Source organism: Schistocerca nitens, chromosome 5 (genome assembly GCF_023898315.1).
Source record: "Schistocerca nitens isolate TAMUIC-IGC-003100 chromosome 5, iqSchNite1.1, whole genome shotgun sequence".
NCBI classification, from domain to species: Eukaryota; Metazoa; Arthropoda; class Insecta; order Orthoptera; family Acrididae; genus Schistocerca; species Schistocerca nitens.
The window spans coordinates 233221406-233365584 of record NC_064618.1 but is presented as its reverse complement, the minus strand read 5'-3'; positions in this window follow the sequence as shown (position 1 = coordinate 233365584).

The following is a 144179-nucleotide window of genomic DNA, read 5'->3' as shown; positions in this document are numbered from 1 at the left end:
GCCGCGAGTATTCATTAAAGCAATTTTAATAACTTGTGTTCGGCCTTTCAGCCGCATTGTTTTGAGTCCTTCTAAGGGCATGTGTGATTAAGCGTTTGTTTTTTACAGTGACTGATTTTGGCCCCTTACCATAACCGTAACCTGATGCGCTCTGTCTTCCGAAACCAGATTTCATGTATACTGAGAGAAAAATCGCAAAACCAAAAAATTATTAATGTAGAGTAATAAAATTTCTGGAATGGACTGGTGTCTGACGCTCATAGGGTCAGCACACAAGGCTGTGGAGTGTTTACTAAACTGTCAATAACAATTTATCTTTTCAAAACAATGTAAACGAGATTTGCAATTTCAGAAAAATGCGCACCTCGCGCTTACTAAACCATCCCTCAGTAGCCATTTATCTATTCAAAACAATTTTAATAGTATGTGAAATTTGTAACCTCCCCGCAGAAAAATAGTAATGAGAATTGACCATGAACCAAATGTAACCTCCCAACAAAAATAATAATTAAATGATTTTTTCTAATATGGTAACCTCTGAAAAAAATTTATTTTAATGTAACCTCTGAACAAAATTGGCTCCCATTTGTAATCTGTGTGCAGAAATGCATTCACATTTAATGTAACCTCAAAATTCTTTTCTCGTTTAATGTTAAGTTCGAAACAGAAAAATTGCTAAACACCAAAATAATAAAAAAAAAATTAGTAACCTGATAAATTTTATGAGGATAGCAGCGCTGCCCTTCGGCCCTGTATTCTGAATAAAAAACAAAAATTCTTACCTCAATAAAAAACTGCAAATATATCTGCTCTTAAGTAGAAATTTTTCGACACAGCTTCGTGCAATGCTGGCGTATATTTGTTTTTGATTCTTGGAAGGAATGATCATGCATTGGAAATGTTCTTTAAATTGAAATGAATGCTTTTCTTTAAAAAGGTTACTTTATATTGTAAAAATTATTATTGGGGCATTTTTTGGAACAAATTAAATGACAATTAACATACATTATTAGATATGCGCAAGGCTGCTTCTTTACCTTCTACAACAATACTCATCCTCCAGAGTCCTGACCAGAGTCCCGAGCAGAGCACACAGCCGACACGCGCCGACTCTCTCCGACTCACGCAGACTACTCAAGACTACTGCCGACACGCGCAGACAAGCGCAGACTAGCAACAAGCAACAACTAACGACATACTACTCTCTGGTCAGAGACTCTGTCATGCCTCGCCCATCGCCGGCAACGCATACGTCTTACATAACCCTCCACTGGGGGGGCAAAAATTTGGCAGCGATGGTGAGTCAATTGGACTTGCCATGAGCAACAAATTTTTCTTAATTAACTAACTTTACAATCACAGACTATATATATATATATATATATATATATATATATATATATATATATATATATAGGTGCAGAACATGAAATAAAATATAGTGCACATGCACTGAGTACAGAACATATCAGGCAATGACAAAATATATACACAATGAGTACAAAACATATTAGCAAATGGCAAAAGTGCAAACGCACTGTAGTATTGAACATATCAGGAAATCACAAATGTATAGGTAATGAGTACAAATCATATTGAGAAATGACAAAAGTGCACACGCACTGTAGTTCAGAACATATCAGCAAATCACAAAATGTATATGCAATGAATACAAATCATGTTAACAAAATGACGAAAGTTCACACGCACTGTAGTACAGAACATATCAGGAAATCACAAAACGTATACGTAATGAGTACAAATCATATTAACAAATGGCATAAAGTGCACACGCACTGTAAAACTCTTTAGCATTTTTACAACAAATAAACATATCAAGAAATAAAGTGCACACGCACTGTAGAAGTCTTTAGCATATTTACATAACATATCATGGAGTGAAATAAAGTGCACACGCACTATATAAGTCTTTAGCATATTTAGGACAACTGATCTTGTTAACAAATGAAATGAAGTGCACACGCACTGTATATGTCTTTATCATTTTACAAGAATTTAAACGCATTGTATAAGTGTTTACCATTTTACAAGAACTAGGAAAGGAATGGGAAGGATTGCGTCATGGTTGTAGCACTTTAGGTTGCACGCAGCTGCACTCAAAGTCCATATCTTTCTACAGAAGCACAACACCAAGTGAGACAATGTGAAGTTCTTTTCGTTGAAGTATTAATCAGTGTAGCCAAGACACTGAAATGTCGTAATAATATTCCATGCTATCATTTTGGTAGTACACTAGGCACACCAAACAGTGGGACCATAATAGCATCTCCATCGCTCAAGGTGGTGGACAGCAAGTCGTGTCAACACCACGTTCTTGTAAAGTACACCAACGTAGAATTAGTGCAAAAACCAAATATAGTGCTCCATGATCATGAGGATAGACAGGACAAACGGATATTGCAGTAATTTCTGGTAATTAGGTCAGAAGGTGAAGGACATTAAGTCACATACTAGTCTTCATTGAGAATTACACTAGTCTAACAACTGGTTTGAGTAATTGGTGGCACTCATCGCCCAGTTACTGAACATTTCTGTACCATGTATGATGTATTACAGAATAATGTTCATAAATTATCTGTTTACAGAGAACATTGGCACTCATTGGCCAGTTACAAACCATCAGAAGTCATCATTCAAAACAGGAGCTAATGAATGGCATAGTATTAACATAATTCACTTAGTTATAGTAATCATTGGCACTCATTGTCCAGTTACAAAGCATGTAGCAAGTATTGAACTGTACAAAACATTTTTCATCATTCAAGTGACATACGACATATTTAAAATAATTATTGGCATTCATTGACCAGTTACAAACCATCACAAGTCATCATTCAGAACAGGAGCTAATTAATGGCATAGTATTAACATAATTCACTTATAGTAATCATTGGCACTCATTGTCCAGTTACAAAACATGTAGCAAGTATTGAATAGTACAAAACATTTTTCATCATTCAAGTGACACACGACATATTTAAAATAATTATTGGCATTCATTGACCAGTTACAAAACATATAGCAAGTATTGAATAGTACAAAACATTTTTCATCATTCAAGTGACATACGACATATTTAAAATAATTATTGGCATTCATTGACCAGGTACAATGTATTCATATAGTGTCACATAACATTATTCAGTATTAATCAGAAGTTACCATTCAAAATGAGAGTCAATTATTGGCATAGCATTTATAGAGTATAACAAAATTTACAGAAATTATGGGCATAGCATTTATGCATTATTACAAAATATCATTCACTGTTACTCAGAACTAATCATTCCAGTGACATAGGACATATTGCAAATGTAACATACTGTAACTATTTTTCAAGTTCTGTGACTAGAAAACATTATTCAGTATTACTCAGAATTCATCATTCAAATGACATATTACTTAGAACTGATCATTCCAGTGACATAGAACATATTGAAAATGTAACATACTGTAACTATTATTCAATGTCTGTGACTAGAAACATTACTCAGAATTACTCAGAACTCTCCTTTTTTTGTGCTAGCAATGCATTGCGTTGAGATCGATAATTATTTACTGGGGCATAACAATATTTGCTTTTGAGTAATTGCTGCAAATGAAGATGTGTAACCTCATTCGTCATGAGTCAGCTGTAGCAAGGTTATGAAACAAATAGAGTATATGTGATCACATTCATAAATGACACAGGTTTAATGACCAACTGCTTATAGCACATTAATTTCATGAATAATTTCTCCTGCAAAAAATACAAAATGGATTATTAAACTGAAAGAAGAAACACATATTATGCTGAAAAGTTGTGAACTTCGAATTAACAGGTAGTGAAATGTGTATAAAATATATATGTTCTCTAGCTGTCCTTTCCAAAACCTTCAGTCATCATACCATGCGACATAAGACATACTGTCAAAACGAACTGCAACAAATACTTAAATAACTACATAGCATAAATACATAAACTTCAACATTATCCTCATCTGCAAAAAAAAACTTCATTATCCATATCATCATATTTCCATTATTATCATCACCTGTAATGAAAAACTTCATTATCCATATTAGCATATTCTTTATCATTATTCATCACCATTCATTATCATCTGCAAACAAAGTCACTTCATTATTCATTATACAACTATTCCTTATTTCTAGCATATTTCATCACTAAAACTAAGATGTGTAGTTCTGTCTGACAGCCTGCATCAATCGCCTCGTATTCTGAAAGAAAAAAATTAGTTGAGACTGCTATTCTACGATGTGTATAGTATATTCTTGTTAATGCTTGTTAATTCTGATCCATTTACTCTTCGTCACGAGGTATTGCATCTTCTTTCGTTCATTCCGAAGGTGAAATTCCCATTTCTGCTTAATTTATTTCTTTTACACGTTATTTCTTTCTGAAAATGATGAACAAAGATTAATGTCTTGCATTTAAATCATATACCCACTAAATAAAAACTGGTTTATAGTAACATAATTGAGCATACAGCATAGCATGACAGAAAACGTAATATGTCAAAAAACATAGACAGTGTGCAGATGCAAAAAAAATGTACACTGAGTATCACAATGTAGCAGCAAAGAAAGAAAATGTAAAATAGTCACGATGTTGAGATATCATAAGGGAAAAATGTCAAAGTCAACTGGTGTTTGTTATATCTTAAATATTTCATAGTGCATACAAACAAAACAGGAAAACAATCATACATACATGAAAAATGGAAAACATGCACGGTCTGATATATGACGACAAGAAATGTGACCTTCTTTGTGTTCAGCTTGTATGTTGTGTAATTAATAGAGGCGAGAATTGTAGACTTTAATGGAGAGAGAATTTAATAAAATTAATTTGTCACTAGAGAGAATTGCATAATTATTCATATGATACGTAAGTTTACCTGGAAAAATATGCACGGTCTGATGTGTAACGACAAGAAGAGCGACCTGCTAACCTTACCTTGCCGGTCACTTGCCAAGAAGAAACACGATAATCATCAGTAAGTAGTCACATAAATATAATTGCATAAGTGGTCATAAAAAAATAGGAAATGGCATTACAGTGTGATAAATCATAAAGTATGTTCATTCAATAAAAGGTTTGATGTTGGAGACGTGGTGGTTCCAATGGTTTTTCTGGTTCTCAAAGTTTCGGCGTGTACTACATTGGGGTGAGGAATGCTGCGAATTCGATATGGACCTGCGTACAGAAGCTCAAATTTACTGCATCTATTCTTTCCTCTGTTGGATAAATACTGTGTACGTACTAATATCTTCTGTCCAATGTGAAACTCAAGGCGTATACAAACCTGTTTTTGCTGTCTTGTCCGGCGCTCTGCGGCACGTTTGATGTTGTTCAGCGCAATGTCAATTATTTCATGGTGTCGTAGTCGACGAGATGCAGGAAAGGTTACTAATTCTTTAATTTTGTTAGGTGGTTCAACATTTTTCAGTATAACAGACGGAGATAGCATAGTAGATTCATTTGGTATGGAATTAATTACATCCTGGAATGAGAGTATGTATGTGTCCCAATCAATATGTCTTTTATGGCAGTATATTCTACACAGTTTACCAATTACTTTCATTAATCATTCACAAGGGTTCGAAGAAGCATGGTACCTGGATATAAAGATCGGAGAAATGTTTCTAGCTCGCAACGTACGTGTCCATATAGCAGATCGAAACTGTGATCCATTGTCGGAAATTACTTTCAACACATGCCCTACATGAATAAAAAATGTTTTAAAAATGCTTTCGAAACAGTTTTAGCAGTAGCTTTGCGTAACGGAGTGAAGGTAACAAATTTTGAAGTGAGTTCAACAGCGACAAAGATGTAGCAAAAACCTCTATTAGTTCTGGGAATCGGACCAAAAATGTCTACAGCGGCCATATGTCTCAATTTAACAGGTACAGTGGGATGTAACGAAGGAACATGTGAAGTCGTGTCTGATTTAGCTTTCTGGCAGATTTTACATGACGCTAAAACTCGTCGTATACGTTTCTCCATGTTGGCAAAATAACAGTTCTGTCTCAGTATAAGAAAACATTTTCTGGCTCCGTAATGTGCGTAACTTAAATGAGTATACCAGATTAATTTGTTAACAAGTTCGTCAGGAATGCATAATAACCAGTTGTTGCTGTCAGGATGAGAGCGGCGAAACAGAATATTATTGCATACAGTGTAATGGTTTCTAATGGTAACATTATTCCTATCTTGCCAAAGGTGTTTCATTTCTTTCCATACGTTGTCTTTACTCTGCTCTTGTGCTATGTCTTGTAATGACGACGAAATGAAATTTTCAAATGCAACTTGTTGAATGTACATGACGCTGAAATTTGCTTTGTAGAAGTTGGTTGCGATGTCTTGCTGATTGTTGCTGAGAGAACGGGATAGTGCGTCTGCTACAATATTTTGTGTACCGGGAATGTGAACAATTGTAAAATTAAATTCCTGCAAATAAAGTTTCCATCTACTTAATCTGTCGTGTGTAAATTTAGCCGAAAGTAAAAACTGTATCGCTCTGTGATCTGTGTAAACGGTAGTATGTCTTCCATAAAGAAAATGCCTAAATCTGGTAAATGCCCAGACAACATATAATGTTTCTTCAAGTTCAGTAACAGAATAATTGCGTTCAGCAGGTGACAGAATGCGACTTGCCAAAGCGATGTTTTTAATTACTGTACAACCATCTTCTTCAATTTCCTGAAAAATATGTACGCCTAAAGCGGTGTTAGAACTGTCGGTGGCTATGGAAACATTTCTGGTAAGATCTGGGTGCGATAAAAGTGGTGCATTCAACAAAGCATGTTTCAAATAACATTTTCATGAACAAGATTCCGCGTATCTATTTTCGGGAGGATGCTGTGGTATTTCAACTATTTGTACTGTTCTGTTATTTCTTCCTGACGTATTACGTTCTGGATGATACCTACTGTCTGGTTCATTCATGATAATATGTTGTTGTGGATGATTCTGCTGCTGATAAGACCGACTGTTATTAAACGTACGCTGAAAATTGTGCTCATTACTTTTACGTCTGTCATGATAGTCATTTCTATACGGCGCATTGCGATACGAGTTAAAATGATGTGTTTTCTGTACGTAGTTATTTCCTTGTTGCTGTGCGTTACTATTTGTTGGAGCTGATGCTATACGTGCACGCGGCGAAACATTAAAGCTTGGTTGACCTTGTACATTACATTGTTGGTTAGGTATGCTACCCGGTAGGTTTTGTTGCTGTTGCGGAGAAAAACCTCTATTATTACTAAAATGTGGTTCCTGTTGTTGATAATTTTACACATACTGATGATTAAATATTTGTCTGGTATTAAAGTTCTCATGGTTGTCATTTCTGGAGCGTCTAATGATAAATGTCACTTTCGGTAAAACTTGTCGTATCAGGTTTTCTTTACACTTTTCTTAATTCTAGGTAGAGCGATAGTTAAAGAGCTGTTTTTATATATGTAAAGGATAGTAGAAGAGAAGGCAGCAGTGCAGAAAACTAAAGATGAAATAGCACTACTACGGCTCGGGGCCCTGTCTACGCTACAGCACATATTCATTAAAGCGTAATGAATCCCCTGAGGTCAATTACGCGCTGCAAATAAATTTTAGCTTTTGCGTTACAGTCAATGCCGGTGAAAATTCAAAAGCAAATTGTTGTATCCATGCCAATGCTAGTTTCTGCATTACAGGAAATGCCGGTGAAAATTCAAAAGCAAATTGTCGTATCCAGTTCAAAGCGTGTACCTGTGCTCTGTCATTATTAAACACCTTAGATTTTCTTACACATACAAATTGCTTATAATCAATGTTATCATCACTGAATGTGTGAACAGGTTCAGGATTGCATAAGAATCTGTTTGTCTGTGTCTTTTCGGATTTTAAGTCACGTAGTCTCTGTAACTTACTTAAGTTATACTGGCTGTACGAGTGTGAGAAATGTTCTGAATGTGGCGTATGCTGTGCCGTGTTATTGAGTGAAACATTTTTCATTTCTGTTACTTTAATACGTTCCTCAATTTGGTTGTTCTGTTGTTCACATTTCTTATCGACTTCCGTATCCAGAGTGTGTGAAAGTTATGGTGACTTTAAATTAAACTCGTCGCTTATCTGTGTTGCGTTTTCTGAACATTGTTCAGTGACTGCATTAATTTCATCTCTAAGTGATTCTGTTGTCGCTGTATGTGTATTACTTAATTCTTGTGCAACAGATCTAATTTCTTCACTACTGTTACTAGCACAAGCCTTAATTTCGTCACGTAATTGTTCTTTAGCATCATAACGTTGCACGGTAATGGCTGTAATCTGTTCACTAAGTTGTTTGTTCTGTTCGTTAAGGTTGTCGTGTTTTTCATTCGACTGTTTGGACTTGTTGTCTAGTTTTTCATTAAGTTGTTTGTAATTGTTGTCTTGTTCTTTCTTAGACTGTTTGAGATTTTCATTAAGTTGTTTGTAATCGTTTTTTAGTTTTTCATTCCACTGTTTAACATCTTCATTCATTTGTAGCAATAATGCCACAACTTGATCCCAGCCAAAATTAGCGGCTCTATTCACTGTGTTATTTGATGGCGTACCTGCTATTGTCACGTTTGTGTAACCTTTTGGTCATTCTGTGATTCTCGAAAAGGTTTCCCAATCGGATGTGCACTGTTAGTCACTACCTCGGAATCAAATAAATCTGTCCTACTTTGGGTATACTGTTCATTTTCGTTAGAAAAATTTGTCTGTTCATTACGTAAATTTTGCAAACTGGGTGTGTCAAGCTGGGCAGCGTTCATTATAACAGAACGCGCCGCATCATCAATTGTCGTTAAATTAACAGAGGACACAATTGAATTTATTTGTTCATCATTAGCATTAAAATCATTACTAGTGGTCGGTACACACTGATTGTCTGTAAATGGAGGATTGTCATCATTACACTGAGTGTCGCAAATATTATCGGTCAAATTATTAGAGTCGGTTATTTCGCTCATTATACATAGCGAAGTACTGTTAACAGTTTATCGCGGCATTTTTACACAAATCAAAATTATTCACAAATGAAACAAGGACAATGCAAAATGCAACAAACACAAATACAACAAAGAGCAACAAATTGCCGATGATCTGTGAAAGAAAGAGTGACAAATTAGTAAATGCGTTGCGCCAGATGCAAACTACATTTAAGTAAATAAGAGCAGATATATGACTACTTCTCAGAAGATTCAAAAAGAAATACGATCCTGGCAGGTTCGCCAAGTGTAACCTCCCCGCAGAAAAATAGTAATGAGAATTGAACATGAACCAAATGTAACCTCCCAACAAAAATAATAATTAAATGAATTTTTCTAATATTGTAACCTCTGAAAAAAATTTATTTTAATGTAACCTCTGAACAAAATTGGCTCCCATTTGTAATCTGTGTGCAGAAATGCATTCACATTTAATGTAACCTCAAAATTCTTTTCTCGTTTAATGTTAAGTTCAAAACAGAAAAATTGCTAAACACCAAAATAATAAAAAGAAATTTAGTAACCTGATAAATTTTATGAGGACAGCAGCGCTGCCCTTCGGCCCTGTATTCTGAATAAAAAAACAAAAATTCTTACCTCAATAAAAAACTGCAAATATATCTGCTCTTAAGTAGAAATTTTTCGACACAGCTTCATGCAATGCTGGCGTATATTTGTTTTTGATTCTTGGAAGGAATGATCATGCATTGGAAATGTTCTTTAAATTGAAATGAATGCTTTTCTTTAAAAAAGTTACTTTACATTGTAAAAATTATTATTGGGGCATTTTTTTGGAACAAATTAAATGACAATTAACATACATTATTAGATATGCGCAAGGCTGCTTCTTTACCTTCTACAACAATACTCATCCTCCAGAGTCCTGACCAGAGTCCAGAGCAGAGCACACAGCCGACACGCGCCGACTCTCTCCGACTCACGCAGACTACTCAAGACTACTGCCGACACGCGCAGACTAGCGACAAGCAACAACTAACGACATACTACTCTCTGGTCAGAGACTCTGTCATGCCTCGCCCATCGCCGGCAACGCATACGTCTTACAAATTTCAGAAAAATGCGCACAAGGCGCTTACCAAACTCTTTTAATATAACCAACCAATTAACAATTGTAATTAAGAAACATGATCCACCGAGCGCACTAAATCTTTAACTGATAGCGGTTCAGATTACAAGATTTTTAAAATAAAAACACGCCTCGGCGCTCAACAAATGATTAATTAAATATCATCAGCTCAGTGTGATGTAACTTCCGAACTTAAAAGCTAACGGCCATCACAATAAGGTCAGATTTGTTTAAGAAAGTGAGTCACATACAATAAAATTATTACTGTCTTACAGTTCCGGCCTCGAACTGTCAGCAGACCGACATGAGATGGCTCGGCCTTTTCAAACCGGTGTGGGCGAGAGGTTCTAGGCGCTTCAGTCTGGAACCGCTCCACCGCTACGGTCGCAGTTTCGAATCCTGCCTCGGGCATGGATGTGTGTGATGTCCTTAGGTTAGTTAGGTTTAAGTAGCTCTAAGTTCTAGGGGACTGATGACCTCAGATGTTAAGTCCCATAGTGCTCAGAGCCATTTGAACCATTTTTTTTTTTCTAACATCGGCTCGTCGGTCGGTCGGTCGGTCGGTCGATCGTAAAGAGATCGACGCCAGACCCGTGGCCGAACAGACAGCGGAAACCGGTCCTAAGCTCTCTCCTGGTAATTGGGGACATGACAGGCACAAGGATAGACAGAAATAAAGAAGGCTGTAATTCTAAATCGATAAATTGTTAAACATAAGGATAAACAATTACAAATGGGGAACGAACCAATTCCATTTAACGGAACTGTATTGACGTTCCAGCATTGGTCCGCAAAGCATTCGTCATCATTCGTGACAATTGGCTAGATTGGGCTGGGAAAAATATCGGACTGTGTAAAAAAATAGGACATTGTACGGTGCTGATGACCGCGCAGTTGAGCGTCCCACAAACCAAACATCATCATCATCATCATCATCGCACAGCATTAGCAATGTCTTTGAATTCACTCTACAAGAAACTGGGAACTCAGCCACAAGACAAGCAATTAATATTATTCCTGGAACATCAGCAACGGTAGAAATTTAGATTTATAAGGGCACATCCATCGGGCTAACAGTCACGGCTATATAACATTTCGACTGCCATATTCAAATGGTTCAAATGGCTCTGAGCACTATGGGACTTAACATCTATGGTCAGCACTCCCCTAGAACTTAGAACTACTTAAACCTAATTAACCTAAGGACATCACACAACACCCAGTCATCACGAGGCAGAGAAAATCCCTGACCCCGCCGCGAATCGAACCCGGGAACCCGGGCGTGGGAAGCGAGAACACTACCGCACGACCACGAGCTGCGGACGACTGTCATATATTATAATGCTACGGCACATTGGCTGTCTCAAGTGGCGGCTTATTACACCTCAACAAGTCGTAGAATCCTTATCCGTAAGTTCCGCTAGGACTTCAAATCTTTAAACTTGCAGTTATCGGACGAACTGTCTCACCAGATTAAGAAATAGGAACTGGCCACATGGGTTGCCGAGAAGTCCTGGATGGATATCAGCAGTTGAAGGCTGTCGCTCCTCCCAGCAGTGATATCTACGTCCATATGCCAGATACGCCAACAGGAGGCAACAGACCCACTGAACAGAACACGGTCCTTCCCCTCTACTCCGCACACGCCACTCACTGCATCCACTCCAAGTTCCTAAATGCCTCTCCTTTTCACAGCATGGTGCCCGTCTGTATCCCGCGGCCTCACTGCCGACATAGCATTCACGCCTTTCCTCATACCATCGGCCAGACAATTCTGAATCCAAGGATCGCCAACCATCCCACTAGGGATATCTCGAAACGAATGCCACAGCCCATCCTCCGCCACCAAAAACTCAACACGACACAACTGCCATTCTTTGTCAAAGAAGGAACGAAAAATTTAGTTCCCTCAAGGTGCGGGCCCTGAAGGCGCTGAATATTTTGAAGTGTCTGAGCCATCGGTCCTGGGGAGCAGACCGGGCACGTCTGCTGCAATTTTATAGGGCTTTCGTCCGGTCGCGTCTTGACTATGGATGCACTGTGTATGGGTCAGCGAGGCCTTCGTATCTGAAGATTCTTGACGCAGTACACCATGAGGGTATCAGGCTGGCTACTGGTGCCTTCCGTACCAGTCCCATCCCCAGCCTGTGTGCTGAGGCAGGGGAACCGCCGCTCGCCATCCGGCGGAAACTCCTCATGGTGCGACGGGTGTGTCAATTCCTTGCCTGTCCTACCTCCCCTGCATACCCTACTGTTGCCCGACCGCCTATGGAACGTCTCTTTTCCAGTCGTCCCAGGACCACGAGACCATTTGGGATTCGTGCCAAGCATTTGCTTGAGTCCCTTGGTGTGGAGCGTGTGGCACCCCAACTCTAGGGTTTTACCCGCCTGCCTCCCTGGTTGCTCCAGAGGCCCAGCGTCCTTTTAGACTTGGCAGAGTACCGGAGGAGCTGCACTCCTGCGTTTGTTTTTACCACCTTATTTTACGATATTTTAAACCAGCATGCCGACCATGTACCAGTATTTACGGATGGCTCTAAACAGGGGGACTCTGTTGGTTGTGCTGTTGTTTTCCCTGATCGAGTCATCAAGTTACGGCTTCCTGCAGCGTTTACCATCTTTGATGCCGAATTGTTTGCGATCTTGCGGGCATTGGAGCAGATGAGATGTGTTCCCAGTCTTAAGTTTCTCATCTGTTCTGACTCCCTGAGTGCCCTTCAGACCATGCAACACTTGTACCCAGTGGATACAGTCGTCCAGAACATCCATGATGTCCTACTCCAGCTGCAACGGCAGGGGAAGGAGGTTTCTTTCTGCTGGGTGCCGGGGCACGTGGGTATTAGGGGAAACGAACTGGCGGATGTGGCTGCCAAAGATGCATGTTCCCTCCCTCACGTTGTTGAATGTGCCGTCCCCCTCCATGCTGTTACCTCCCTTTTGCGTTTTCGTGTTATGCGTCAATGGGAAGAGGAGTGGCTGACAGTCGGTGAAAATAAGCTGCGTTTGGTCAAGGCCACCACGCGGCCATGGCGTACGTCCTACCAGTCATGCAGGCGGGATGAGGTTCTCCTCACTCGCCTCCGCATCGGGCACAGTCCCTTAACGCACGGTTTTTTACTCCGGCGGGAGGACCCCCCAATCTGCAGTGCTTGTGGCGTCCAGATAACTGTCTGCCACATTTTACTTGAGTGTCCTTTATTCTCTGACCAAAGGGCGGTGGTTTCCTTGCCACCGGATTTGCCCTCTATTTTGCAAGACGACGCAACGACTGTGGTTAAGGTCTTACGGTTTTGTGTCCTGTCCAATTTGTTGCCTCGGATTTTAGGGAGAGGATTTTAATGTGCTGCTGGGTGACTGGCTCACCCAGGCTTTAGGTAAGAGGTCCGCCAGTCACGATTACCTACTTGTTTCACTTCGATTTCTGTTCTCTTTTCCTTGTGTTTCCTTTCCTTTTTTAGTGCGTTTCTTCTCCTCTTGTTTTGCCTCTGTATGCGACGATTTGTAACTGCGTCAGGTCTGTGTCTTTTAGCCGTTCTCCTTGTTCGCTGTCCGTCTTCGTCCCTTCACTGCATGTGTTCCTGTTTCTATGCGTTTGGGCGCTGATGACCACGCTGTTTAGCGCCCGAAAACCTCAAACACACACACACACACACACACTCCCTTCAGCTGGGAGACATCTACTCTTGAAACCCTTCGGATATCAATGTCATGTGCCAACAGGTTGACTGGGTTAAGAATCTGGATATCCTCAGAAGGTCCCACAAACTTAGGTGCCAATTTAACAGAAATTGGAGCCTTCCCTTGAACCCCGACAGCACGGTTTCGGACTAAAACATTATCATCAACCCGCACCTTAAACTCGTTTCGCCCCTGATTGTAACGGAGCGCCTGCCTTTGCTGTGCGACACTAATATTTCATCTCGCTTCAGTTCTCCTGAATCAGGCCAGGTGTCACTTTCTCAGGGAGCAGGTCATTTACTGACCACAGGTTGGTCAAGTGCAAGCTTAGACGATGACCAAACATCAAGGAAGCGGAAGTGGTTTTAAGGGCTTCAAAGTAGGCGGAATTATACACCAAATTAAGCCATGGTACTGAAGAATCCCACTTATGGTGTGAATGAGAATGAAAAATAATTAGGTCTGCCTTCAGATTGCGGTTCATTCTCTCTACAAGTAAGTTTATGGATAGTATGTTATAGTCGTGCAATGAGTTATCGCATAGTCGAAGCAGAATCTTTTAAAATGTTGTAAGAGGAAGTCAGGAGCGTTGTCACTCACATCGGTACAGGGAGGGCCAAATATGGAAAATATCTCCGACAAATGACAAATAGCTAAGCCAGCGGTCACCCCACTACAGGGTACTATATGCAGACAAATATAAAGAAGGCATGAACAACGGCCAGTACATACCGGTTGCCGTTACCAGAACGCGGTAGAGGACGACATAATCGAAAGGAAAACGTATCCATGGGAAGATAGTAAATATCCCGTACGAATATTAAAATTGGGTTTAGAAATTTTACGTTCAAGGCACTCCCCCACCAAACGCCGTAATCCTTTATACAAGGTAGGTCAAATAAGAAATTCCCTACACTTGGCTAAGGGTCCGACAGAGCCCTGTATCCCTCTAACCACAGACTTATGAAAGTGAAGGAAAATTGGCGTAAACCAAGTCTGCCAGAACAAAATTCTTCGACTGATTATCCCTCTTGTCCTGATAACCCAGTACTCGTTTCTGCAGGTTACATCCTTGCACAGATTTGCCACTGAATAAATCTTGCTCTCAATCTTACACAGAGCACGGTCTTAGTCTTGTTTGTGCTCCAAATTATTAAACAACTCGGTGACCTCACTTAATACCCAAGTAACTAAACCTTGTTCCTGTATTTCCTGTTCCTCACTGTAGTGTCTACACTCATGATCGAACATTCGACTCAGTGCATCCGCCACAGTGTTCTCGGTTCCCATAATATGCCTGCTGGTAAAGCGAAGCGCAGAAATGCCCAACGGGCAATTTGCCCCGCTTTCCTGGACCTGGCCAGGACCCAACTTAAGACTTGGTTTTCAGTTTCAAGACAAAATTCCCTGTGCTCGCAGTAGAGCTCAAACTTTTCGAGCGCGAACATTATCACCATGGCCTCACACTTATGAACAGAAACTTCAATTCTGCCAGCGAAAGGTACATGGAGAGTATGCAGTTGGTCTACGTTCTACCTGATCTTCCTGCAAGACTACTGCAGCGATACCCGAATTTGATGCGTGCGTCGGTCTGGACGACGAATAGACGAGTGAAGTCAGAAACAGATAGCACTGGAGCATTAGTCAAAGCGTTTATAGTAGCCTCAAATGCGGAGTGCTGTGACTCTCCCAACTAAAATGTGTGATTTTTCTTACGTAACTGGTTCAAGGAGGCCGCTGTCTGGGCAAAATTAGGGACGAACTTCCGAATGAATCGCGCCATGCCTTTCTTAGTCTTAGGAGAGGAAACCTTCTGTAAGTCCTTTTTCCTCCCCCGATCTAGCCGTGTCCCGCCGACAGAAACCAAACGATCAGGGAAAGAAATCTCCTGCCTAGCTAAATTGATTTTCGAAGGCTTCATAGTTAGACCAGAAGCACGTAAGCAGCTCGAACCCTACCCCGCAGGTCTTGCAAATGTTGCTCGAAGGTCCCACTATAAACTGTCACATCATCTGAGAAATGATAAACTGATTTAAATTGTAGATCTCCCAAAACATTATCCAAACAGCAGCCCTTGTCGATGAACCAAATTTTACATGGCTAAATTCCAATTAATTTCATTCCACAAGGAATCGCCGTCATCTGTCTAGAAACTTTGGTCAATGGGATCTGGCGGTAAGCCTGATTATGATCGAGATTAGAAAAAAAAAGAAAACGAGCACCAGAAAACCAGGTGAAACAATGGTGCAAGGACTATCTTTTAATTTAGTAATCTATAATCAACCATCAGTCGATACCCGGATCCCTGACTATTCAGACCTAAAAAGATGGGACGAGCATAGGGAGAGGTGTACGACCTAATAATATACGACCTAATAACCTCATTAAGGATCATCTGCTCCAAACTTATAGGGGGGCGTCGGTAAGGCGGATCGTATATTGCGCCCTGTTGGTAACACATTTTTGTTGGTTAAGATATTCAGGAAATCGCTCAGAAGCCGCAGCATCGCCCCAACATCAGAATGAATAAGATGACCTACCTTACATTTACAGTCATGCACAGTAACAGCGTTGATCCCTGTGACCGGAACACAATGGCACAATTTGAAGTTCTTCTCTGGGTAAAAGTTAAAAGAAAACGTGCTATCCACATACCTGAAGATCAAACCAGTACTCTAAATCCAATCACAGCCCAAAACAAACTTAACGCAAAGCTGCTTGGCAAAGGCGAATTGAACGGGCCAAGAAAATCCATGCATAGAAATACTCGCCTTACAGCGACCACAGGCAACACCTGCCCATTGGCAGTGCGACATCCCTGCGTAGCCGGTTATACGCTAGGAAGTTTATAAATGCAGCGATTGCGAATATGCTAATCATAATCAACCAATGAAAGCCTATTGCTGAATCAATTAAGGCACACCCGGGTTCGTGTTTTACTGCAGCACAAACGAGGGATAAAAATCAATTCACAGAAGCTCTTAAGTGGTTACAGCCTTTATAGAAGATTTAAATTTTAACACGCCAGCACGCTTCTGGCGTCAACTGGCCGGATGCGTTCTACGCGGCGCAGGACACCGAGTCACCAAATGTCCAGGATCGCCGCAATCAGACATCTCCGCTCCCTGCCTAACGGACGGTTGTTTTGACAAACCCCTCGCAGCTCCCCGCTTAGTATAAGAATACCAATACAATCAGTCTTAAGCACCAATCTGTCTACTTCAGTAAAAGTTATCCGCTGGCTTATTATAAAACGTCAAGTGCGACCGATCTTCCAGAATATTTCCGATCGCCTCCTCACTCACATCAAGCTCTTAAGGCGGAATGGCGATACAAACAGCTTCTTTATAATCCTGCAGGGTTTCATTCTGTTACTGAAGGTGAAGATAGACAAGTTCGTGAATTAATTTTTGATATGTGGAACATTTTATCCCTAACTTCCTCAAATCCTGATATGTCCCTTCATCCTGTAATATTTCCGGACGATTAGAACGTTACTACCCTTTGGCCAGAGGATATAATAATAGAAGAATAATTCGGTTGGTGGTGACTAGGGCTTCAGCCTCCCTCTCTAAACTAACTAAAACCCAAAGTACATCCATGAAAAATGGCTCTATGGGACTCAACTGCTGTGGTCATTAGTCTCCTAGAACTTAGAACTACTTAAACCTAACCAACCTAAGGACATCACACACATCCATGCCCGAGGCAGGATTCGAACCTGCGACCGTAGCAGTCGCTCGGTTCCGGACTGCGCGCCTAGAACCGCGAGACCACCGCGGCCGGCTTCATCCAAGAACTGTTGTAACTCTTCAGTCTGTAAAACACTCAAGGGCTGGAGTGAGCAAAGAACCGTACTGAGTAATTTAGCAAAGGGGTCAGATACTTCTATATCTCTTTCTCGATTCTTAACAAGGGGACTATAACAACTTGTTTCACCAGCTGAGTTAGGTTATTCAACTACAAACCTTCTTCCGGCCACCGGAAATCATTAAGATTCAGTTGTAGCTCCATGGCCTGGTTGAGGATCTCATCGAGGGTGACACTGCGTTCCTTTTTGATCTCTAGTTGTCTAAGATCGCAAAGCCTATTCAGAATATGGTTAAGCTAACCTATGTACGCGAAGGTCTCCTATCTTGCAGAATTTCCATTCTACCACGCACACCAGAAAGAGATGCATCACAATAGCATAAGGCTGAACTTACCTCCCCAATTCACTCCGGAGTCTACTGTAACTGACTGTCCGACACACTGCGTAGCCGCGCGACAAGCTCCACCACCGTACCCTCAGTTGGTTGCTGTCCTACTTTTAATTCATACGCTATTGTTCCTCCTTTAAGAGCAAAAATGGTTCAAATGGCTCTAAGCACTATGGGACTTAACATCTGAGGTCATCAGTCCCCTAGACTTACAACTACTTAAAGATAACTAACCTAACGACGTCACGCACATCCATGCCCGAGGCAGGATTCGAAACTGCGACCGTAGCAGCAGGACGGTTCCGGACTGAAGTTCCTATAATCACTCGGCAACAGCGGCCGGCTCTCATTTATGTGATTTACTCGCAAACATTCTCGCACCTCCGTGAGGTCGACTCCAGATTCCTGTAACATAATCACTGAACAGTTGGGTAAGAAACGTAAATATATTTACTTAACAATAACACACTAGTAAAACTGTGAATGATGCTGAATTATTACCACCCAATACAAAACAACCACGCACGGAAACAATGATGGTCACAGAGACACGTCACCTTCCAATTAACAACAGTAATTAAGAAACATGCGCCGTCGCGCTCACTGAGCAGTTCACGTCACAAAATAGTTAAGATTGAAACGCGACATAGCGCTCAACAAATGATTAATTAAATACCAGGTCAGTGCGAAGTAAGCTCCGAACTTGTACGTCAACAGCTTCATAATAACGTCAAATGCTCTTCAGAAAGTAAGATAAATATAATAAAGTTGTTATTTATGATAATGATCAAAGCAGACGAAATGAATTAAATTTTGTGCTGTATCTATAAGGTCAACAGTGGTACAAGGACGTCACATTACGCCCAATTCTGGGCTGCTGCCAGTATCGGAGAGCCCTGGCAGTAGTGACGACATGTAAGTGAAAAATGAAGTTTGTATTGGGGATGGCATTCAGCTTACGTACTTCGTCCAGCAATGTTAACCATCGTACTACAGTGGTATAATGGTTAGCATTTCTGCCTAGCAAGCAGAAAGACCTGGGTTTGAATCCTGACCGTAGCACAAATTTTAATTCATTTCGACTGCTTCGATCATTATCGTAGATAATAAAAAGAGACTTAAATCGCTCAGGGAAAAATTTAATTGTAAGGAAAAAAATTATTATTGTTTTAGAACTCCGGCCTCGAACCGTCAGCAGACCGACATGACATGGCTCGGCGTTTCTAACATCAGCACGTCGGTCGGTCCGTCTCTATGAGAGCGGAACCAGACCCATGGCTTCCCAGGGAACCGGAAACGTGCCCTAACCTCTCGCTCGTTAACTAGGGTGACAACACTGACCCACAGATGAACCGAGCTTTTTTTTGGTCATCAGTCTACTGACTGGTTTGATGCGGCCCGCCACGAATTCCTTTCCTGTGCAAACCTCTTCATTTCAGAGTAGCACTTGCAACCTACGTCCTCAATTATTTGCTTGACGTATTCCAGTCTCTGTCTTCCTCTACAGTTTTTGCCCTCTACAGCTCCCTCTAGTACCATGGAAGTCATTCCCTCATGTCTTAGCAGATATCCTATCATCCTGTCCCTTCTCCTTATCAGTGTTTTCCACATATTCCTTTCCTCTCCGATTCTGCGTAGAACCTCCTCATTCCTTACCTTATCAGTCCACCTAATTTTCAACATTCGTCAATAGCACCACATCTCAAATGCTTCGATTCTCTTCCGTTCCGGTTTTCCCACAGTCCATGTTTCACTACCATACAATGCTGTACTCCAGACGTACATCCTCAGAAATTTCTTCCTCAAATTAAGGCCGGTATTTGATATTAGTAGACTTCTCTTGGCCAGAAATGCCTTTTTTGCCATAGCGAGTCTGCTTTTGATGTCCTCCTTGCTCCGTCCGTCATTGGTTATTTTACTGCCTAGGTAGCAGAATTCCTTAACTTCATTGACTTCGTAACCATCAATCCTGATGTTAAGTTTCTCGCTGTTCTCATTTCTACTACTTCTCATTACCTTCGTCTTTCTCCGATTTACTCTCAAACCATTACTCATTAGACTGTTCATTCCATTCAGCAGATCATTTAATTCTTCTTCACTTTCACTCAGGATAGCAATGTCATCAGCGAATCGTCTCATTGATATCCTTTCACCTTGTATTTTAATTCCACTCCTGAACCATTCTTTTATTTCCATCATTGCTTCCTCGATGTACATGTAACCTCCCCCTCACTTATCGACCTTAATGACAGTGAAAAATTAAACCACGTGTACCTAATGGAAATTTGGGAAAAGCAATCGTCACCGAAGTTAATTTGTCGGTAAAGAGGGAGGAAAGGGTTACATCTAAATGAAAGGAAAAATGCAAATGAAACTGGTGGAAATTAATTTTGAAAAGGGGTAAAGTTAATAAAGAAAGTAAATGTGCGGCCGTTACGTCAACAATTAACTAGCGGTAATTAGATATTTGAGATTTGGGGGAAATTACGGTTGCCAGTCCTAAGGACAATTACTATAGTAACTGAAAAAGAAAGGTTATTACACATATAATTAGCACTAGAAGCGTGGCAACTGAAGGTTGACACGTGTAGTGTGAAAAACTGAAAGTTTGTCAGAAGTAATAAATTTCGCTACACTCTGACTTAATTTAGCAAAAGAATTAATAAAACCGGAAAATCGAAAGTTAATTTAGTGACTGAAGTTAATAGTGAGCTTTCTTTCTGAAGCACATTGAAATTGAGTAAAATATGGTTAGTCTTGGGCTACCTCAACAATCATTTCAAAAGCTACTTGAATCTAAGCAATTTAGAAATAAGAGATTTAACTTTGAACTTGAATTAAATGATTCTGAACAATTAATAATAGTAAAATTTAGTACGTACCAAGCTGAGCTGCAGTCACAGGTAAGCTAAAATATGGTAACAAAACTAGCACTCTTAATTTGTGCTTGTGTAATCTAAGTATTGTAGCCAGCTATGAATACTTTAACTGAACTTTGAAATTAAAGTAGTGAAATGGAATGATTGTATTTTAATGCTGGCGTCTGAATTTGAACGACACTCGGGTTCTTTCCGGAAAAGGAAGGGACCCTGCTTGGTAATGCAATTTGGACAATGAGCAACAAAGGTTCATGCTAAGTAGCTGTAATTTTGTGATGCAACAATTTTAAAAGTTTGAAAAGCTGAGGTCTGCCATACAGTTCTAAAACTTTACCTGCTTCCAGTCTTCCTTGTTGGTTGATTGAAGGTTTGAAGCCGTCGATCGAGGAGGTGGCGACAGTCACTCATTGTCGGCCGTCGCTGTTGCAGAAGCTGGATGTTGGCGCGCCTTCTTCTCGACACGGGCACCAGACGAAACGGGCTCTTGATGTGCGCCAGCTAATGCTTCCCGTCCGCGACACCATGTCAGAAACTATCATCGCAAGTCGAGCGCAATTACATGCTGCCAAACACCGAAAGCGCGGCAACTCGCGGGAGCTTCACACAACACACCTGCTCCACCCGCTACTCCAGCCAGACTCTCTCTCATGCTCTGCCCGCGCTCCACGCGGCAGAGTTAACACTACCAAAGATCCTAAACACTTTGGTTCTCCACACGACCTATCGATGTAATCGTTCGATAGCAGTTTTCCCTAGGCAAGACCCAGCGTAAAAATACAAATAATATTTACGAAACAAACCAATTATACATCGACATAAATGCATATATATATATATATATATATATATGCATATATATATATATATATATATATATATATATATATATATATATATATATATACAAATAGTAAAACAATTACAATATGTAAAGACACAGAAATGTCATATATTCAGGTAACAAAAATAAGGAAAAAAAATTATAGTACAATAGATGGAAATAGGAGGATATGCATTTCCGGCGTTACACGTGCCCCACATTGTCTGAGGATGTAACGTAAACAGACTCAGAAAATGTCCCAAAAAGAAACAGCGGAAATGCATATGCTCAAAACATCAAAAAAATTTAGCATTCGTCTAATTAACCATAAACCAATTTTTAGACAATAATAATTGAGTGGAGACACTCCTAATCTTATTCCAATCTGTCATCTTGCACAAAATAAAACAGGTTGACAACATATCAAAATTCATAGAAAACATAGAAAATGGTTTAGCCATTCCAAAATCATTTAAATTCGTAACCCTATAAGAAATGGAATACTATTTGCAAAATTAATCAGAGTACAAGGCCATAAAAACAGGTAGATCAAAATACGCAAATTAATTATTAATTACATATTATACACATTTTATATAACCTTTTCATAATTAATATTCTCGTCACGAGAATCTATTTAACGCTAAACAAGAAAATAATGTACAGTAGATCGACAAAAACATAAATATTAACAGCAGAATTCTTTCACATCAGCTGTCCGGGAAGAAAAAAACAACTCCACCTTCCGTACTCGCAAGTACAACGAATGCCGACAGCGGCACAAGAGCCAACAGCGGCACAAGAGCCGACAGCGGCTCCGCCTTGCCAGTATTGTTGGGCCCGCCTGTGCGGCACGCTTGATCTCACTCGCCCTTGTAACGGCGTTTCCAGAACGTCCGTTTCACTGAATTCTTTCGGAAAACTCACTCCCGAGTAATCTCAAGGAGTCCATAAACACTATCACAGTGGATAACTCAACACTGTCCATCATCACACGCATGTACTAGCCTGAAACTTAAAACAGCGTCTAAGTACGTCGGCAATGACTAGTAAATCACATATTTATGAAATCTTACAGCTAATTACAAAATCATATTTACATTCCCTAATCTACTGTGACTCACCTGAAAACTTAAACTAGCAGCTTGGATTTTTCAGTTGATTAGATCATGATTAAATTGATTAAAATTAAATTGATTAATCAAAATTAATTACTTATTAATTACAACTTCTTTAATGACCTTGGTCAGTCAAAAGCATGGCAATCTAGCAAATCGTTAAATCTTACACTCTATTTTACATACTGTACAAATTACCCATTGTGTGGTATTAATCGATCCTAGGTTGGTACAATTTCAAGTCTACAATGTTCCGTATACCTAATAGTTTTCCAGAGCTTGGATACTCTAAGCAATAAGCATTTGTGTGAGGTATACCAATGACTTTATATGGTCCATTATAAACAAACTTGAATTTAGAGATTTCATGGTCTATCTTGCTCGATTTCTCATGAGCTTTTACAAGTACTAAGTCTCCGATTGCAAACTTAGCAAAACGCGCTTTAGCGTCATGACGACGTATGCCAGCATCGACTTTTAGCTTCATTACTTCTCCCAAACGATCTTTTTTTCACACCAATACTAATGTCAATCCGTGGAGGGAATTTGATTATCTCTTCCAATTCACTTTCTACACTTTTGTCAATGCCGAAATTCCTCACGTTACGGCAGTTCAAGCTCATTCCTACGTCAATGTCATCCGGCCAGTTAACAATGTGTATAGGCTGGTACTGCCTATGCACACCGTCTCCTGCCTCGTCAAAACCAACTACCATTGTTTTATCTAGTGACATACATGTCAAAGTTTTGCTTTCGCAGTTAATCACTGCACTGTACTTTAATAGCCAATCTAACCCGATAATTACTTCCGTAGTTAAGTCTGGCACGACGACAAACTCTTGTTCAAATCGTGCCCCACATATCTCGAACTTGACAAATATCTGTTCTGTGACCGGTTTACTGGCCTTCCCAGTAGCACCGATAATTTTCACCCCTGTTACTGGGATAACTACGATGCCGGGTCTGTCTTTCAGTAACTCAAATATTTTCCCAGATACAGCACTCAATTCTGCACCGGTGTCAATCAACACGTTTAGTTGTAGGTCGTGCATATTAACAGACACTACTATCAGTCTACACTTGTCCTCGACTGTTTCTTTATTTTCCCACAGTAAATCCTCATCTATATCCAGGTCATTCCAGAAAAAACCATCCGGCTTTGATCCTAAATCCGGTTTATCTGGCGGCTTTTTCAGCCTCTGTTCACATACAGTTTTAATTTCAACACGTCTGTCCTGAGGCTTAGTCTGTAGCTTCGCCTCCAATACCGAAACCTTTTCCTGTAACTCGTTAACTAGTGAGTGTTGCTTTGCTATCAGTTCACTAATGTCACCTTCGTTGATTCCTCTTTAGTCAGATTGATCTCAACTGCCAATCTACCTGGAGAAATGTGCCCAGTAGTATCTGCAATTACTTCCTCTAGATCTGCGCAACCCACACTGTTATCGTCTGACCGTATAATGTCAGCTCTAACCTCATACACGCTGTAATCTATGTGCTTTCCTACCAATCGTGTCAGGCTATCACTAAAATTTTCGTAATCTTTCTCCTTAACACTCTCGCAATGTTTAAACTGGAGGTTTGCGTCGGATGGGTCGGCTACTTCTACCACTACGACTTTCGTTAAGGTCTGCCGGTTAGGGCCAGAACTTTCCGTTACTACTTCAACATCCAACTCTTGCGGGACGAGACACGACGAATCTTGCTCGTGCTCCCCATTAACATCAACTATTTCTAGTAAAGTCTGCCGGTTAGGGCCAGAACTTTCTATCATTTCACAAACACTATCTTCCTGCGGGACGAGACGCGGAAAATCCTGCACGCGCTCCCCATAAACACTTCTCCCATACAGGCCCCTATAATCTCTTAGTTCGTCGTATAAGCGACCGAACTGCCTTAACCAGACCTCATCCCTCTCTGCATCCCCTCGCTCGATGACGGACGTTTTATCCGACATCTGATCTTCTCTCAACACTTGCGAATCATTCTTAAACTCAATCTCCAGTTCCGCTGTGGGTATTACAGCTGCCACTTTATAATCGATTTCCGGAACACTACTTAAATTGTTCTCACTGACAGTGAATGTACTTCCTACTGCCGTGTATACAGCTGATCTACTACTTGTGGGCGCACTCCTTTCTCCTAACACTGGCACACTCTCCCGCCGTTGATTATTCCACACGGAATTTTCATAACGACGACACCTGGGTGTTCTCCTATTATTGGGCCGCCAAAATTTCTCCACGCCCGGTCGGCCCCTAACCGGCGCGGCTAATGGTTTCCCTGTCTCGTCCCAGCAGATACGCTCCCCGGATGCTGCTGAGGCGGCTGATCACACCCTCTGGCGTTATTACTATTCTGTGAAGCCCGTATCACGTTAGTATGATACTGGTTTCCGTCATTCCTGTTATTATTTGCATTGTACCGATTGTTATTACGGTCCGAACCATTATTGTTATTGCTGCCATGGTTGCGGTATGCATTATTCCCATTGCTATCGTTGTTGTGGTTGCTGTGGTACCCGTTGTTGTTACCACGGCCTCTACCACTGTCGCGATTATTGCGCCAATTGTCCTCGTCCTCCACTCTTTCCAGGAAATCATTTATTGTCCTGTAATTGCTTCCTACGTAGCGTTTTGCATCATCTGGAAGCTTTTTGTAGAGTTCCCAGACTATTTCGGATTCCATGCGGCGATCGCGCAAATATTCCAACTTGCGGATCCAGCCCTCACAAAACTCCTTCATCGAACCGCGCGAATTCGCATCGAAAGGCCTCGATACGACAAATTCGCGCCAGACACTTTGCTGTTTTTGCTCTGACCAGTATTCAGCCAGAAACAAATTTTTAAATTCGTCAAAAGTCAGGTTCGTAATGTTGAGGTTTAAGCCCCAACGCTTGGCATCACCAGCCAACACATCAATAATCGCATTAATTTTTCTCTCATTAGTCCATGATCTGGGTAAAACTCTTTCACAATTCTTAATGAAATCCGTCGCGTGTATACCGCCTTTTTTCAAGGGGTCAAACCGATCCTCTTTCGTCAACAATTCCGAACTATGTGCATAGATTGGCACATAGCTCTGTTTTTCGTCAAGTTTCTTTTCTAATTCCGACACTCTCGTAATTACTTGGCAAGTGGTTGTCGCAAGCGTTTCTACTTCCCTTTTTTTCTCTTCGCAGGTATTAGCCTGCTTCGTCACTTTGGTATCTACTTCGGATACTAAAGCCTTTAAAGTTTCCACCTTCTTTTGATCCTCTTTTTCACTAATTGAATTTGTTCCGTCACCTTATTCTCGATAATCGGAGCAACTGATTTTCCTACACTTTTCTCGATTCTGCTAATTTCGGAATAAAAACGAGTATTTATGCTCGCAATTTCCGCCTGAACTTCTATCATTTCCTGTTTAAGATTACCGATTTCGGTATTAATCACATCAATATCTTCTTGATTTTATCAACTTTTGTGTTAACAACTCCAACATTGTTGTTAACAACATTAACAGCTTTGTTCTGATTGTCTAGCATCCGTTCAATTTTTTCAGACTGAGCTTCTTGCTTGGCAGCCTGAGCTTCTTGCTTGGCAGCCTGAGCTTCTTGCTTGGCCGATTGACTCTTGATTTCGTTAATCAAAACATTCAATAAATCAGTTAAATTCCCGGAAACTACCGGTTTTACTTCCGTAGCGGCTTCCTCTTTAATTGTCCCCCCGTATTCGTCATCAAGGGATTCAGATTTGATTTTCACTTCCGATTCCGAAACATTTTCTAAAGTTTGGAATTCCATTTCTGCTCTTAGATGCGTTTCGGCGGTCGCGTCTTTCATGCTAGCCGCCTGCCCCTGAACAATGGGTACCGCGGTGCGCGTTTCCCACTGTTCGACCAATTGTTCCGTATCCAAGTCTACCAAATTTTGGCAATTGTTGCCTTCACTCATTTTAATAATTTTCAATATAAATGCCAAATCTCAAATATAATTAGGATTATTCCCACTACTTACTCTCGCTGAGGTAACGGCCTGTTCGTAACCAGTACTTTTTTACGAGATTTGCACCATACAAAATTCGTGTCCAGAACAACCTCAGAACTGAAGATTGTCCTGTCACGGTCGCCACGTGTAACCTCCCCCTCACTTATCGACCTTAATAACAGTGAAAAATTAAACTGCGTGTACCTAATGGAAATTTGGGAAAAGCAATCGTCACCGAAGTTAATTTGTCGGTAAAGAGGGAGGAAAGGATTACATCTAAATGAAAGGAAAAATGCAAATGAAACTGGTGGAAATTAATTTTGAAAAGGGGTAAAGTTAATAAAGAAAGTAAATGTGCGGCCGTTACGTTAACAATTAATTAGCGGTAATTAGATATTTGAGATTTGGGGGAAATTACGGTCGCCAGTCCTAAGGACAATTACTATAGTAACTGAAAAAGAAAGGTTATTACACATATAATTAGCACTAGAAGCGTGGCAACTGAAGGTTGACACGTGTAGTGTGAAAAACTGAAAGTTTGTCAGAAGTAATAAATTTCGCTACACTCTGACTTAATTTAGCAAAAGAATTAATAAAACCGGAAAATCGAAAGTTAATTTAGTGACTGAAGTTAATAGTGAGCTTTCTTTCTGAAGCACATTGAAATTGAGTAAAATATGGTTAGTCTTGGACTACCTCAACAATCATTTCAAAAGCTACTTGAATCTAAGCAATTTAGAAATAAGAGATTTAACTTTGAACTTGAATTAAATGATTCTGAACAATTAACAATAGTAAAATTTAGTACGTACCAAGCTGAGCTGCAGTCACAGGTAAGCTAAAATATGGTAACAAAACTAGCACTCTTAATTTGTGCTTGTGTAATCTAAGTATTGTAGCCAGCTATGAATACTTTAACTGAACTTTGAAATTAAAGTAGTGAAATGGAATGATTGTATTTTAATGCTGGCGTCTGAATTTGAACGACACTCGGGTTCTTTCCGGAAAAGGAAGGGACCCTGCTTGGTACTGCAATTGGGACAATGAGCAACAAAGGTTCATGCTAAGTAGCTGTAATTTTGTGATGCAACAATTTTAAAAGTTTGAAAAGCTGAGGTCTGCCATACAGTTCTAAAACTTTACGTGCTTCCAGTCTTCCTTGTTGGTTGATTGAAGGTTTGAAGCCGTCGATCGAGGAGGTGGCGACAGTCACTCATTGTCGGCCGTCGCTGTTGCAGAAGCTGGATGTTGGCGCGCCTTCTTCTCGACACGGGCACCAGACGAAACGGGCTCTTGATGTGCGCCAGCTAATGCTTCCCGTCCGCGACACCATGTCAGAAACTATCATCGCAAGTCGAGCGCAATTACATGCTGCCAAACACCGAAAGCGCGGCAACTCGCGGGAGCTTCACACAACACACCTGCTCCACCCGCTACTCCAGCCAGACTCTCTCTCATGCTCTGCCCGCGCTCCACGCGGCAGAGTTAACACTACCAAAGATCCTAAACACTTTGGTTCTCCACACGACCTATCGATGTAATCGTTCGATAGCAGTTTTCCCTAGGCAAGACCCAGCGTAAAAATACAAATAATATTTACGAAACAAACCAATTATACATCGACATATATATATATATATATATATATATATATACGAATAGTAAAACAATTACAATATGTAAAGACACAGAAATGGCATATATTCAGGTAACAAAAATAAGGAAAAAAAATTATAGTACAATAGATGGAAATAGGAGGATATGCATTTCCGGCGTTACATACAGATTGAAGAGTAGGGGCGAAAGGCTACAGCCTTGTCTTACACCCTTCTTAATACGAGCACTTCGTTCTTGATCGTACACTCTTATTATTCCCTCTTGGTTGTTGTACACATTGTATACTACTCGTCTCTCCCTATAGCTTACCCATACTTTTTTCAGAATCTCGAACGGCTTGCACCATTTTATACTGTCGAACGCTTTTTCCAGGTCGACAAATCCTATGAAAGAGTTTTGATTTTTCTTTAGCCTTGCTTCCATTATAAGCCGTAACGTCAGAATTGCCTCTCTCGTCCCTTTACTTTTCCTAAATCCAAACTGATCGTCACCTAGCGCATTCTCAATTTTCTTTTCCATTCTTCTGTATATTATTCTTGTAAGCAGCTTCGATGCATGAGCTGTTAAGCTGACTGTGCCATAATTCTCGCACTTGTCAGCTCTTGCTGTCTTCGGAATTGTGTGGATGACGCTTTTCCGAAAGTCAGATGGTATGTCGCCAGACTCATATATTCTACACACCAACGTGAATAGTCGTTTTGTTGCCACATCCCCCAATGATTTTAGAAATTCTGATGGAATGTTATCTATCCCTTCTGCCTTATTTGATCCTCCAAAGCTCTTTTAAATTCCGATTCTAATACTGGATTCCCTATCTCTTCTAAATCGACTCCTGTTTCTTCTTCTATCACATCAGACAAATCTTCACCCTCATAGAGGCTTTCAATGTATTCTTTCCACCCATCTGCTCTCTCCTCTGCATTTAACAGTGGAATTCCCGTTGCACTCTTAATGTTACCACCGTTGCTTTTAATGTCACCAAAGGTTGTTGTGACTTTCCTGTATGCTGAGTCTGTCCTTCCGACAGTCATATCTTTTTCGATGTCTTCACATATTTCCTGCAGCCATTTCGTCTTAGCTTCCCTGCACTTCCTATTTATTTCATTCCTCAGCGACTTGTATTTCTGTATTCCTGATTTTCCCGGAACATGTTTGTACTTCCTCCTTTCATCAATCAACTGAAGTATTTCTTCTGTTACCCATGGTTTCTTCGCAACTACCTTCTTTGTACCTATGTTTTCCTTCCCAACTTGTGTGATGGCCCTTTTTAGAGATGTCCATTCCTCTTCAACTGTACTGCCTACTGCGCTATTCCTTATTGCTGAATCTATACCGTTAGAGAACTTCAAACGTATCTCGTCATTCCTTAGTACTTCCGTATCCTACTTCTTTGCGTATTGATTCTTCCTGACTAATGTCTTGAACTTCAGCCTACTCTTCATCACTATTATATTGTGATCTGAGTCTATATCTGCTCCTGGGTACGCCTTACAATCCAGTATCTGATTTCGGAATCTCTGTCTGACATGATGTAATGTAACTGAAATCTTCCCGTATCTCCCGGCCTTTTCCAAGTATATCTCCTCCTCTTGTGATTCTTGAACAGGGTATTCGCTATTACTAGCTGAAACTTGTTACAGAACTCAATTAGTCTTTCTCCTCTTACATTCCTTGTCCCAAGCCCATATTCTCCTGTAACCTTTTCTTCTACTCCTTCCCCTACAACTGCATTCCAGTCGCCCATGACTATTAGATTTTCGTCTCCCTTTACATACTGCATTACCCTTTCAATATCCTCATACACTTTCTCTATCTGTTCATTTTCAGCTTGCGACGTCGGCATGTATACCTGAACTATCGTTGTCGGTGTTGGTCTGCTGTCGATTCTGATTAGAACAACCCGGTCACTGAACTGTTCACAGTAACACACCCTCTGCCCTACCTTCCTATTCATAACGAATCCTACACCTGTTATACCATTTTCTGCTGCTGTTGATATTACCCGATACTCATCTGACCAGAAATCCTTGTCTTCCTTCCACTTCACTTCACCGACCCCTACTATATCTAGATTCAGCCTTTGCATTTCCGTTTTCAGGTTTTCTAGTTTCCCTACCACGTTCAAGCTTCTGAAATTCCACGCCCCGACTCGTAGAACGTTATGCTTTCGTTGATTATTCAATCTTTTTCTCATAGTAACCTCCCCCCTGGCAGTCCCCTCCCGGAGATCCGAATGGGGGACTATTCCGGAATCTTTTGCCAATGGAGAGATCATCATGACACTTCTTCAATTACAGACCACCTGTCCTGTGGATACACGTTACGTGTCTTTAATGCAGTGGTTTCCATTGCCTTCTGCATCCTCATGTCGTTGATCATTGCTGATTCTTCCGCCTTTAGGGGCAATTTCCCACCCCTAGGACAAGAGAGTGCCCTGAACTTCTATCCGCTCCTCCGCCCTCTTTGACAATGCCGTTGGCAGAATGAGGCTGACTTCTTATGCCGGAAGTCTTCGGCCGCCAATGCTGATTATTTATCAAAATTTAGGCAGTGGCTACCCCTAGACCACGGGTTAACCAAGCCAGAACAGACTAAAATTCCAAGTCAACAAATTGTTAAAGGATGAACAATTACAAGTGGTGACCAAACGAATTCCACTTAAGGGAAGTGAGTGTAACGTTCCTACATTGGTCTACACAGACTGTTTCTGTACACATTAGCAGCAGCTTCGAATTCAAGCTGCAAGAAACAGGGAATTGCACTACACGCCAGGCAATTAATATCATTTCTGGAACATCAAGAACGGCCACGAAACTTAAGGTAGAATTTAGGCTTATAAGGGCAGAGCCATGTGTCTAACAGTCACGAATACATAACATTTTGGGTGTAACATATTATATTGCTTTGGACATCGGATGTCCTATGTGGCAGTTTATTATGCCTCAACGAATGGAAGAGTGACGCAGGACGTTGTCCTTTACATGTAAACATGTAGTTATCAGACCAAATGTCCCACCAGATTCCGAAACCGGAATTAGCCACATGGGTTGCCGAGATTTCGAGAAGTTCTGGACTGATATCAGCACCTGAAGGTTGTAGACCCTCCCAGCAGTGATACCTGCGTCCAAACACCACACACGCCAAAACGAAGACAGCAGCACCACCGACCAGGGCACGGTCCCTCTCCTCCGCTCCCCACACGCCAGCCGCCGCATCCACTCCAAGTTCCCAACAGCCTCTGCTTTACACAGCACAGCACCAACCCTACATACCAAATCGTCACTCATTGTCGACGTAGCACTCGCGCCCACTCTCGGACTTCCCTCATACCACTAGCCAGCCAGTTTTGCATACAAGGATCGTGAACCAGCGCGCTAGCGATATGTCGAAACGATCACCGTGGCAGGGTCTAGGTAAAATACAGGGTGTTTATAAATGAATATCGAAGTTTTAACGCTTTATAATATTTATTATATCAAACTTACAATTATAAATGATATGTCAAATGAAAGAGCAACTCAAACAGTTTTACCAAGAACCTTATACAGGCTGTTTCAAAAATGACCGGTATATTTGAAACGGCAATAAAAACTAAACGAGCAGCGATAGAAATACATCGTTTGTTGCAATATGCTTGGGACAACAGTACATTTTCAGGCAGACAAACTTTCGGAATTACAGTAGTTACAATTTTCAACAACAGATGGCGCTGCGGTCTGGGAAACTCTATAGTACGATATTTTCCACATATCCACCATGCGTAGCAATAATATGGCGTAGTCTCTGAATGAAATTACCCGAAACCTTTGACAACGTGTCTGGCGGAATGGCTTCACATGCAGATGAGATGTACTGCTTCAGCTGTTCAATTGTTTCTGGATTCTGGCGGTACACCTGGTCTTTCAAGTGTCCCCACAGAAAGAAGTCACAGGGGTTCATGTCTGGCGAATAGGGAGGCCAATCCACGCCGCCTCCTGTATGTTTCGGATAGCCCAAAGCAATCACACGATCATCGAAATATTCATTCAGGAAATTAAAGACGTCGGCCGTGCGATGTGGCCGGGCACCATCTTGCATAAACCACGAGGTGTTCGCAGTGTCGTCTAAGGCAGTTTGTACCGCCACAAATTCACGAGAATGTCCAGATAGCGTCATGCAGTATCGTTTCGGATCTGAAAAATTGGCCAATGATTCCTTTGGAAGAAATGGCGGCCCAGACCAGTACTTTTTGAGGATGCAGGGACGATGGGACTGCAACATGGGGCTTTTCGGTTCCCCATATGCGCCAGTTCTGGTTATTGACGAAGCCGTCCAGGTAAAAATAAGCCGTCATCAATCCTGTGCACTATATCGTTAGCGAATGTCTCTCGTGCAGCAAGTGCAGCAATGGTAGCGGCGCTGAGGGGTTGCCGCGTTTGAATTTTGTATGGATAGAGGTGTAAACTCTGGCGCATGAGACGATACGTGGACGTTGGCGTTATTTGGACCGCAGCTGCAACACGGCGAACGGAAACCCGAGGCCGCTGTTGGATCACCTGCTGCACTAGCTGCGCGTTGCCCCCTGTGGTTGCCGTAAGCGGTCGTCCTACCTTTCCAGCACGTTCATCCGTCACGTTCCCAGTCCGTTGAAATTTTTCAAACAGATCCTTTATTGTATCGCTTTTCGGTCCTTTGGTTACATTAAACCTCCGTTGAAAACTTCGTCTTGTTGCAACAACACTGTGTTGTAGGCGGTGGAATTCCAACACCAGAAAAATCCTCTGTTCTAAGGAATAAACCATGTTGTCTACAGCACACTTGCACGTTGTGAACAGCACATGCTTACAGCAGAAAGACGACGTACAGAATGGCGCACCCACAGACTGCGTTGTCTTCTATATCTTTCACATCACTTGCAGCGCCATCTGTTGTTGAAAATTGTAACTACTGTAATTTCGAAAGTTTGTCCGCCTGAAAATGTACTGTTGTCCCAAGCATATTGCAACAAACGGTGTATTTCTATCACTGCTCGTTTAGTTTTTATTGCTGTTTCAAATATACCGGTCATTTTTGAAACACCCTGTAAATGTTCGATGTGACCAACGTTTGTCACACCGCACACATGAAGTCTATAGCCGAGTTCTTCCCAAACGTTGATAAGTGTGTGATTGTAGCAACAGCTGCTTCAATCCGGTTTCTTAATACAGGGAGGTCTGCTGGTAGCGGAGGCACGTACACACGATCCTCGATGAAGCCGCAAAGGAAAAAATCGCTTGGCGTTAGGTTGGGTGAACGTGAAGGCCATGCAAAGCAAGCCCTGTCATTGGGCCCCTTGTAGCCTATCCGGCGCTTGGGTAGTGAAGTTCAACCTGTCTAGCGGATTGCGACGGAAACATTGGGCGCTGCGCATGCGCACTGGTGCCAAACACAACTGTTTGAGTTGCTCTTTCATTTGACTTATCATTTATAACTGTTAAGTTTAATGTAACAAACATTACAAAGCGTTAAAACCCCGATATTCATTTATAAACACCCTGTATTTAGTGATGAACACTGCCAGATCAGAGGTAAACTATTTCAAATGTGGAATGGCAATACATCAATAACCGGCGTAAATGCAAGCATGAAAACAAGCATGCTTGTGTTGTTGAGTATCCAGATGCCAGTTTGTGGGGTGGAGTTGTATGCCTATTGCACTTGGTCGCTCAATACAAGATTGGTTGATGCTGGTTGAGGATGATACTGATGTCCGATGACGTCCCATATGAGCCCCCTTGGAGACAGGTCTAGTGATCGAGCAGTACTATGAGCCAGTACACCGAACATTACGGTTTTCCCTCTCGGTAGTTCTAAGTGGGCGCCGAGAGTCTGGTGTCCTTGCGACTGTACATTCCCGTGTTCACCGCTGCCAGCAGTCATATGCAGTCGCTGCGTTCCTGCGAAGTCTTTCTGCAGTATCGCAGAAGAAACATCCATCTTCTCGTAGCCCTATTATATGACTTCGTTGAACTCAACGAGGTGTTGATAATGGCGTCTATGTCGCCTTAAAGGCATTCTTGTTTAATATCAACCCACCACGTCCGATTTCAATCTTCCTCATAAAAGCGTGAGCGATAGTACATACTACCATATCCAGATGGAAAAAACAGAAAAATTAAGGCGAGAACATGAAAACGACAAACTAAACCCCAACCGTCGTCCATCGTTTCAAAGTTTGTCAACGAAATACCGTCCATATAAAGCTCGACCATGCTAGGAGAAAGTCCTGAAGCAATATTAAAAAAACATAGAATACGAGGGGAGACAAAACACATCAAATATCACTTTTGCAAACATACAGCATCAGTTTGAGAATCATAAAGAAACTGTCGTAGCGCAGCGAGCCATAAAGGATACCTTATCCTACTAACGTTTAGGGTAATAAACATATACGCCTACATTAGTAAACACATGTAAGGCATGACAGTAGAACTAGAAAAGAATTTACGCATCACATCCTGCTTTCCACAACATAGGCAAATGGTAGAGACGAAGGTTACAGGATCTGAATCCTATCCAGCGGATGGAGCAGATTCCATACTCTGCTTCTTCCGGTACGACGCTGCGCACTCAGACTGAAAACGTTGTTTCACACCGCTCCGAGACAACATTACTTCTTGACGCGGAAGGTCAGGGGCCGATACGCCAGGAGGCGTCCCCATTCCACTGAGTGGACTGCAAGCCACACAACTGGGAGCGATAAACATCATCATCATCATCAGATAAAGAAGAGAGAGGCAGTACAGCTCTAAAACTGTATCATCTGACAACCAGTAAGAGAATCCTCAGTAACTTGTTGCTCTGTCGTATCAGACTGAGGAAGGGATTGCATTGAACTGGAACGCTGAAAAGGCAGAACAGCAGACGATGTCTCCATTAAATCATCGGAACCCATCACAACAGACGTTCCTACGGCTGTGGGGAGGACGCAGAGGGAACATACATAGCATCAGAACCAGCCTCGTCATCCCTGGCGAAATAAGAACAGCAATTAAGGTCAGTATTCAAAGTATCAACACTGGAAGAAGCACCCTCCACCACCACCTTCTCGGAGAAGCTAGACTGGAGAGGGATGACTTCAAAATTTTCACCATACTGAGTCCGCCGGCGTTTAAATAGTGCTACCGCTGACGGCGCCTTAACGGCAGCAGGAGCTGCATTCTGAACGAGCCGGTAACGGCGGCGGGGAATCTTGCGGAGTGGGGGGCTGTGTCTCCGCAACGAATCCATGAAAACTGCTCCCAGTACAATTTGCGCCCAATAAGAAATCTGTGAAATCTGCGCCCAATACCTGCTCCCATTTTGTCACGGCTTACCTGCGCCCGGACCGTCATAGTTACCAGAAACTACCTGCTCCCCAGATACGGCCGAACTGCGCCCCGGTAGACCTCTGCCACAGTAGCCGACTGCCTAAACAAACGGCCTTAGTATTGCTCTAGCTGTCGTACATTTGACATCGCGCGAGTCGTGTATTCCTCTCTCAATAGTCCCGACATGGAAGTTTCAACGACCATTCACAGTAAGCCGTGTTGCTACTATGAAGGTTACTCTTACATAGTGAAGAGAACGAAAGAAGACGGAACTGTTACTTGGCTCTGTTGAAGACAGAAGCCAACCACTGTGGAGGAATGCTTGAAAATAAGGATTCGACAGTGCTTTTTCACTCGAGCATTGCTGTGGAGCGCCAGATGAGGGTCGGTTGGATGTAAGGAAGACTTTGAACAAGGCGGAGGAAAGGGGACGAGAGAGAGAGACACAGACTTCTGCTTCCAAAACGTACTCAGAGGAGCTGGGTTCCCTCCATAATCGAGAGTATGATTTTGTCACTGAAATGCCCGAGCGGCAACCAACGAAGGGAGCTTTATACTACCAGCGGTCAAAATCACAATGAAATGAGTGAGAGCCGCAGACAAGCGAAGAAATGGACCTCAAAGCAGAGTTACCAGCTATGAATGATGGCAGCAGTTATCTGGTAAGCGACGACAAATCAGGGGAAGGAATAATAGTTTTAGCAGAAGAGCAGGTACATAGGCTCTAAGAGGTAAACAAGAGTTTTTGTTGATGATACATTCAAGTGCCGCAGCAAGCAGCTTTCGCAAATGTACAACATTCACGCTGACTTTGGGACTACAAATATTGAGAGAAACATCTTTCTAGTTGTCTTTGCATTATTGCCAAACAAAAGAAAAGAGATAAACATCCGTGTTTTCCGAAATTTGGTGGAAAATATTTCAGAATGGAAATCTGCAAACGAGAACGTAGATTTCGAATCATCAGCGATTTCTACTATTGAAATTGTACTACCGACAGCCAAATTACATGGGTGTTATTTCCACATGAAAAAGTACCTCTGGAGAAAAGTGCAAGAGATAGGACTTACGAATACAAAGAAAATGAAGAAGTGAGACAACAAATTCGCATGTGTCTTGCGCTGACGTTTCTACGGCCTGAAGATGTATGTTATGGCTGGCAAGAACCGAATATCCATCCCCAGGCATTCTGAGTTTTTTCACTACTTTGTAAATACACTACTGGCCATTAAAATTACTACTCCACAAAGATGACGTGCTATAGACGCGAAATTTAACCGACAGAAATAAGGTGCTGTGATATGCAAATGATTAGCTTTTCATTCACACAAGGAAGGCGCCGGTGGCGACACCTACAATGTGCTGACATGAGGAAAGTTACCAACCGATTTCTCATACACAAACAGCAGTTGACCGGCGTTGCCTGGTGAAGCGTTGTTGTGATGCCTCGTGTAAGGAGGAGAAATGCGTACCATCACGTTTCCGACTTTGATAAAGGTCGGATTGTAGCCCATCGCGATTGCGGTTTAACGTATCGCGACATTACTGCTCGCGTTGGTCGAGATCCAATGACTGTTAGCAGAATATGGAATCGGTGGGTTTAGGAGGGTAATACGGAACGCCGTGCTGGATCCCAACGGCCTCGTATCACTAGCAGTCGAGATGACAGGCATCTTATCCGCATTGCTGTAACGGATCGTGCAACCACGTCTCGATCCCTTAGTCAACAGATGGGGACGTTTGCAAGACAACAACCGTCTGCACGAACAGTTCGACGACGTTTGCAGCATCATGGACTATCAGCTCGGAGACCATGGCTGCGGTTACCCTTGACACTGCATCACAGACAGGAGCGCTTGCGATGGTGTACTCAACGACGAACCTGGGTGCACGAATGGCATACGTCATTTTTTCGGATGAAGCCAGGTTATGTTTACAGCATCATGATGGTCGCATCCGTGTTTGGCGACATCGCGGCGAACGCACATTGGAAGCGTGTATTCTTCATCGCCATACTGGCTCATCACTCGGCGTGATGGTATGGGATGCCAAAGGTTACACGTCTCGGTCACCTCTTGTTCACATTGACGGCACTTCGAACAGAGGACGTTGCATTTCAGATGTGTTACGACCCGTGGCTCTACCCTTCATTCGATCCCTGCGAAACACAACATTTCGGTAGGATAATGCACGACCGCATGTGGCAGGTCCTGTATGGGCCTACTGCCCTGGCCAGCACATTCTCCAGATGTCTCACCAATTGAAAACGTCTGGTGAATGATGGCCGAGCAACTGGCTCGTCACAATACGCCAATCACTACTCTTGATGAACTGCCGGTCGGGGTGGCCGTGCGGTTCTGGGCGCTACAATCTGGAGCCGAGTGACCGCTACGGTTGCAGGTTCGAATCCTGCCTCGGGCATGGATGTGTGTGATGTCCTTAGGTTAGTTATGTTTAATTAGTTCTAAGTTCTAGTCGACTGATGACCTCAGAAATTAAGTCGCATAGTGCTTAGAGCCATTTGAACCATCTTGATGAACTGTGGTATCGTGTTGAAGCTGCATGGGCAGCTGTACCTGTACACGCCATCCAAGCTCTGTTTGACTCAATGTCCAGGCGTGTCAAGGCCGTTATTATGGCCAGAGGTGGTTGTTCTAGGTACTGATTTCTCAGGATATATGCACTCAAATTGCGTGAAAATGTAATCGCATATCAGTTCTAGTATAATATATTTGGCCAATGAATACCCGTTTACCATCTGTATTTCTTCTTGGTGTAGCAATTTTAATGGCCAGTAGTGTAGATGGTTGTAAATGGGAGAAAACCGTATCGGCCCTTGGAGTTGCTACAAACGGCGCCATGGAACGACCAACGCTATCGAGGGCTGACGCCATAAAATTAATAATATCCATGTTAAACCAAATCCTAAAATCAATGACGTAATGAAGGGTATGAAAAGAGAAGCAGAATATTCAATGTGCGCGTTAATGAGGGCAGAGCTGCGTATGGAACGTAAACGAAAAAAAAAGAAAACAATCTATTAAACAGGATAAAAGGCTGAGAAAAACTGTACATTCATACGAAGCGGATGGTGAGATAAGAGCTTGCTTGAAAGCTATCTCCTACCTGCAAAAAGTTGACTAAATTTATCAGAAGATGTGTATAGGTAGAAGAATGTGCAAAACGTAGATAGCAACTTATAAATAAAAAAAGTTAAGAAAAGATATATTGATGATGCTGATTAGTTGTTTTGAATCACGCCTAAATGAAAATGATTTGCATTTGCCATTTTGTTAGTCCAAAGCCTGGATAAAGTGTGATGGAAATCTGAATATTTGTATAAACCTAGTTTCATTTCCATGGCAGGTCGTACTGAATTTCCGTGGTTCCTCAGATTATTCCAGACAAATGCTGGAATATTTCCTTGCAGGCCATGGTTGCTTCCTTCCCCACCTATAAGCAAAAAACCTGGGCGAAAGCTGAACCTTTAACTATAATCACTGTCGACGAACGTAAAACACCAGACGCAAAATGTGTTCTCGCGAGATTTTTATGACGATGAATGAAGATATACTGACCTAAAATTTAACGTATCAGTGGAATGCAAACTTTGTTTCTGTAAGTGAATTTGTCATTCACTTTATAAAGCTTCTAAGACACATACAAATACTTTAGTGAAATAAATATAAGACCGATGAGCTATTTAAATGTTACTGAATGTCTTGACGATACTTGCGGTGATAAATTTCGAACTTTTACAGGACTGTACAAAGAATTCCCTATATGGTTACCTACACATCCAATATTTTACTCTGGTTCAGACTGACGTCTACGCAATGGCGTAGCTAGATAGTTTGGTACCCGATGCAGTCTTTAATTTGTAACCCCCCCCCCCCCCCCGCCTCCCTCCCCAACTGCCAAACTCACAAAACATTTGTGAGTAACGCGTAGCTTATGAATTTCTTCCTTCTTTTTCGGCTTCAAATTTTGAAATTATTCTTGATTAATATGACTTTTCAAAAGAAGAATTCTCTTAGATAACGCTATCGAAGCAAACAGAGTTAAGAAAAATCTTACCACCGAAATAAAGTTGGGAACAGTTAGGGAAAAAATCTTTTACTCGTGAAATTTGAGCGAGGAATGTCATGATAATTGTCAACTCATTTTTGTATAGTCGTAGGAAGTTTCGTGTGTGTGTGTGTGAAATCTTATAGGACCTAACTGCTAAGGTCATCAGTCCCTAAGCCTACACACTACTTAACCTAAAGTATCCTAAGGACAAATACACACACCCATGCCCGAGGGAGGACTCAAACCTCCGCCGGGACCAGCCGCACAGTCCACGACTGCAGCGCCTAAGACCGCTCGGTTAATCCCGCGCGGCAGGAAGTTTCGTTTCTGGAGTTTTAATCAAATGACTAGGATCTGAAACGGTACCTAATACATAGTCCATAGTTTTGCAACGTGTACAGATTTCTGTACTGACCACAAATTGCGAATACACTAATTCAGCTAATGCCAACAGATGACGGTTTTCATAGGACGACTTAACAACCGTAAAACGGCACGGACAATTGAATCTGAGATGGCCACTTTCATTACAGAGGAAGCAGGTTTCTTCTCCCCCTGCATACGTAACACGAATCTAGTACCCACAAATATTCAGAGGTGAACGAATATTGTTTCGAACACCCATTTCTACAGTTCGGATACCACTGTAATACTGAAATCGATGTTGAGCAAACCAACGCTCCCGCCGGATATACCGAACAATTTCATAACAATGCAATGCCACCTTAAGAAATGAATCGTCCATTGCGGGTGGAAGAATTTGAACTCTAACTTGAATGTACTCGACCGCTGCAATTGCAAGAAGGACTGGACCAATAGAACTATCACGATGTGTATACATCACCTGAGAATGAACCCCAGAGAAAGTCGATCTACTTGTAAGGATCTTGAAACTTCAGAAAAAATGCACACAGTTCAGAATCAAAATAAGCTGTATCTACCTGCCCAGATGGAAACCGAATTGCATCAGGTAACGAATTGTGAACTTCTAGAGAGCCCTGTTGAACATCACGAATACGTTTGTCAAAACTGAAACGAACTGTACTCCGATGAGGAATATTCTTGGGAACTCGATAGATGTCTTGCAGCGGGCAGAGAACGCCACCGCCAGAGAACGAACCAACAATAAACTCCGTTAGGCAAGAGCTATTCGACACCAGCCGATACGTACGCAAAACTGAGAGAACACGCAAGTTCGACACGTAGCGCTGCTGTACATGCAGAGATAGGGACAACTTGCTTGCTCGATGCTCAAGGCGGAACTTACCTTTGACAGAAATGATACTTCATATGTAAATCGAAGGTGGAGAGGGGGAGAAAGATAAGGAAAGGGAGGGGATCGCTGCTCTCAGCTGCATCGGGACATTACACGAAATAAGTGGCGACGAACGAGGAATCCTTACTGAATGCGCCATGCGGGACACAGTGTTCGCGCAACTTCGCGTACTATCTCGACACGTCTCATTGCCGATCCACATTCCCATCGAGCGCCATCTATCAACAGTCCGTGTCCGTTTCCTACAAATTCGCTCTCTGAAAATCCCATAGGATACTGGACGTAGTTGTGCATCCCCACAGAGGAAGGTGGATCCAACACCTAGCTAGACCAAATAAGTTAAATGAATGCGTGGTGTCTGTCCTTTCGGACATGTCTGAAGGAACAGACCACGCAGACCGGATCTAAGGGGAGCAAACAGGGGTATCTGCCCCGAGCGGATATTTCAGGAGGCGCCAAATTCATATCCTTGAAGAAACAAAAGAAAAAACTTGTTTCACAAAGTGCCTAGCATCCAGCGCACGTGGTTCTACCGATTTTTCATATGTTTTTCAAACGCACCCCAGTTGGTTTTCGAACATTTTGACCACATTGTAAGTTGATTTCTGGGCGAATCATAAATTGATTTCTGAATGCGTGCATAATGTACGTGATGTCTCTGCCAGGAGAATCCCCGTCGTATCTCAAAAGAAAAAAATTTCACGCAGACGAAGGGATATGTGGCTATATGAGCTGCGCTGAATCAACCCAAACGAGTGAATGCCAATCGCTGTTTGTTTATGTGGTTGATTGGGTGTACGAATGAACAGTGTTCTTATAATAGTTAGGGACGTCCATAGATTCAGACTACCAGAGTGGAAATAAATGACTAACAGGCATAACAGGTAAGAAAGATTACATGTTATCCTCACAGTGTACCCAAAAAATTAAAGTTAGAATGGCGTGGAAAACGTGTTATACAGACATGTAATAACGCCTAACAGGCGAATAAACTGGGGATAACTAAACCGGTGATTCTGTCTGGGTTAATGAAGTAAACCGGAAAATAAGTTCTGACAATGGCAGGATTAGTTGAACAATTAGTGATGATAAATTTTTTTGATAATACGAGGAAAGGGAAGAGACGGGGACCTCACACAAATTGTGTGGAAGAATATGACGATTACAAATTTATGTAAAAATTTCTCACTACTACTACTTTTAGATGCCACACTTGAGAAATTGGAATAAATGAATGAAACTGAAAACCATTTCCTGACGTAAAGCTTTTTGCTTGAAATAGGTCTAATAGGCATTTGATGCTGGTACTTCGTGAATTACATTGTCGTTTTATTTACGCTGATGAGGGAGATAAAAGTGACCATTTGTGCCAAAACAGGTCTCGCTTATTTGGCGTGTGTTACAACTGCTCCACTATTAGAAAGGCCTATTCCACGTTATCTAGCAGAGAGTGACAAAATAGACGTAATCAAATCGAGGAACCACACCAGTGTTAGGTACTATTCGTAATAACAGTTTTTTCTGTATTGGACAGTGAGAGTTTGATTTTTAATGTAGTTAAACGGTTCACGAACTTTGATGAGGTAATAGATTCTTCCGCAGACAGGGAAGCACGTCGTTTAAAGCTGTAGGAAGATCAGAGAAAAAAAATGCTAGGACCTACGGATAGAAGGAAGTCTAGTGTCTTGCTTGTCTTTTCTCTTTGCTGGTTTTATGTTTCCTATATTTAATTTTATGTCACACAAAAGGGAAAGTTATTAGCTAATAGGCAATATAAAGTAAATGTCGTGTTACTAGGGCCTCCCGTTGGGTAGACCGTTCGCCGGGTGCAAGTCTTTTGATTTGACGCCAATTCGGCGACTTGCGCGTCGATGGCGATGAAAATATGATGATTAGGACAACACAACACCCAGTCCCTGAGCGGAGAAAATCTCCGACCCAGCCGGGAATCGAACTCGGTCCCTTAATACTGATATTCTATCGCGCTAACCACTCAGCTACCTTTTTTTTATTTTTATTAATCTCATTTTGTTCGTTTTCGTTCGTTGTATCTGCTCGGGGTGGACGTCGTAAGTCATCCGTTCAAATTTGTCGTTGACGGGTTAGCTCAGTTTTTTTTGTAAACCCTCTGACCGAACACGCTGCGCTACCGTGCCGGCTGCCGGGGGCGGACAGTAGGCAAAACAAAGTGCAAATTTTCCTATTCTCGTGATAGCAAATAATCCCACCCATCCACCCATTTTTAACACTGAGTTTTTTTTTTTTTTTTTTTTTTTTTTTTTTTGAGGAAGGTAGGATGTCAACAGCCCGACTGAGAGCAGGAGACTATCCTGACTGTAGGTTTTAGGGCTTCCCTTAAAAAATATACGCGTTTCAAATTCCCTAGAGTGAAATACGGTGACGTGCGATAGACGAATGCTGTGTAAAGAGGCGTGGTACTGCAGTTTGGCACACCTAAAACCGAATAACATGTCTTATCCGGCCGGGGTGGCCGAGCGGCTCTACGCTCTACCGTCTGGAACCGCGCGACCGCAACGGTCGCAGGTTCGAATCCTGCCTCGGGCATGGATGTATGTGATGTCCTTGGGTTAGTTAGGTTTAAGTAGTTCTAAGTTCTAGGGGACTGATGACCTCATAAGTTAAGTCCCATAGTGCTCAGAGCCATTTGAACCATGTCTTAGGTTTAAACATACATGTTTCATATATCAAACCCTTCAGGAAGACGTGCAACATGAAATGAAAATATTTTTGAAAAATCGATTTTTCTTTTAATTTTTGAAGTCCTATCTCAAACGCTCGTTGGGCAAGGGGCGCCACCAACACGCTTTTGCTCCGCTTCGAAAGTACTGTAGATCCGGGGCTGACACCATTCATATAATAGAAATGGCACTATTACTTCATCATAATTATGCATTGACACTTCCCAACTTCCCGCCACTACCACTCCACAGCCTTCGCTACTGCTAACCTCTAATTCCACCGTCGCAAAAACGAAATGGTGGACAAGACATAATAGAAAACGAAATGATGGGAAATGGATAAAGGAGATTTGTGTACTGCGCTCTGGAGGACGGCTGATTGACGACGTAAAGAAACAAGAAACCATGGGTGCTAAAGACTGAAGCTCCTAACGTATGGAGGAGTGTGAAAGTGTATAGCCAACAGCTGACGATAACAGACTGACGATAATTATGGAGTACTGCACCGCTGTCCTCCGCTGTACGCACGAGGTCTTGTTGTAACGCGTGAGTGGTGTGTGCGAAACTACGGGCAAGGCACGTGTTGGAAGCACCTGGCACCTCTCAGGCCGGCAGCGCCGCATCTGAAAGCGTCGGCGCGCGATCGCGGCGCTCGCACATCACGGCGCGCCTGTTGTTCCCGGGGCGTCGAGTGGGCCACGCCGGTATTCAGGGCGGGCGGCGGGTAATTCGCGCCCGCAGCCGCCCCGTCGCCGCCTCGTAAAACGCGTCTCGGCGCAGAGCGCGGCTGAAATATCGCCCCGGCACTTATTGGCCCATTGTACCAGCTCCGCGCACCATCTTCCGCAGCTTCTTTGGATATCCGCCTCTTCCGCCCGGGGCGCACGGCAAATGCGCTTTATGCGCCGCCCTGAATACCAATACTGCAGGATGCGCGAGCGGACGTCGCCGCCGGAGATCTGACGCTAGCCGAAGCGGCGGCGGCGGCGGCGGCGGCGGCGGGGGTGGAGGAGGCGGCAGCGTCCAAACGAAATCGGCGACGCACGCCTCTCGTCTTCGCTTTTCTCCCCGATGTGGAATCGTGCGACGACAGAGGCTTGAAGCGTAGCCCTGGCAGAGTGCATTGTCACATTTTCGCGAGCCACGATATCCGGTTTCACTCCAATTTATTGCACAGTATTATTAGAGACAAAAATTTCAGCACATGTGTATTTTCTTTAAAAAAATTCTCCAAATCATATGTGGCTGAAAAGTCTGCATATCATTGGATGAGACTTAAGGGATTCACGCCTCATTATTCAATACAGAAAAACTGACGTTTGGCTACTCATACAGGCGGCAGGACGTCTCGGATTGTTGAAGAATAGGAAAGAAAACCGCCCTGCCTCTTTTGACGACACTGACAAAGCAGTTTACAAGTTAAGCCAGTGACCGTCAAAAATTTTTTGCTCAAGATCCAACACTGACGTAGGGCGGCACTTACGGTGACGTATGCAGCGATCTTATTATTTATTGAGAATGAACTCCGCTATTATGATGCGGCATCATCTGTAGAATATTTCAGAGCAATTGAAAATTTGTGCCACGCTGGAAGTCGAACCCGGTTTTCTCTATTGTCACGGGTGTCACCTTAACCACTTTTTAAATTTTTTCATGTATTTCCCACTCTTCTCAAGTGGTCACCTTACCATTCTTTTGCCCCTGGACAGGAAAGGGAAACTACAAAACAAAGGTCTACTTGGCACAGCCAATTTTGCCCTACGAAAATATAAGAACTGCATCTCTTCAGGCGTTGGCACCTATCTAAGACTGCCCCAAAACAACTAACCTGTTATTGAAAGAGGATAGGAAAGGAAGGGGAGCAGCGATAAAAATGAAAGTAGTCTTGTAGGGGCTCTTTTTTTGTACCATGTTACTTCATTTTGTTGATTGGCGTTTCCATGGAGTGCTGTGTGCACAACGACCATATACGTGAAATTAGAAGGAAGGTCAGCGTTGGCCGTAACATTGATTGTTTATTGATAGCAAAATCGATTTTCGATCACATTGTAATCATCTTCAGTGTTGTGGTGTACAAATTAAACTCATAGTCACTGGTATCAAGTTATTATCAGCAACCAAAGCTAAGAAACGATCACAATCGTTATAATAACTTGATACCAGTGACTATGAGTTTAATTTGTACACCACAGCACTGAAGGTGATCACTATGTGATTGAAAATCGATTTTTCTATCAGTAAACAATCGTTTCTTAGCTTTGGCTACTGTTAATAACTTGATACCAGTGACTATGAGTTTAATTTGTACACCACACCAATGAAGATGGTCACTATGTGATTGAAAATCGATTTTGCTATCAATAAACAATCAGTATTACGGCCAACGCTGACCTTCCTTCTAATTACTCCATTTTATTTTATTTTTTGTAATATATTTATTTTATATACCTGAACTCTAGGAGTCACCACGGATGGTGGACCATCAAAATGTGCTTCCCCGAAATTTTTAAAGGAGATTCCGTTTGCAGTTCGTTCAGGGCGTCATGTAGGCAAAATAAACAAAATGAACAACACGGCGGGTCGTGAAAGGAACTCCATAGAAAATTATAAAAGAACTGATTGTATCTAGGGTTGCGAACAAGTGCAGAATGTCGATCATTATAGTACCACTTCGGCCTCGCGAGCACGCTTCCAGGAGCGTCCCAAATCTCCATTTGTCCAGGTGACTACCTCCCCTTGCACTCGAATTTTGTTACCGTGATTTCCGAGCAGGGTGTGACTGATTTCTTTCATCATTGCCTCGCTCTGACATGAAATACTGCAGTGCAGTGTCAACAGCCACATTCAATTAAGAATGAACTCGTGAACTGCGATTATGCTTTCGCATCAGCTGTAGAATACTCCACAACAAATGAAAATTTGTGGCGGACTAGGACTCGGAACCGGCGACCGTTCGCGACAAGTGCGAAATCCAGGTTCGATTCATTGTCCGTCACAAATTGTAATTTGTTCTGAAATATTCTACAGCTGATGCGAAACAATACTTGCAGTTTCCGACTTTATTCGCAATTCAGCACGGATGTTGATCGTCAAACCAGTGTCAGACGCTTCACTGCAGTATTATCAGTTCGTAACTTACGAGAATTAGCTTCTTATGAGCCCCTGTAGACTAGCTGTATAAGGGCACGACATGTTGGCAAGCGGCCCCCGAGTACTATTCGTTAAATGTCGGCACCGTTCGGAAAAATTCGTGACGACTGTTCATTGTTCCAGATTACTGCCACTTTCAGCGACCTCAAACTTGTCATACAGTAAATGCATGACGAAGTGTTGTTTCGTTGTCTGTGTGAACGGATGGTGAAATGATTAATAACGATAATTGTACTGATTTTCAAACGCATTATACAATTTTGTTTTCTGATGATCAAATGATAGATATCAGCAATTTTACTTATTTTTAAATGCGTTATGAAATATGATACACTACATAAATGTTCATTAAATGTTATGAATGTCATCCTTTTTTCTATTGGTTATGTTATGTTACAAGGGTCTTAATTTAATTTCATATTCCTTGTTATAAATATATACCAAATTTACGAATTCATGTTAAGGTACTTAAGTTCGAAGTTTATAACGCAGCACCCGATCGGTACGAGTCGCGCACTCCCGTGAGCTTTCAGTACTGTAGCACGAACAGTCAAACATTCCCCCTCTCAAATTCTTCAAACACGCAGCGGCCGCGCTACAACCCTTCTGCCCCTAAGGCAAGTGGCTAAATTTTCTTGGCTAACTGCCACATCCATCTACATTAGTTAAAATTAAGCAAATATTAAAATATTACTGTCTCTATAAGCATTTTCGTTTTTTACAGAGCCAGAAAACTAACTCTTAAAAAGCTGTTAACGTTAGCTGACATCTCTGAGCTCGGATGCTAGTTGCTATTTGCATTATATTATAAAGTAGGGATACTACTTCAATGGGGCTGCATGTGACTTTCGGGCCGAAGTTGGACGACCACACTTTAAGCAACTTAGAGAATTTATGGAAAACCTAAATCTGGATTTTCTAACTGGGATTTGAAGCTGCTACTCTCGAAAGTTAGCCCAACAGCTTACCATTGGCCCTCGTTGCTCAATCTGTACGAAATAATGTGTGAAGGTTATCAAACCAAAGTTGCTTTGAACGCCACAGTACTTTACTATGTATGATCCTATAGTGTGCAATATGACCTTGCTTTTCTTCAACCTTTCAACTGACCTTTCTGAGAAACCCTTAATTATACCATGGTCTCGTAACCATGACATTTTTCTCAGTAACTATCATTGCCAGAGGGGACAGAAGGTGTGACAGATGAAGTTCTTAGCACTGACAAATGATTGAACTCCAAATTTTCTAGTCCGACACTTAATGACAGAGCTTCCAAACCACAGATGTTCTCACATGATGCATGAGGTTTAAACCTCCAACTGAACTTGTGTTATTTAGTATACTTCACTTCATTCATTTTCTTAATAAAACTTCTGCTCAAAGATGTGTAAGTATGTGGGTGTTATGTTGACAAGTTGCACAACTGATTGATCTGACAGGTACCCTTGGCTCCTGCATGAAGCAATTTGCACCCCACACTACTATAGTGCCAATACGTGTCGCAGCTAACACAGTGAACAAACGCTTAATCGCGAGTGACTCAATAGAGAGTATCACGCCGATTCGCTAGCGACAGAGATGCTCTCTCAGTGCAGTACTGAGTAGAGACTTTATCCTCGCTCTCTGCGTAAATGCACGAGCGCACTCGCTCCCACTACGTGCTCCCACTTCAAGAGCGTCACCGGAACGAACCCTCTCCACACAAAAAGCAAAAAGGTATATCATCTGCTTTCTTTCCCTCACTCCTCCGGCTCATTGTGTCAGAAATAGTCTGCCAATCAGCGTTACTCTTACAAACGGGAGAATGGCGCTCCGTTTAAGCCGACCAATCCGGAAATGTACAGCATCGGCGTTAGGTGTTTAATGTCCACTTCTGAGAACTCTGAAACTGTGCACTAGGTCCATAAAAAAATGAGGGTATGCTGGGGTTCTCCCACACAATTCTGGGGGTTTTGCTTTTAAGGTGAACATGCAGGCCACTATCCCTTTTCTCCGGCAAAAACTGTTTTGGTCCTTGGGTGGTCGGTCGGCCGGCACAGCTGCATTCTAACTCACCCTCCCACAGACCTTCCAGCGGGCTGGTTGCCTCCACCGAACAAAAAACTCCTGTAGCCATTGTGTCTCTAATGTTTGTGTACGCCAACCTCGATTTTTTAATGTCGATGTGCACTTGCGATTTATTTATCAGATCTGCATATCAATTAAATGAAAATTTGTACAATTGTCTCTATCCTGTCGAGTTTGGACTCAAATGAAACTTGATAGGCAGAATACGATGGTGAGGTTGGAATACGTAAGAAATGAAGATCAGGAGGCCACGCCACCTTACAGATGGATAGCACTGAAACCTCATAACTAGTCTGCTACATCTACATCTATGTGGACATCCTACAACTCGCACTTAACTGCCTGGCAGAGGGTTCGTCCAACCACTTCTACAATAATTCTCTATTGTTCCACTTTCCAACAGCTCATGCAAGAAACGAACACCTATATCTTTCTGTGATAGCTCTGATTTCCCTTATTTTTAAGATGATCGTTTCTCTCTATACAGGTCAGAGTCAACGAACTATTTTCCCATTTGGAGGAGAAATTTGATGTCTGAAATTTCTTGAGAAGATTCCGCTGCAGCGAAAAACGCCTTTGTTTTTAATGATGTCCACCAAAAATCCTATAGCATGTTCGTGACACTCTCTCCTCTATTCCCCGATAACACAAAACGTGCTGTTCTTCTTTGAACTTTCTCGATGTACTCCATTAATCCTGTCTGGTAAGGATCCCACACCGCACAGTAATACTCAAAAAGACGACGGACAATCGTAGTGGAGGTAGTCTCTTTAGTAGATCTCCAGCATCTTCTAAGTGTTCTGCCAATAAAACGCACTCTGTGTTTAGCCTTTCCCATGTTTGCTGTGTGTTCTTTCCGATTTAAGTTGTTCGTAACTGTAAATCCTAGGTATTTAGTTAAATTTACGACCTTTAAATTTAACTGATTTATCGTGTAACCGTAGTTTACCGAATTCCTTTTAGCACTCATGTGGATGACCTCGCTCTTATCATTATTTAGCGTCAATTGTCAATTTTCGCACCATACAGATATCGTTTCTAAGTCGTTTTGCAATTTCTTTTGATCTTCTAATGACATTACTAGACGATAACGGACAGCATCGTCTGCAAGCAACTCAAGATGGCTGCTCAGATTGTCTTCTAAATCGTTTATATAGACCAAAAACAGCACAGGGCATACGACACTGCCTAGTGGGACGCCAGAAATCACTTCTGTTTTACTGGATGATTTTCCGTCAATTACCAAGAACTGACCTCTCAGACAGTAAATCACGAATCCATCCACATAACTGGGACGATTTTCCATAAGCACGGAATTTGACCACAAGCCGTTTGGGAGGTTCAGTGTCAAAAGCCTTCTGGAAATCTAGAAATACGGAATAAATTTGAAATCCCTTGTCAATAGCACTCAGCGCTTCGTGTGAGTAAAGAGATAACTGTTTTGCACTAGAACGATGCTTTCTAAATTTGCGTTGACTGTGTGCCAATAGGCCGTTCTCATCGTGGTAGTCATAATGTTAGAACACAACACACATTCCAAAATCCTGCTGCATATCGATGTTAATGATATGGGCATGTAATTTAGTGAATTACGCCTACTGCCTTTCTTGAATATTGGTGTGCTTTCGCAACTTTCCAGTCGTTGGGTACGAATCTTTCGTCGAGTTTTTAAGTGTGCAGCTACTGCATCAGCATACTCTGAAAAGAACGTAATTGGTACACAGTCTGGACCTTAAGACTTGATTTTATTAAGTTGCTTCACTACGCCAAGGACACCTACTTCTAAGTTACTCATGTTGGCAGCTGTTATTGATTTGGGTTCTGGAGTATTAACTTCTTCTTTTTTTGTGAAGAAATTTCAGAAGGCTATGTTTAGTAACCGTGCTTTGGCAGCTCTGTCATCGATAGCATTTGCATTGCTCTCGTGCAAACAAGGCATCCGTTGTGCCTTGTCGTTAGCATACCTTACGTACGACCATAATCTCGTTGGATTTTCTGCCATGTTTCGAGTCAATGTTTCGTTGTGGGAGCTATTTTAAGCATCTCACAATGAAGTTCGTGCAAAATTTCGAGCTTCTGCAAAAGATCGTCGGTCTTGGAGATTTTACGTTCGTTTAAATTTGGTATGTTTTTATCGTTGTTTCTGCAACAGTGTTCTGACCCGTTTTGTGTACCAACGGGGATCAGCTCCATCGTTTGGTAATTTATTTGATGTAAATCTCTCAGTTTCTGTCTTTGAACGCAAGCCAGTCTAGAGTACACTTACCGGTACAACGTTAATTTGGAAGGTTGTTTCTCAGGAAGGTGTCAAGTGAATTTTTGTCTGCTGTTTTGAACAGAAATAGCATTCGTTTATTTTCGGAGGATTTAGGAGTTACAATATTCAGTCTCGCTACGACAACCCTGTGTTCATTCATCCCTGTATCTATTTTGATGCTCATTATTAGCTCATTATTAGGCGTTGCTAAGGTGTCAAGTCTGTTTTCATAACAGTTTACTATTATAATGAACTCATGGACTAACTATAATATAGCAATTACTTTGCAGGATCTAACAGTACTTGTTTCTTTTTCTGTGCGAAATGTGACATGGTATGAGATACAGTCCAGCGTGGCTTACTACCATTGCTTGTGCCCGTGCTAATTATTAATCTTATCTCATACATAGCTGGAAATACTGACAAAATTGCCACACACTAGTAAATACTTCTTAAAATTCTATTACACATGTGTTGTCGGTAACATGGCGTGATGCCTTAGGGGCACAAAGACACAATAGAAGTTTTGAAATAACGGATCGAGCAAATCCAAAATATTCCGACACCGGTTAGTAGATATTGATATGGGATGTGACTATCCTTTGTCTTGATCTCGCTTTCGGCTTGATCTCTGCTGGGGCACTCCCAGCACACTGTCAACGATGTGTCTGAAGGTCTATGCAGGAGTGACAGCCCATCCTTCCTCATGAGCCGTATCCAGAGAAGCTCTTTAAGTTAGACGTTGGCGTGTGGAGTAGAGATGACTTTCCATTGGGCTCTTGTCGGGACTCTGGGCAGTCAGTCCATGTCAGGAATGTTATTATATACAAACATTCGCCTCACATTGCGCTTTGTGACAGGATGCATTAATATTCTGATATAATCATCGTGTCCGAAGTATCCTCTACTGTTCACAGTACACAATGCCGTAAAACGTGTTCGCAGGCGGCATCTAACGTTTTCTTAAGCGCAATAAGCGGATCACACCATAAGCACGGAGAACACCCCATACCATAACACCACCGCCTCCGTGCTTCGCTGTTGGCACTACACATGATGGCAGGTGGCGCTCACCAGGCATTCGCCAAATCCAAACCCTTGCAACCAAGGGGAATAGAGCGTTTCCAAATCACTCATTTCCACTCATCGACTGACAAGTAGCGTCGATCATCACGCCACCTAAAGCGTTGCTTAGTAAAGCCTACAGCAATGTGTGTCTTGTAAGGGGCTGCTTGACCAAAGCATCCCATTCTTTTTAAGTCCTGACGGACAGTCACCGAGCTAGCTGGACTTTCAAAGACATGAGTGATTCGTTCCGGTGATTCCATGTGGGTTTTTTTTTTTCAGCCACCCTCCGCAATGCTCTACAGACCCAGTCCGACAGCGCATGAGGTCTGTCTAGCCTTTGTTTAGCTGTAGTACTTCCTTTGCGTTTCCACTTCATTGTCAAACAACCAAGAGTCGAGTTGGCAACTTCAGAAGAGGTGAAATGTTTCTGACGGATTTGTTTCTCAGGTACATAAAATGATTAGTAAGCGTTTGAGGTCTCTTTCTACCAACAAAAGCATTCTGTGGTCAATAGTTCTCTGCTGACAATACAGTACCCTCCGCCGCCTCCTATTCCGGCGCGTGCACATCTCGTGACGTACGGTGGTCAATTCTGCGTGACATATTGGTATCAGTATCACCGCACGAAAAGAAAGCTAGCAAAAATGATTTTGTAGAAATACACATAAATGGGTGGAAACGATTCTCTCTCTTATACAGAGGACCATACCGTCAGAAAATAGCCAACATAAAATTCCCGTTCATTCGGTTGAACAAATTTTGGGAGATAGCTAAAACCTTCGGAATACAAATATACGCATTAGTATTTTGAGTGAAACTTTTCATTTCAACAACCCCTCCTCTACCCCTCCCTCAATCTCTCCACCTCGTGTACCACTTAATCTTGTCGGAACACACCGAGCGAGGTGGCGCAGTGGTTAGCACACGGGACTGTCATTCATGAGGACGACGGTTCAAACACGCGCCTGCCCACCCTGATTTAGGTTTTCCGTGGTTTCCCTAAATGCCGGGATGCTTCCTCTGAAAGGGCATGGATGTGTGTGATGTCCTTAGGTTAGTTAGGTTTAAGTAGTTGTAAGTTCTAGGGGACTGATGACCTCAGATGTTAAGTCCCATAGTGCTCAGAGGCATTTGAACCATTTTTTTTTGAAAGGGCATGGCAGATTTCCTACCCCACCCTTTCCTAATCTGAGCTTGTTCTCCGTCTCTAATGACCTCGTTGTCGACGTGACGGTAAACACTAATATCGTCTTCCTCCTCCTCCTCCTTCCCCTTTGTCGGAAGGAACAGGAATCCCCTGGCGACTGCTTGTTCGCTGAGCACGCGCCGGAAACATGGAGGAAAAGACATTCTAGGACCACTGTGCCTTTGTTGCTTCGAAGATCTGAGTTCACAACTGCTCATGTGCTTCAGTCCAAGGAAACAAAGGCGCTTCCTAACTAGAATTTATAAGTAGTGACAAGACGTATTTATTTACTTATTTATTTAATCGTGTGGCTAGGGCCCCCCGTCGGGCAGACCGTTCGCCGGATGCCGGTCTTTCAATCTGACGCCACTTCGGCGACTTGCAGTCGATGAGGATGATAGGATGATGATGAGGACAGCACAACACCCAGTCCCTGGAGGGAGAAAATTCCCCGACCCAGCCGGGAATCGAACCTGGGCCCAGAGGATTGACAATCCGTCAGCTACCGGGAGCGGACTGACAGGACGTAAAAGATGATAAAAGGGGATGAAATGACTCCATGACTCCTTCCAAGCTCTTTAGAAGGAAAAGACTGATACTGTGCGATTTCGTTATTTGTAAAACGAAGTGAGCAACGACGATCGTGTAACAGAAGTAGTAAAGTCTTCATTTGCTTCCTACACACATAGGCTGTTGCACGATATGAGTTCATTAGTAACCGGCCGGAATGGCCGTGCGGTTCTAGGCGCTGCAGTCTGGAGCCGAGCGACCGCTGCGGTCGCAGGTTCGAATCCTGCCTCGGGCATGGATGTGTGTGATGTCCTTAGGTTAGTTAGGTTTAATTAGTTCTAAGTTCTAGGCGACTGATGACCTCAGAAGTTAAGTCGCATAGTGCTCAGAGCCATTTGAACCATTTTGAAGTTCATTAGTAACTTTCTGCTAAGTGTTCCCTACATCGCGATGCCTTTGTTGACGTACAGGTTTTCATATGTTACTGAGATTGGTACACTGTTTTCTTTCAACGTTCGTATTCAGTTTGTGGAATGGAGTTCCACGCCTGTTGCACTTGGTCGGCCAATACTTCGACAGGTTATGCTCTTTGAGGATGTCGCTGGAGTTGTCGTTCGATGATGTCCCATATGTGTTCGATTGGAGACAGATCTGGTGATCGACCAGGTCAAGGAAACATGTCGACACTCTGCATAGCTCGCTGGGTTACAACAGCAGTTTGTGGGCGAGCGTTATCCTGTTCGAAAATACCCCTTGGAGTGCTGTTTATGAATGGTAGCGCAATAGGTCGGATCATTATACTGACGCATAAATTGGCAGTCAGGATCCGTGGGCTAGCCGCGAGACTGCTCTTGCTGTCATTTGAATTCGCACCCCAGGCCTTAACTCCAGGGGTAAGTCCAGTGTGTCTAGCTCACAAACAGGTTGGTTGCAGCCCTTCAACTAGCCAAATCACTGGCACCGAGGCAGAACCAGCTTTCATCAGAAAGTACAACAGACGTCCACCCGGCCCTGCGATGAGCTCTCGCTTAACACCACTTAAGTTGCAAATGGCGGTGGTTTGGGGTTATTTAAAAGCACGCTACGGGAGTCTGTCTCGGAGCTGTCCTTGAAGTAACCAGCTTGTAACAGTTCGTTGTGTCAGTGTGACGTCAACAGCTGTTCAAATTGGTGCTGCAGATGTAGTATGATGCGCTATAGCCATTCGCCGAAGACGATGATATTTCCTTTCGGTAGTCCCATGTGGACGTCTCGAGTACGGTCTTCTTGGGACCGTACCTGCTCGTGACTACTGCCCTAGCAATAATGTAGAGAGGTTGCATTCCTGCCAAGTCTTTATGCACTGTCGGAGAAGGAACATACAGCATCTCACAGCCCTATTACAAGATCTCGTTCAAATTCTGTGCGATGTTGATAATGGCTTCGTTTTCGTCTTAAACACATTCTTGGCTAACATCAACTCTCCAATTCCAGTAAGGCAACTAACACTCAGAACGGTTTCAGGGTGTATTTAAAGTAAACCTGATTTGCATCCTCATAGTGGCACTACTAGCGCCACTCTTAAGCGACTGGTGTGGAACTGGAACCGACTTCATCTTTCAAATGTATAAAACGGCTACTAACTTCCGTTTATGTCGACTAACTCCTTCTTGGTGCAGAAATTTTTTTTGCCGTACGTGTGCATCTCTAAAACGGGCAATCGCAGTAGTTGGACACACTTACAAGGGAACCTCCCCATCGCACCCCCCTCAGATTTAGTTATAAGTTGGCACGGTGGATAGACCTTGAAAAACTGAACACAGATCAATCGAGAAAACAGGAAGAAGTTGTGTGGAACTATGAAAAAAATAAGCAAAATATACAAACTAAGTAGTCCATGAGCAAGATATCCAGCATCTAGGGCAATCTGAGCTCAGGAGCGTCGAGGTCCCGTGGTTAGCGTGAGCAGCTGCAGAACAAGAGGTCCAGGGTTCAAGTTTTCCCTCGAGTGAAAAGCTTAATTTTTTTTATTTTCGCAAATTTATGATCTGTCCGTTCGTTCATTGACGTCTCTGTTCACTGTAATAAGTTTAATGTCTGTGTTTTGCGACCGCACCGCAAAACCGTGCGATTAGTAGACGAAAGGATGTGCCTCTCCAATGGGAACCGAAAACGTTTGATCGCAAGGTCATAGGTCAACCGATTCCTCCACAGGAAAACACATCTGATACATTCTATACGACACTGGTGACGGCATGTGTGTCACATGACAGGAATATATTGTCGCCCCACCTAACTTGTAGACTTGGCGAATGGGTAAAACGATTCTTCTACCTTGCCCAATTTAGGTTTTCTTGTGGATGTGATAATCATTCCCAAAAAAGTGATGAAAACATGAGTTTGTCACATAAACTGAAAATAAAAAATTAAACTTTTCACTCGAGGGAAATCTTGAACCAAGCATCTCTCGTTCCGCAGCTGCTCACGCTAACCACGGAACCACGGCTCTCCTGAGCTCAGATTGCCCTAGATGTTGCATATCTTGCTCATGGACTACTCAGTTTGTATATTTTGCTTATTTTTTCCATAGTTCCACACAACTTCTTCCTGTTTTATCGATTGATCTGTGTTCAGTTTTTCAAGGTCTATCCACTGTGCCAACTTATAACTAAATCTGAGGGGGGTGCGATGGGGAGGTTCCCTTGTTAGATGCAAGACAGTGAAGAAATCCTGTGTAACAGAAGAAATACTTCAACTGATCGACGAAAGAAGCAGGTACCAAAATGTCCAGGAAATTTCAGGAGTACAGAAAGGTGAAACACATAGAAACGAAATAAACGGGAAGCGCTTGGAAGCCAAGGCGAATTGTCTGCAGGAAAAACATGAAGAAATCGAAAAAGAAATGGCCATTGTAAGAACTGATACAACATACAGAAACGTCAAAATATCAGTGAAATTAAAGGCAATGATATCAACATGAAGAGTGCAAAGGGAAATTCACTGCTAAACATGGAAGAGAGAGTGGATAGGTTCCAAGTCTAAATTGAAGGCTTTTTCCGATGGGAAGAGTTGTCAGATGACGTGACTGAAGAAGAAATATGAGGCGATATGGGAGACGTGGGAGATACGGTAATAGGGATAGATAGTATTTCTGTGGAATTTATTAACTCACTGGGGGACTGGAAACCAGGTGAATATTCCAGTTCATATGTATAATCTATGAGTCTAGAGACATACCGTGAGATTTCCCGCAAGATGTGATACACACAGTGCCGAAGAATACAAGGGTAGGCAAAAGGCGAGAACTATCACACAATCAGTGTAACAACTCATTCGTTCACGTCGTTGAAAATAATAATATATAAAAAGTGGAAAATTTGAAATTGAGCACAAACACTTTGGATTTCGGAAAGATAAAGGCACCAGAGAAGCAGTTCTAACGTTTCGATTAATAATGGAACCAAGACGCAGAAAAATCTAGATATGTTCATAGGATTTGCTGACCAGAAAAAAGCGTTGGACAACGCAAAGTGGCACAAGATGTTCGAAATTATCTATCTTTATGGCCGACTACAAAGTCGAGTCAAATTTAAATACAATTTGACACTATGAGCCCAGTTATCAGTGTGAGGTTGCACCCTCTCTGGCCTGAAACCACGCACTGAACGGGTTGTGGAGGGTCTCGTAATGCCGTTGTACCCTCTAGTAAGGCAAGCAGTCCCGCGACTTATAACGGCTCTTTGATATCCTCGATGCTGGCACTTGGACGGGTTAGAATTTCGAGCTGGCCCAGATATCTTCGAATCTAATTGGCCACGTGAATATCTGAACTTCACGCAGACTGTTACCAAAGACATGTGACATGTGTAGACGAATGTTTTCCTGTTGAGAAACGGCTCCATGATACGGTCACGTGAAAAGTAACACAGGTAGCAGAATGGCCCTGACGTATCGCTGTGCTGTCAGAATCAGTATCATACGCGACGTGAACCTGCACTTGATGGCTCCCCACAATACGACGCCAGGAGTAAGCTACGTGCCCGAACCAGTTCTCCTCATTCTCTCGTTACCACTCTATATAATGCTGACACCACTCTTAGTTCAACAGATAATCTAAGACACAATTGTCATAGGCAGCATCAGAACGGGTGACTGTCCATGAAGAAACTAAACCCTTTCTCATGAGGCTCCTGAACAACTCATCGAGGTCTCCAGGCTGACCCTTTATTTCTTACCTTTCATCCTTGTTTATCTAATTTGTTATATTGGTTTAAATGAAACCTTAATATATATTCTGCAATTTTTACAGTTCCTAAAGACAGGCTCTTTTAAGAGACTAATTTTAAAGCTTTACAATCTCCAAAGGGACCAGAGAAAGAAGACAAGTTCTTGTAAGATAGTGCATTTGTCCCGAGCTTCAATCACGATGGATTATGACTGCTTTTGCTAGTGTGGGATCAGCTTACATATTCTTTATTCTGATAATGCACTTACATGGTTCTATGTTGAACTCTCTGAGAAAATTTACAACACCTCTTACACTATTAGAAAGAATCATATCCCTTGAGTTTTCTTTGTCATAGGACAGATATTTATACACTACTGGCCATTAAAATTGCTACACCAAGAAGAAATGTAGACGATAAATGGGTATTCGTTGGACAAATATATTATACTAGAACTGACGTGTGATTACATTTTCACGCAATTTCGGTGCATAGATCCTGAGAAATCGGTCCCCAGAAAAAAACCACCTGTGGCAGTAACAACGGCCTTGATACGCCTGGGCATTGAGTCAAACAGAGCTTGGATGGCGTGTACAGGCACAGCTACCCATGCAGCTTCAACACGATACCAGAGTTCATCAAGAGTAGTGACTGGCGTATTGTGACGAGCCAGTTGTTCGGCCACCATTGACCACACGTTTTCAATTGGTGAGAGATCTGGAGAATGTGCTGGCCAGGACAGCAGTCATCCTGTATCCAGAAAGGCCCGTACAGCACCTGCAACATGCGGTCATGCATTATCCTGCTGGAATGTAGGGTTTCTCAGGGATCGAATGAAGGGTACAGCCACGGGTCGTAACACATCTGAAATGTAACTTCCACTGTTCAAAGTGCCGTCAATGCGAGCAAGAGGTGACCGAGGCGTGTAGTCAATGGCACCCCATACAATCACACCGGGTGATGGCGATGACGAATACACGCTTCCAATGTGCGTTCATCGCGATGTCGCCCAACAAGGATGCGACCATCATGATGCTGTAAACAGAACCTGGATTCATCAGAAAAAATGACGTTTTTCCATTCGTGGACCCAGGTTCGTCGTTGAGTACACCATCGCAAGCGCTCCTGTCTGTGATGCAGCGTCGAGGGTAACCGCAGCCATAGTCTCCGAGCTCATGGTCCATGCTGGTGCAAACGTCGTCGAACTGTTCGTGCAGACGGTTGTTGTCTTGAAAACGTCCCCATCTGTTGACTCAGGGATCGAGACGTGGCTGCACGATCCGTTACAGCCATGCGGATAAGATGCCTGTCATCTCGACTGCTAGTGATACGAGGCCGCTGGGATCCAGCACGGTGTTCCGTATTACCCTCCTGAACCCACCGTCTCCATATTCTGCTAACAGTCATTCGATCTCGACCAAAGCGAGCAGAAATGTCGCGATACGATAAACCGCAATCGCAATAGGCTACAATCCGACTTTTATCAAAGTCGGAAATGTGATGGTACGCATTTCTCATCCTTACACGATGCATCACAACAACGTTTCACCAGGCAACGCCGGTCAACTGCTGTTTGTGTATGAGAAATCGCTTGGAAACTTCCCTCATGTCAGCACGTTGTAGGTGTCGCCACCGGCGCCAACCTTGTGTGAATGCCCTGAACAGCTAATCATTTGCATATCACAGCATCTTCTTCCTGTTGGCTAAATTTCGCGTCTGTAGCACGTCATCTTCGTGGTGTAGCAATTTTAATGGCCAGTAGTGTACTTGATGGCTCCCCACAACACGACGCCAGGAGTAAGCTACGTGCCCGAACCAGGTGTCATTCTCCCTATTCTCTCATTACCACTCCATATAATGCTGACACCACCCTTAGTTCAATAGATAATTTAAGAGATAATTGTCATGGACAGCAAGAAAAAGGGTGATTGTCCATGACGAAACTAAACCCTTTCTTATGAGGCTGCTAAACAATCCATCGAGGTCTCCAGCCTGCATTGCCATACAACCCTTTATTTCTTTTCTTGCATCCTTGTTTATTTGATCTGTTATATTGGTTTAAATGAAATCTTGATATTTATTCTGCAAGTGTTACAGTTTCTAAAGACAGGCTGCTTTAAGAGACTAATTTTAAAGCTTTACAATATCCCAAGCAATCCGAGATACAAGACAAGTTTTTGTAAGATAGTGCACTTATCCCGAGCCTAAGTCACGATGGATTATGACTGCTTTTGTTAGTCTAGGGTCAGCTTACATATTCTTTATTCTGGTAATGCACTTACGTTGTTTTATGTTGAAATCTCTGTGAAAATTTCCAACACCTCTTACACTAGTAGAAAGAAACCTATCCCTTAATTTTTCTTTGTCGTCTGACAGATATTTATATTTCAACAGGGATAAAGCTACAACATTTCTTTTGAAATGTCTGTAATTTGTCAAGAGGCAGCGTTGCTATAAATTTCGCCTCAATGTTTTTACAGCAGTTTTAAGTAAGAACTCCAAAGACTGCAGCTAGAATCGCTAAGCATTTGAATGGGAGTTCTCTGATGTCAGCTCAGACGCATACGACTGAAGGGAGGTTGTAAAACACCGACAGTAAAACCGCTGATTGGCAAAAAAGAGATAACCTGGGTATTCCGACACACAGAAGATACGACGTCGAAAGACAGAATGTGGCAAAGAAAAACTTCAAACGTCAAATGTCGGACAGGATAAAAACTGTTAATAAATACTTGCATAAAAGCCTCTCGGGTTTACAGTCGCATAAATTCGTAGGGCAACTGAAGCGTTTCCGGAAGACTCTCTCTGTATTGGTTATTGGTGGTACACGGGATGAGATTCTTATGGAAACGATGTGGTTAGCGTATGAATTCACGACATGTGAACTCAGAGGAGCTTTTGTAGCATCGACACGCAAAACTGCCCTTCCTCCGCCCACATCCCTCCCTCATATGGGCAAGTGAATGAAATCTGGCTGTATATGTTCGTTCAGCAAGAAAGAAAACTTACAAAGTAGGAACAATTGAGCTAGGGATCACATCATCCTTACACATCATCAACCATATCACGAAGCAAATTTACTCTCAAAAGTGGTGTGTGAGATCTGACAAACTTTCAAAACATTAAAAAAAGTCGTATGAACAGAGATATTACAGACAAGCCGTCTGTTTCAGGTTATTTGATTTCTCCCTTTTCTACAGAAATATCTCGTTGAAGTTTGAATCAAAATTCTAGGAAGTGCACAGCATTGAGTCGAACGGACTCTGAAGAAACAGATTGTACCAGAAGGAATTCTCATATATAACAGGAACGATGGTTCAGAGCAAAAATGTCTAGTGAATATGGGCTCTAAAATGCATACATAAACAGCTCTGAGGATTTATTAGCTGAAACATATCTTTTCTACAGCAAAGCTCTTCGCTTTCCATATTTTGAGCAGTGGTAGCAGTTACTAAACTTTGCTACTGTGAAACACATCTCTTCTGTTGAACAAGTGCTCATAGCTCTTAAGATGCTAATTTCAGAAACCATGATTTGTTAAGAATATTTTCTTGATCAGGTCCATAATATCTCCTCTCAAAATATGGGAAGTAAAGGGTTTGCAGAGGAGCTATTTGTTTCACAAAATCGAAGATGAGGAAGTCTGCATAGCTCTTAGAGTATTGATTTTCGATCCCATATTTACTGGAATTGTTTGCTTCGTGTAGTCGTTCCTGTCATATCTATAATTCTATAAGAGCGACGGCTGTTTGTTGAAAAAGTTTTAGTGCTGATGCACAACCAAAGTCCTAACTCCTGCGCGAATCATAAATCTGCGATTAGGGGGTTAATGTGTGGGGTCGTTGCGGTGTGCCGAGCAAGAAGCTGAAAATTCGGGCCTGACGGAAAGTGTGTCCGGACCGCCTAGGCGCTGAAGGCAACCGTTCTAGAAAAGTTGAACATCCGCGTTTGAATCCAGGTCCGGCAGAAATTTATAACTCTCGCCATTTCTTGCCACAATGTCCTGCGTAGCTAGAAATCGTTATGTCCTTCCTGTCTCTTTCTCTCCTATTGTCTTTTCATTCCTTCCATCCCAAAAATATCCGTGTACGTGTCATTTCCATCAGTACTGATTATTCCTCTTGGGACACCCTTTACGTTACTGGAATGATTGCATTGGGAAGTACAGATTACCACTTTATGTTCCTTATAAACTCATTCGAATAGGAACTTTTCAGCATACAATACCAATTACAGCAGATCTTCGTTTTTTATTGCACATCATTTACTTATTCTCTTAGATAGTATTTTAGTTGTGAGCTTGTTAAATGATTGCTAACAAGGTTATGCCTCCGTTGAGCTCAAAGGTTGTAGGACCACGCATTTATATTAGAAAAGGAACATGGTTTAAGTTAAGTCAAGGCCTCAGTACAGTAAGTGAAGATAAATACTTTAAAGCAGTAGCTATTGGTACAACGTGGTTTGGCATCAGCAAGAAATTTATATTTATGTATTTTATGTATTGATCACCCACTGGAAATGAGGATCCTTTTTTCAGTAAATTAGTGGAAGCTCTAAATATAGTCTGAAGTACAAAAATCAACACAATGTTATATGGAGACGTGAACGTAAACACAAATATCATAAATCAAACTAGAAGAACCCTCATAAATCTACTTAAGAGATTAGACATTTCCCTGCATTTCAACAGTATTTCAAGTCCTACAAACATCAGTATCGACTGTGCTTCCACGAATATGGATATGCAGTGTAGCTGTAAAAGATCTTAGACTATCAGATCATTTCTGTCAAATAGTAGTAAAATAAAAATGAGGGGTCCAGAAATAAATATGCACTGAGTGCATCAGATCATTTTTCTTTTTTTCAGGAAACTCTAAAAACTTCAGGCTTCTTTCATATGGTAGGTATTCCAAATTCCTTTTCATCATGGATTTATGTTTACCTGAGCAGCATATTTCTAAAAAATCTTTGAAAATGTCGGTTTTTCTTTTACTAATTACAACCTAAAATAATTTAGAGTCATCAAGTTTTGCATATGTTCCCACGGATCTGCGGAGTTTTGCTTCTGTTGACATGGATGTGCACATATTGTCATACCATAACTGTAAAAAGGAACCGTAATACTGGTGCAAAAGAGAAAAGAAAACGACTGAATCAATACAGCTGACTGTGTTACGAAATAGGTGACAGTGAATAAATGTTTGAAAGTAGTTATCAGTAAATCATCACAAGCTTGCAAGTCCTGTCCTGTCTTGTCCCATCTGAACTGCACCAGCAGCTCACTATCCCCGGATGAATTTCAAATTCCGCGTCCTCCTTTGCATTGTTCACAGTACAGATTATATTCTTGTGGAAAGCAAGATTTTCGTTTTGCTTCTAAGTCTGCTGAAATGCTTTTTCAGCAAGAAATCATTGTCACTAGCTTTTTGCTTCCTTTAAATCTCTTCCAGTTTGGATAACATTTGATTCCATTGACGAGTAGGCTTTGCTTCGTCTGCATATTTCTCTTCATTCACCAGCGTCCAGCCTGTATCCCACTACACCTCTTACTAGCGTCTTTCAATGTTTACTTCTGGACGAGCGGTTACAGGCGCTTCAGTATGGAACCGCGCAGCTGCTACGGTCGCAGGTTCGAACACTGCCTCGGGCATGGATGTATGTGATGTCCTTGGGCTAAGTTAGGTTTAAGTAGTTCTAAGTCTAGGGGACTGATGACCTCAGATGTTAGGTCCCATAGTGATTGGAGCCATTTGAACCATTTGTTTACTTCTGGCGATCAAAATCCGTTTTATAGGGACAAATCTGAAGTGCCACTGACTAAATGGTTTAATGACATCAGCAACTGAAGCCTTCCAACACCAGTTGTCAACGTCTACTGCTAATTGGAAAACTGCTCTGTGATCCTTGAACACTTAACTGTACTCCCTCGGTGAGGTAATTGTGCCTACAGACCTGAGAACCGTTTCTATTGGTCCAAAAATTCTGGCAAGAGAAGCGGCCACCATCATCCCAGTTGCCATCTGATGTCAACCACTTATGATGGAACAGAGGCAGATCTTGCGAACGGCCGAAAACGAACCCACAGAATACGTAGGAAGCTCACGCCCACTGCTCCCTGGCAGGCAGTCGAAGCATCAGCTTCCTCTCACCGTCATGATAGTTGAAAAGGACTACAAATGATTCTTGCAGCCCCTCACCCATTGGAAGACAGCCGTCTTCGCTGTGAGGGTCGAACGAGACGGCGATGTGCGAATATAACTCTCCAAGTTTTTTGTATTTGTGGGAATCCACAGCCGGCAGATGCTGAATCGTTAAACAAAAATCACATTACACCGTACTACGGACCATGTTTACGTTTATTAACTCTCCAATGTCGAAGACTTCAGAGAGGTCACAAGCGAGGCAGCAGAATTATCACTTCCTTACTGCACTTATGCTGTTGTCCCAGACAATCCCATCAAGGTGGTCATCAAGGGTTTCCCAAATTGCGCAAACCCTGACCTCCCAAAACAAGCGCTGCAGGACATCGTATTTGGTGCACAGTGATGCGTAACAAATCCACCTATCTGGCGATTGCCAACAAAGACCATGAAAACAAGAATTTCTTTTCAGTAAAAAAGGTGGCCGACATTCAGGTCACCGTGGAACGTCTACAGAACGCGAAAGGCTGCTTAAGTGCTTCAGCTGCCAAGGGATGGGGTACGTGTCACGCCACTATGCCTTCCTCATGCCACGCATGAAATCGCGAGCGAAAAATGCCCGCTGCCAGGGACACACCCTGCAAGTACTGGTGTCCCGCATGTCGCGAACTACAGCGACCATGAAGTGTTTAGGGCCACAGTAGCCGCCAACGTGAAGCCCCACAAGGAAGGCCGACGGTCAAGTCCGACGTCCGTCCCCAGGCGTACAGACGCTGCCCAGGCCCACCAACTGCTGAAAAACCTAAGACAATACAGGCGGACAAGGAAAATGCTACCGCAGTGTTGGACACAGCAGATTACGAAAGGCGAATGGAGGATCTTTTGAATGAACCCATTTCCCATAAACTTAATGGAGATCCGACGTTCAAGATAATGAAATCGACGCAAGCGCTGTTGAAGCAAACCAGGATGAATTTCGACACGATCCAAAGACTCATTCCACAAGTGCCACAGGCACCAAGTATATATGGTGCACCAAAGCTCCACAAAGAAGCCTTCCCTTCACGGCCGAGCCGCGCGGGATTAGCCGAGCGGTCTTGGGCGTTGCAGTCATGGGCTGTGCCGCTGGTCCCGGCGGAGGTTCGAGTCCTCCCTCGGGCATGGATGTGTGCGGTGTCCTTAGGTTAGTTAGGTTTAAGTAGTTCTAAGTTCTAGGGGACTGATGACCTCAGCAGTTAAGTCCCATAGTGCTCAGAGCCATTTGAACCATTTAGATTCATATGTCAAGGACTTCACCCATTTTTAGCACTTTTGAACGAAAATCGTGTATCGGATACGAATCTGATGGTCTGTTTTGACGTGAAGTCTTCGTTCTCCAATGTACCCGTGACGGACACGATGGACATCTTAGAGGAACTCGTGGAACGTGACATTTGCGAGCTAGTGCGCCACTGTTTGACTACCACCTATTTCAGGTGGAAAGGGGATTTTTATGAGCAGACGGACGGTGCAGGTATGGGTTCCCCTCTTTCTCCGGCCTTAGTAGACATTTTTATGCAAGTGTTCGAAGAAACAGCACTCCAGGCCGCACCATTACGCCCAGAATGCGTTGATATGTTGATGACACCTTTGTTATCTGGTCACACTGAGAAGAGGAGCTCCGGAACTTTCACGAACATCTGAACCAGCAGCACAGCAAAATTCACTCTACCATGGAGACATAAGAAAACGGGGTATTGCCTTTTCTCGACGTGGAAGTTCACCGTAAGCCAGAGGGGAAACTTAAACACATAGTTTATAGGAGGCCCACCAACACGGACAGGTACCTGCATGCAAGCTCCCACCACCATCCTACGCAGAAGAATTCGGCTCTGCGAACTTTAACTAAGAGAGCCCACAGGATCAGTGATGAACACAACCTGCAAGCTGAACTACAGAACCTCAGTTCCATTTTTGAAGGTAATGGCTACGACATGAGGATGATACACAAAACCATGGCGCCGAAGGAGGAGGGCAACAGGGAAATGTAGAACGAAGCACAGAACACCGCCGTGCTACCATATGTACAAGGGGTTACTGGACGTCTGCTCAAAATTCTCCGTCGGGCAGGCATTAAGCCGTTTTCTCGTAGCAACAACAAAATAAAAGACATTCTGGGCTCGACGAAAGATACAATTGACAAGTTTCATGCCACCGGAGTTTATGAAATCGGGTGTGAATGTGTTCTGGTGTACGTAGGTGAGACTGGGCTTCCAATGTGCGCAAGGATGACTGAACGCGAGAGATATATCCTCCTCAAACAATACAACAAATCAGCCGTGGCAGAACATCAGGAACAGTGCGGGATGAAGATCTAATTTCGAGACGCCCGCGTAATGGCGAAACAGCCGTTTAGTTTGAGGAGGAAGATTAGAGAGGCTATAGAAATAGCCAAGCGACCCGACAATATGAATAGAGAAGACGGCTACCCACTTCCAGCGTCTTGGCTGCCAGCAGTGACAGCTTTGCGGAAGGAAAGCTCTTGCAAAGCAACAGGCTCGCGGTAGGCTCAAATGGCTCTCAGCACTATGGGACTTAACATCTGAGGTCATCAGTCCCCTAGAACTTAGAACTACTTAAACCTAACTAAGGACACCACACACACCCATGTCCGAGGCAGGATTCGAACCTGCGACCGCAGTAGTCGCGCGGTTCCGGACTGAAGTGCCTAGAACCGCTCGGCCACCGTGGCCGGCCTCGCGGTAGGCCACAGCGGTGGAGGGTACACAGAGCGCTGACGCGGCCTAGTCGATATTACGCAGTTAGTAAACAACGCTACGCTGTAGTCGCCGCTCTGTCTCGTATTCGTCTATTTCCACCAATGGCAAGCAGTAAAGGAAACTCCAATGGAAAACGCTCATTTCCGCCAATGACAACCCGCAATGCAAATTCCAATAAAATGAAATCCTAATGCCCTTCCTCCTCACCCTGACATCCAATGACAACACTCATCCGTAGTATATAAGTATCCAAACCAGTGCTCATTCAGCAGTTAGCAATACACACTGAGGAAGGCGCCTTGCAACAGTCGCCGAAACGTCGGAATTTTACGGATGACAATGCGGCCTCAAACCCAGAAGAATTTTGTTGACTGTGACAACGGCCGCGGAAGCCTATGTTTACATTAAAGCTTAATTTACTGGTTACAGATACACTGAACGGCCAAAATATTATGACCACCGGTTGATTAGACACAGCCAGGTGATAGCAGCGCCACCTCACTATGAAAGATTGCTATTCAGGCACACGCACTGTGATGTAGTACCAGTGAGCGTGTTGTTCATATATAGAATGGGGATGGTGTGCGATCTATCTGAGTTTGATCAAAGGCGGACTGTGAGGCACGGAGGTTCGGCACGAGCATTTCGAAAACTATGTGCATTCATCACATGGCGAAACCAAGGTGAAACCACGTCTACGCGTCGTGGGGTTGGGCGACCACCCCTCATTTCAGATGTCGGACGACGTGTGCTGGACAGACTGCCAAAACAGGGCAGGCGGCGAAATGTGACGGAACGAATATCCAACTTTAATACTGGAAAGAGTAAAAATGTTTCTGAACACACACAGTGCACCGACACACTCGTAACATTGGGACTCCACAGCCGACGACCTATGCATGTGCCAATGTTAACACCACGACAGCGGCAATTACGACTGAAATGGAAATATGACGATCGGTACTGGACGTTGGTGCAGGCTAAGATCAATGCATGCTCTGTTGAATCCTGCTACCGTCTTCACCTTCTTCTTCCAGGGGAACAGCTCCTTGACACCTCTACTGCGGGACAGAGACAAACTGGCGGCGGCTCCATTATTCTCTGGGGAACATTCACATGGGCATCCATGGGTCAAGTGGAGCTTGTGCAAGGTACCATGACGGCTAAGGAGTGTAGTTCACTGGTTGCAAACCACGTACACCCTTTCATGATATTTCCCGATGGCAGTGGCATTTACCAACAAGATAATGTACCATGACACAAGGCCAGGAATGCGGTGGGGTGGTTTCAGGAACATACTGACGAATTCCAGTTGTTGTACTGGGATCTCAACTCGCCAGATCTGAACGCGATCCAACACAACTGGGTTGTGACTGAACGCGGCACAAGAGCTCATCGCCCCCCTCCCCGGAATTTGCGGGAATTATGTGACTCGTGTGTACAGATTTGGGCCAACTCCGTTCAGTGACCTACCAAGGCCTCATTACTTCGATCCAACGAAACGTCGTCGCTGTTATCCGCGACAAGTGTGGACATCACGGCTGATAAGTAGGTGCTCATAAGTTTCTGGCTGATCAATGTTTACTGGTAATGAAGTTCTTATTATTTCCGTGCAGAAACATATCACAAAATACGAAAGTTGATGACTGTATCTTACCTCATGCGCTTTGCTTTGTCCCTTTTCCGTTCAGAAGAATTTGCTATTCTTTTATAGCCTTTCTCTTTTGCAACTGATTGCACAAATATTCCTGTGTTAATATCCATGATTATGGACGAAATGATAAAGCACTGCTGTACTTTATGGAACATTAACATCACAAACTATCTCCATGCATTGACAAGTAAGCCAAGAAAAAAGCACCAACATGGCTAGGTAAGTGTCAGTGTGCTGCTGTCTTTTGCATCATGATGGTGTGCAGATGGGACAAATTCAGTGAACTGCCTCACTTAACCACGTAACTAATGTTCAAGAAGTAATGAGCTGTATTCAGACGAAATACATAAAGTGCACATAGTTGGTTTTGCATCTTCAAACCTGCTCTGATAATTGCGCTTGCTAATAATACACCAATTTCTACTATTTCATCATGCAATGGATTCCCTCACTTATTATTTGCAGCCAGAAGTGGATACACCGACTTTTTCAACTGTTCCTCACAAGCGTCTTCTATCCAAATTGCTTGCCTACGGAGTAGCGCCTCAGTTGTGCGACTGGATTGGTGATTTCCTGTCAGAAAGCTCACAGTTCGTAGTAATAGACGGAAAGTCATCGAGTAAAACAGAAGTAATATTCGGCGTTCCCCAAGGAAGTGTTATAGGCCCACTATTGTTCCTGATCTATATTAACGTAGGAGGAGACAATCTGAGTAGCCGTCTTAGATTTTTGCAGATGATGCTGTCATTTACCGTCCTGTAAAGTCATCAGATGATCAAAACGACTTGCAAAATGATTTAGATAAGATATCTGTATGGTGCGAAAAATGGCAATTGACCCTGAATAAGGAAAAGTGTGAAGTTATTCACATGAGTACTAAAACAAATCAGGTAAATTTCGATTACGCGATAAGTCACACAAATCTGAAGACTGTAAATTCAACTAAATACTTAGGGATTACAATTACAAATAACCTAAATTGTAACGATCACATAGATAATGTTGTAGGTGGAGCAAACCAAATACTGCGATTCATTGTCAGAACACTTAGAAGGTGCAACAGGTATGCTAAAGAGACTGCCTACACCACGCTTGTCCGCCCTATTCTGGAGTATTGCTGTGCGGTGTGGGATCCGCATTAGGCGGGACTGACGGATGACATCGAAAAAGTACAAAGAAGGGCAGCTCGTTTTGTATTATCGCGAAATAGGGGAGATAGTGTCACAGACATGATACGTGAATTGGAGTGGCAATCATTAAAACAAAGGCGTTTTTCGTTGCGACGGTATCTTCTCATGAAATTTCAATCACCGGTTTTCTCCTCCGATTGCGAAAACATTCTGTTGGCACCCACCTACACAGGGAGAAATGATCATCATGATTAAATTAGAGAAATCAGGGCTCGCACAGAAAAATTTAAGTGCTCGTTTTTCCCGTGTGCCGTTCGAGAGTGGAACGGTAGAGAGACTGCTTGAAGGTGATTCATTGAACCCTCTGCCAGGCACTTTATTGTGAATAGCAGAGTAATCACGTAGATGTAGATGTAGGCTGTTTTGCAGGTATGTTTTAGGGCAGACATAAGCCATTTTGCTCAAGTTTTAAGGGCGTAATCGATAGAAAGGAGCATGGAGAACAAAATGACGGCAGCAATTCAATTTCGAGAAAAAGTGGATTCACTGCAGTTTTCTACAGGGCGCCTTGGAAATAATTTCTAAACTGCATGCCTAAAAGAAACAGTTATCAGAAATGAAAAAATAAGATTTTACAAAAAGTAGGAAACCAAAGTTGAAGTGAAATGTATAGAGAAACCAATGCAAATGCGAAATTTTCTGAAATCATCTTAATTTAAATTGAACCTTGAAAAGACATTCCCAAAAGATACCCATACCTCTTTCAAGATCACACAAAAACAAATCGATAGTAGCAAGTATTATGAAGTCTTGCTGTGCCATGAATTACTAATTCGCAGCATGTGTTTGTGCTGCCGTAGGCTGTCGCCAGCTCACCGGTTGGCAAACATGTAGCAAGAAGATCGATAGTAGGCGCAAGATGAAGTGCGCCTATCAGGAGAGAGGCGAAAGACAGACTAGCAAGCAACGTGCCACCAACACCCTCTCGACTGCAAGTATTCAGACCTTCCACCGCTGACTGGAGTGCTCTGTCTCAGGCACTAGTGGAGTCTCAGCCTCGGTCTCAGTCACTAGCGCAGTCGCTCATTCGCCACCTCAATCACTGACACATCAACTCGCACTCCAGTTTGGCGTCTGTCATTCATTGCATTGTGTGACTTGTACATCACCAGCATTCAGGCTAACATGGACTATTATGGAAGAGCTTGTACTACAACACATGGCCTCTCTTAAGATAAGCAGCATCCTGTTTATTTAAATAAAGAACCCTGGTAGTACATGTGTGAAGCTTTGATTATGAGAGAGGATACTGGCCACAAAACATCATCCTCTCCCTTGATTCCTGTATTGCAAGACTTAACAGTGGCGACGAGGATACAACAGTATCGTTTTCTGCACCACGTAGCTGGCAGTGTTAGTGCTGCTCTCAAGCTGGTGGTTGGATACGGGATATAGTCAGCAACGTTTGTGGCATTGATGGTGCACCTCTGAGCCTAAAAGGTGCATTGCAAAATGGGAGCATGGAGTTTTGGGCTGAAGGGCGAACCAGAACTAACCAGCGGTGAGCCAGACAGCATCCTTGTACTAAGAGCAGTGGCACGTGGCAGACTCCATTATTTGTGTTAATTTCTTCTTTCTATTGGTGACTATGATGTCAGGTTTGTTTTATCTGTTATAATGGTTCTGTTCCAGTATAATTTGTATTCATCACTCTCCAGTACATTTTGTGGTGCATACTTGTATGTGGGAACGTGTTGTTTTATTATTTTATGTTGTATGGCAAGTTGTTGATGTATTATTTTTGCTACGTTGTCATGTCTTCTGGTGTATTCTGTATTTGCTAGTATTGTACATCCGCTTGTGATGTGATCTACTATTTCTATTTGTTGTTTGCAAAGTCTGCCTTTATCTGTTGTGGTATTGGGATCCTTAATAATATGCTTGCTGTAATATCTGGTGTTTATTGTTTGATCCTGTATTGAAATCATTAATCCTTCCGTCTCACTGTATATATTGCCTTTTCTTAGCCATGTGTTGGATGCGTCTTGATCGATGTGTGGCTGTGTTAGATGATACAGATGCTTGCCATGTAGTGTTTTCTTTTTCCAATTTACTTTCTTCGTATCTGTTGTTGTTATGTGATCTAAAGGGTTGTAGAAGTGGTTATGAAATTGCAATGGTGTAGCCGATGTATCTACATGAGTGATTACTTAGTGTATTTTACTAGTTTCTGCTCGTTCTATAAAGAATTTTCTTAAATTGTCTAGCTGTCCGTAATGTAGGTTTTTGATGTCAATAAATCCCCTTCCTCCCTCCTTTCTGCTTAATGTGAATCTTTCTGTTGCTGAATATGTGTGATGTATTCTATATTTGTGGCATTGTGATCGTGTAAGTGTATTGCTTCTAGGTCTGTGTTACTCCATTTCACTACTCCAAATGAGTAGGTCTATATTGGTATAGCATAAGTATTTATTATATTCTAAATTATTTGTATTTATTATTATTAATATTAATATTATTATTATTATTATTAATATTGTTATTATTATTATTCTCAGGATTGTTGCTATGTTTGTGCTTGTGAGGTTTTTCTTAGTAGATGAATCAGATAGAAAGAAAACCTTTTATTTGTAATTATAGTTCCTGATCCCGCTGAGTTAAAAGAGAGAAGAAACATTTCTTTCAGTGAACACCAGAAGAATGTGGACTACCAGACTGGAAACTATGTCAGTATGTTCTTCATCGCTTTCTGGCTGATCCCAAAAATAGTTTTCAGGGTCTTGTAAAACACGGCGACGAACGAACAAATACAACATTATGTAACCCGTCATCCCACAGTTGCAGGTTTACACAATATTCAGCATTTCCAAAATTATTATTAATTAAATTTGCTTTTTACTTAAGTTTCATCAAATCCAACCAAAAAACGCTAAAATATAAATAATTTAGAATATTTGTTTTTGTGCTTTTTCGATCATTGCCGTTTATGAAGACTTTGGGTATGTCACGTCTTACAGTTCTCAAATATTGAAGAAAAGACATTTAAAGATATTCTGGATTCAAAAGTGCTAGTTATTCATTGGCTGAATAGTTTCGAACAAGTCACCTATTTTGTATTTGAGTTATGTTTGCTGCGGACTGTTCTGTTTATGTTAACATACTTAAATGTAGCTCAGATCTTCGTTATCCAGCATTCTCTGACCCACGCGACAATGACGTTTTATGAACAACAGGGAAGTATTTCTCATTGGAATACATTGCGTGTCACACAGGCTTCATTTTCATAGGTGTTGTCCCAAATTTTAATAAATTTCTTAGTCCCGTGTGATGATAACATTAATAATAATGTTACCCAGAAGAAATTTAAATAAACGGGGCTAAGCATCACGGTCTGTCATTGTGGGATGTGGAAACTGCAGTCACGTCTATCATTGTTGGCATTGGATCAGTGCCACATATACCGAAGAGCACGCTGTCACAGGATGCAGACGAGTAGTAACACACAAGATATAGTACTGAAATTTTCCCGAAGATATAGTACTATTCGAAACCATTCACATCATGCTTAAAATATTATAAAATAAGTCTTCAGGCCTGCTCCTAAGGCTCCTGGACGTAAACTAAGGTAGACTTGACTGTTCTGATAAATACTATTAATAATAGCAACAGTAGCAGTAGTCGTCGTAATAATGATGATAGAGTTTGAGGGAGGATGTGTTGCTTGATCTTCCGACATGTGACGTCATACATTGCCTGCGCCTCTGCTGTTGATTCTAGATCCCCACGTTTTCTCAACTGAACTTAGAGCTTGAGAATAAACCGGCCCATCATTTTTTCCGTGATGAAAGCAGCCATTTTTGGTTTATTAATGAGACACCGTCCTGCGGACACCAGGGTCCAGATATTAAGCAGACTATGGCTGACACCAGCCTGTCTTGGAGCTTTGCTCCCTTCCTTGTTGGGGCACAAGAGCGCTGAATATGCAGACCCGTTTTGTGATCAGGTTCCAGGAAAAACAGATTATCCGGCGAGGTGGATAACATCGCGAGTACTACACTGTGGGGGAAATATACTCATATAAATGCCAAATATTTTTTTAAAAAGTGGTTGTTTCTTTATGGAACGACCCCCTAAAATCCGCTAAACGCTCTGGATATAACGACAAATTTTAGAACAGTCAAACACGTTTCCCACACGGTTAACATCCATTAAACATTTTTGTTTTAGAAAAAAACAATTCTTAAAAATGTTGAAATGTGGTTTTATAAGTCTTTTCAAATGTGTAGCTTACACTACGCTTACAGTTAAGAAGTCGTAGCATAGTAACGCTAGTTAGGAGCCACCACTAGAGTTGTGAAATAGTCGATGAGAGTTAACCGTATTTAGAAAAAAGATATCAGGATCGTAACACACTGTCTCCTCTTTGTTTAACCTTGTAATTCCTCTTGCATTCTTATCTTTGAGTCAATTATTTTTAATTTCACCAAAGAATCTTTTCAATTTTTTTGTATGCTGAATCAGTCTCTTCGACGACCATTTCATTTGCGATTTCTTTGCATTTTTTTCTCTACCTATTTCTTTCCCAATTAACTTCCATTGCAGTAGCCACTACTCTTCAGTCTACATCTGCACCTATATACGAGTGTATACTCCACACGCTACTACAACTTTCTATTGGAGGGTATTCTGTCCGATTCTATTCGCATATTGAATAATGGAAAACGTCTGTGTGTTTCTCTTCATGCCGCTGCAGCTCCCCAGTCTCTCCCATCTTATTAACATCACCCTTACACGAAATGAACGATAATGGCAACAGAATGATCGTACCGCCTTAATCGAATGCAGACTTCTTATTTTTTCCAGCACAGTTTAGCGACAGCTAAGTTGCTCTCCTTCTGAGATTCACATTAAAGTTCTCCGTATATCACTGTTACACATTTTATATAGACCTGTTACCATCCTAGCAGCTCATCTCCGAAATAGTTTACAGCCTGTTGTCATGCCTACCTGATAACGATTCCAATTCTACAAAAGTACTCCAGAACTCGTCGTATTGTCTTCTATGCAGTTACATTTAGAGATGCAGTGCACTCTTGTCAGAATTCTTTCAACAAAACCTAAGTCTTCAGTTCGTCTTCCATAGTACGAATTTTACCTTTTCGTCTCACTTTAAGCCTCTTCTTACCATTATGCCTCTATCGCGGTTTATGCGATGGAAGGTATAGCTTTCACAATGTATTAGATCATATTGCCAAGGGCCATGTTATTGATATTACTCTCTAATTAGAATAATAATGGTTCTCATGGCTCTGAGCACTATAGGACCTAACATCTGAGGTCATCAGTCCCCTAGAACTTAGAACTACTTAAACCTAAGTCCCATAGTGCTTAGAGTCATTTGAACCATTTGAACTAAACAGAATTGGGGAGACAAGATGTTTGTGGCACAAATTGACTAAAAGAAGGAACCGGTTAATAGAAGGCATTCTGAGACTGAGAGATCACCAATTTACTATTGGAGGGAAGCACTGCGGGTAAAAATTATAGATGGACACCAAGAGATGAATACAGTTAGCAGATTCAGAAGGGCATAGTTTGCAGCAGTTATTAAGAGATGAAGAGCCTCAGACAGGATAGAGTACCATAGAGAGCTGCATCAAACCAGTATTCGGACTGAAAATTCCAACAACAATGACCACACAAAATACCATAACTTAGAGTGGCAGATACGACTATATTTCTTCAGTGAGCTAAACAGCAAAGAAACTGGCCAGTAACTGGCAACAGCCGTGTATTGTGGTCCGAAGAACCGCGATTTTGCCTTTTTTTTAAAAAAAAAATTATGTCCGGTGCCGGGTGCATCGACGGCCCAATGTGGAACACGAGTATAGTCCGCACTTCACTGAGGTGTAATTCAGGCTGGAGACCGTTTTGGGGATGTTTTTCGTACCATGACCAGGTCCACTCATTCAGGTTACCGTTAACATGAATCAGGAGATAAGTTTGCAGGCACCCCTGGCGACTAAATAAGACCCTTCAGAATCTCATATGTAACATTATATCGACTTTAAGACCATCTTGGGAGTGATCGTGTTCTTACGTCTAATGACCCTATAGTGCAAACGGCTGTTAAATAGTTCTCTTAGTGTTTTGTAATGACTAGCCCTAAGGCCCGAGACGTTTTCATTCAAAGTTTGTTTATTTCGGCACTCTCAAGCCCTTCCTTCAATATTACAGATAAATAACTCCTACGAATAATCCGTAAAGAGAACCTGAGACATATGAAACACGGAGACCGAGAACCAACGGCGCAATGCTGACATTTAGTCTTTTCTACTTGGTCTTCTAACGAAACGTCATGAAAATACGAGGGTTTGAACTTCAATAGTGGCAACTATTTATTCACAACCGATACAAAAGAGTTACATGTTTGCCCCTGCTACTAAAAAATGGTTCAAATGGCTCTGAGCACTATGGGTGTGGTCATCAGTCCCCTAGAACTTAGAACTAATTAAACCGAACTAACCTAAGGACATCACACACATCCATGCCCGAGGCAGGATTCGAACCTGCGACCGCAGCAGTCGCGCGGTTCCGGACTGAGCGCCTAGAACCGCTAGACCACCGCCGCCGGCGGTCCCCTGCTACTGTCCTTCAGAGTCCGGACTTAGGTCCTTGTGACTTTGACTTGATTCCGAAGATGAGGGAACCACTTCGTGGTATTCGCTTCAGAACTGTTTCAGAGATTCGACAGTCAGTAGACCGTTCCATTCGCGTCATCAACACAACAGGCTCTGCTAACGGTATACTACGCCTTCCACATCACTGGCAACTGGTTCTACACAACGATGGTGACTACTTTGAAGGACAGTAACAGGTGCAAACATGTAACTCATTTGGACCGATTGTGAATAAATAGTTGCCACTATTTAAGTTGCTCCCTCGTACCATAATGTGGAAACATGTGCAACGTCCGTGGAAGAATGGAGAACTTCGATTTTATTTTTGTTTTATTTTTTGTGCTCCCGTGTGCATGTTGTACAGAATATTGACTTCCTTCTTAACCTCTTCCTCTAAAATATGTGGCTGGAAAAGTGCTACTTTGTTTATACCCTTGATAGTAGTTTCCATAGCTATGGAAACTCGAGATATAGTAACAAACTCTAATAGTACTCTTGTACGCTAAAAATGGTCGGCGAAACGTTAACACAAAGGACATCCGCTATCTTGTCAAATCTGTCATCAATCAAAATTTCTCCTTATCACATAAAACATGTCTATGTTTGTTGAACATCTCAGACAGTCCCCTACTGGGTCAAATATTTGAGGAACCTAGTAAACTTTTACGTATTTTTTTGATAGACACGGTTGCCTTAACAGCTCCGCCTAACACCTGAGGTCTCCAGCAGGGTTTCAAAGCCGTCGCGCCACGATAACAGATCCTGGTTTGAGAAATACTCAAGCATTGTGTAGCATCTAAACTGGCCCGCTAAATCGTCCGATCTTAAACCCATAGAGAATATCTGTGACTATTTGGAACAGAAGCTGCCATTGTCTCCTCAATCTGTTTGCTCCAAAGTATCTAATCATCAAGAAAACTGTGAACTGTTTTCCATACTAAATGCCGTTATCATGGCTAGAGTTTCTGGTAGTCTCCTGAGGTTGGCAAATTTTTTGCTCGTTGTTATTATTGTTCCACCTCCGCGCCACTAACCAGCACCGCTAACCATTGTACTACAGAAATGAAAAACAGGAAGCGTGAAAGTACGTACCATCGTGATACTGGGCGACATTGATTGCCTGAGGAATTAAGGCGAAGAGAAGCAGGAACCGCACACACCGCAAACCCTTCACCTGGAGGCGGCTGTCAGGCTGCCGACACGCTAGCGTTCACAGAGGGCGGCAAAAGTCGCCGCCAGTGGCGATGCCACCTGGAGAGATTTAGGTGGCGTTGCCAGAGGCCGATGACGTCAGCCAACAGTATGGTCACAGTGCGTCCAGCGTCCTTCGACAGTTGATTGGGATGTAGAAATGTGAATGCGACAGTTACATTGTTGATTTTTCTATTAAAATAACGTCGCATGCGTGTGAATGACTTACGACAGTCTCGGTGAATGTGGCGGACGCTTATGCTCTTTTCTTACTTACTGGATTAAGGACTAAATAGACAGGATTTTGCAGGCCGATGTGGCCGAGTGGTTCTAGGCGCTTCAGTCTGGAACCGCGCGACCGCTACGGTCACAGGTTCGAATCCTGCCTCGGACATGGATGTGTGTGATGTCCATAGGTTGGTTAGGTTTAAGTAGTTTTAAGTTCTAGGGGACTGATGACCTCAGATCTTAAGTCCCATAATGCTCAGAGGCATTTGAACCAAGACAGGTTTTTAAGTATATAAGAGATGAAAAGCAAAATATTCTATTACATTCGATATGATTCGGGGTGACACCGAAAAGCGGAATTACACAAACTTTTCCCGACTGGAAATAAATTCAGCGAAATAGCTTTATGTCAATTAACGTGCAATGACAGACGTTCAGCATATGTGTCAACAACAATAATTAGAACAACAGACTCTGAGAACCTAAAGGAAGGAAAAATGGAAACACACACGCTACAGTCGCAAACGACCACATACAACAGATCCTCTAATGATTTTGCCTAGAAACACGAGCAAAACAATTCAATGACAGCTAATTCGCTTAGTTTTTCTTTTTTTAATTATCACTTTTCTGTCTGTTTTGATGCTGACGGCCGCGAATTCCTCTCCTGCGCTAACTTCTTCATCTCACAGGCACTTGCACCCAACATCCTCTGTTATTGGTTGGTTGTACTCAAATCTGTGTCTTCGCCTACAATTTTTCCTCTCTACAGTTCCACCCAGCACCATGGAGGTTATTCCCTTACGTATTAATACATTTCCCGTCATTCTTCCCGTCAGAGCTTTCCTTGTGTTCCTTTCATCGCCGATTCTGCGTAAAAACCCGTCATTCCTCATCACATCGGTCCATCTAATTTTCAGAATTGTTCTGTTCCACCAGTTCTGTCCGGGTTTTCCCACAGTCCATGTTTCACTACCATACACTGCTGCGCTCTAAACACACGTTCTCAGAAATTTCTTCCTCAAATTAATTCCAGTGTCCTCTTTGCCTGGGCTAGTCTTCATGTTGTGTCGTTTATGCTACGTCCGCCATGGGTAATTTTGCTTCCAAGGTAGCAGACTTCCATAATTTCGTGTGCCTTGTGATCAGCAATTTTGATATGAAGTTTCTAGGTATTCTCACTAACTTTGTCATTTTCTAGTTAACACTCAGTTCATATTCTGCACTCTTTAGACTGTTCATTCCAATTCTTGTTACTTTTCTTTATTTTCACTAAGGACAACAATTTCATCAGCGAATCTTATCATTCGTATCATTTCACTCTGAATTTTAATCCAACTCTTGAACTTTTCTTTTTTTCTTCATTGCATTTCGATGTGCTGACTGCACAGTAGGCTGAAAGACTGCATCCCTGTCTTGTTGTTTGTTGTTGTGGTCTTCAGTCCAGAGACTCGTTTGATGCAGCTCTCCATGCTACTCTATCCTGTGCAAGCTTCTTCATCTCCCAGTACCTACTGCAACCTACATCCTTCGGAATCTGTTTAGTGCATTCCTCTCTTGGTCTCCCTCTACGATTTTTACCCTCCACGGTGCCCTCCAATGCTAAATTGGTGATCCCTTGATGCCTTAGAATATGCCCTACCAACCGATTCCTTCTTCTAGTCAAGTTGTGCTACAAACTCCTCTTCTCCCCAATTCTATTCAATACTTCCGCATTAGTTTTGTGATCTACCCATCTAATCTTCAGCATTCTTCTGTAGCACCACATTTCGAAAGCTTCTATTCTCTTCTTGTCCAAACTATTTATCGTCCATGTTTCACTTCCATACATGGCTACACTCCATATAAATACTTTCAGAAACGATTTCCTGACACTTAAATCTATACTCGATACAAATTTCTCTTCTTCAGAAACGCTTTCCTTGCCATTGCCAGTCTACATGTTATATACGCCATGGAGTCGTCAATCAATGTTATATCCTCTCTACTTCGACCATCATCAGTTATTTTGGTCCCCGCATAGCAAAACACCTTTACTACTTTAAGCGTCTCATTTCCTAATCTAATTCCCGCAGCATCACCCGATGTAATTCGACTACGTTCCATTATACTCATTTTGATTTTGTTGATGTTCGTCTTATCTCCTGCTCTCAAGACACAGTCCATTCCGTTCATCTGCTCTTTCAGGTCCTTTGCTGTCATCGGCGAACCCAAAGTTTTTATTTCTTCTCCCTGGATTTTAATTCCAACTCCAAATTTTTCTTTTGTTTCCTTTACTGGTTGCTCAATATACAGATTGAGTAACATCGGGGATAGGCTACAACCCTGTCTCACTCCCTTCCCACTCATTGCTTCCCTTTCATGCCCCTCGACTCTTCTGTACAAATTGTAAATACCCTTTCGTTCCCTGTATTTTACCCCTGCCCCCTTCAGAATTTGAAAGAGAGTATTCCAGTCAACATTGTCAAAAACTTTCTCTAAGTCTACAAATGCTAGAAATTTAGGTTTGCCTTTCCTTAATCTTTCATGTAAGATACGTCGTAGGGTCAGTATTGCCTCACGTGTTCCAACATTTCTACGGAATCCAAGCTGATCTTCCCCGAGGTCGGCTTCTACCACTTTTTCCATTCGTCTGTAGAGAATCCGTGTTAGTATTTTGCAGCCATGGCTTATTAAACTGATAGTTCGGAAATTTTCACATCTGTCAACCCCTGCTTTCTTTGGGCCTTGGAATTATTATATTCTTCTTGAAGTTGAGGGTATTTCGCCTGTCTCATACATCTTGGTCATTAGATGGTAAGAGTTTTGTTAGGCCTGGCTCTCCCAAGGCTCTCAGTAGTTCTAATGGAATGTTGTCTACTCCCGGGGTCTTGTTTCGACTTAGGTCTTTCAGTGCTGTGTCAAAGTGTTCACGCAGTATCATATCTCCCATATCATCTTCAACTACATTCTCTTCCATTTCCATAATATTGTCCTCAAGGACATCGCCCTTGTATAGACCCTATATATACTCCTTCCACCTTTCTGCTTTTCCTTCTTTGCTTAGAACTGGTTTTCCATCTGAGCTCTTGATATTCATACAAGTGGATCTCTTTTCTCCAAAGGTCTCTTTAATTTTCCTGTAGGCAGTATCTATCTTACCCTTAATGATACGTGCCACAGCATCCTTACATTTGTCCTCTAGCCATCCCTGCTTAACCATTTTGCACTTCCTGTCGATCTGATTCTTGAGACGTTTTTATTTATTTTTGCCTGCTTCATTTACTGCATTTTTATATTTTCTCCTTTCATCAATTAAATTCAGTATCTTTTATGTTACCCAAGGGTTTCTACTAGCCCTCGTCCTTATACCTACTTGATCCTCTGCTACCTTCACTATTTCGTCTCTCAAAGCTACCCATTATTCTTCTACTATATTTCTTTCCCCCATTCTTGTCAATCGTTCCCTAATGCTCTCCCTGCAGCTCTCTACAACCTCAGGTTCTTTCAGTTGATCCAGGCCCTATCTCCTAAAATTCCCACCCTTTTTGCAGTTTCTTCAGTTTTAATCTCCTGTCTTAGAATTTTTTTAATCCTACCACTTCGTTCTTTGTCCTCTAACCTTATTTTTGCCTCTTGGCTCTTGCACATATTGTGCATTACTCGTCTTTTCCAAGCGCTTAATCGTATTTTTCTTGTAATTTCAAAGATCTTGCAGCATATTACATTGTCGAAAGCTTTTTCCAGGTCTTGCTTGTCTTGCCCACTTACCACAGTCCATAAAAGATCCACTACAGTAATTGTATGCCTGAAAACTGACAGATGTCGTTTACACTTGTCTACATAATTTGTTGAGGCCTCAAATTTCCGATACAGATTTAGCCTTTGTTGCAGATGACACACTGCATTAAGCATACAGATGAGGGTCAAGTGCCTAGACAGCCACAGGACATACATAGTGTAATACAATGTAGCATATAATTATTTATTATTAAATTTATAAGTTGCTCGGAACGTGTTTTCAGACTACACGTTGCAACACATAACCCTATTAAGATACTGTTCATCCTCAGGATCCCACGATTCCTTTCTTCTTCTCTTAACACTTTAGAGAGCGGACACTTAATATTGGGTCTAAGAAACCGGCCATTTACGCTGGTTTTTAAAAAGTTACTAGCACATATGTAACGGAAATTTATTCAAGAGTAATACGTTCTGAAGATGGCCAAGCTTCAAGATTTATTTTTCATATTTACTTTAGTTCTTTCACACATTAGAAATTTTAAAATAATGACTACATAAAGCACAATTCTACTCATGAGAAAAAAGTGGAAGTTGGGTTTTTAAGCAACTTCTTCCTATTGAGCTTGCAAAAATTTCCTGCTAACTCAATAGACGTGATATATTTGTAGCATAATTTCAGCAAATTTCCGAACCTAACGACCACACACACGAATTTACGTCAAGGCGACAGTTTCGCTTATCCATGTATGACAGCAGCTGTTACGTTCGCTAACGTTTCTTCGACAGGAGGCAGCATCATTCAACGGGCAGGTCGTGAGACGTCCATACATTGTTCTCGTACTAAATGAGTAGTGGCTCGTGAGTTGAGGAAATCGCGACCCCGATCTATACCTGGGCGCGGTCTTTTTAACACAAAGTTCCGGTCGTAGGTATCCTCAGTCTTGGTCTCGAAAGTGTTAAGCTTATGAGTTCTTCACGGTCCATGTTCTGCGTGTGTGAAACTCGCCCGATTCCACCGAAGAAAACGAACTGGCTCGAATGTTGCCGACCATCGCCCCAAGTCTGTACCTTCGGGCATTGAGACTGCGCACGTATTGGTTTCCTGCTGTGAAAAGATGGACCGTCGGCGAAATGCACTGACGTCGGTAGCAGTGCGACCGCAGCCATAAGCTACGTTTTCTTAGGTGCGGAAATTGATCAAAGCGTGCTGCGGAATACCTGTTCGACTTTCGCTGTCCTATGCGAGCAGCAAGACGCTGCCTGAAACGTTTTTCTATACGCCGGGCGCTGCGCGTCAGAACGTAAGAAAAGAAAGTAGTTTTTTTTTATTATTTGACAATTCTAATGATAGAATGATACGATAACTGTCGGCCTTGGTGGCCGAGCGGTTCTAGGCGCTTCAGTCCGGAACCGCGCGACTGTTACGGTCGCAGGTTCGAATCCTGCCTCGGGCATGGATGTGTGTGATGTCCTTAGATTAGTTTGGTTTAAGTAGAAGTTCTAGGGGACTGATGACCTCAGATGTTAAGTCCCATAGTCCTCAGAGCCATATGAATCTTTTTTGATACGATAACTACGTTCTAACATATTTCTTTTTCTTTTAATTCTATCAAGTTTTGCGTTATTGAAAAGAGAAATGCCCGCAAGTACATCTCCTTTATATAGCCCCTCTATACACTTCTCCCATCTTTCTGATTCGACAACGTGTGCAAATTTTTTGGCCAACAGAATTAACTACAGTGAAGTAACAAATTAAAATTCCACGTAGGATGCGCGATTTTTAGCAAACCAACAACCGAAATGTCGTATACAACGAACTTTACACTTTTTTTTGGGAGGGAGGAGCGGAGGGGGAGGGAAATGGAGGGTATTCAAAACAAGAAAAAATTTTGAAACGTTTTGTATTTATTTTTACAGTTTGTTGGACGTCAATGGGTGATACAGTTTCCGCTAGACGAGAGTAGTGTCGTGTGGTTCATTGGCGCGATGCAAGTTCCAGCGCGCTACGAGGAACATTTTGCTATATAACAGGCGCGGAGCAGTGTGGCGCGACAGTAGGAGCGGTGGCAGCAAAAGCATAACAAACAGTGCAGTGATCGGTATAAAAGTTTATTTTGGAACTCAGAAAATACATGAGGGAGGAGAGAAAGACTGTATATTATTGGAAAGAGAACTCAGGAAGCGCAAAGCAACCACACAGTCGTTCTTACGTTGTGGAGAAGAACGAGAGAATACCATTTTAGTAACAAAACAGTTGTTCGACAATGCCGAGGAATGTCAGTTCCCATTTTCTTATAGGGGCGTTTGAAAAGTCTGTGCAAAGTCCGAGAGATGGCACCACGGGCGCGTATCAACGTCATGTTTAGTTAGTAGCATCTTTGGAAAGAACGCACACCAATTTTCAGTCATATTGATCTATTTCGTTGTGTTTGGCATTCGGATGAATCAAAAAAGTTATGTGATTGTCAAAAAATGGAAGAAAAAGAATTTCGTGTGGTGATTAAACATTACTTTATGCAAGGCAAAACACCTAAGGAGACTAAAGAGAAGCTTGATAAACATTACGGTGACTCTGCACCTTCGATTAGAACAGTTTATAAGTGGTTTCAACATTTTCGGAGTGGCCATATGGGCACAAGTGATCTTGAACGTTCTGGACGCCCTGTGGAGGTTGCGACTCCAGAAATCATTGATAAAATCCATGATATGATGATGGATGAAAGAAGAGTTAAGGCACGTGAGAGTGCTAGTGCTGTGGGCATCTCGAATGAACGGGTAGATAATATTTTGCATAAACATTTGGACATGAGAAAACTATCCGTAAGATGGGGTCCGATATTGCTAAGCTTGACCAAAAACGGAATCGTGTGAAGTATTGCAAGGATGGTTTGCAGCTGTTCAGGAAGAATCCGAAGGACTTTAAGCGTCGTTTCGTCAGTGTGGCTCAAATGGCTCTGAGGACTATGGGACTTAACTTCTGAGGTCATCAGTCCCCTAGAACTTAGAACTACTTAAATCTAACCAACCTAAAGACATCACACATATCAATGCCCGAGGCAAGATTCGAACGTGCGACCGTAGCGGTCACGCGGTTCCAGACTGAAGCGCCTAGAACCGCTAGGCCACACCGGCCGGCTCGTCAGTGTGGATGAAACATGGATACATTACTATAATCCATAGCCCAAAGAACAATCTAAACAAAGGATTAACAAGAGAGAACCTGTACCAAAAAAGGCGAAGACCATTCCTTCGGCCGGAAAGGTTATGGCGACTATCTTTTGGGATTCGCAAGGGGTAACCCTCATTATAATCTTCATCCCCTGGAAAATGGTAAAACTATTACAGGTACATATTATTCATCGTTATTGGACCGTTTGAAAACCGAGCTCCAAGAAAAACGCCGGCGATTGGGCCGCAAAAATGTCCTTTTCCATCACGACACTGCACCAGCACACAGCTCAGCAGTTGTGGTCGCAAAATTAAAGAAAATACGATTCCAACTCGTTTCACATCCTCCCTATTCTCCAGACTTGGCTTCCTCGGACAACTATTTGTTCCCCAATTTGAAGAAATGGGTTGTGGGGAAAATATTTTATTCAAAGGAGGAGGTGATTGTAGCAACTAATAGTTATTTTGCAGACTTGGACAATTCCTATTATTCGGAAGGGATCAACAAATTAGAGCAGCGTTGGACGAAGTGTATAAGTCTGAAAGGAGACTATGTGGAAAAAATAAAGGTTTACCCCAAACACATAAGTAGTTTTTATTTTTGCTCGGACTTTTCTAACGCTTGTAACGGAGACGTATCTGAGCCGCAACTTATCTCAGAAACGGCCAGTGAGTCGGCTCTTTCTCCTGTACGCGCTTTGTCGCCGTGTGACTGGTCGCAATAGCTTATTTAGGCGCGCGCGGTACGATCCGAAGGTGTCGGCGGAGCAGCGGGGCACGGTGGAAGTTTCACTGGTCACCGAGAGAGAGCAGTGACCCCGTCAGTCGTCGGTTGCCGTACTGGTCGTGTCGCGATCGGTGGTGGACCCTGAGAGCCCGGAGTTTGTTTTGCCCCAGTACGGAAGCAACGGTCATGAGTGGACGCCGTGACTTGAGACTTCACGTTAATAGCAGAACTGGGGCCTGTCTAAGTCTGGAGGACAGTGAAGCCATGCAGGGTCCTGAATACAACCGTCTGCATCCTATCACCGTGCCAAGACTTCCGTCTGCCGCTGCCACCTTCAGTTGCGTTAATTCCGCTGGGTAAGCTGTTTTCTCATCCAGGATCGTTCGTGTACGATTATCTGTTAGGTGGCCCTTTACACCTTTCGCGTAGAGCTGAGTTGGCTCAAATGTGCTGTTTCGTTTTATGAGTGAGAGTTTCTCGTCCTGTATAAGCCGTGGCTGGCTAGTGTTATGCTTTGCATCAAACCTTCATTGCTATTCTGTGATTAGTCTGCGCCGGTTATGGCGATTATGCTGTTATCCTCTCTCTCCGCGAGTCGCAGCAGCAGGATGTGTCGACATTCGCACCCTTGTACTATCTTTGGCCTCGCGATTATAGTTTCCGGCTGTACCGTGTGCGGGTAGTTGGTCGGTTGGCGTGGAGCAGCGAGGAAGTCTCTGTGGCACGTGTCTGGCCGGGGCCGCGGGCAGCCTCCACGCGGGGGCGGAGTGTGAGGGGCTGTTCCCATTTTTCTACGAGGTCCGTGGCTCACCAATCCCGTACACGAGTCTTTACTTAAACTACCAGCCAGCCCCAATTGTTCACATCGTGTCATTTGAATTTCGTTGTGAGCTGTTGGGACATTTCCGTGAGCAACAACGTGTGTTTTCAAGTTGGCAAAATTCTAGAGCCGCCCTCCTCTGGAGTTTAACTTAACTTGATTATTTTGAAATTGAAGTGCGCCAGCGGAATCTTCTGCCTTGTGGCTGTTAACGTTCCGGTTACCTGCCCTGGCCGTTGACGTAAATTCAGGCACTGTATTTTCCTCGTCGTGTTGTGGTTGTCCAGCATGGCATGTAGTTTGACAGCTGAATGTGTAACTCTTTGTGGGCGCCGATACCTTCTGCGATGTTCCATTGAACTCCCTGTTGTGTGCTGGTCAGGTGGAGCAGAAGTTATCCTGTCGCTTGGTCCGTTGACTGTCTGTCTGTTGGGTTGCCGTCGGATTGAGAATTGTTGGGCCGACTGCCTGCCTCACCTAAGCGAGCGCTAGTGTTTGAATTCCAGGTCGATCCTTGGAAACTTCTGAGCGCCGTTTGATGTACTGCCTTTTCTTATTCGCCCTTGTTGTTTGTTTATGTATGGCTTCTAGCCGATTTTAAATTACAGTTGTTTTGCCCTTAAGGCGTGAGATTGAATGGCGCATTTAGCTAGGAATTAAGTTCTAAAATTAATGTTTGGCTTGATCTGTTTTAACGTTTTCTTTCCTCTTGTAATGTTTGTCAAACGAATAAAGTAGTATGTTCGAGTGCAACTGACAGCCACACATTCTGACCCGTTCCACAAATTAAACTATCTGTCCTGTCCTGCGGATATAACAAGTGATCTCACTGTAGGTGCCGTTTTGTTGCAAGTACTACCTGTGTCTAATGCGTAATTTACTGAGTCTAACTTACGGAGGACGTGCAAATTGCTCAAACTGCATAGAGTTTGCGTCCGGAAAATTTTGCTGGAGTAATATCTGTTCATTTAAAGTCCAATACCTGGCATGTTCTATAAATGCGACTGTGATAAAGTCTGTTATGGTGTTTGAAGTATGTCGTATTGAATAGCGGTGTGACTAGTCTTACTCGTGCGTCAGTCAAATTACTGGTAACGGTGGCTCCTGCAGTACTTTAATAAGTACTGGTTACCTCCGCTCAACTGTCTGTGCAAGCAGCTCAAATTATGTAATGCCGTTTCAGTTGTAATTTTAAAGGTCTAATTCTATCTTAATCCTTTAATGAACTGTGCTTTTACTGTTTTGCACACTGCTAGAGTATTTCAAAAATCCTCCTACTTAAATCGTTGGAATGAAAATGTCTTACGTGCTTCCAAGTTTTGCAGTTTGCTTTAAGAACTTCGTGCTTATTGATTGTTTTCAAGGCCGTACGTTGATATCTGATTTAACGTCTTGCATGCGAACGGTTGGCTGGCTTCGCAGTTGGCGTTCTGATAATTTGTTTGGTGTGTTGTAAAAGGAACTTGTTTTCTAAGCCAGCATGGCTGCGCCTCACGCGTTGCCGCGTGACCAGAACGACTAAGTGTGTCTGTGACCGCGGAAGGCTGCTAAGTTTGAGTAGTGCTGTACTTGATGCATGCATTCTACCCTTAAGGATTTTTTTCTGATTTAAAACTGTAGCTTGTAAATAACGTATTTGGTGTTTTAAACTATTCAAAAGATTTCAAACCTTTTCGGAACCGGTGCGCTTGTTAGTCCTCTGTCAGATAATTTTGTCTAAAATATTTTAATTTAACAAGTAGAACATCTCAAAAGTCTTTTCTTAAAACTTTTTGTTTCTTTCTTTTTAAAAAAAAAAGGTCTATTTAGGAACTGATTTTTGTCACAAGCAATAGCATAAGTTCCAGGCCTAAAAAAATTATTTTACTGAAGGAAGTCTCTTCCATTTGTCTTAAATTAAAAAATATATTCTTAAACGTTACGCTTTTTGCTTTGCAAGAGTTTTCTGAATTTCTGACTTTATATATTATTTGCACAAGTACAAAGTTGTAATATCATTGTGTCTCTGTACTATTACCAGTGTTGGTTGTTTCGGTGTCTGGTAATTAAAGTTTGTTGTTGGGAATCCTTTATGGACGTGGTCCTTTCACTCCCCGCAGCCTTGAAGTCTGCTAGCAACATACAATTACCAGAAGTTAATTAGCTTCCCAAGAACAACATGTTACGATTGGTAGCTCTCGGCGGTTACGTCAAAGCTGAGGGATTCACTTTCAGGAATGGATACATTGAATACTTCAACGGAAAGAATTTCAACTGTCGTTCACAGTACTGACCACAAACAAAAACATCCAACTCATTATAACTGTGGTTAGTACAAATACAGAGTGTATCAGAAACAGTCATCCGATTTAAAAAGAGCATAACTATCGTGTTACTTTAGATATGTGTGAACAACGTACTGTTGGAAAGAGCAACATGATTCCCACTAGGTAGTAGCAGTGTGCGCCCACTTCAGTTCCTGTAAAAATGGTGTCGGGATAACATAGAGTTTTTTGTTCTGCGTTTTGGGCATTGTGGGTCAGTACTTACTGTTCAGCCTAACTTTCGTACTAGGTATGGTGTGGATCCTCCTACACCACAGAGCATTAGATGATGGCGTGAACAATTCCGGCAAACAGGTAGTTTATGTAAAGGCATATCGCCAGGATATTCCCGAGTGTCTGACACAGACGTCGAACGCATCCGCCATAGTTTCACAAGGAGTCCACAGAAATCCGTTCGCCGTGCAGCTCGACAATTCAACATGCCCCCGATGTCCGTCTGGAGTGCGTTGCTTCGACGTTTATACTTGAAACCATAGAAAATTCAACTACTGCAATCTCTTCGTGAAGGTGACAAACAACAACGTGTGGAGTTCTGTAATTTCGTTCTCGGCAAGACCGAGGATGACAGTTTTCTTCCACGCATAGAATTTAATGACGAGGTAGCATTTCCATTTAAATGCGAAGGTGAACTATCATAATGTGATAACATTGGGTATTAAACAACCACATGATGATGAGCAATATGATAGGGTCTCTCCAAAATTTAATGTGTTCTGTGCAGTTTCATGGGAAAAGATATGTGGTCCATTTTTCTTTGCCGAGAACACTGTTACTGGAAGCACATATCTCTCTATGCTCGAGAACTTTCTTTTCCCACTGTCTGAGACTAATTCGAACGTCTTCATTTACCAGCACCATGGGGCACCGCCACACGGACACCTGGAAGTGCGGAAATTTTGAAATCAAAGGATTACTGAACTATGGATCGGTCGCACTGGACGCAAGGATTCAGCGTTAAATTACTGGCCTCCTGGGTCACCGGACCTGACTGTCTGTGATTATTTCTTGTGGGGGTTTATAAAAAACTCTGTTTATGTGCCTCCGTTACCAACAACAATTAACGAATTGAGACATCGCATAACTGCAGCTGTGAACGCTCTAACTCAAGACATGCTCGATACAGTTGTAAGTAGGCTGTTTAGGTTTTTATGTTGGTAACGCCACGTAGCGCTCTGTATGAAAATCACCGACTGTGCTGTGTGCAGTCTGAGACTCGTTGGTATTGTTCGAATATACACTTCTCTAGTGTTGGGCAGATGGATGTGAACAGCGCGTAGCGTTGTGCAGTTGGAGGTGAGCAGCCAGCAGTGGTGGATGTGGAGAGAGAGATGCCAGAGTTTTGAGACACCACTACTGGCCATTAAAATTTCTACACCAGGAAGATGACGTGCTACAGAAGCGAAATTTAACCGACAGGAAGAACATGCTGTGATATGCAAATGATTAGCTTTTCAGAGCATTCACACGAGGCTGGCGCCGGTGGCGACACCTACAACGTGCTGACATGAGGAAAGTTTCCAACCGATTTCTCATACACAAACAGAAGTTGACCGGCGTTGCCTGGTGAAACGTTGTTGTGATGCCTCGTGTGAGGAGGAGAAATGCGTACTATCACGTTACCGAATTTGATAAAGGTCGGATTGTAGCTTATCGCGATTACGGTTTATCGTATCGCGACATTGCCGCTCGCGTCGGACGAGATCCAATGACTGTTAGCAGAATATGGAATCGGTGGGTTCAAGAGGGTAATACGGAGCGCCGTGCAGGATCCCACGGTCTCGTATCAATAGCAGTCGAGATGACAGGCATCTTATCCGCATGGCTGTAACGGATCGTGCAGCCACGTCTCGATCCCAGAGTCAACAGATGGGGACGTTTGCAGGACAACAACTTTCTGCACGAACAGTTCGACGACGTTTGCGGCAGCATGGACTATCAGCTCGGAGACCATGGATGTGGTTACCCTTGGCGCTGCATCACAGACAGGAGCGCCTGCGATGGTGTGCTCAACGACGAACCTGGTGCACGAATGACAAAACGTCATTTCTTCGGATGAATCCAGGTTCTGTATACAGCATCATGATAGTCGCTTCCATGTTTGGCGACATCGCGGTGAACGCACATTGGAAGCGTGTATTCGTCATCGCCATACTGGCGTATCACCCGGCGTGATGGTATAGGGTGCCATTGGTTACAGGTCTCGGTTACCTCTAGTTCGCATTGACGGTACTTTGAACGGTGGGCGTTACATTTCAGATGTGTTACGACCGGTGGCTCTGCCCTTCATTCGATCCCTGCGAAACCCTACATTTCAGCAGGACAATGCACGACCGCATGTGGCAGGTCCTGTATGGGCCTTTCTGGATACAGAAAATGTTCGACTGCTGCCCTGGCCAGTACATTCTCCAGATCTCTCACCAGTTGGAAACGTCTGCTCAATGGTGGCAGAGTAACTGGCTCGTCACAATACGCCAGTCACCACTCTTGATGAACTGTGGTATCGTGTTGAAGCTGCATGGGCAGCTGTACCTATACACGCCATCCAAGCTCTATTTGACTCAATGCCCAGGAGTATCAAGGCTGTTATTATGGTCAGAGGTGGTTGTTCTGGGTACTGATTTCTCAGGATCTATGCATCCAAATTAGGTGAAAATGTAATCAGATGTCAGTTCTAGTATAACATATTTGTCCAATGAATACCCGTTTATCGTCTGCATTTCTTTTTGGTGTAGCAATTTTAATGGCCAGTAGTGTATAAGCGGACGATCTGGACGTGTGTCTGCCAGAAAAAGGAAATTTGTAAAGATGGATTTCATGCATTGGCAGATATATATATGACGACATTTGAACATTATTAAGGTAAATACAATGTTTGTTTTCTATCAAAATCATTCATTTGCTAACTATGCCTATCAGTATTTAGTGCCTTCAGTAGTTAGAATTTTTTGCAGGCATTGTTGAGAGTCAGAATGCGTCGCACTACAATATTGTGCGGCAGTTTAGTGATGATCAGAATAAGTAAAGATAAAACAGTTTGAGTACGTTGACTTTTGCTCAGCTGTTTGTAAATCAAATAACGTAAGAGGTTTACCAGCACAGTAATTCATAATTTTTGTAAGGGGCCGTTTCACAGTGTTGGAACAATGGAATACCTCATTGTCATACGCCGTGCATACATGAAAAGGTATGAAAACACAACATTCATTGTACATGTTTCCTAGTTTCAGAAATATAGACGTCCCAAATCGGAAGATTCTTTTTGATACATCCTGTATATTTGCAAATGTATTACATTGGACATAACCAGAGACATTCCTTTTAACATCTTTCATTCATTTTTCTTCCGCTTTCTGACCAAAGTAATTCCTTTTGCATTTAATTTTTCAACTCGGCGTCGGCAATGTATTACAAAATATGCTGTTAGGACACCGACTTGATAAGCTGGTCATCCTCTCAGGCAGAGAAACGGTCAGCCGACATTAGTGTGTGTGTGCGACTGGCGGTCAACGTCTCTAAGAAACCATTCCGAAGTATTCACCGTCAGTCACATTCGGTGATGTTACTAACAAATCTCTCCTCTATCCTATCATCTTTTTATATTCTTCTTAAAAACAACAGTCGGCCGGTGTGGCCGAGCGGTTCCAGGCACTTCAGTCCTGAACCGCCGCTGCTGCTACGGTTGCAGGTTCGAATCCTGCCTCGGGCATGGATGTGTGTGATGTCCTTAGGTTAGTTAGGTTTAAGTAGTTCTAAGTCTAGGGGACTGATGACCTCAGATGTTAAGTCCCATAGTGCTCAGAGCCATTTGAACCATTTTTTTTGGAAAACAACAAAATTATATTTATATTTCAACCTTAAATTATCGTTATTTTGAAAAGTATCATTCTTTGTAAGTGTTGTAGATAAAAGAAAAGAAAACTGCAAAAAAAAAGAAAAACGAAAATTGTAAGATGTAGTACCGGTTTTAAACATCAGGTAACAGGTCTATAATTTGGCAATAAATAAATAAATTAAATTACAGGTGAAGGTTTCAGTAATTTGATAGGAAGAATTGCCTACTTTCCTGCTGCCCGTGTGCGCGAAATAAATAATGCAGCAGCTGTCGTTAAGTAGTTTTCTGCCACTCAGTTCGACTTCCCCCACTGCTCCAACCAAGCAAATGGCTGCAGCGTGGGGGCAGTCTCCTCCCGTAGCACGCAAGCGTTTCCCGCAGGTAGAGCCCGCAGCGACACTGCGTTATCCGCCCCCTGGCAAAACGGGCCGGTATGTTTTTGCATTTTTAAGAGTGAGCAGCGCGGTCTTACGCATCATGTTGCGGGAAATTCTCGCATCTAGAAAAAACCTCTAGCCAGGTGAGGCATTGCGGCGCAAGACGGAGTGACGCCGATGCGGTTCTGGGGTGGTTCCTCGGCAGCAGCAGTAGCAGCAGCAGCAGCCGCCGCGGGGCATGACGAATGTGGCGCCCCGGGGGAGGGCAGGGCGCCCTGTATCAGCCGGCCGGCCGGCCTGTCACCGTAATGGCCGTCCGATGCGCCAGAATTAACAGCATTAGCCGCGCTGCCGGACGGCCGCGCGCCCCGCCCCCGACGCCCGATGCCGGCCGGCACCGGTGGCTGCGGACGACAGCCGCTGCCCTTCCCGGCGTCTGGGCCCGACGCGGCCCCCACGTTGGCAAGACGCCCTACACTGACGCGCCACCGATAGCAACACGCCGACGTCAGATCCCACCACTCACGAGATTGAAAAGATTGGTTCAAATGGTTCAAATGGCTCTGAGCACTATGGGACTCAACTGCTGAGGTCATTAGTCCCCTAGAACTTAGAACTAGTTAAACCTAACTAACCTAAGGACATCACAAACATCCATGCCCGAGGCAGGATTCGAACCTGCGACCGTAGCGGTCTTGCGGTTCCAGACTGCAGCGCCTTTAACCGCACGGCCACTTCGGCCGGCGAAAAGATTGGCCAAGTGCGAGTAGAACCAGTGAGCTGAGGGTTCTGGACAAACTTAATTATAAACAATCCTGTCGGAGGATCATCCGCAACTGAGCATTATGTTGTTGTTGTGGTCTTCAGTCCTGAGACTAGTTTGATGCAGCTCTCCGTGCTACTCTATCCTGTCCATGATTCTTCATCTCCCAGTACTTCTGCAACCTACATCCTTCTGAATCTGCTTAGTGTATTCATCTCTTGATCTCCCTCTACGATTTTTACCCTCCACGCTGCGCACCAAAGCTAAATTGGTGATCGCTTGATGCCTCAGAACATGTCCTACCAACCGGTCCCTTCTTCTCGTCAAGTTGTGCCACGAACTTCTCTTCTCCCCAATTCCTCCTCATTAGTTATGTGATCGGCCCATCTAATCTTCAGCATTCTTCTGTAGCACCACATTTCGAAAGCTTCTATTCTCTTCTTGTCCAAACTATTTATCGTACGTGTTTCACTTCCATACATGGCTACACTCCATACAAATACACTCCTGGAAATGGAAAAAAGAACACATTGACACCGGTGTGTCAGACCCACCATACTTGCTCCGGACACTGCGAGAGGGCTGTACAAGCAATGATCACACGCACGGCACAGCGGACACACCAGGAACCGCGGTGTTGGCCGTCGAATGGCGCTAGCTGCGCAGCATTTGTGCACCGCCGCCGTCAGTGTCAGCCAGTTTGCCGTGGCATACGGAGCTCCATCGCAGTCTTTAACACTGGTAGCATGCCGCGACAGCGTGGACGTGAACCGTATGTGCAGTTGACGGACTTTGAGCGAGGGCGTATAGTGGGCATGCGGGAGGCCGGGTGGACGTACCGCCGAATTGCTCAACACGTGGGGCGTGAGGTCTCCACAGTACATCGATGTTGTCGCCAGTGGTCGGCGGAAGGTGCACGTGCCCGTCGACCTGGGACCGGACCGCAGCGACGCACGGATGCACGCCAAGACCGTAGGATCCTACGCAGTGCCGTAGGGGACGGCACCGCCACTTCCCAGCAAATTAGGGACACTGTTGCTCCTGTGGTATCGGCGAGGACCATTCGCAACCGTCTCCATGAAGCTGGGCTACGGTCCCGCACACCGTTAGGCCGTCTTCCGCTCACGCCCCAACATCGTGCAGCCCGCCTCCAGTGGTGTCGCGACAGGCGTGAATGGAGGGACGAATGGAGACGTGTCGTCTTCAGCGATGAGAGTCGCTTGTGCCTTGGTGCCAATGATGGTCGTATGCGTGTTTGGCGCCGTGCAGGTGAGCGCCACAATCAGGACTGCATACGACCGAGGCACACAGGGCCAACACCCGGCATCATGGTGTGGGGAGCGATCTCCTACACTGGCCGTACACCACTGGTGATCGTCGAGGGGACACTGAATAGTGCACGGTACATCCAAACCGTCATCGAACCCATCGTTCTACCATTCCTAGACCGGCAAGGGAACTTGCTGTTCCAACAGGACAATGCACGTCCGCATGTATCCCGTGCCACCCAACGTGCTCTAGAAGGTGTAAGTCAACTACCCTGGCCAGCAAGATCTCCGGATCTGTCCCCCATTGAGCATGTTTGGGACTGGATGAAGCGTCGTCTCACGCGGTCTGCACGTCCAGCACGAACGCTGGTCCAACTGAGGCGCCAGGTGGAAATGGCATGGCAAGCCGTTCCACAGGACTACATCCAGCATCTCTACGATCGTCTCCATGGGAGAATAGCAGCCTGCATTGCTGCGAAAGGTGGATATACACTGTACTAGTGCCGACATTGTGCATGCTCTGTTGCCTGTGTCTATGTGCCTGTGGTTCTGTCAGTGTGATCATGTGATGTATCTGACCCCAGGAATGTGTCAATAAAGTTTCCCCTTCCTGGGACAATGAATTCACGGTGTTCTTATTTCAATTTCCAGGAGTGTACTTACAAAAACGACTTCCTGACACTTAAATCTATACTCGACGTTAACAAATTTCTCTTTCTCAGAAACGCTTTATTGCCATTGCCAGTCTACATTCTATATCCTCTCTACTTCGACCATCATCAGTTATTTTGCTCCCCAAATAGCAAAACTCCTTTACTACTTTACGTGTCTCATTTCCTAATCTACTTCCCACAGCATCACCCGATTTAATTCGACTACATTCCATTATCCTCGTTTTGCTTTTGTTGACGTTCATCTTATATCCTCCTTTCAAGACACTGTCCATACCGTTCAACTGCTCTGCCAAGTCCTTTGCTGTCTCTGACAGAATTACAATGTCATCGGCGAACCTCAAAGTTTTTATTTCTTCTCCATGGATTTTAATTCATACTCTGGACTTTTCGTTTGTTTCCTTTACTGTTTGATCAATATACAGATTGAATAACATCGGGGATAGGCTACAACCCTGTCTCACTCCCTTCCCAACCACTGCTTCCCTTTCATACCCCTCGACTCTTATAACTGCCATCTGGTTTCTGTACAAATTGTAAATAGCCTTTCGCTCCCTGTATTTTACCCCTGCCACCTTGAGAATTTGAAAGATAATATTCCAGTCAAGCATTATACCAGGTGTTGAAAATACTGCCACAGTTGTAAGGTTCTTTTATTTAGAACACGACCAGTTTCCGACCCCTATTCGCCCATCTTCGCGTGTCGTAACTTGGTGCTGTAACACCGAAAGCTGCGGTGAATGAGTACAAGACACGGTGTGCTCTGTATTCGCGGCTAGCGCACCCTGTCTTGTACTTGTCCACTTCTGATCTCAAGGACACAGTACAAGATGCGACACCTGAAGATGGACGCACAAGAACTCGAAAACGGTCGTGTTCTAAGTAAAAGAACCTTACAACTGTACCGGTATTTTCAAACTGTGGTAAACTTAATTATGTATATATACAGTTCATCCATCATAGGAACATAGAATCTCAACAACATGTGCCTATTATTGATATCGATACTGGGAAGATATTGGTGCCAGGAATTCCAACACGTATAGAAATACATGCAGTAATTCACAGTAATTCATCACACTATCTATCTATCTATCGGGTGAGCCTTGTCCCGCAGTTACACAGGGTCGGCCATCGTTAATCGGATTTGGCATGTGTTAATGGTTAAGGGGTGCCCGGATGCCCTTCCTGCCCCCCCCCCCCCCCCAGGATGGAATTAGTGCACTCTGTCTGCGTCGAGTGTAATCCGTGTAATCCATGGAATAGTATGAATGTGTTCAGATCTCTGCGAGCTGTGTTGCTGAGGCGAAACATGGGGACCAGCCCGGTATTCACCTAGCGGGATGTGGAAAACCGCCTAAAAACCACATCCAGGCTGACCAGCGTATCGGCCCTCGTCGTTAATCCGCCGGGCGGATTCGATCCGGGGCCTGCGCGCTTACCCGAGTCAAGGAAGCAGCTCGTTAGCGCTCTCGGCTACCCTGGCGGGTCAGCAATTCATCGCACAAGACGGATGAAGAGAAAGAAGCCACCAGGGGACCTCTGTTTATATATTGCAAGATTACACTGGTCTTCCGGTTTGATCTGAAAGAGTACAGGCGCCTGCAAGTTTGAACCCTGACAGCAGTAGCTTTAACTTGTAAGCCTCCCCTCTTGTCTCCCTGGTCATGCGTCTGCTAAATTAAATCTGCCCTTTGACGATGCTCACTATTGCTAGCCTGCATTGCAGATTATCACTTGCATCAGAATCTTAAATAAAAATTTAATGCTAAGAAAAATTAATCAAGTTGTACCCCTGTCTTTATTGTACTCAATTAATGATGGGTGATTCATACACCAACGTGGATTTAATCTTCTATAAAAATGGCAAGAGTTTATTAATCATGTTACAGGACAATCGCTACAAGATCATTGAGATGACAAATAAATCATGAACTGTTGGCAACACAAATGGAAGCAACAAATAATTAGCACCCCACTGCCTGGTGTACGATTGGCAAATACTAAAGTTTATCTGTATAATCTATTTACCCTGGCTCAAAAGATGGATAACACAATCTGAAACAGACTTTGATGTATCTGTTCTACACAAAAGTTACACTACGTTGCTGCAGCTGAGAACAAGTGGCGGGCCTGTGATCCTGTTTGCCCTATCAAGACGGAGCAGCAACACAGTATCCCTTTTTCGATTCATAGCACTGTCTCAGGTGACGGTCGTTGCACAAGCGTCTTCAGAGTAGCGATCTGCGACGCCTGTAATTCGTTATCGCTGGGATGAAATATGCAAAGTTGCGGGCAGACGATCTGTCAGAGGGACAGCAATTACTCTTCAACGCAGCCCTGAAATCTTGGCAGATTCCAGCTGACACTCCCATTCACCAGTCATACCACAGACCAATTTGACTCACTTCTATGGCAGGGAGTACAAGGAGATCAAATGACAGACCTGATGCGAATAAAATTGTCCTCGGCATAGAGACTTGTCAGTGATGATTGAGTTCCACACTGTTGGTACAGTTAAGACTTCATAGCAACCTCCCCAGTCAAGACCGGCGCAAGTGCAAAGTCACTCTCAGGGCAAGTGTCCCTAGTGCAACCCATGCAATAAGAGTCAAGACCAAAGTTTACTCTCCAGGCCAGACTCTATAGCGTCCAGTCCAAGGTGGACATGGGAACTCACGAATTTTTATCGACGGCACCTCGATACACAATGGGCGTTCACGACCTGCTTTATCTCCTGTGTTCCTATCCCTGCCACGTAAATCCAAGTAAGTTATTTTCCGCCTCTTTGACCTAAAGCATTGTCTGCTCATCATTGCGAAAAATTCTTGAGATGAGCATTCTTTCCCCGGTAAGTTCTGTGCAGTTGCATGTCGCTTCCAAGCCCCGAATGTGCACTGCAAGATTTGCCATTAAATAACCAAATTTTAGAAAATACTATTCAAACGAAAGCTACCATAAGGATCCCGCATCCATGCTAGACTCCTACTCATGTTGATAGCTTCCTTTCATCTCAGGGAAAATGAAGTCTGGGATGTAATAGCCTTGAATATGAAATTAAGTGAGAGGGTGACTTGTCCTCTCTCAATATGTCGAGAGAGAATATTTAATAAAACATTTTTATTTATCTATTAAAACGTGACTGATATTCGCATGCAGCAATGTCACCTATTATGCTATTGATTGATGATGAATGCAATTTATGTAAAATGGCAAAAAGACATTTTTATGTGATATAATTATAATTTAACAAGTTTCATATTTTTTACTGTATTTACGTTGCGAAACCTTGTTTCTTGTTGAAGCTAATGGTTTAGCGACAACAGGAAGTACGCTATACGTTCCGATGAGTGAGTGGCAGTATCTTTTAACTGCACTGACATAGAAGCTTAAAATTGTTCTATCGTCATGAGACCATAGACTTTAATGTCTGACATAAATTTGTACTTGGTACGTCTATCCATTTCTCAACAGTCAGACACACACACACACACACACACACACAGACAGACACACACAGACACATACACACACACGAACAGCAAACAGGCTCTATAAGGATTTTTACAGACTTATGCATGGTACCCCCCCCCCCCCCCCCAAACAAAAAAAAAAAAAAAAACAGCGCGTTAACAAGAGGAGACAGACTTGTTACGCTGTTAGTTTCGGATGATAATCTCACCTTCACCAGCAAACTACTTAGCTTTGCAGGCTGAAGCTCTTAGGAGTAGTTGCTTTGTGCTATTAAGGTTTTTACTTGTGCTTGTGCTAACCTGCCATGAGCTACTTATTTGCTTGTGTCGTACTGCACTTGTGTCACATGTACAAAATGGTGAGACCTGGGAAGAAAACTTATATCATTTGCTCAAAGACCTTGTCTTACGCATCTGCCCTGAAATACTTACTTTTCTGTGTGGTATTCGATTTACATTACCAGCACAAAATAGTGAACCACGAAAATAAATCTTACAGACAAATGGAGACACCTGGAGAGCAGTAAATGGGTAATAGGCACGCTAGTAAACACCAAGACGTTAAAGGTGCTTCGTGGCCCCAAGTGTCCACAACAAAATTTAAAAGAAACTCATTGAATTAACTGTGTTGGGGCATTAAAAGAAGCTAGCACAATTTTACAAAAATAAGACAAGAACCAGGTGAAAAGCAGATTCATTTTCTGTGTTACGGAATTTGTCAGGTCGTTTCCAATTATTAAAACATATCCGTTAGCAACAAAGTGAATACTGCAAGACAGAAGTAGAAAAGTGTTTGTACCACATGTATAAACGTGAAAATCGGAGTAACAACAAGCATAGTAGAGAAGCAGCTGTAGCATACACTTTGCTGTCGATATAGCAACGATGTGCTGACTGAACATTCAAATATATAAAACTTCCTAGAAGATTGAAACTGTGTGCCGGACCAAGACTCGAACTCCGCGTGAGTCGTGCTTGGGTAGCTCAGACTGCCGGCGCGGTAGCTCAGCATGTTCGATCAGAGAACTGGTTGGCCTCTGTAATAAAAAAAGAAAACTGAGTGGAACGATCAACAAATGAACTTTAACGGATGTCATGTGACGTCCGCAACGACCAAAAAAAGAAAGAAGAAGGACGACAGAGCCCTTGCCCGCGAAAGGCAAAGGTCCCGAGTTCGAGTCTCGGTCCGGCACACAGTTTTAATCTGCCAGAAAGTTTAATATTAGCGCATACTCCGCTCCAGAGTGAAAATTTCATTCCGGATTAAAACATATATTACTATAATTGAAGAGGCGTGAAAACCCGAAACGCTTATTAGCTTAAATAAAAACACATGAAAGGGGGGTGGCTGCTGTATTTCTTAAAATATTATAAAATCAGAAGATGGTCGTCGCTGACCGCAACTGTTAGTCTACGGACCAGATCGTTCTGTGATCATAGACGGAAACGAAAGAAATTTATTCCTTACTTTCTGGATTGCTGTTTCATTCGCGGCTGTGTCGCAGCTATTTCAGTTACTAAGTTTTTACGTGTAAAATTCAACAACTTACCCTAAGTTTTTCTATGGCAGAAATTATCAGAAAATACTGATGTTGATTTGTAGTAATATTTTGCACCATATTCTGTGTTTTAACGTTGCGAAATGCCTTGAAGACAACGATGTACCGAGCGAGGTGGCGCAGTGGTTAGACACTGGACTCGCATTCGGGAGGACGACGGTTCAATCCCGCGTCCGGCCATCCTGATTTAGGTTTTCCGTGATTTCCCTAAATCACTCCAGGCAAATGCCGGGATGGTTCCTCTGAAAGGGCACGGCCGACTTCCTTCCCCATCCTTCCCTAATCCGATGAGACCGATGACCACGCTGTCTGGTCTCCTTCCCCAAACCAACCAACCAACCAACAACGATGTAATCATACATCACCAGTAAGCACTCAGAATACATCGTCGTTATGAAATACAAAGTGCCCTTTATTCACACGAAGTAGCGAGTGCCATCGACAGAGGATCTCTTGTTGATTCCGTATTTTTTTATTTCCATGAGGATTCACTGTTCCATGCAATCAGATTTTAAACAAATTACGTACTTCCGGCGTATCGTCACCCAGTTGTGAGACTAGATTCGTGATTTCCTGTCAGAATCGTCACAGTTCGTAGTGATCTGGTGAAAGAAAAGTTATATCTCTGTTTCCCTGTTCACCCCAACTACAAAAAAAAAAAAAAAAAATACGTAGAAGACATGGCTGCATGTCTATGTACTTTGTACACAACTTCAGCTGACATGTAAATGTTGAGATTTTTAGTTCACTCTGACATATACAACGACCACCATTGTGGAATGTGCGTGCCGCTAAAACTCACAAACGTGTCCCAGTACGATCAAGAGGGTTATGCGCTGTGGCAGCCCTCCATCCCCTATCCATGAAGAAGGTTCCCGTTTTTACCTAAGGCGCGTATGTGGTCTGGGAAGTTCCGCTCTCTAGAACATTCCAGAACATTCGAGAGTATTCGAGAACATTCAAGAACTTTTGAGAGTATTATAGAGCATTCCACCACATTACAGAATGTTCCTGAATGTTCCACAATGATCCGGGAATGTTCGAGAATAATCTGGAACATTCGGGAAGATTCCATAACGTTCTGTAGCATCATGGAACCCGCATATCGGTTTGGAACATTCTAGAACACCCTCTAATGTTGGGAAATGCACCGTGCGAAGAATTTGTTATGTTTTGGAAGACTTTTACGAGTAATCGAAGGCACATAATCTACTGACCATGTGACCGGCCTCATTAAACCCAACAGTGATTTTTACGTCATAGCCACTGCTGAAAACGTACTCGTCGACCATATTTATCCAAACATTGTTCGCAAGTATATCAATCCGGTTTGGATATTTGGAAGGTCAATTTTCGCAACTAAAAATGATACTGTCGACGATATCAACTTTAATATTTAAAAGAAAATTCCTTGTAAAGAAAGAATATACGAGGGCGGTTCAGAAAGTAACCTCCGATTGGTCACAGTGCGGGTTGTGGGGGGAGTAGCGACGCCATCTGTGCGTTCACGCACTCAACAGGTCAGTCGGCATCAAGCCGTGGTCGAGTGAACGTCGTACCTGCGCTAGTTTATTTTTTGTGGCAGTTTGAAATGTGTGCTGCAATAGAAAACCCCACCAAATGTGAAGTGCGTGCTGTCATAAGGTTTTTTACAGCCAAAGGATATTCTGCAGCAGCTATTCATCGTGAGCTTTGTGCCGTGTACGGACCAAGAGTTATGAGTGAAGGAGTTGTCCGTGAATGGGTACGTTTATTTAAAAGTGGACGAGAAAACGTTCATGATGAAGAGAGGAGTGGTAGACCATCATTGGTGACTGACGAACTCGTTCAGACAGTTGATGCAAAAGTTCGTGAAAATCGACGTTTCTCAATCTCGGAGTTGTCTACTGGTTTTCCACAGATTTCTAAGACTCTCTTGTACGAGATAGTGACGGTCACAGGCTGGCTCCAGGCACAAGCGGGTGATTTTTATGCAGAAGGAATTTCAAAGCTTGTGAAGAGATACGATAAGTGCCTCAATCGCTATGGAGACTATGTAGAAAAATAGTGCAAAGATGTAGTTGTAAGATGTATATATTAAAATATTTTTATTTAACTTTGTGTATTTTTTTAAATCAACCGGAGGTTACTTTCTGAACGGCCCTCGTACAAATCTATCAAGACGATGATAAACGTTGAAGAAAGTGTGAACTTCCCGACAGAATTTCTAAATGCTTTGCAAGTACCAGCAATACCATTACACTGCCTTCGACTTAAAATTCGATCTCTGCTCATACTACTCAGAAATCTCAACTCACCAAAACTATGTAATGGAACATGGATGATCGTCAAACAGCTATAGAGTAGCATTACCGAAGCCGAAATTATAACTGGAAAGCATAAAGGAGACACACAATTTATGCCCAGAATAGCACTGATCTGTACTGAACTGTTGTTCCAATTTAAAAGACTGCAATTTCCAATCAAATTACCCTACAGTTTTACAATTAACGAAGCGCAAGACAAACTTTAAAATATTGTGACATCATCCTCAAAGTCTCCTGCTTCTCTCAGGTCAGATACACGTAGCTTTCTCTCGAGGAGAAAAGTCGGAAAATTTGTACATATATAACCTGGATAACAAAATGACAAATGTTGTTTATAAAGAAGTATTGTAAATAGTTATAATACGCTGTTATTAAAAAAATTACGTCTTTTACTTTAACAAATATTGTAAATACTTGAAATATGTTTTCAATAATTTTTACCTCTCATACTAAAGTATTAGAGGTAAAAACATTATTGTCTCTTTATTACAGCTACCTCACAATTTCATATCAACTCTCTGAGCGACGTCAGGAGCCCCAGGTAGTGTTTTATAATGGGCACGAACAAATCAGTTGTTGAGCGAGGGCTGTGAATGTCACGGGAACGCCACGTACTCGTCTGAGATAGCGTTATCAGCACCTGGAAGAGGGTGAAAAACACTTTATTGTATGAAAATTCCTGGCAGATTAAAACTGTGTGCCGGACCGAGACTCGAACTCGGGACCTTTGCCTTTCGCGGGCAAGTGCTCTACCAACTGAGCTACCCAAGCACGACTCACGTCCCGTCCTCACAGCTTTACTTCTGCCAGTACCTCGCCTCCTACCTTCCAAACTTTACATAAGCTCGAGTCTCTGTCCAGCACACAGTTTTAATCTGCCAGGAAGATTCATATCAGCGCACACTCCGCTGCAGAGTGAAAATCTCATTCTGGAAGCACTTTATTGTATGTCTCCATCTGACCCGTTGGACGAATCGTGCAGTATCCAGACTTGTGAGGCATTTGGATGTGACAGTGACTTTATATTGGACTACATGGAAACATGAAGGTAGGAATAATCGCCGTCAGAATTCCAGTCGGTCACGTCTGACCACCAAAAGGGAGGATTGCCATATTGTGCTCCAAACACATTGCAACCCCCTGAGGGACCGATGACCGTCGCAGTCTGGTCCCTTTAATCCCCCAAACCAGCCAACCAGCAACCCCTTTACCTCTGCGCCTGTCATCCGAGAACGAGTAATGGACTCCCTGCAACACTCTGTCATTTTGCACGGTTGGTCGGAGACTAGCAGGAGGCTCACTAGTGACTAACCGTTCCAGATGGGCTGCAGTTATCACGACAACAGAAAAGCGTGGTCTGCTGAAGAATGGCGTCGCAAAGTGTTCAGTGATAAATCGTGCTTCAGCACTATCCCGGATGACCAGCGTCGGCGAGTGTTGTGGCGACCTCGGCAGAAGTCCAGTTCTTTCAATATTTTGGAGAGACACAGCAATTTTACTCTTGGCGTCATGATTAGCGGACCATCGGGTACGTTTGCCGCTCACAGCTGATAGTGATTATGGTTCAAATGGCTCTGAGCACTATGGGACTTAACATCTGAGGTCATCAGTCCCCTAGAACTTAGAACTACTTAAACCTAACCAACCGAAGGACATCACACACATCCATGCCCGAGGCACGATTCGAACATGCGACCGTAGCGGTCACGTGATTCCAGACTGAAGCCCCCAGAATCGCTCAGCCATACCGGCCCTCTAGTGATTATGTGTCAGTATCGTAGTGCCATTTCCCAACAGTACAGTGCTCAAATACATACTGCACGAGTCTGTATGAAGTGTCTGCTTGATGTTCTACATCTACATATATACTCCGCTAGCCACCAAGCGGTGTGTGGCGGAGGGCACAATTCGTACCAAAGTCATATTTTCCGCGCTCTGTTCCACTCGCGGATCGCGCAAGGGAAAAACGACTGTCTGAACGCCTCAGTACGAGCTCTAACTTCCCTTATCTTTGAATGGTGATCATTGCACGATTTGAAAGTTTGTGATAACAATATATGCTCTACATCCTCCGCGAAGATTGGATTTCGGAATTTAGTGAGCAGCCCCTTCCGTTTAGCGCGTCGTCTATCTCCAAGTGTGTCCCACATCAAACTTTCTATCAGATTTGTAGCGCTCTAGCGATGGCTGAATGTACCAGTCACGAAACTTACCGCTCTTCTTTGGACCTTCTCAATCTCTTGAATCCGACCCAACTGCTAAGCGTCCCATACAGACGAACAGTACTCTAAGACTGGACGAACTAAAGTATTGTACGCAATTTTCTTTGTTGAAGGACTGCATCGCTTCAGGATTCTACCACTAAACCGCAATCTAGAGATCGCCTTGCCCGTTACTTGTGTAATCTGATCATTCCATTTGAGCATTTCGAATAGTCAGACCCAGATACTCGACGGATATTACCGCTTCCAAAAACTGGGCATTTATTTTATATTCGTACATTAATGGTGATTTTTGCCTTGTTATACGCAATGGGTTACACTTACTAAGGTTGAGAGATAACTGCCAGTCTTTACACCACATATTTATTTTCTGCAAATCCTCATTGATTTGTTCACAACTTTCGTGTGATACCACTTTCCTGTAGACTACAGCATTATCAGCAAAAACAGTCTAATGCCGCTGTCAGTACCATCAACCAGATCGTTTATTTAAATCGTAAAAAACCTGCCCTGGGTCACACTTGAAGTTACGCTTGTTTCTATTGAAGTAACCACATTCAGGACGACATATTGCTCTCTGTCCGTTAGAAAACTTTCTAGTCAGCCGCATATGTCATCGGATAGGCCGTAAGCGCGCACTTTTTGGAGCAAGCGACAGTGCTGAACTGAGTCGAAAGCCGAGAAATATGGCGTCAACCTCGGAGCCGATATCTAGAGCCAGTTGTATATCACGCACAAAGAGGGTCAGTTGTGTCTCGCATGACCGTTGTTTCCTAAAACGGTGCTGGTTTCTGCAGATGAGCTTCTCAGAGTCTAGAAAGGTCATTATGTCTGACCACAAAATATGTTCCACGATTCTACAACAAATCGATGTCTGTGACATTGGCCCGTAATTATGTGCATCCGATTTTCTACCCTTCTTATAGATTGCTACGACCTGAGCCTTCCAGTCCCGTGGAACTTTCCGCTGTTCCCATGATGTTTGACAGATGATGGATAAGAATGGTGCTATATTTGTAGCATAGTCAACATATAATCTTACGGGGATACCGTCTGGGCCAGATGCCTTCCTGGCGTCTAAGGATCTTAACTGTTTTACAATCCCAGATACACTAAACACAATGTCAGCCATCCTTACGTTTCTTCCATAATTGAAAGGGGGAATGGTGCTACAGTCCTCTACTGTAAACGAGTTTTTGAAAGCTAGGTTTAGAATTTCCGCCTTGTGTTTCTCATCATGCGTTACATCACCTGTACTGTCACCAAGAGAAGATGTTGAATTATTTGTTACGTTCATACACTAGTGGAAATTGAAATAAGAACACCGTGAATTCATTGTCCCAGGAAGGGGAAACTTTATTGACACATTCCTGGGGTCAGATGCATCACATGATCACACTGACAGAACCACAGGCACATAGACACAGGCAACAGAGCATGCACAATGTCGGCACTAGTACAGTGTATATCCACCTTTCGCAGCAATGCAGGCTGCTATTCTCCCATGGAGACGATCGTAGAGATGCTGGATGTAGTCCTGTGGAACGGCTTGCCATGCAATTTCCACCTGGCGCCTCAGTTGGACCAGCGTTCGTGCTGGACGTGCAGACCGCGTGAGACGACGCTTCATCCAGTCCCAAACATGCTCAATGGGGGACAGATCCGGAGATCTTGCTGGCCAGGGTAGTTGACTTACACCTTCTAGAGCACGTTGGGTGGCACAGGATACATGCGGACGTGCATTGTCCTGTTGGAACAGCAAGTTCCCTTGCCGGTCTAGGAATGGTAGAACGATGGGTTCGATGACGGTTTGGATGTACCGTGCACTATTCAGTGTCCCCTCGACGATCACCAGTGGTGTACGGCCAGTGTAGGAGATCGCTCCCCACACCATGATGCCGGGTGTTGGCCCTGTATGCCTCGGTCGTATGCAGTCCTGATTGTGGCGCTCACCTGCACGGCGCCAAACACGCATACGACCATCATTGGCACCAAGGCAGAAGCGACTCTCATCGCTGAAGACGACACGTCTCCATTCGTCCCTCCATTCACGCCTGTCGCGCCACCACTGGAGGCGGGCTGCACGATGTTGGGGCGTGAGCGGAAGACGGCCTAACGGTGTGCGGGACCGTAGCCCAGCTTCATGGAGACGGTTGCGAATGGTCCTCGCCGATACCCCAGGAGCAATAGTGTCCCTAATTTGCTGGGAAGTGGCGGTGCCGTCCCCTACGGCACTGCGTAGGATCCTACGGTCTTGGCGTGCATCCGTGCGTCGCTGCGGTCCGGTCCCAGGTCGACGGGCACGTGCACCTTCCGCCGACCACTGGCGACAACATCGATGTACTGTGGAGACCTCACGCCCCACGTGTTGAGCAATTCGGCGGTACGTCCACCCGGCCTCCCGCATGCCCACTATACGCCCTCGCTCAAAGTCCGTTAACTGCACGTACGGTTCACGTCCACGCTGTCGCGGCATGCTACCAGTGTTAAAGACTGCGATGGAGCTCCGTATGCCACGGCAAACTGGCTGACACTGACGGCGGCGGTGCACAAATGCTGCGCAGCTAGCGCCATTCGACGGCCAACACCGCGGTTCCTGGTGTGTCCGCTGTGCCGTGCGTGTGATCATTGCTTGTACAGCCCTCTCGCAGTGTCCGGAGCAAGTATGGTGGGTCTGACACACCGGTGTCAATGTGTTCTTTTTTCCATTTCCAGGAGTGTAGATTGGTACTCCGGTGGCCTGCAGGATACCTAGATCTTTATAAATAAATCGAAGGTGGGAGAAAGGAAAGGAAAGTGAATATTGATGCAACTGCATCGGGACATTACGCGGAATCAGCGGGGACGAGTGAAAATGTGTACCTGAGCAGGATTCGAACCTGGGATCTCCCGCCGGTCGGAGTGGCCGAGCGGTTAAAGGCGCTACAGTCTGGAGCCGCACGACCACTACGGTCGCAGGTTCGAATCCTGCCTCCGGCATGGATGTGTGTGATGTCCTTAGGTTAGTTAGGTTTAAGTAGTTCTAAGTTCTAGGGGACTTATGACCACAGCTGTTGAGTCCCATAGTGCTCAGAGCCATTTGAACCATTTTTTTGGGATCTCCCGCTTACGAGGCAGTTGCATTAACCACTGTGCCGCACAGAAGAGTGTTTACCACAAGTGCGCGGAATGTCTCGGCACGCCTTTCGGCCGACCCACACTCCTATCTAGCGCCACCTATACGCATTCCCTGTCCGTGTTCTACACGCGCGCTACTCAGAGATTCCCGCAGGAGGTCGGACGTATTTGTGCATACACCCTGAAGAATGTGGATTCGTTACCCGAGATGCATCAGTTATATGAATGAGTAGTGTGTTTTTTCGGAAATGTCCGAAAGGACAGACATCACGCATTCATACCTAGATCTGTCCCCAACAGATCACCTTCACCACTATTTCCGACGTCAGCACAATTTGGCAGTATCCATCAATGTTAGGGACCAGTTACAACAAGAAGTGCACGATAGGGGCGTGAATTGTCGTCCATGAAGACGAATGCCTCGCCAATATGCTACCGAAATGGTTGCACTATCGGTCAGAGGATGGCATTGACGTATCGTACAGCCGTTACGGCGCCTTCCATGACCACCAGCGGCGTACGTTGGCCCCACATAATGGCACCCCAAAACACCAGGGAACCTCCACCTTACTGCACTCGCTGGACAGTGTATCTAAGGCGTTCAGCCTGACCAGGTTGCCTCCAGGCACGTCTTCGATGATTCTATGGTTGAAGGCATATGAGACACTAATTGGTGAAGAGAACGTGATGCCAGTCCTGAGCGGACCTTCTGCCATTTTGGTGGGCCCATCTGTAATCACTGGACTCGCATTCGGGAGGCCGACGGTTCAATCCCGTCTCCGGCCATCCTGATTTGGGTTTTCCGTGATTTCCCTAAAATCGTTTCAGGCAAATGCCGGGATGGTTCCTTTGAAAGGGCACGGCCGATTTCCTTCCCAATCCTTCCCTAATCCGAGCTTGCGCTCCGTCTCTAATGAACTCGTTGTCGACGGGACGTTAAACACTAACCACCACCACCAACACCACCATCTGTAACGCGCTGCATGGTGTCGTGGTTGCAAAGATGCACCTCGCCATGGACGTCGGGAGTGAAGTTGCGCATCAGCCAACCTATTCAGCACAGTTTGAGTCCTAACACGACGTCGTGTGGCTGCACGAAAAGCATTATTCAATATGGTGGCGTTGCTGTCAGGGTTTCTCTGAGCCATAATCCGTAGGTAGTGGTCAACAACTGCAGTAGAAGCCCTTGGGCGGCCTGAGAGACGCAAGTCATCGACAGTTCCTGTCTCTCTGTACCTCCTCCATGTCCGAAAAACATCGCTTTGGTTCACACCGAGAAGCCTGGACACTTCCCTTGTTGAGAGCCCTTCCTGACACAAAGTAAGATTGCGGACGCGATCGAACCGCGGTATTGACAGCCTAGGCATGTTTGAACTACAGAAAACACGAGCCGTGTACATCTTTCCGTGGAATGACTGGAACTGATCGGCTGTCGGATCCCCTCCGTCTAATAGGCACTGCTCATGCATGGTTGTTTACGTCTTTCGGCAGGTTTAGTGACATATCTGAACTGTCAAAGGGACTGTGTCTGTGATAAAGCACCCACAGTGAACGTCTATCATCAGGAGTTCTGGGAACCGGGGTGATGCAAAACTTTTTTTGATGTGCGTATTTTGTTGACGCGGACCTATATAGGGCGAAACGATCACAATGATAAAATAACGGAAATCAGAGCTCGCACGGGAAGATATAGGTGTTCGTGCTTTCCGCGCTATACGAGATTGGAATAATGGAGAATTGTGAAAGTGCTTCGATGAACCCTCTGCCTGGCACTTAAATGTGATTTGCAGAGTATCGATGTAGATGTAGATGTAGTGCGTGCATCCAGACCAGAGTGGGCTAATCCTGCCGAGTTCTTTGTAAGCACTGAAACAACGTACATACCCTCTGTAGCCGTGAAGTTTCATTTCGTTTCGTCCTCCCTATGTGAGCACTTCACTTTTTTTTCTTTTTTTTCTTTTTTTTCAGGCAGTGTACATAAATGATTTGCATTAAGAGCAATCCTGTTAGTATGCTTATAGACGACGCTGTCGTTTACCATTTAACAAATTCGTAACATGGGCAAAAAGAATTGCAAAATTATTTAAACAACATATCTACCAGGTATGAAAAGTGGCAATTGACCAAGAACAATGAAAAGTACTAGGGTACTAAAGTATTCAGTTAAATTAGGGTACAACGATAAATCATATAAATTTAAATACTGTCAATTGAAGTAAATTCCCAGGGATTATTACTACGAAGAACTTGGAGTGGAAACATCACACGGAAAATTTCTGCAGAATGTAAACGAAATATTGCGTTTTATTGCTAGAACACTTAGAAGGTGAACAATTAAATTAGAGAGGCTGCCTAAACTTCGTCTGTCTTCTTCTGGAGTACTGCCCCGCGATATCGCTTGCTTACCGGATGTAATTGACAGGGGCATTGAATAATATCAAAGACAGGCACCTCGTTTTGTAGTAACTCGAAATAGGTGAGAGAGTCACAGATATGATAAGCGCGTTGGAGTGGCAAACATCAAAGTAAAGGCATTTTTCGTTGCGGCGAAATCTTATCACGAAATTCTAATCAGCACCTACGCCTCTGAATACTAAAATAGTTTGTTGACTCCGCTTACATACCGTGAGGTGACCATACTGATAAATCAGAACTCGCACCGAAAGGTTTGTGAGTTCATTTTTCCCACTTACTATTCGAGAATGGAACAGTCGAGAAATATCATACACCGACGCTAACAGTGTGACACGTCAAAAACATAAATTTTGAGTCAGCACTATAAAAAATAATGCGTCATTCACTCTACAGATTTACAGTAGTGGGCTAATTCTAGCGCGCACAGATGCTAAGAGATGACTGTTGTAACAATAATGTGTTGGACAAAAAAAAGAGGTGAGCGGCTTGTCCAGCATCACGACTGTTAGGAACGCCTCAGCTGTCACGTAGCTGTTGGGCGGTGACATTTTGAATTGTTACATTGCTTGTCGTTTTTTCGTAACAGTTTCTGATTGTTACATTGCTAGTCTACAGAATTTGTACTTCTCACACTGCTTGCCTTCAGGATTTCGTAAAGTCACATTACTTCTCCATTTCATTTTGATTTGTCGGTAATGATCGTTCCTATTATTTTGATTTGTAACGTTCCATCACACAGAAAAGTTAACTTATACTAAACGCATAATGTGCTTTTGTTTATTTATATTTCCTTTTTCAGATTTCTAGACGTTACAATCGACTTGTCAACAATCCCACGCCTCAGTTGGAAACGCCAAAAAATGGTTTTAGTTGCCAACGCACAAAACATTGAGGACCATTCAGAACCAGAACGACTGCAGAAGAAAGAAACAGATTCAACCAGAAAAGAAGGTTCTTGTAAGTGTGGTTGCTTTAATTTTAGTTTGGCTGCCGTGCCTTTACAAAAAGCTCACTACTCGCGGACCGTAAGTGAAAAGAAATTGACTTCATGAGAGTGCCTACCAACTTTGCCTCTACTTAAAGGCTCAAACAGAAGAAAGTGCTTCCAAACGAACTCCTCCTTACCAGCGACAACCTTGACCTCGAATGTAACAATATTTCGACGTCAGAAGAAGAATACCATTCGTCTAAAGGCCGCAGAGACAGCAAAAAGAAGTGCAGAATTACCGAGCTTCGACGAAGATTCCACTGAAGAGTACCGAAAGAGTGAAGTCCTTAGTTACAAGTATCAATAACTGAAAAAGACCGTCACATGGATTGTGATTCTCGTTTTGAGAGTACTGAAGGAGCAATGTACATGACTTGCTAAAAAACATTCAACAGCCTAAACCACATAAAATATTTCTTTATTTAAGATGATCGGTTTCGACACACTTTGCTGCCATCTTAGTCCTGAAAATGACGGCAAAGTCGTCGAAACCGGCTGTCTTAGCTAAAGAAATATTTTATGTGACCTAGGCTGTTGAATGCTTTTTAGTTACATAAGAGGGAATAACAGTTGCGAGTATTTACAGAGACTGAGTAAAGCGTGCAAAAAGAACAGTGAAACTAATGGTACTTTCTCTGTTTTGAAACATTCAACCTTGAACTCAATAAAGCATTTTTCATGTCCAACATACATTTATGAGAGTTCTATATGGCATACGGAAGTTCTGATAACATTAGCAAGCAGCGAGAGAGTGCCGAGTTATCACACGCACCAATTGGAGAACAACATTATAGGGGTCGAAAAAGAACATTCCATACACCAGCGTGACCGTTTGTGGGTGCTATTTACGAAAGGTACTTCCTGTATCTAAAGTGTATGTCTCAAGATTCTGTTTTAAAAGTATACTGCTTATCTGCAACCGGACAATAGTTGATTATGAAACGAAACTAGAAGGTTTCAACGTGTAGCATGAAGGAAATAGAAGAAAAGGGGCCTTCAAAATCACGAAGGTGAATTCTGTGGAATTTATCCTTTATTCAGACAACTGCTTCCCTCAATCAATAAATAGATACGCAATTGCCATTTATATTCACATCTTGCATAAATTCCAGAGAATTAAGTCAGTAACCCATAAATATTTCTTAAAAGTGTATATACTAAATGAAGGAGGTTAAGTACATTCGATAATTGAAAAAGAGATAAGGAGAGCAAGTAACTCAGGTCCTATGCACATTCCACATCATTACTTTAACTGATTCGAAGCGTGGAGAAAAATCCACCACGTTTTGTTAACTGAATTGTCATACTATGATTTCATTTATGTCAAAGACCTCTCGAATAATCACAGGGAACATTTCGCGATGAACACAGAACATAAAGAAATGTTCTCCTGGAATTGTAAAAATATTTATGATTCGTCAAGAAGATCTGTTTAATAGAATAACCTGACCGTCGCACAGTGAAGATTGTGAAGCTGTATAAATATTCGGAGGTGAAGAAATAGGAGAGGAAACGAAGGAAAAAATCAGTCCACGGAAAACGAAAAAACAGTCCCTCGGAAAATAGGAAACACATCATTAATAATTAGAAAGATTTGCTGACCTAGACTTTAAAGTTATATAAATAAAATCTCAGTTACGGTTGTACATTCCAAAGACAAATCCTGCATATGATGTCTATATAAAATAACTGCTCTTTATTTAGACATTTCATTGCTTATCAAGTATAAAAAGCTACGACTCACAACCATTACCATGATAGCTAATAAAGTAATGTGATAACTCCACATTGTTCTGACTAATAATAAAAAATTGCATAAAAGTAAATTTTAGAAAAATTATATTCTTTGCAAAAGTTAAGATAAATACTTCAACTTCACACCGCAACCATGACAATAATAATACTTTCATACGTTATCTTACAGTAAAACTGAATTTCTTTTGAAATCTTCAAATGATTTCCCACAAATGAGGTCTTTCTTTTTTACTTTTTACACTGCTGTTTTAGATGTGTGATATTCTAAGAATGGATCTGTGCGCCGTCTATTAAACACGTAAGTGTAAATTACTTAATAATAGTTAGAAGATGCAGATGAATCCATATTCGGCAAGAGTGTTCCTATATCACTTATAATTTTGTGATATCATTATAAATTAGGTTATTATTAGAACAAACGTAAACTAAATGAAAAGTAATTTCATTTCTCAAAATGCATAAAGATTTAATTGAAGTTTAAACATGAAAACACGAGTTTCTTACGTATTTAAAAAGGAAAGACACCAAAAGCCGATGTTTTCAAAAGAAATAAAATAATACAGTGGAGTGACTAGTCAATTCTATGATTTATAGACTTAGAGTTATGTCGACAACGCAAAAATTCGTATCTTCGAATTGAAGAAAATCCTTTTCCTTAATCAGGTTCGAGTGCAGAGTCTAAATAAAGCTGAGTACCAGGACAAAATCCTTATTAACGCTCACGGTTTCGCACAAGTAAACGCGAAGTCTTTCAGATCTGAGGGGTAAGGCTTCTGGCACCTTTACGGTTGAGAAGGCGTTACGTAACTGCAGCAAGAACTTATTCCTGCCCTTTGACTACTGCTTTTCTTCTCAGATTTAATTATTTTTTGCAGGAACTTTCATTACGAGTACAAACAAACGCTGTATTACGTCATTTCACTTTTAATGAGTAGTTAAGAATTCCTCGGTTACAGCGCGTGCAGGAATTCAACGGACGGCCGCGTTACTCGCATATCAGTGCTCTCTAGCACCACCAGGACAACTGGAGGAGGATTGTGAGTGTGCGGAAAATGCATCATAGATGCTGGAAACAAAAAATCGATCGACTGATCCAGAGTGCAGAGCATGTGAAAAGCTTTGCCTCGAAGTTACTTTGTCAAATGGCAGTTGAGAATTTTTATTATAAAATCTGGAAGAACTGTCGGATTTCCAAATCCAACCTTCATCAGTGACAATCGAAAATACGCAATGAGGCTAGTACTGTTAATGTAAACAGGATTTTAGAAGTTTAAGATTCATGCAAATACATGAAACACATAGTGTTTGCTGTCCTATACGAGACAGGCTCTCCATCTCTGACATGACTGAAAATGGAATAAAACATAGTGATCATAGCGTAGCCAGTTCAACACTGGAGAGCAACAACTGGTGAACAACCATGTCATGTAGAATCAACGCCCTTCTTTGGGTGTTCCAAATCCACCGTTCGAAGCGTATACCTCTGTTCACTGCACGTGTCAAAGGACGTAGATTAGAATTAGCATAGGAGCGGCGCCATTGGTTGCTCTAAGCTTGGGAAGAGATCAGTCGAATGATAACCAGCATGTGTGTCGGTCCTCGTCGATGGTAGGACATGAGTACTATTCATTAAGCAAGTGGTGGAGATACCGTTTAGGATGTTTACATACAATACGAGTAAAAAGGGGCGCCTGATACCTCCGACATCGCTCCTACGAGTATATGCTCTCCGATTAAGTTCATAGTTTTTTCGCGTATATCACGCAACAGTCGAAGAAAATTCTTGACTCCATTGCTCCCTAAACTTGTCACTATGCTTTGAGGAATATATTCTTTGCGTCACCCCGCCTCTACAGATAATCTGAACCAAATCCTATCAGGATCGCCCTTTAACGCCTTGTGTGTATTTTGACGGAATGTTTTGAAGATAGGATAAGTGGTCACGAATGACTAATACTATGTGTCGGCTTCAGTGTCCTGAGAAATCCAAGCCAAAGTGTCCCCGCCACCATTCGCATGAAAGGAGGAGGCGTCGTGTGTCTTGAAGCCACCAGTTAGCGCTCTAGTCCTGGGACTTCATTCCAGATGAGCCCTGGTCAGTATGTTTCTAGCTGAGTCACTGTTATCACCGAGCGACGTAGTCAAACATAATTCATCTCAGCAGGGGAATTTTTATGAATAAATACGAGTTGATTGGTCAGTAATACCAAGTTTGCTTTTATGTCCAATGGTTGGTGAGACACCGTACTAGGCTCAGATATCCTGAGGCAGAGGTAGATGTTGGCAAATCAGAAACAGGAAAAATAACTGCAATACCGATCTCATATGAAGTAGGTTTGGAAGAGCATTTGAATGGAATCGACAGTGTCCTAAAACGACCATATAAGATGAACACCAACAAAAGCAAAACAGGAACAATGGAATGTAGCCGAATTAAATCAGATTATCAGATTAGATAAGGAAATGAGACTTAAAATAGTAGATGAGGTTTGTTATTTGGGCAGCAGAATAACTGATATGGCCCAAGTGAAGTGCAACGTTAAGAAGCTGAAGACAGGGAACAGCGGAATCATAAATTCTCCGTACGAAGACATGGACCTGCCAATGGGCAGAATACAACATAATAATAATAATAATAATAATAATAATAATAACGTTAAGAAAAACCTTTCTGAAGAAGACAAATTTGTTAACATCGAATATAGATTTAAGTGTTAGGAAGTCTTTTCTAAAAGTATTTGTATAGAGAGTAGCTATGTATGGAAGTGAAACACGGACGCTAAACAGTTTAGATAAGAAGAGAACAAAAATGTGGTAGTAGAGAAGAGCGCTGAAGATTAGACGGATAGATCGAGTAACTAATGAGAAGGTACTGAACAGAATTGTGGAGACAAATTTGTGGCACAACTTGACCAAACGAAGGAATAGGAGATGTTCCGAGAAATCAAGGGATCACAAGTTTAGTATTGGTGGGAAGTACAGGGGATACCAAGACACAAATACACAGGAGCAGATACAGAATGATGTAAGTTCCAGTAGTTATTCAGAGATAAAGAGGCCTGCACGTGACAGACCAGCATTGAGAGCTGTGCCAAACCAGTCTCAGCACGAAAGACCACAACAACAAAATGAAGTGGGATCATATTTGATTTCCGAATTAGTATACATTCTCCTGAAAATCGACTCACGGGAACCAAATATAGTAGTTACTGAGACGTTTGCACAATTTTTCGCAAACAAATAGTCATATTCCATTACAGATGCCAAAGGAAGCTTTTTTTTTGTATAGGCCACAGAAAATTCACATATGGCAATTATGGAGACTTGATGATGTGTTCTTTCAGTCTTATGTTGACAAAGTGTATCCTGAGTACCAGTCTTGTGAGGATGGACTTTATCACCTCGCACAGAGAAATCCCAAATTATACCACTGTTTGTACCACTGATGAACATGGTCATAGCAACAGGGCAAGGCGGCGCAGATGTTAAGGGACTGCAGTTTCGTTTGCGAGATGCAGTTCGTTACAACGACCGGCCATCCTGATTTACGTTTTTCTTACTGGATTTTTCACTTGAAACTAATATCAGAATGGTTCCTTTTAAAAGTATCTGATTTGAGGGCCAGTATTACACGAACATGTGCTCCATCCGTAATAACCTCCTTGGCGAAGGGACGTAAATCTTTGATCTCCACTCTTTCCCCCTAAATTAGTCTCTTAACATGGTACGTTAGAGCTTAATTATTTACCGATGGAAAAATTTTCTAGAACCTAGTCAATGAATTCGAAAGAAGACAATTATAAGCTTTGAATATGTTAGCTGACGTAAGGTGATTAGCTTCTACGCCTACATGCATTCTCTGCAAGCCATCGCACAGTGTTATGACTAGTCATTATCCTTTCTGTTCCACCCTCAAACAAAGCGAGGGAAAGACTACTGTCTTGAGTTTAGTCCGGAAAACGCACAGTCTCTTGACTCAGGTCAGATTCTAGACCACGCACACAGGAAACAAATTAAAAACACCCAACCTAAATAAGTTGAGATTACACAATGAAAGACCTGCGACAAGTCTTTTGATTTTGATACAGTGGTGTTAAATTAAAAACAAATTGTGGCCATTTGATGTGAATAAACAATTGTAAAAATTAATTTTTGAAGTATACATTTAACACGTACGCCTTCAAAAAAGCACGCACAATTTTAAAAGAATGAAGTCTATAATGCGTAACGATGTTTACACTGAATAATAAGAGAAGTACCGTTTAGCAAAATGTTCCCTTTGCAAAAGGCTTAAGAATTACTCAGACATGTACAGGCAACTCATAATACCAATACACGCAGAGGGCTAAGACAAATATAACTGTTAGTATTTAAAAAATTGCAGCATTATATGCTTAACGATCAAGGGATTTCGCGAATGACAACCAGCTCTTTAGTCATTCGTATATGAAAGAAAAGATGCTCACCGTTTTCTTGGTACACCTATCATTGGCTGTAGCTATCAACAGCGCAGAATCCAGAAGCAATGCATCCGAAATGTGAAACGTGCCGTCTCTGAAGGCGCAAACCACGCGGCCGTGTAGGCAGAAGGAAGCAATAACTATTCATCTGCCCTATGCACACCGTTTCCTTTGTACATCACCCCATGGCTGCAAGCAAACACTTTTCTTTTCCATACTCCGCAAGCCACCTGACGGTGGCCACCAAGTAATCCCAACAAAGGCAGCCAAAAAGGGCGAAATATGGCAACACTGAAGACACAAACCCGTGACGACGAAGGCAGATGGTGGCAATATTGTTTCAACTGCCAGTCCTTGGACGACACCACAGCATACATAACCAAGGCAGCAAATATAGAAACGTGCCCACTCCAAAGATGCAAACCCACGACCAAAAAGGCAAACTAAGCAGTAGTTCTTCAAACATCGTGGGTACCCTTCTCCACAGCCGTCCATTACACGACGGACCACATCTCAGTCCACGGTGAGCGGTCCCACTTAGGAAACAGAACACCAGACAAACACTAAAGCCCATTTTACTAGAGCTACTTTCTGGTCAGAATTAACTACTCGAAGTGCGTGCGCGTTTCGTGCCTGCGTGTAAAACAGCAACCAACCACGACACGAGTGTGTCTATGACGGCAATGATCGATAGATAGCGCCAATGTGGAGTTATAAATTTCCGTGTATGCTGCACACTGCACATGCCCAGAAATTAGGACTACGGCTGCGTCTGCTAACTTTGGAAGTTAACCTGCTGTGGCTGAGCTCAGTTCTGTCATAGAAATGGATTTTTCGTATTCGAGTCAGTCTTTATTGTATTCTTTGCTTTGCTTTCGCAACACAATGAAAAGTTACACAATGTCCTCGTATTGTTTCTACTAGTGTTCTCCTAGAAGAGAGACGAAATAACTGAAACTCAGAAGCTGTTTACGTTTTGCCAAGAAAATACATCATGCATGAATAAGAAAGTAAGTAAACGAACGTGTTTCGATTAAATTTTTTCCAACAGTGAAAAAGTCGGAATTATTTGGGGAGGAATAAAATCTGAAGTTGTTTCGCACTTACCAATAAATAAATAAAGGATAAAGGAAAAAGATACTATTTGCTGAGTTCTAGACGTCATTTGACGAGTTTGCAAGTACATATTTTCTCGACAAAATAAATGTATACATCCTGAAATATTTAGGTGACAATTTTCCTATTCTGTAAAGAATTTACCACACGACATTTGACAAGAACTTCTACTATGAATTCTGCTTTGGTCATTAATAAACTTTATTATGAATGCTTGTTCCTACATTTTGTTACTATATTTCGAATTTTCGTCAAAATCTCACTTTCATCGTTCAGATGGCAAATTGCAGAGCAGATAGACGTGACGTCAGACGTTTTGGCGCTGACGTGTAAACGAAAGTGACCGCACAAAGACGAGACGCAGTACAGAAATGAAACACCAGAGGCGCTGCAGTAGTCTTGTCTCGAGTAATCAATTCAGACATGAAAGGAAAGTCAGTATTGTAAAAGAAGTATGCAGTTAATTAAGCTACACGAGCAACTACGCACCCTCGCGCGAAACGCCGAAAACTTGTCGCTAGAATACGACGTGGCAGTGTCGCAATTAAATTTATATGCAAATCAATTGAATCAGTTATGCAAATTAATTAAAATAAAAAATACACGAAATTCAAAATAGTGGTAATTTCAAAAAATGGTGAGAAATTCAAAATGGCGGGAATTTCAAATTTTGTATCCCTAGTTCACAATACCACCACCAAATGGCACTGTCAGACGCCTCCTCTCCCAATTCCCCTCTACCCTCTCTCACCTCCCATCCCCTCCACCCCACCCCCTCCTCCACTTTTGGCGGGAAGAAGACTCAGTCTGTACTGAGCTGCTGGAGAAGAAGGTACAGTCTATTGTGTATTTATTTTGACGGAAAATTTGGCTCTTGATGTGGGAGGTGCACATGTTGGCAACTACATATCCCAGTTACATATCATTATACGATTTATATATCATTATATGATTCAAAAACATTGCCAATTTACATTTAAAACAAACAGCAAAGGTAACCTAACACATACCGCAAGTTGATTAATATGTGCAACCTCCGCTATCAACTCCGAGCAAATGCGCAGTGCCAGAAAAAACTTCAGTGCAGAACACCTACGCTCGACTTCATACCATCTCCGCAAACTTGCATGTGTGGTGCCTGTGGAAGGTTGGAAGCACGTAGAACTCGTGGTCTAGCGGTAGCGTTTTTGATTCAAAATCAAAACTTCGGTCCCGGGTTTGAATCCCGTTGCTGCAGGACCTTCTGCTTACATGACAGACGCTCTATCCAACTGAGCCACCGAGGACACAGAGAATACTGCGACTGTAGGGACTTAACTCTGGCACGCTCCCTTTGAGAAGGTCTAGATTTCATTATAATTTCATTCTTCGAGAGTTACAAGATCACCAATGATATCGCTACAGATACCAGCTTCATGTAATTGAAGTGTCATGAAGATATCTCCATTGGCAAAAGATTCCGGAATAGTCCCCCATTCGGATGTCTGGGAGGGGACTGCCAAGGGGGAGGTTATCATGAGAAAAAGATTGAATAATCAACGAGTCGTAGCGTTGAATGTCACAAGCTTGAACGTAGTAGGGAAACTAGTAAATCTGAAAATGTAAATGGAAGGGATGAAACTGCATATAGTGGGGGTCAGTGAAGGGAAGTGGAAAGAAGACAAGGATTTCTGGTCAGATGAGTATAGGGTAATATCAACAACAGTACAAAATGGTGTAACAGGAGTATGATTCGTTATGAGTAGTAAGGTAGGGCAGAGAGTATGTTTCTGTGAACAGTTCAGTGGCAAGGGCGATAACATTAAGCATGGCTGTTTTCACTTACACGCATCAGCTACACAAGGCGGGTGACCTTGAACGAGCTTCGCCTGGCTGCTGCCAGAGCTGGAGGATCGCGCTCTAGTTTTAACAGAGCGCGATCCGCTGGAAAAAATACTTCCGGTGCGGCCAACGCCCATCCGGTCGGGCGCTGATTGGCTGGCTGGGTGCTTATCAGTAGTGATGTAGCGCGCAGCTCTTATCAGTAACGACTACCGCGTGCTGGCTGTTACTGAGGCCACTGCATCTCTGACTGTTCACGAAGCAACAGCATGTTACAGACAGCCATGCTTCACTTTAATTGAAGATACAGAAGCATGTTTATACTGTTTTACATATTTGTTATGTTAGGTTACGCTGCGGGACTTACGACTCCCGGGGAGGTGGGTGGGTAATTATTTTTATCGATGATTTATTACATTTTAATAAATATAACTACACATTGATCTTGCCAAAAGCCGAGAAGCGATTCTTCTTAGTGTTTTAGTCTCTGGGGCACTGTTTAATTCAGACGAGAGAGTGGATAAGTGGAAAGAATACATCGAAAGCCTGTATGAGGGGGAAGATTTATCTGATGTGATAGAAGAAGAAACAGAATCGACAGCAAACCAACACCGGCAACAATAGTTCAGGTATAAATGCCGACGTCGCAAGCTGAAGATGAAGAAATAAAGAAAGTGTATATTGAAAGGAAAATACTGTATGTAAAGGGGGATGAAAATCTAATAGTCATGGGGGACTGGAATGCAGTTGTAGGGGAAGGAGTAGACGAAAAGGTTACAGGAGAATATGGACTTGGGACAAGGAATGAGCGAGGAGAAAGCCTAATTGAGTTCTGTAACAAGTTTCAGCTAGTAATAACGAATACTCTGTTCAAGAATCGCACGAGGAGGAGGTATACTTGGAAAAGGCCGCGTGACACGCGAAGCTTTCAGTTAGATTACATCATGGTCAGACAGAGATTCCGAAATCAGATACTGGATTTAAGGTGTACCCAGGAGCAGATATAGACTCAGATCACAATACAGTAGTGATGAAGCGTAGGCTGAAGTTTAAGACATTAGTCAGGAAGAATCAATACGCAAAGAAGTGGGATACGGAAGTACTAAGGAATGACGAGATGCAGTTGAAGTTCTCTAAGCCTATAGATACAGCAATAAGAAAGAGCTCAGTAGGCAGTACAGTTGAAGAGGAATGGGCATTTCTAAAAAGGGCCATAACAGAAGTTAGGAAGGAAAGCATAGGTACAAAGAAGGTAACTGCGAAGAAACCATGGGTAACAGTAGAAATACTTCAGTTGATTCATGAAAGAACGAAATACAAAAATGTTCCGGGAAACACAGGAATACAGAAATACAAGCCGCTGAGGAAAGAAATAAATAGGAAGTGCACGGAAGTTAAGACGAATGGCTTCAGGAAAAATGTGATCGAAAAAGAAATGATGGTCGGAAGGACAGACGCAGCATACAGGAAAGTCAAATCAGCCTTCGGTGACATTAAAAGCAAGGGTGATAACATTAAGAGTGCAACGGGAATTCCACTGTTAAATGCAGAGGAGAGAGCGGATAGGTGGAAAGAGTACATTGAAACCCTTTATGAGGGGGAAGATTTGTCTGATAAGACAGAAGAAGAAACATGACTCGATTTATAAGAGATAGGGAATTCAGTATTATAATCTGAATTTAAATATAGTTTTGAAGATCAAATATGGCAGAAGGGATAGATACATTCCATCAAAATTTCTAAAATGATTGGGGGAAGTGGCAACAAAACAACTATTTACGTTGGTGTGTAGAATGTATGAGTGTGGCAACATACCATCTGACTTTCGGAAAAGCATCATCCACACAATTCCGAAGACGGCAAGAGCTGAAAAGTGCGAGAACTATCGCACAATCAGCTTAACATTTCACGCATCCAAGTTGTTTACAAGATTAAAATACAGAAGAATGGAAAAGATAATTGAGGATACGCTAGATGACAATCGGTTTGGCTTTAGGAAAGGTCAAGGCGCGAGAGAGGCAATTCTGACTTTGCGGAGGCAAGACTAAAGAAAAACCGAGATACGTTCATAGGATTTGTCGATCTGGAAATAGCGTTCGACAATGTAAAATAGTGCAAGATGTTCGAAATTCTGAAAAATTTAGGGGTAAGCTATAGGGAGAGGTGGTTCATATGCAATATGTATAACAGCCAAGAGGGAATAATAAGAGTGGACGACCAAGAACAAAGTGCTCGTATTAAAAAGGGTGCAAGACAAGGATGAAATCTTTCACCCCTACTGTTCAATCTGTGCACCCAGGAAGGAATGATGGAAATAAAGGAAAGTTTTAGGAGTGGAATTAAAATTCAAGGTGAAAGGACATCACTGACACGATTCGCTGATGACATTGCTATCTTGATTGAAAGTGAAGAACAATTACATGATCTGATGAACGGAATGAACAGTCTAATGAGAACATAAGTATAAATTGAGAAAGACGAAGGTGATGAGAAGTAGTAGAAATGAGAACACCGAGCAACATAACATCAGGATTGATGGTCATAAAGTAGACTAAGTTAAAGAATTCTGCTACCTAGACAGTAAAATAACTAATGACGGACGGAGCAAGGAGGACATCAAAAGCAGACCAGTAATGCGAAAAAGGGCATTCCTGGCCAAGAGAAGTCTACTAATATCAAATATCGGCCTTAATTTGAGGAAGACATTTCTGAGAATGTGCGTCTGGAGTACAGTAGTGTACGGTAGTGAACCATGGACTGTGAGAAAACTGGAACAGAAGAGAATCGAAGCATTTGAGATGTGGTGCTACAGACGAATGTTGAAAATGAGGTGGACTCATAAGGTAAGGAATGAGGAGGTTATGCGCAGAATCGGAGAGGTAAGGAATATGTGGAAAACACTGATATGGAGAAGGGACGGGATGATACGACATCTGTTAAGACATGAGGGAATGACTACCCTGGTAATAGAGGGAGCTGTAGAGAGCAGTGTAGAGCAAGACAGAGACTGGATTACATCCAGCAAACAATTGAGGATGTAGGCTGCAGGTGATACTCTGAGATGAAGAGATTAGCACAGGAGAGGAATTCGAAGGGACTGCATCAAACCAGTCAGAAGACTGACGATAAATAAAAAAATAAAAAGAAGCACGTCGTGACAGCTGGCCCATCTACACATCGTAACAGCCGGCCGTGGAGTGCACTATGACCAGCTGTCCCAGGGGTTAAGGCAGCACGCAGTAGGAAAATCTCATGTAGTCTGCAACAGACAGCTACCTAATGGATCGACAGTTTGTTCCTGTCCAAGGCTGTTTAAGTGTTTTAAACTGTAGCAAAGGGAATTTACAATGTGCTTCTTTGTACTCTCTAGCAATTACAGCCATGAGATGTCAGCTAACAAATACTTTATGGAACAGTTGGTGCATGGTTTTTAACAACATTCTGCTGTATGTCTTGGTTCAAATGGCTCTGACCACTATGGGACTTAACATCTGAGGTCATCAGTCCCCTAGAACGTAGAACTACTTAACCCTAACCAACCTAAGGACATCACACACATCGATGCCCGAGGCAAGATTCGAACCTGCGACCGTAGCGGTCGCGCGGTTCCAGACTGAAGCCATCACGGCCGGCTGCTGTATGTCTACTGAGGTAATAGGAATACATGCAAGTTGACTGTTTTTTTTATGCTTTCCTAGAAAAGAGATCAATCTGTCTCTAAATCTGCATGAAACGATGATAGAAATTAGATGGAGCAAACAGCTGAGTGGGGTTGTAATGAAGTATGACTTAATGTTAGACTGATGACGCATTCTAGAGAGAGAGAGAGAGAGAGAGAGAGAGAGAGAGAGAGAGAGAGAGAGAGAGAGGGAGGTCAACTCATATACAGTTGTGTGTTCCGTGTATTAGTTAGTGCACTATCTACCTGCAATTGAGAGAGAGAGAGAGAGAGAGAGAGGGAGGTCAACTCATATACAGTTGTGTGTTCCGTGTATTAGTTAGTGCACTATCTACCTGCAATTGGTAATAGCAAACTTCCCCATATCACAATCAGTAGAGGACTTCCAATGCACGTGTGATGAATCATGTATATCGAACCGACGGAAAACGTGTTTCAGCACTCTACTGTAGATGAATGAAGATGTATGAAAATGTATCCAAAGTATTCCATTTCCCTGCCACATCTTGGACATAAATCGAGTCTTCAGTTTCATAACTGCAGTGATTCTAAGTCAGTGGCAGGGATTTGTTAGGTACTGCAATCCCTGTGTATGCATTTGCTTGACACATATGTGTGGAAGAGACTGTGATCTGTTCACGGAGTCAGTGCAGCATGGCGTGTAATTTCACAAGTCAAACACCACTGCTAAGGATTCGGCTATTTCCTCATAAGAAGCCGTTGTTCATGCATTTTCCGTTGCTGACTATTATTTTATAGGACTGATGCGAGCATAGCGTAATTTCTGAAATGTAATTGGATGTGAACAGTAGGTACTGTACACCTCTGGAAATCTATATAGTGCATGTGCCCCAATGAAATTCTACTTTTTTTCCTTTGGTGTAGAAGATAGTAGTTTTACCATCTTAAATTTTCTCATCACACTGACTGGGATATAAAACTTGCATGGTGAATGTATGTCAGGGGTTGAAAAACTATTTGCTATATTGGTGTGTTGACAACATTGCATTTCACACGACTAATATATCGTAAACAACACTGCTTTAACATTATAGCATGCTTAAGTGCAGAACTGTGTAGCCTTAGGAGAAAGCCTTTATGTTCTACGATCACTTCTCTCTCTTCAGTACCTTCTTGGTATGGAATCCAGACGCTACAACAATTCTACAGAATTAATAGCACAACTGATTTATGTAAAATGTTTCAAATCCCTTCCACATGGCGCTCCAGCATGCATAAATCATATGTTTCTTCTTCTTATTCTTAATCATCTGTTATATCACCGCCGGCCGCGGTGGCCGTGCGGTTCTAAGCGCTTCAGTCTGGAACCGAGCGATCGCTACGGTCGCAGGTTCGAATCCTGCCTCGGGCATGGATGTGTGTGATGTCCTTAGGCTAGTTAGGTTTAAGTAGTCTACGTTCTAGGGGACTGATGACCACAGATGTTAAGTCCCATAGTGCTCAGAGCCATTTTTTTGTTATATCACCAAACATTCTCAAATGTATCAGCCTCACATCTACTGTACATATGGAATGCTAACCTCCTCAGCATGCACCCCTCTAGAGAGATCATGTGTAATTGTATTGGCGATGTGAGCAAGATTGGTAAGGAACAGTTTCCATGTAACTCAGCTCATTCTGTTCCTTCATGAGACATCAGATGTAGCGGGTACAGTAACCTCCTACTTATGGTCAGTTCCAGATTAAATCGAAGACAATATTGCAGCGAGGGTTGGTTAAAGAGAGACGAAGAGTTATAAGATGCATATAGAGAGACCACCTAGAGTATTTTTCATGATCTTTAGCTGATCGGTTCAACGAAGGAGCAGCTCATTTCCAAATCGAGGACATAGTACTGCTATGCATATGATTCGTTTGTTGGGGTGGTAATTATCAAAGGTGATGGTGAGGTCTTTCAATCTCTGACTCTATCGTACTAACACGAGAATACTTCGTGACTCCCATCCATACGGGGGTCAATCGTAATAAAATATCAGCAAATTTATAAAGCGTTTCGGCTAAGGAACGTAATTTTTCCACCTCCTCTATGCTGCTGGTTATTTCCCATACTACGAGACCGTATATGTGTCATGTGATGTGGGCAGTGTAACAGGATTCACGATATGTCCACATTCATACAGCACTCGCCAGATTAACAGAGGTCTTGGTTTAATAATGACAGAAACATGCTGCAATACCACCGGCTGATAGCATGACGAGATTGAAGCCATGGGACGGTTTGTTGACGTGAGAATTTGTCGAGAGCAATGAATTAGAACCGAGTAATTGGGTAAAATGCATCGAAATTACGGAAAACCTGTTAAAATTGCGAAATTGATGCAAAATACGTAAAACTGAGGAAAAATTACGAAAAAAATTTGGATGAATGAGGATGGTTAGATGTTCGTTTGGGTGTATGAAAAATCATTCCATTTCATTCCTCTTTCTGTTGTGGTAGAGCTGTGTAATGGAAGTCACCGAGGACTTCAAACCACATGGTGCAGATCAGTGCTGGACTCCAGCAAACGCGCTATCCATTGAACCGTGGATCATTCTAAAGATACCGTAACGACAGGGTGCGCATGGGAATACCAATAGCCATTATGTATGCTGAAATCTGGAGTCCGATCCATTTATTTAGGACATCCCAAGAGCCAAATACTTAGTCTGTTCTCGATTCTGATTGGCTGGAAGACCTCTGGTGGCGGGGTAGGAAGGAGAGGGCTGAGGTGATGTTTTCGTAGAAGTTAGCGGGTCATTTCTAAGTTATTATTTCTACATTAGGTGTGTCAGATCTTCCTTCTCTAGAATATTATGACTATCGTGCAAGAACGTACTTTAACACACATAAAAGAGTGAGCGCTTTTTAGCGGTAATTAGGATTTTTGTTCCCCGACAAATGTGTGATAACGATAATGTGTTGGGAGGGTTTTGCTACTGGGATGCTGAGGTAAGTCGCGCAAAACGACACCTAGTTGCTGTGAGTGTGAACATACAATAATTTTCGAACTCTATACACCTATAAATGATCGACACGCTACTTTTTAGGAATGTTATGCTGCTGGAACGTAACGTTACTATGGTAGTGTTCCGACATATCACCAGACATGTGTGGGAAGTGACTAGACTACCATTCCTGTAGAAAAATTATGTATGTCTAGCTATAAAGGGAGGATGGATTTGACGTGAGGGAGTGTGATTTCAAGGCATTGACTATTAGGGGTGATAAATTCATTGTGTAAATACCTGCGCAATCCACCAATGCAAGAGTTCGACTGGATCTGTTACATTGTGCAAACAGGGCAGCCAATGCAAAACGTCCTTTCATCGGACCTCCTATTCAGATCCTCACGTTCTTTGTAGGACTACCACTTCAGTGTTTATTACATTACGCCAACCCATGTCAGTCAACCTTTTCGTCCACGAGTGCGCTGTGATTATCACGTAGTTCCAAAAGCCTGTGATTTACAATTTTTTGAGAGAGCTTGGCGAGCTGCAGCACCTTCTGGAAGTACTGACTGAAAATACCTGTAGTCTATTCTCGAATTTTATTGGCTGGAAGTCCTAAATGTCAAATAATTTGATGGATCTGAGGAGAATCGAGGCACCTAGCCGGTGTGAGTGTGGGCACACCATACGTTTTGGACGCTAAACACATAGAAACTATAATCACACTGTTCGTCTGGAGTGTACAGTTACTGTGGTCAATGTTCGATAAGTGCTAAGAATATGGGATGGGTGGGACCATACTTGGTCATAAGGGAGGAACAGATTTGTCGCGGAAAACTGCGATTTCAGTGAATCGATATCCGTAGGTGGTATGAAAGATTTTACGTGGAAAATTATGTTTGACCATACGGAGGATATAGATTTATATGGGAAATTAATATTTCCGGAGCCACAGTCGTCAGGAGGAGGTATTTCCGATACTTTGTTCATTCTCGAATGTCACCATATTGTTGCTGCTTTCGTAATATTTAATTGTAATCACACCGATAATTATATGGCTGCATTCCTAGGAAGAGTCTGCTTGGTGTGTGATCGCGTGGAGGAGGTACCCGTTTGCCGAAAAGAAGGGACATTTCCAGCTTAAGGTGCGAATCTCGCGAACTGGCAAGGTGGTGTAAGAGGGTGCAGTTTCTAACTGTTTCACCCTCTGGTTGGGTGAATAGTGAACTAATAGTATGTATTGAGCAGCCAACGCAATCACGTGTGTTACCAGTATTCTCCGATTTTTACGTAGAAATTTGATGAGATTCAATATAGCGAGTGTTTGCACTGGACAGTTATACTTCCTCCATGCAAACTGACCAACTGACTGCTTGGCGCTCATGGTGACAGTCTCTAGGGCCTCTATGAATCCGCTTTGGCCAGTGTGCGAACAGGAAACAGTATTTTCAGGCAGCGATGAGATTCAAACTTTCAGAGAAAGTTCCAGAAAACCTTGTCTGACAGTGTGGTGGTCATGTGTCATACACTACTGGCCATTAAAATTGTTACACCACGAAGATGACGTGATACAGTCGCGAAATTTAAGCGACAGGAAGAAGATGCTGTGATATGCAAATGATTAGCTTTTCAGAGGATTCACACAAGGTTAGCGCCGGTGGTGACACCTACAACCGATTTCTCATACACAAACAGAAGTTGACCGGCGTTGCCTGCTGAAACGTTGTTGTGATGCCACGTGTAAGGAGGAGAAATGCGTACCATCACGTTTCTGACTTGGATAAAGGTCGGATTGTAGCCTATCGAGATTGCGGTTTATCGTATTGCGAAATTGCTGCTCGCGTTGGTCGAGATCCAATGACTGTTAGCACAATACGGAATCGGTGGGTTCAGGAAGGTAATACGGAACGCCGTGCTGGATCCCAACGGCCTCGTATCACTAGCAGTCGAGATGACTGGCATCTTATCCGCATGGATGTAACGGATCGTGCAGCCACGTCTCGATCCCTGAGTCAACAGATGGGGACGTTTGCAAGACAACAACCATCTGCACGAACAGTTCGACGACGTTTGCAGCAGCATGGCCCATCAGCTCGGAGACCATGGTTACGGTTATCCTTGACTCTGCATCACAGACAGGAGCGCCTGCGATGGTGTACTCAACGACGAACCTTGGTGCACGAATGGCAAAAAATCATTTTTTCGGATGAATCCAAGTTCTGTTTAGAGCATCATAATGGTCGCATCCGTGTTTGGCTACATCGCGGTGAACGCACATTGGAAGCGTCTATTCCTCATCGCCATACTGGCGTATCACCTGCCGTGATGGTATGGGGTGCCATTGGTTACACGTCTCGGTCACCTCTTGTTCGCATTGGCGGCACTTTGAACAGTGGACGTTACATTTCAGTTTGTTACGATCCGTGGCTCTACCCTTCATTCGATCCCTGCGAAACCCTACATCTCAGCAGGATAATGCACGACCGCGTGTTGCAGGTCTACTGGCCTTTCTGGATACAGAAAATGTTCGGCTGCTGCCCTGGCCAGCACATTCTCCAGATCTCTCACCAATTGAAAACGTCTGGTCAATGGTGGCCGAGAAATTGCCTCGTCGCAATACGCCAGTCACTACTCTTGATGAACTGTGGTATCGTGTTGAAGCTGCATGGGCATCTGTACCTGTACACGTCATCCAAGCTGTGTTGACTCAATGCCCAGGCGTAACAAGGCCTTTATTACGGCCAGAGGTGGTTGTTCTGGGTACTGATTTCTCAGGATCTATGCACCCAAATAGCGTGAAAATGTAATCACATCTCAGTTCTAGCATAATATATTTGTCCAATGAATACCCGTTTATCATCTGCATTTCTTCTTGGTGTAGCAATTCTAATGGCCAGCAGCTCCAAGAGTTCCAGAACCCTCTTGTGCGACTACGAGGTGGCGTGATTACTGACGCCACACTTCTTTGTTGGGGGTGTAATGAGGCAAGTCATTAGAATTCTCTCTTTGTGTCATCCATCTGGCACGTCGGAAGGTTGCAAAAGCCTGTTAACTGATTCTGAGGTATTCTGACATTCCACACATATACCATCTTTATTTGGTTGAGAGAACATCGACTGTGATGTGTTGTCTGCATCGAGACGGTGAAACACCGGTGGAAGAGACATTTGATGGTTCTATAGACATGAGAAACAAATACGGTTATGAGTCTTAGAACGTTGGTTGACTCTGTAAGGTATGAGGACGATCTGGAATCTGGGATACTATTGAATTGGTGTTTGTTAAAAAATACGAGTGAAAGTACCTGATTCACCTATTTTCGAGTTTTCACGTAAACATTTTCGCTAAGAGATAAGTTTCTAGTTACTTAATGGTTTTCAACACGTGCCACTTAAATGGGACCTCGCTAAAGTCTTGGATCTCTAGAGACATAATTTCACTCTTTTTATCTTCGGATTTACACTGCGCAGTTGATCGATAGCGTACTGCGATGTGGTTAATATCTATAAAACCGCGTAAATGGTATGATATTCCGGCAAACCATGTGAAAATACATGAAATGCTGGGAATTTTCATATCCCACAAGAGGATTTCAGCATAAAAGTGTCACAAATGTCGTCGTTTTCTGGCGTGTAAAATCACATATTGTAGCTCATGTTGGTTTCGGGATTGGTAAATTAATTCGCGATTTCGAAGCATTTCTCATAGACAGATATCAGAAAGTAAATATCCTTGTAATTCCAGAGTCTGGACACCGTCGCAATTCGTTGTAGAAACCACAGTAGCAAGAAGGCTGGGCCGGAAACACTATCGTTAGCAGATGCCTATATGCTGGAGGACCAGACAAACTGCGTTTACTTCAGCAAAGTAGCGATCTGGCATGGTGGTGCAATCGTTTGCGGTGATACAGTGTGGTTGGAGTTTAGTTTCACGCTGAAAAATCCAAAGTTCCCTCGACAGTCGCAGAGCAGTGTAATTGGCTATGTGTCTTTGGGAATAATTTCTGTATAGCATGATCGGTAGACCACTTTGTCGGGTTTAATAGTCAGTGCAATATGACTGCTGTATATTTTTTTCGATTTGTGCCAAAATAGTTTTCCGCTGAAATTTTCGTAATTTGTCGGTCTGTAGAAAGTGGTGGACAGTGCTCCCACACCAGCAGCAGCATTTTGGCGGATAAATTCAGTAAGAACCAACCAGAAGAGACTGCTGTCATATACATCAAAGTCACTGGCTGTTTTAACTCATGAGTTCTAGGAAGATCTTTGTCATAATTCTGCCCTCTCCCAGGATAGTCTTTTGTCGTCTATGTCAAAGCAGCCAGCTTCACAATTTTCGTCAGATTCACATATGTCTTTGAAGAATGGGGCAGTTCCTGGAAGAATCGTTCTTTGTCGGTGAGAACAGATATTCGGCATTACTTTTAAGGCAGCCCTTCGAAAGCGCCTCCTTCGGGTGAGGCGGTTCCTGCTTGCATCCCTCTACGACTCACCCCTGGTGCAAGGATGGCTTTGAAACAGCCGCTGAATGGTGAGGCACTTCCGATGGTTAGCGTTCTTTGTCTGTGTTCGCCTATCTTTCTAGGACGACCTTTGAAGGTGTTGTCGCTTTTGAGTGGGGTGGTTCCGATGGTCTACACCATAAAGGATTCTGGTATTCGTTTAGAACCATTTAGATTCTCTGTATTTTACTATCCTCAAAGGAAGTCGCCTCTTTAGCCCACAAAGCACCCTCGCCCCCTCCCCTCCCCCATCATCAAGATTGTCCAGTGCCTCCCAGCCGAGTGCGTAAACACAACCCTAGCGCTGGTACTTCGCGTTACTACTAAGGTCTTCGTCTCTCCCTGTTCCAGAATCAAAATATATTAATATAGGGGTTCCACAAGGTAGCATATTAGGACCAAAACTGTTCCTGATATACATCAATGACTATCCCAGTAGCGTTATGGTGAAAAAATTGTCTTCATTGATGACAGCAAAGTTATAGTCACTGAGAAAACAAGAGAACTCCTTGCTGAGAAAGCAAATGAAACTCTCAAGGGAGTTTATGATTGGTCAATAAGCAGTAAGGTAACACTGAACATAAAGAAAACTAATGCCATGAATTTCAGTTTGAAGAGGAACAATGACAATGTTTAATTAAATGTAGATGGCACCTCTATAGACTGTGTAACAAATGCAAAATTTCTAGGACTGGATATTCAGTCTCAGTTGAAGTGGTGTGAACACGCAAAGGTACTTGCAAACAGAATGTCATCAGCATGTTATGCTCTTAGAATCCTATTATCAGTGTGTAACATGCAGTGTCTTGTAGTTACAAATTAATGATAAGTACACTCAACTCTCTGCTATGGCATTCTTTTTTGGGGAACAAATGCACAAAATATGTATTTTCAAACTTCAGAAAAGAGTCAAAAGAAAATAACCAAAAATACTAGTCGAGCTCATTACAAAGATCTGTTCAAAACATTGGGGTTCAAAACACTGGGGATTTTAATTGCCCCATGTGAATAAAAAATGGTTCAAATGGCTCTGAGCACTATGGGACTCAACTGCTGTGGTTATCAGTCCCCTAGAACTTAGAACTACTTAAACCTACCTAACCTAAGGACATCACACACATCCATGCCCGAGGCAGGATTCGAACCTGCGACCGTAGCAGTCGCACGGTTCCGGACTGCGCGCCTAGAACCGCGAGACCACCGCGGCCGGCCCATGTGAATACATTTACCAGTCAGCTGTACACATCAAAAATAACATTGGTAATAACTGCACAAACAGCTCTGTCCATGACCATGCTACAAGAGATAGAATTAACTTACATTTACCAAGAAAAAATAAACATAAAACTCAAAACAGCATTTTCTACCAAGGAATAAAACTGTATAATAAATTACCAAAAGAGATTAAACAAACTGCAAAAATACACTTATTTAAAAAGCCAGCTAAAAAGTGCCTGTTATTCAATACATTTTATACATTGAAAGATTGATTGGATAAATCTGAGTAGGGATTTGATAAAATAAATGGTATACAAATAAATAATAATAATAATAATAATGATTATAAAACATCCAACATTCCATATAGCACATTCACTTTATGTTTTTTTTTTCCTTCTTTTACCTTTCTACAAATATACCCCCAAGCTACGCATAGCACAATACTAACACCTCTTCCTCTTTGTGATCTCAACATCTCACTCATTATGGAGGGATGCTGACTCAGTTTTTCAGGATAGCAAATGGGAAGTTGCGGTACAGAAAATGGCCCAGAGATCACCAGTGTGTGTGTGTGTTTGTGTGTGTGTGTGTGTGTGTGTGTGTGTGTGTGCGTGTGTGTGTGTGTGTGTGTGTGTGTGTGTGTGTGTGTGTGTGTGTGTGTAGTGAGTGAAGTGTTATGAAATAATGTATGTATAGTGTGTGCATTGACTGATAGTGAGAGATGAGTGAACAGTGTGGCATTACATTATTTAATAAGTTATTTGTAAAAAAAAAGGTATTGTATACCAGGAGTAAATCTAATGATAGTCTCTAACTAGAAGTCTTAATATATATGTGTATAAGAATTAGCTTATTTTAAATTTATCTAAACTTGTAAATGTTTTGACATATCCTACATCCTTGTAAAAAGAGATCTACAGATGAATAAAGCTACTACTACTACTACTATTGCTACTATTAGCGACAGCCATCCATAGGGCACTCAGCAACCAGCTGTCATGACTCATAGATGTTAGGAGTCACATGTTCTCACCCTTCTGCAGACACCGCACGCATGAGATTGTGAAGATGGTATGGAGTTGAGCGCCGGCATGCTGCAGTGATGGAGTTTTTTCTAACCCAGCACATCGGCTCCAAGTCGGTAGAGGAGGGAGCACGTATTATTCGACTTGTTGTACGTTTTAGATCATCTTTGCTGTTTTTGAATCATATAACGATTTGTAATTAGAATATGTAGTTGCCAATACATGCATCTCCCACACAAACATCTGAGCTTTTCCCTCAAAATAAATAAAAGAAAGATTGTACCTTCCTCTGCAGCAGCCCAGTACAGACTTTTCCCTACCAGTTACAAAGTAGAGGAGGAGGAGGGGAGATTGAGGTGAATGGGAGGCAGGAGAGGGGAGGGGAAGTTGAGAGAGGGCGGTGTCTGACAGCACCCTCTGGTGGTGGTATTGTGAACTAGGAATCCAAAATTGGAAATCCCTGCCATCATTTTTTGAAATTTCCACAATTTTTGAATTTACCACTGCTTTTTCAATTTAAATAATTAATTCAATTAATTTGTACAACAATTTAATTGATTTACATAATTAATTTCATTAAATTGTGTATTGATTTAATTAATTTGCTTATCAATTTAATTGCGACATTGCCACATATAGACTCCATGGAAAGAAGTTGGTGGACCACTCAAGAAGAGCTGCTATCTTGAATAAATTTAACAGCAATACAGAGTGCACCAGGATTAACATTGCACTCCTACTACCATTTCGTAATCTAAATCAAAGTCATGAACTATGCGTGCAACTGGTGGTGTCATTTACCTCCGTCCACTTACTAAAGAGCTTTTACACCTACCTACATGTAACTGACACCTAGAAACGAGATTGACCACGTGGTGGCGGTTGAAAACTGTCTGGCTCGCCTTATCTCTCCCATACTCCCTTCTAAATTCAAACGCCGTTTTTGCTGCAATGTAGTACTACTTATGCGTTTCAGAACAGTTTCGCCTTACCCCTCTTACCTGCCGAAATCTGTGTTTCCTCTCAACTAATCATAGGCTAGAGGGGGCACCTATGACAATATGAGAGGAAATGTAAATTTGGCGGAACAGATGAGTAATTAGAAATTCCATTATTGATGCCTTTAATGAAAAACATGAAACACTTCTGGAACATAAATAAATATTATATTCCAGAAAGAACAGGAGTTTGAATTTATGAAAGGAATATTTATATCAATTTTTTTCTGGGTGGACAAAGAAACCTTGATAAATTTAAAGAATGACCTCGTTCCACCACCCCACCTATATGTTAAAACTGTATTTCGCGCTACAAGTTTCGAGTGTGCCTCAGTTTCAAGGGCCTCTGTAACATATATGGACACATCACCGCAGTCAAATAAAAATTGCATGCCATATGTGATTAGGCACAGCACTCGATTTTTATTTGATGAGGGCCATGTATCCACGCATATTATAAATGCACTTGCAAATGAGCCACTCTCATGACTAGTGATGTTTAACGAAGTCTAATAATTCTAAGACACAGTCTTTTGGAACCTTGTGTTTCTTCGAATATTTATATAATTGCTCCGAAAAATGGCCGGAGCAACGAACTTGCTAAATCTCTCCCGGCCGCCTCTAGAATGGTAAAGAGCATTTATGACACGTACCCCTAGGGATAATTGGAAACCATAATTCATAGGCTGTGCTTCAAAACTGTGTTGTTGACAGTTGGAGACCACTCAAGGTAGTCCTCCAATGTTCGGTTTCTCATGAGATTGTTTGGATGTTCAAATGCCTTCACTGTTATGTACCCAAATTTGCCTGTCGATGCAGATCACCCTTTTTGTCACTAAGTGAAAATACTCGCACTGTCGACAGTTGAAATGACCCTTGGGACCATGTTGACAGATTAAATGATTGCAAGGGAACTTAATCTCTTACAGCATGGGCCGCTGTTTATGGAAGGGATCGTAAATGTAATGCGGTACTGATCGCTGAATATGCAGAGTCTGGGATCAGTTTGATTGATTTCCCTTCCACAGACTTGAAGGCAATTTTAGTAACTATATGCAACGGAAGCTGTAATAATTTACTGGGTGGCCCTAAAAAACGAGTCGTGGTGTGCCCCTATGCACTTTATTATTAAATGAAAATGAACCTGGAACATCGAACTTAAATTAAATACGGAGTTGTAGATTATGATTTTTTACCAAAAGATAGACTAATAATTAACATAATAGGAAGTACGTAGATTGCCACTCTTCTTTATAGGAAATTATATGATTGTATGCCATACAAATAAGAAAAACGAAATCATGCCACTTGGAACAAGATTGAACAAATAAACATACGCCTTGTTGGGATGAGAGTGTGGACTGTTCACCACTATGCGAAGACATCACGCATATTGAATTGCGATCATTTGATTGATGGTTGTCGCAAGCTAAATTATAGTACAACTCGTTTGGAAAGGAAATGGATGTCTGATTTGAGCCAAAGTCAGTGAATATTGAATTGATTCTCTGTTTCATTCCCTGAAATCAGAAAGTTGACGCGTCTAGTGAATGAAACGAGCACTCCAAGCGTTTCAGAGGGGACGGTGTACTCGTACCAAACAAACTTGATTTCCGCAAAACTTAGCACAAAGGGCAAGAACCCTAAAGCCAGCACCCAGCTCTTCACCACAGAAGACTTCCCGTCAGTCACATAATCCGTGCCAGAATGCCAACTCCCTTCTCTCCAGTGACCTCGAAGGTTCGCTGTCCTCTCTCTCCTAAGAGTTAATTTGCTGTTCCTCCAATCAAGGAATCTGAGTTAAAGAATTTGAAAAAGTTCTTGTTAAATTTCCATAGTTCTGCAATGTTACAAGGCTGACCGATGTTCGGAAAGCTGCAGTCTTGCTCTCTCAACACACGACATTTTAATATTGCCGGTGAATCGCTGCTGAGCTCTTGGTTTTCCATGGCCTGCTGTTTTGTCCGTGTGTCTGTTGGTACGTGAAGCTACCAATAATAAAACAGTTTTCAAAATTCTATTCATGCTAAGCGTCACTGTTCTGCAATCCAGCATGTCGTTACGCTGGCTGTTAATCGCGGTAGACCAGAAAACATATCTTCACAGTCACTGTTCAAATTGCGACTGACGACAAAGTGAAATCCACTATTTAGCAAATATTTTGTCCATTCGACTGTCGAGATGGTTGTGAGTCCAATAGCTTCATAAGTTTCATTACTCAGTAATTGCTTCTCAGATGTAGCGCTTTCTTTTTTAATGGGGTTCAGATACGGCACAAATTAATTCTGTAGTCATTCCAAACTTTCGTCTTCAATTGAAAGGTGTTGAACTCTCTCATCATTGTGAATATGTGTATGACGTGATGTACGAAAGTTCTTTATCTGAAAACTACCTTGAGCAGTTAAACAGAGAACCGACTCGTGGCGATAACATATTAGACCTTCTGGTGACAAACAAACCCGAACTATTTGAAACAGTTAACGCGGAACAGGGAATCAGCGATCATAAAGTGGTTACTGCATCGATGATTTCAGTCATAAATAGAAATATTAAAAAAGGTAGGAAGATTTTTCTGTTTAGCAAAAGTGACATAAAGCAGATTACATAGTACCTGACTGCTCAACATAAAAGTTTTGTCTCAAGTACAGATAGTGTTGAGGATCAGTGGACAAAGTTCAAAAGCATCGTACAATATGCGTTAGATGAGTATGTGCCAAGCAAGATCGTAAGAGATGGAAAAGAGCCACCGTGGTACAACAACCGAGTTAGAAAACTGCTGCGGAAGCAAAGGGAACTTCACAGCAAACATAAACATAGCCAAAGCCTTGCAGACAAACAAAAAATACGCGAAGCGAAATGTAGTGTGAGGAGGGCTATGCGAGAGGCGTTCAATGAATTCGAAAGTAAAGTTCTATGTACTGACATGGCAGAAAATCCTAAGAAATTTTGGTCTTATGTCAAAGCGGTAGGTGGATCAAAACAAAATGTCCAGACACTCTGTGACCAAAATGGTACTGAAACAGAGGATGACAGACTAAAGGCCGAAATACTAAACGTCTTTTTCCAAAGCTGTTTCACAGAGGAAGGCTGCACTGTAGTTCCTTCTCTAGATTGTCGCACAGATGACAAAATGGTAGATATCGAAATAGACGACAGAAGGATAGAGAAACAATTAAAATCGCTCAAAAGAGGAAAGGCCGCTTGACCTGATGGGATACCAGTTAGATTTTACACAGAGTACGCGAAGGAACTTTCCCCCCTTCTTGCAGCGGAGTACCGTAGGTCTCTAGAAGAGCGTAGCGTTTCAAAGGATTGGAAAAGGTCATAGGTCATCCCCGTTTTCAAGAAGGGACGTCGAACAGATGTGCAGAACTATAGACCTATATCTCTAACGTCGATCAGTTGTAGAATTTTGGAACACGTATAATGTTAGAGTATAATGACTTTTCTGGAGACCAGAAATCTACTCTGTAGAAATCAGCATGGGTTATAAAAAGACGATCGTGTGAAACCCAGCTGGCGCTATTCGTCCACGAGACTCAGAGAGCCATAGACACGGGTTCCCAGGTAGATGCCGTGTTTCTTGACTTCCGCAAGGCGTTCGATACAGTTCCCCACAGTCGTTTAATGAACAAAGTAAGAGCATATGGACTGTCAGACCAATTGTGTGATTGGATTGAAGAGTTCCTAGATAACAGAACGCAGCATGTCATTATCAATGGAGAGAACACTTCCGAAGTAAGAGTGATTTCTGGTGTGCCACATGGGAGTGTCGTAGGATCCTTGCTATTCACAATATACATAAATGGCCTTGTGGATGACATCGGAAGTTCACTGAGGCTTTTTGCGGACGATGCTGTGGTATATCGAGAGGTTGTAACAATGGGAAATTGCACTGCAATGCAGGAGCATTTGCAGTGAATTGACGCATGGTGCAGGGAATGGCAATTGAATCTCAATGTAGACAAGTGTAATGTGCTGCGAATACAAAGAAAGAAAGATCCCTTATCATTTAGCTACAATATAGCAGGTCAGCAACTGGAAGCAGTTAATTCCATAAATTATCTGGGAGTACGCATTAGGAGTGATATAAAATGGAATGATCATATAAAGTTGATCGTCGGTAAAGCAGATGCCAGACTGAGATTCATTGGAAAAATCCTAAGGAAATGCAATCCGAAAACAAAGGAAGTAGGTTACAGTACGCTTGTTCGCCCACTGCTTGAATACTGCTCAGCAGTGTGGGATCCGTACCAGATAGGGTTGACAGAAGAGATAGAGAAGATCCAACGGAGAGCAGCGCGCTTCGTTACAGGATCATTTAGTAATCGCGAAAGCGTTACGGAGATGATAGATAAACTCCAGTGGAAGACTCTGCAGGAGAGATGCTCAGTAGCTCGGTACGGGCTTTTGTTGAAGTTTCGAGAACATACCTTCATCGAGGAGTCAAGCAGTGTATTGCTCCCTCCTACGTATATCTTCGAAGAGACCTTGAGGATAAAATCAGAGAGATTAGAGCCCACACAGAGGCATATCGACAATCCTTCTTTCCACGAACAATACGAGACTGGAATAGAAGGGAGAACCGATAGAGGTACTCAAGGTACCCTCCGCCACACACCGTCAGGTGGCTTGTGGAGTATGGATGTAGATGTAGATGTACTGCTCACATCATGAAGTGTATAGCTACTATTTTAACACGTGCTCCTTATATTTTATTGTAGCTCCTGAGAAGTAAAATCCAAAACCTTTTTGTGAATGAGACTATTGTCACTGTGAAAATTTGGTATCGCAATTACTTCTAGTAAAAATACCTGTCTCGCACGCTTAGCATTCATTTTCTCGAAGTTTATGGGATCAGCGTATTTTCTAGAAAGAAAACTAGCAGGTTTTATAATTTCTGAAACTTGTATTTCGTACAATTATTTTGTTTATTCCACAGAAATCATTCCCTCACCATCAAACATACTTCTTTCTAGAAAGTGAGACCTTTAAAATGTGACCCTGGTCAAAAGCTATAATGAGCAGCAGTTAACAGTTTTCTGGTCGTGGCACTTTAGGAGAGAGTGATTTACTTTCATACAACATTTTCATCTTTCTGACGTTTAATTTGACATTTTCTGTTAAAAAGCGTAACAGAAAAAAACCCACATCGTTCTACTTTGTGAATCACAAACAATCTAAGCTAATGCAGATGTTCACCAAAGAGCTGCTTAGTGATGAAATACGCCGCTTGACAATCTGAACTTGGTTGAAAGTCCGCTTATCTTGAAGCGCAACAAACGACTGACTGAATTGGTAATTTCTTTTACACACATTGTTGTGACTCACTACCATTCTCAAACTGCTGCGTCTGCAGTGTATCTCGCTCTCCGAAAAATGCACCCATTTTCCTGTCATACTGGAGTTGTTGCTTAACTGACATTTCAACAATTACTAAGATACAGAACTGCTCCGCCTTTTTAGATAGCTAGCTTCTGCTTCAAATCTTGACATTATCAAAGGTATATGCGAAATATCAGCAACAAAATAAGAAAGACTACGAATATTGGGTAATTTCAACATAAAATCTCTGACATATTTGTAACCTTTTGGAGAGCAGTATTGCTCTGTTTTATTACTTCGTCACTCCAGCGAGAAAATTTTTTACTAACATTTTTTATTTTCTCAAGTAAGAATTCTAATTTAGGCATCTTACTTTCTTTTACTTTCATACTGTGCAAGTAGTTCTGACAGCACGCGAATGTGTTCTTCCTGGCTCTTTAGTTTCTCGTTTAGTCTACTTGTATTATTTTTTTGTGATCTTTGTTCTTTTTCTAAGGCTTGTAGTTTGGAGATCACGTCGTTTTCTGTTTGAACTGCAGCTCCTGTGAATGCATTTAATGGAACAATAGAGCCGGTTTCATGTGCAGGGCTTGCGCTTCTTTTACATCTACGACACACTCGATTATTTGGTTGCTTTCCAGTTTGTCGCCTAGATAATGCTGCTACTGGAATTTTATGGTGAGGATAATTTGGAAATCAGCTGGGAATACGAGGTGCATTCAAGTTCTAAGGCCTCCGATTTTTTTTCTCCGGACTGGAAAGAGATAGAAACATGTGCATTGTTTTAAAACGAGGCCGCGTTCATTGTCAATACGTCCCAGAGATGGCAGCACCGTACGGCAGATGGAATTTTACCGCCAACGGCGAGAATGAGAAATGTTTTAAATATTTAAAATGGCGACGTTTTCCTTACTTGAACAGCGTGCCATCATTCGTTTTCTGAATTTGCGTGGTGTGAAATGAATTGAAATTCATCGACAGTTGAAGGAGACGTGTGGTGATGGAGTTATGGATGTGTCGAAAGTGCGTTCGTGGGTGCGACAGTTTAATGAAGGCTGAACATTGTGTGACAACAAACCGAAACAACCTCGGGCTCGCACAAGCTGGTCTGATGACATGATCGAGAACGTGAAGAGAATTGTTTTGGGGGATCGCCGAACGACTGTTGAACAGATCGCCTCCAGAGTTGGCATTTCTGTGGGTTCTGTGCACACAATCCTGCATGACGACCTGAAAATGCGAAAAGTGTCATCCAGGTGGGTGCCACGAATGCTGACAGACGACCACATGGCTGCCCGTGTGGCATGTTGCCAAGCAATGTTGACGCGCAACGACAGCATGAATGGGACCTTCTTTTCGTCGGTTGTGACAATGGATGAGACGTGGATGCCATTTTTCAATCCAGAAACAAAGCGCCAGTCAGCTCAATGGAAGCACACAGATTCACCGCCACCAAAAAAATTTCGGGTAACCGCCAGTGCTGAAAAAATGATGGTGTCCATGTTTTGGGGCAGCGAGGGCGTAATCTTTACCCATTGCGTTCCAAAGGGCACTACGGTAACAGGTGCATCCTACGAAAATGTTTTGAAGAACAAATTCCTTCCTGCACTGCAACAAAAACGTCCGGGAAGGGCTGAGCGTGTGCTGTTTCACCAAGACAACGCACCCGCACATCGAGCTAACGTTACGCAACAGTTTCTTCGTGATAACAACTTTGAAGTGATTCCTCATGCTCCCTACTCACCTGACCTGGCTCATAGTGACTTTTGGCTTTTTCCAACAATGAGAGACACTCTCCGTGGCCGCACATTCACCAGCCGTGCTGCTATTGCAAATGGTTCAAATGGCTCTGAGCACTATGGGACTCAACTGCTGAGGTCATTAGTCCCCTAGAACTTAGAACTAGTTAAACCTAACTAACCTAAGGACATCACAAACATCCATGCCCGAGGCAGGATTCGAACCTGCGACCGTAGCGGTCTTGCGGTTCCAGGCTGCAGCGCCTTTAACCGCACGGCCACTTCGGCCGGCGCTGCTATTGCCTCAGCGATTTTCCAGTGGTCAAAACAGACTCCTAAAGAAGCCTTTGCCGCTGCCATGGAATCATGGCGTCAGCGTTGTGAAAAATGTGTACGTCTGCAGGGCGATTACGTCGAGAAGTAACGCCAGTTTCATCTATTTCGGGTGAGTAGTTAATTAGAAAAAAAATCGGAGGCCTTAGAACTTGAATGCACCTCGTACTACCTGTTTTCAGAATCTTTATTTTGGATCCTGAATTGTAGTCTGCCCCGGTAAAATGTCGACTGATAACTACTGATTAACTTGTCAGCGTATTTGCCTCGAATTTATCTCGAGCAGTCCCTCATAACTATGCATTTCTTAGGTCAGTCGAAACTTATGCCACTAGATTTTTTTTCCTTTTTACAGAACAGCAGACTTCAATAAGGCATCTGTAAGGAATTGTGAGTGTATTTCGTATTATTATATACCATAGAAACGTAGTCTAAATGTATTTTTATCGCAAATTTTCAACGCTGTCAGCAACACGCAGAACGGTAGTACTCGTACAAATGCAGATGTTAGAGCAATATTTTCAGCGTTATATACTTTCTATATTGCTTACCTTCGTTAAAGACTTACTGCAATTATAAACATAACAAATCCATTGAATCATATATTACATATTCAGAATTCATATTCTACACAAGCGCTTGTGATTTTGACACTAACAGTTTAGTACTATGCAGGCTATGGGCTGGGGAACAGTGGGTGCGTGGCACCACGTGCAGGAGAAGTTGCAAACTCTACGGACACGCTCTGCCCCATTTGATCTCGGATAGTGCCGAGGCTCTTAGAACATACTAGCGGGCTATGGTGAAACACTCAGACCTCACGCTGTGGTGTACCCTAGCACACTCAAATAACCAGAGTATCATATCATGCCATCGCCTCAGCAGCCCACACAACCATCATGAGCAGACAGCCGCGGGACACTTTAATAGAGCGAGGCAGAACTGGGCTGGTATGTCAGGCAATGTGACGCCGTCCTTTGGTCAGCTAAGCCAGTTCGTATGATACTTCTGACCTTGCCGACCAATGTTCGAGGTCACCTCGGTCTCGAACTGCGGAAATTACAGTGGTCTTAGCTCAGGACGGACTTCAATACCAGGAGTAAAGATGGAGTAAGAATCCAGTACTAAACTGAAATAGTATGAAAATCAAAAAGTTATTACTATGGCAATAACATTTAGAAGACACGATATAATGAACATTACTCAAGGAGGACACGAGTACACCCTCAATTAAGCTGAAACATTTAGTGAAAGAAGAAACGACCGTCAGGGACTACCCTACCATGATTCACAGTCTACTGAAGCCGCTTTGTCTCGTTCATGACAGGAGACATGGAGCGCTCTACTGAACAGCCATGATCAAAGACTATCGATAAATCGATAGCAAGTGAGGAGCAGAGAGTGGTAACGTTCCAAGGCCCAAAAAACATAATACATCATCCTGAAAAGATACACTGAATTTATTTAAGAAGTTGTGCCAACTTTCGCAATGAATTTTTTTACACGTGAAATTTGACAA